Source organism: Ornithorhynchus anatinus, chromosome 3 (assembly GCF_004115215.2).
Source record: "Ornithorhynchus anatinus isolate Pmale09 chromosome 3, mOrnAna1.pri.v4, whole genome shotgun sequence".
NCBI classification, from domain to species: Eukaryota; Metazoa; Chordata; class Mammalia; order Monotremata; family Ornithorhynchidae; genus Ornithorhynchus; species Ornithorhynchus anatinus.
Window position 1 is genome coordinate 2,796,151 of NC_041730.1, and position 109,599 is coordinate 2,905,749.

At 52.3% G+C, this 109,599-nt stretch overlaps 2 protein-coding genes across 2 annotated transcripts; both read right to left on the reverse strand.

Moving 5' to 3' along the window:
• Window positions 1–10,836: 10,836 nt before the first annotated feature.
• On the reverse strand, window positions 10,837–16,151 carry LOC114810295 (mucin-5AC-like). Its single transcript, XM_029061555.1, has 7 exons — window positions 16,091–16,151; window positions 15,903–16,026; window positions 15,262–15,358; window positions 12,724–12,852; window positions 12,505–12,559; window positions 11,722–11,836; window positions 10,837–11,305 (listed from the first exon to the last, which is right to left on the reverse strand). Exons 1-7 carry the CDS (start codon window positions 16,149–16,151, stop codon window positions 11,041–11,043), a joined length of 846 nt encoding a protein of 281 aa, XP_028917388.1. The 3' UTR covers window positions 10,837–11,040.
• Window positions 16,152–16,795: 644 nt separating this feature from the next.
• On the reverse strand, window positions 16,796–87,195 carry LOC103166071 (mucin-5AC-like). The gene is made up of 42 exons (XM_029059393.1): window positions 87,118–87,195; window positions 78,755–78,835; window positions 73,341–73,397; window positions 72,037–72,298; window positions 70,418–70,532; window positions 68,077–68,167; window positions 67,337–67,446; window positions 64,803–65,085; window positions 63,501–63,626; window positions 62,672–62,789; window positions 61,751–61,889; window positions 60,955–61,065; window positions 59,605–59,674; window positions 59,108–59,245; window positions 57,406–57,570; window positions 56,897–56,991; window positions 55,927–56,056; window positions 54,902–55,157; window positions 53,264–53,325; window positions 51,063–51,163; window positions 50,200–50,351; window positions 48,436–48,574; window positions 47,953–48,066; window positions 46,313–46,522; window positions 45,458–45,697; window positions 44,648–44,804; window positions 44,270–44,398; window positions 42,784–42,925; window positions 41,184–41,230; window positions 40,891–41,070; window positions 36,483–38,534; window positions 33,694–34,229; window positions 31,694–31,868; window positions 30,020–30,270; window positions 25,828–26,011; window positions 22,905–23,097; window positions 21,894–22,072; window positions 21,239–21,335; window positions 19,734–19,855; window positions 19,419–19,453; window positions 18,453–18,630; window positions 16,796–16,909 (listed from the first exon to the last, which is right to left on the reverse strand). Exons 1-42 carry the CDS (start codon window positions 87,188–87,190, stop codon window positions 16,851–16,853), a joined length of 8,154 nt encoding a protein of 2,717 aa, XP_028915226.1. The 5' UTR covers window positions 87,191–87,195; the 3' UTR covers window positions 16,796–16,850.
• Between the last annotated feature and the right edge of the window lie 22,404 nt (window positions 87,196–109,599).

Consider the following 109,599-nt stretch of genomic DNA (forward strand, 5'->3'; position numbering starts at 1 on the left):
CTTCCTGCTCCTCAGTGCCCAGCACAGTATGTGTGTGTCCTGTCTTCCCTGTTTGACTAGCAGCTCCTTGAGGGCAGGGATCCATTCATTCAATTGTATTTATTCATTCATTTATTCAATCGTATTCATTGTGCAGCACTGTACTAAGCGCTTGGAAAGTGCAATACCGCAACAAATGGAGACAATCCTGGCTCACAACGGGTTAACAGTCTAGAAGGGGGAAGACAGACATCAAAATAAGTAAACGGGCATCAATCCCCTCTTTCCTTCTCTGCAGTGTTCACCCCGCACCCCTATTCAGCACCTCGTGCCTACAGAGGGACAGAGAGCGGGAGGGAGGAAGGGACAGAGGGATGGACAGAGGGATGGAGAACCTGAAGAAGGGAGAGAGGGACAGACGGAGGGATGGATGGATGGACAGATGGAGAGGTGAGCAGAGGGACAGAGGGTGGGAGGGGGAGAGGGATGGATGGACAAAGTGACCGTGGCTTAATGGAAAGAGCACTTGGGAGTCAGAGGTCGTGGGTTCTAATTCAATCATATTTTTCGTGCGCTTACTGTATGCAGAGCACTGTACTAAGCACTGGTTCCGCAACTTGTCAGTGTGACTTTGGGAAAGTCACTTAACTTCTCTGTGACTAAGTTACCTCATCTGTAAAATGGGGATTAATGTGGGGCAATCTTAGAGAGCTTAGAGCACTGTTTGGCACATAGTAAGTGCTTAACAATTATCATCATCATTATTATTCTTATTAAAGAGGAAGGGTAGCGATGGAGGAAGAGCAGGAGGAAGGACGGACAGAGAGAAAGAGGAAGGGAGGTAGGAAAAGACAAAGGGATGGGGGAGGGAGGGAGGGTCCCTGGGTAAATCTTATTTGAGTCAGAAGTGGGGATTTTCCCCAAAGAGAAAAGCTGGGAGGAAGCCAATTGTCTCTGTAACTTCCTGGTGGCCACGGATCTCTCCTTTCCCTTAGAAATATTCCTCGGAAGGCTGTCACTTGTAGCCCTGACCAGGCAACACCAAGCCTAGGGCAAGCAAAGTCTTCTGCATTTCCCTTGGGGTTCTCTGACTCAGGGACGGCCATAATGCAGAAAGAGGGGAAAGGGAAGCCGACAAAGAGAAAAGGGGGAGAGAGAGAGAAAAAAAATGGAAGGGTGGAGAGAAAGGGGGGAAAAAAGAGAGAGAAAGGGATCGGCAGAGAGAGAGACAGATATAAAGAAGGAGGAGAGAGAGAAAGGGATGAAAAGAGAGAAAGGGGAAAGAGGAATGGAAGTAAGGAGAGAAAGAGGGGAAAAAAAGAAAAAAGGGATGGACAGAGAGAGACAAAGAGAGAAAAGAGAGAAGGTGGCGATGCAGCATGGCCTAATGGCTAGAGCACAAGCTTGGGAGTCATGGCTTCTAATCCTGGCTCCACCACCTGTCTGCTGTGTGACCGTGAGCAAGTCACTTCACTTCTCTGGGCCTCGGTTACCTCATCTGTAAAATGGGGATCAAGACTGTGAGCCCCACTTGGGACAGGGACTGTGTCCACCCCGATTTGCTTGGATCCATCCCAGCGCTTAGTACGGTGCTTGGCACGGAGTAAGCGATTCACAAATGCCCGGCGATTATTGTTTTATTAAAGGGGGGAGAGAGAGAAAGAGATGCCCAGAGAGAGACCCAGAGACAGAGATAAAGAGGAAGGAGAGAGAGAAAGAGATGGAAAGAGAGAAAGGGGAAGAGAGAGGAAGAGGAGAGAGAAAGGGATGAACAGAGAGAAAGGGGGAAGAGAGAAAGGGGGAAGAGAGAAAGGGAGAAAGAAATGGAGAAAGAGAGAGAGAGGGAAGGAAAAAAGAGAATGGGAGGGAGAAGAAGTGAGAAGAGAATGGAGGAGAGAACTTGGAAAGTGTGAGAAAGCGCTCCCCTCCCTACTGCGTCACCCTGACTTGCCTCCTTTTGCTCTTCCCCCTCTCCCCGCCCCAAAGCATTTATGTATAGTCTATAATTCTATTTATTTATAATGATGCCTGTTTACTTGTATTGGTCTGCCTCCCCCGGGGCCTCAGACTGGTGAGTTCGTTCTGGGCAGGGATTGTCTCTCTTTATTGCTGTATTGTACTTTCCCAAGTGCTTACTAATTTATTCATTCATTCAATAGCATTTATTGAGCGCTTACTATGTGCAGAGCACTGTACAAAGCGCTTCAAATGGACAGTTCGGGAACAGAGACAATCCCCTGCCCAATGACAGGTTTCGCGGTCTAATGGGAGAAACAGACAGCAAAGCAAAACAGAACAAAACAAAAACAAGATAACATTATCACCACAGATAGAATCAAGGGGATGTACACCTCGGTTAACAAAATAAATAGGGTAATAAATAATACATACAATGAGCACAGTGTGAGGGGAAGGGGAGGAGCAGAGGGTGGTGAAGGGAGGGGATCAGAGTGACTCAGCCGAAAGAGCATGGGCTTGGGAGTCAGAGGTCATGGGTTCTAATCCTACTCTGCTCCTTGTCACTTGGGCAAGTCACTTAACTTCTCTGTGCCTCAGTTACCTCATCTGTAAAATGGGGCTTAAGACTGTGAGCCTCACGTAGGACAACCCGATTACCTTGTATCTACCCCAGTGCTTAGAACAGTGCTCGGCACATAGTAAGCGCTTAACAAATACCGACATTAATTAATTAATCAGAGGGAAAGGGGACTCAGCTGAGGGGAGGGGAAAGGAGGAGGAGCAGAGGGTAGAGAGGGAGCAGAAGGAAAAAGGGAGCTCAGTGTGGGAAGTCCTCTCGGAGGAGGTGAGCTCTCAGTAGGGCTTTGAGAGGGGAAGAGAGTGAGTTTGGGCGGAGGGGAGGAGGGAGGGCGTTCAGGGACAGCGGGAAGGACGTGGACCGGAGGTCGACGCGGGACGGGTGCGAACGAGGCCCAGTGAGAAAGGTGAGCGGCAGAGGAGGCAGAGTGTACGGGCCGGGCTGGAGAAGGAGAGAAGGGGAGGTGAGGTAGGAGGGTGCAAGGGAATGGATGGCTTTGAAGCCAAGAGTGAGGAGTTTTTGTTTCATGTGGAGGTTGATAAGCAATCACTGGAGGTTTTTAAGGAGGGAGGTGACATGTCCAGAGCGTTTTCTGAAGTAATAATAATAATCATGGTGGTTTGTTAATGCTTATTATGTGCTAGCACTGTTCTAAGAACTGGGGTGGATACAAGGAAATCCAGTAGGACCCAATCCCTTGTCCCACTGGGGCTCACAGTCTCCAATCCCCATTTTATGATGAGGGAACTGAGGCCCAGAGAAGTCAAGTGACTTACCGCAGGTCATGCCGCAGACATGTGGAGAACCAGGATTAGAATTCACGACTTCCGATTCGCAAGCCTGTGCTCTATCTGCCTACCCACCCTGCTTCCCATGCCAGTGCTCTGCACACAGTAAGCGCTCCCATAAATGCTCTGCAATTCATGTCATGTTCAATCGTATCTATTGAGTTCTTACCTGTGTGCAAGCACTGTACTCTTCTCATTGGAAAGTATGATTCGGCAACAAATGGAGACCAAAGCTAGAAAGAACTGGATAAATGAATGAACCAGTAAGCGTTCAATAAATACGATTGAATGAAGAAAGCAAGGAGAGGTGAAGAATGTGGAGAAGAGTGGGAAGAAGGAGAGAGGAAGAGAAGAGAAGGGAGAGAGATGGGGAAAAGAGAGAGGGAAAGGGGGAGAGGAGGGAGACCAAGCTGGGAAGAAGTCTCCCTGCCTCCTGTGTTAGCCTGCGCTCCAGCAGCGAGCCTCATGAAAAGCTGAAAGAGTTCATCATTCATGTCATCCGTATTTACTGAGCGCTTTCCGCGTGCAGAGCACTGTACTAGGCGCTTGGAAATACAATTCGGTAACAGAGACAATCCTACCCAACAACGGGCTCACAGTCTAGAAGGAGGGAGACAGCAAAACAAAATAATAATAATGTTGGTATTTAAGTGCTCACTATGTGCAGAGCACTGTTCTAAGCGCTGGGGTAGATCCAGGGTAATCAGGTTGTCTCACGTGAGGCTCACAGTTTAATCCCCATTTTACAGATGAGGAACTGAGGCACAGAGAAGTGAAGTGACTTGCCCACAGTCACACAGCTGGCAAGTGGCAGATCCGGGGATTCGAACCCATGACCTCTGACTCCCAAGCCCAGGCTCTTGCCACTGAGCCACGCTGCTTCTCATACGTAGACAGGCATCAGTATAAATACATAGAATTAGAGATACACATCATCATAAATGAAAATATGTTACATATATACACAGTGCTGTGGGGAGGGAGTCGGGAAATTGGGGAGGGGAGGAGGAGCAGAGGAAAGGGGCTTAGTCCTGGAAGGCCTCCTTCCATTCAATAGTATTTATTGAGCGCTTCCTATGTGCAGAGCACTGTACTAAGCGCCCTCCTGGAGGAGGTGAATCTCAGTAGGACGACTGATGTCGCGCAGGTCGCCGCCCCCTCCTCTTGAGCGGAACCCTCCACGCTCCTCATCAGTCCCGGCTCAACTACAACAGGCCGGAGAAATTCCACTGATTGATTGATTGATTAATTGATTGAGAGTCTGCGGTTGCCCGCCTTCGGCCGGAGGAAAGGCAGGAGCGGGTCGCCCCCAGAGGTGGCGCCCCTGTGGCTGCCGCTGCAGCGGCCCCTGAACCCCGCAGGCCAGGATTTCCGCAAGGACGTGGCGCCCCCTTGTGGCGGCCTCCGCAATGCACCTGAACCCCACAGGCCAGGATTCCGCAGGAAAGTTGCGCCCTTCTGGCGCCGCCGCAACGGACCGTAATCCCACAGCGCGATCTCCTGGAGGCAGAGACCTGGGAGGCAGAAGGACCTGGGTTCTAATCTCCCCTCCACACTTATAATAATATAATAGTAATTAATGACATTGCTAAGCGCTTCTTATGTGCCATGTACTGTTCTAGGCGCTGGGGGTTAGATCCAAGGTAATCAGGTTGTCCCACGTGGGGCTCACAGTCTTAATCCACTTTTACAATGAGGAATTTGAGACACAAAGAAGTTAAGTGACTGCCCCAAGATCACACTGCAAGATTAGTGGTCAAGCCAGGTTTAGAACCTACGTTCTCTGACTCGCAAGCTCATGCTCTTTTCTACTAGGCCATGCGGCTTCTATGCTGTTCTATGCATCAGTCTGCTGTGTGACTTTGGCTAGTCACTTTACATTTCTGGGCTTTAGTTACTTCATTGGCCAAATTCATTCATTGATTTATTCATTCATGTTATTGAGCACTTAATGTGTACAGAACACTGTATTAAGTGCTTGGAAGTACAATTTTGCAATCAAGTACAATTCCTAGCCACACCAGGCTAGACAGGCTAGAGGTGGGGAGACAGACATCAAATAAGTAAATAGGCATCAGTATAAATAAATGGAATTACAAGGCATATACATATCAAAACAAGTAAATAGACATTAATATAAATAAATAGTAGTCATTACCTGTTCTTCCTCTTACTCGTTTTTTAATGTTATTTATTAACAGTAATGATAATTAAGATATTTTAGTGCTTACTATGTGTCAAGTGCTGTTCTAAGTGCTGGGGTGGATACAAGGTAATCAGGTTATCCCACGTGGGCTCACAGTCTTAATCCCCATTTTACAGATGAGGGAACTGAGACACAGAGCAGGAAAGTGACTTGCCCAAGGTCACACAAGCAGACAGGTGGTGGAGCTGGAATTGGAACCCATGCCCTCTGATTCCCAAGCCTGTGCTCTTTCCACTAAGCCACGCTGCTTCTCCAGTTGTTAAGTGTTTATGATGGGTCAAACACTGTTCTAAACACTAGAGTAGGTGCAGGTAAATTAGGTCAAATACAGTGTCTTATGTGCCCCACATAAGGTTCACAGTCTAAGTAGGAAGGAGAACAAGTATCCCCATTTTACCGTTGAGGAAACTGAGAAGTTAAGTGACTTGCCCAAGGTCACACAGCAAAGCAATTGGCAGAGTCAGAATTAGAACCCAAGTCCTACTGACTCCGAGGCCAGTGCTTTCTCCACTAGGCTATTCTGCTTCTCCTACTTGGACTGTGAGTCCCACATGGGCCCTGATTGTCTTGTATCTACCCCCAGTGCTTTGTACAATGCCTTGGCACATGTGAGAAGCGCAAGATGTAGTGGCTAGAGCCCGGGCCTGGGAGTCAGAAGACAGGGTCTAATCCCAGCTTGTCCCTCCTTGTCCACTGTGTGACCTTGGGCAAATCACTTCATTTCATCTTTACCCTCATTTCCTTCATCTGTAAAATGGGGATTGAGACTGTGAGCCACACGTGGAACAGGGACTGTGCCCAACCTGATTTGTTTGTATCCCACCCAGTGCTTTAGTACAATGCCTGGCACATGGTAAGTGCTTAACAAATACCCGTATGTCTTTATTATAAATGCAATTTATTATGAATATATAGGATTGAATCCCCATTTACAGATGAGGAACTGATCCCTGGAAAAAGGAGGCAATTTGTTTTCAAAGCCACTAGACTGTAAGCTCGTTTGTACAGGGAACCCATTTAACAATCCTATTATATTGTCCCCTCCCAAGCAGTTAGCAATAGTGCTCTGCACACAGTAAGCACTCAATAAAAGATTGATTGAAATGATGGGCTGTGGATAGAACCCAGGTCTTCTGTCTCCAACCCTTACTAACATGTTCATTGAGAGTTTCCAAAGCTATGTGCATGTGGTGAGACCCTAAAGTGAAAGTGTTCCCTGGTACAAAATTTCACAAACCCTAGTGTTTTCTGGAGCCAAGCCCTGAGGGTGTGGAGGAAAGTGGCCTGCTGGGGAGTAGAGGCCACCATTCTCTGCCCACACTCCCTCCTCCTCTCCCTCTCCTTTCCTCCTCCCTTCCCTCTCCTCCTCCTCTCTCCCTTCCTTCTCTCCCATCCTCCTCCTCCCTCTCTCTCCCCTTCCTCCTGCCCTCTGGGCTCCCTCCCCCTCCTCCTTATTCTCCCTTCTCTCCTCCTTCTTCCTTCCCTGGCTCTTCCTTCCTCTTCCTCCTTTCTCCCTCCTCCTCCCTTCCCTCGCCTCTTTCCTCTTCTCCCTCTCTCTCTTCTTTCTCTCCCTCCTTCCTCTCCTCTCCTCCATCCTCCTCTCACTTCGTTCTCACTCTCTTCCCTTCCTCTGCCTCCCTTCCTTCTCCCTCCTTCCTCCCTCTCTCCCCTTCTTCTCTTCCCTCCTTCCTCTCCTCTTCTCCACCTCCTCTCACCTCTTCCCTCATCACCTCTTCCCTCATTTTCTCTTCCCTCCCTCTGCCTCCCTGTCTCTCTCCATCCTCCTCTCCCCTTCCTTCTCTCCCCTCCTTCCTCCTCCCTCCTCCATCCTCCTCTCACCTCTTCCCTCACTTTCTCTTCCCTTCCTCTGCCTCCCTTCCTTCTCCTCCCTCCTCCTTCTCTCCCCTTCCTTCTCTCCCCTCCTTCCTCCTCCCTCTCCTTCTCCCTGCTCCTATGCTCTCCTCCCTCTTCTCTCCCTCCCTCCTTTCTCCCTTTCCTCCTTCCTCACTCCTCTCTCCCCTCCTCCTTCCCTCTCTTCTCCCTCTGCACTCTCCCCTTCTTCCCTCCTTTTACCCTTGTTCCTTCCACCTCCTTCCTCTTTTAATATTTTTTTCTGGTATTTGCTAAGCGATTACTTATGTCCAGCTGGGGCTGACCACAAGTTAATCAGGTTGGACATAGTCCATTTCCCACATAGGGGCTCACTGTCTTAGTAGGAGAGAGAACAGGTATTGAACCCCCAATTTTACAGTTGAGGAAACTGAGGCCCAGAGAAATGAAGTGACTCACTCAAGGTCACCCAGCAGACAAGTGGCGGAGCTGGATTAGAACCCAGGTCCTCTGACTCCCAAGCCTGGGCTCTTTCCCCTAGGCCGTGCTGATTGATGAAGGCTCCTGGGCAGGGAGGGGGTGACAGGGCTCTTCTGGGCACTCCAAGCTTCTGGCCTCGGATCACGGTTGGGTGGAAAGAATGAAGCGGGAGACACAGGGTGTGAAATGCAGATGTTTATTCACCACGGCAGCCCTTCACGGGGCAACACCCAACCCTCACCCCTGCCTGGGGATACTTGGGTTGACAGGTATGAGGAGACAGGCCCAGAACGAAAGGAAGAAACCCAGATAAATCAACCCCCAAACCAAGAAATAGCCAGATCCAACATTTCCTGAAATAATGATAATAACTGTGGTATTTGTTAAGCTCTTTCTGTATGAGCGCTGGGAGGATACAAGCAAATCATTTGGACAAAGTCCCAGTCTTGATCCCCATTTTACAAAGAGGGAACTGAGGCCCAGTGAAGTGACTTTCATTCATTCATTCAATAGTATTTATTGAGTGCTTACTATGTGCAGAGCACTGCACTAATGCTTGGAATGAACAAGTCGGCAACAGATAGAGACGGTCCCTGCCATTTGACAAGTCCACAAGAACTAGTGGGGAATTAGAATTAGAACCCAGGTCCTTCTGACTCCCTGCTCGACTCTAATACTCTCAGCGTCCCAGGAGAGAGGTCACCGTGACAACGGGGATCCAAATGGTTTGTAAACCCGGGTGAGGACTGGGTCAGAACGCCTCAGTCCACCTAGCCCTGGGAGTGGGAATGGGACTTTTGGTTGGCCTCAGAATGGGAAAGGGACTTGATTGCCTCCAGTCTGGTGGCATCTTCATTCAGTTGTATTTATTGAGTGCTTACTGTGTGCAGAGCACTGTACTAAGCACTTGGAAAGTATATTCAGCAACGGAGACAATCCCTACCCACAACGGGCTCACATCTTGGTAAAGGGGGTGGCTGCAGAAGGCACCGGGTGGGGGAATGACTCAGTTCACTCGTGGAGGGCAGGGATCAGAGGTCAGCGGAAGGTCAGCGGCCCTCCCCGGAAGCAGGAATGTTTATCAGCCCTGGGCCACCTCCCTTTGCTTCCCACCTGTCAGGATCATGGAAGGACGAAACCAGGCAGTGGTGTGGCTTAGTGGAAAGAGCACAGGTCTGGAGGTCAGAAGGTCTTGGGTTCTAATTCTGGCTCTGCCACCTGACTGCTGGGTGACCATGTCAGTTCATTTCTCTGGGTCTTAGTTACCTCACCTGTAAAATGGGGATGAATGTGATCCCCATGTGAGACAGGGACTGTGTCCAGCTTGATTAACTTGTAATAATAATAATTGTGGTATTTAAGTGCTTCCTAGGTGCCAGGCACTGTACTAAGCGCTGGGGTGGATACGATCAAATCCGGTTGGACACAGTCCCCGTTCCACGGGGGCACTCACAGCCTCAGTCCCCATTTTCCAGTTGAAGTAACTGAGGCACAGAGACATAACGCAGCGGAGTGGGTAGACCCCGGGCCTGGGAGTCAGAGGGAGCTGGGTTTTCATTCCAGCTCCTTCACTTTTCTGCTGTGGGACCATGGATGTCACTTAACTTCTATCTGTTGGCTAATTGTACTTTCCAAGTGCTTAATACAGTGCTCTGCACACAGTAAGAGCTCATCACCTTGCCCCCTCCTACCTCTTCTCCCTTCTCTCTTTCCACTGCCCACCCCATACGCTCCGCTTCTCTGCCGCCCACCTCCTCACTGTCCCCCGTTCTCGCCTAGCCGGCCGTCGACCCCTGGCCCACGTCCTACCGCGGTCCCGGAATGTCCTCTTTCCTCACCTCCGCCAAACTAACTCTCTTCCCCTCTTCGAAGCCCTACTGAGAGCTCACCTCCTCCAAGAGGCCTTCCCACACTGAGCTTCCCCTTTTCCCTCTGCCCCCCCCTTCACCTCCCCTCAGCTAAGCCCCCTTCCCCCCACTTTCCCTCTACTCCTCCCCCTCTTCTGAGCACTGTGCTCATTTGTATATATCTTTATTACCCTATTTATTTTGTTAATGAGATGTACACCCCCTTGATTCTATTTATTGCTACTGTTTTTGTCTGTCTGTCTCCCCTGATTAGACTGTAAGCCCCTCAATGGGCAGGGATTGTCTCTATCTGTTGCCGAATTGTACATTCCAAGCACTTAGTACAGTGCTGTGCACATAGTAAGCGCTCAATAGATACTATTGAATTAGAATTAGAATTAAAGTGACTTGCCCACACAGCAGACAAGTGGTAGAGACAGGAATGGAACCCCAGTGCTTAGAACAGTACTTGGTACATTGTAAGCACTTAGCAAGTACTATTGTTGTTATTATTAAGCCGCTGAAGTGGAGGCAAAGCACAAGGCAGAGAGCCAGGAGATCGAGATCCCAGCCCTCTGCGCGACCTCAGCCAACGCACCTCACCTCTCTGGGCTTCCGTTTCTTCACCGGCGGAAGGGGGGCAAGGTAGATCATGAGTTCCAGGCACGGCAGGGTCTGAATGAAAATGAGAATCTTGGATCTGCCCCAGGGCTGAGCATGGGGTCTGCGCTTAATAAAGCAGCATAGTGGATAGACCCTAGGCCTGGGAGTCAGAGGGACCTGGGTTCTCATTCCAGCTCCTTCACTTTTCTGCTGTGGGACCATGGACAAGTCACTTAACTTCTATCTGTTGGCTAATTGTACTTTCCAAGCGCTTAATACAGTGCTCTGCACACAGTAAGCGCTCAATAAATACGATTGAATGAATGAATGAAAATGGGGATAAAGCCTGTGAGCCCCATGGGGGATGGAGACTGTGCCCAACCTGATGACTTTGTATCTACCCCAGCGCTTAGAATGGTGCTTGGCACATAATAGGTGCTTAACAAATACGATTATTATTATTAAAATGCCATGGTCAGTATTAAATGGAGATTACCGTACTCTCATTCATTCAATCGTTTTTACTGAGCATTTACTGTGTGCACAGCACTCTCCCAAATGCTTAGGACAGTGCTTTGCACCCAGTAAGCACTCAAATACAATTGAAGGAATGAATGAATGAACGAATTCTGATCCGGGCTGCGTGACCCTCAATAGCATTTTGTCAGAAGACGCTGAAGGAAGTGGAAAAGAAGCTGGGGGAGCACAGAGAGATGTCCTGGGGGTCCAGGAAAGAAACAGGGAGACGCCTTTGAGCTTCGGGGCCCGGCGTCAGTGGAAGCCCTCGTCCTCCTCCTCGTCGTCCTCCTCTTCCTCCGATGACTGGCCAACCTCCGCACGTGGGGCTCGGGCCGGGGCGGTTGCGGGTGGAAGTGCGCGGCAAGAGGCCTGGACACAGGCGCAGGCCCTGACATAGATGTAGGAGTAGTCCCGGCTGGACCCGTCGGGGCAGTGAAGAACGACGCTCCGCTGCTCTGTCTCCCGCTCTTGGCAGCAGATGCACTGCCTCAGGAGGGCGAGGGCATCCAGGGAGTATCTGCCGGGGAGGCCAGAGACCAAGCGGGATATGAGGATGACGAAGAGTAATCCCATTTATTTGTATTAATGTCCGTCTCTCCCCCCCATCTAGACTGTGAACTTGTTGTGGGCAGAGATTGTCACTGCTTAGTGTTGTACAGTCCTCTCCCAAGGGCTTAGTACAGTGCTTTGCACACAGTAAGCGCTCAATAAATGAATGAATGGGAGAGGAGCCCGGTCATCCCCTGCCCAGTGCCGGCAGCCCTGCAGATGGAGGTCGGGGCGTGAGGAGTCCGTTCCCAGAGGAAATTTCGGATGGTCCGGGGGGAGACCAGGAATGAGTGTCTGTGCTGGGTCACTGGAGAGAGTTGGGGAGGAAGAGGGGAGAGTAGGGGTGGGGGTGGGGGGTGGGATGGTTGCCGTGCCCACTCTCACATGGAGGCCGTATCCTTGCAGTTGCCCTTGCAGAAGGTGAAGTCCACAGGTGCGGCCGTTCGGCATCCGTGCTGGGTGACCGGTAGGGTCAGTTTCTGGACGGCGCATCGCTCCTCTGCAACTCACAGGACGGGAAGGGGTGAGCACTTCAGACCACGAGGGGCAGGATTAGGGAAGGCGGGGCCCTCACCGGGCTGGATGTCATGGTATTTTTCATGGTATTTAAGGGCTTACTATGACCCGGGAACTGTACGAAGCACTGAGGTTGGACACAGTCACTCCCCCGTGGGGCTCACGGTCTTCATCCTCATTTTACAGATGAGGAAACTGAGGCCCAGAGAAGTGAAGTGACTTGCCCAAGCTCACACAGCAGGCAGGTGGAAAAGCAGAGATTAGAAGCCTTGACCTGACTCCCAGGCACGGTCTGTAGCCACTAGGGTAGAGAAACAGCGTGGCTTAGTGGAAAGAGCCCAAGCTTAGGAGTCAGAGGATGTGGGTTCTAATCCCGGCTATGCCACATGTCTGCTTTGTGACCTCAGGCAAGCCACTTCACTTCTCTGTGCCTCAGTTACCCCATCTGTAAAATGGGGATTAAGACAGAGTCCCACGTGGGCCCAACCTAATTACCTTGTATCTCCACCAGCTCTTAGAACAGAGCTTGGCACATAGTAAGCACTTAACAAATACCATCATTATTAGTAAGCCGTGCTACGATTAGCAGACAGGTGCTGGGTGGGTGAGGTGGGAACGGCGGGGGACGGGTCGTGACGGGGTCTCACTCACGTCCCTGGGGCGAACAGATCCGACAGCAGCCGTCTTCGGTCGTGGTCACGCTCTCCTGGGGGGGCGGATGGGGAGGGTGGTCAGCGTCTGGACCCAAGGGAGGCCGTGACGAGGAGTGAGGGGCCTAGATGAAAACAGGGGGATCCCTACCCAAGACCGGGGCCTGTCGGGGGGGAAGGGTGGAAGTGGTCCCCGGCCCGGTTTCTGGGGGAAACTCACGAGGGGGCAGGTGTTGGGGTCAAAGTTCGGGCACGCCATCTTCTCGGTCACCAGAATCAGCTGGTCGTGCACCTTCTCACAGTGATATTTGATGCAGCCATTTCCAGGGTCGGACCAGATGTCCCCCGGCTGAAAAGAACCAGAGGATAGAACGCAGGTGGCCGGGGGAGAGGGGTCTCCCTGACACCCTCACCCTCGCCACCCACCTTCAATATGCACCTAGGAAAAGGGTGACTTGCCTAAGGTCTTGGGAAGCATCATGGATAGAGCACAGGCCTGGGAATCAGAATTCTGACTCTGCCCCTTGTCTGTGGGGAATGTGTCTATTTTTCTGTCGTACTTCCCAAGTGCCCAGTACAGTGCTCTGCACACAGTGAGCGCTCAAAAAATACTATTGAATGAATGAAACAAATGAACCTTAGGCAACTCGCTTCATTTCCCTGGGCCTCAGTTACCTCACCTGTAAAATGGGGATGAAGAATGTGAGCCCCATGTGGGATAGGGGCTGTGTCCAACCTGATTAGCTTGTATCAACCCCAGTGCTTAATGTTAATGTTGGTATTTGTTAAGCGCTTACTATGTGCAGAGCACTGTTCTAAGCGTTGGGGTAGACACAGGGGAATCAGGTTGTCCCATGTGGGGCTCACAGTTTTAATCCCCATTTTACAGATGAGGTAACTGAGGCACAGAGAAGTGAAGTGACTTGCCTACAGTCACACAGGTGACAGGTGAGAAGCAGCGTGGCTCAGTGGAAAGAGCATGGGCTTTGGAGTCAGAGGTCATGGGTTCAAATCCCGGCTCAGCCATTTGTCAGCTGTGGGACTTTGGGCAAGTCACTTCACTTCTCGGTGCCTCAGTTACCTCATCTGTAAAATGGGGATGAAGACTGTGAGCCCCACGTGGGACAACCTGATTCCCCTGTGTCTACCCCAGTGCTTACAACAGTGCTCGGCACATTGTAAGCTTAACAAATATCAACATTATTATTATTATTAAGTGGCAGAGCTGGCATTCGAACCCATGACCTATGACTCCAAAGCCCGTGCTCTTTACACTGAGCCACACTGCTTAGAAGAGTGCCTGGCACATAGTAAGTGCTTAACAAGACCACAAAAAAAAAGGTCCCGCAGCAGGCTGTGCCCAGAGCCAGCGGGCCCTGGGCATCCTAATTAGCAGCCCCAGCTCTGCCCTCCAGTCATTCATTCACTCAATAGTATTTATTGAGCGCTTACTATGTGCAGAGCACTGTACTAAGCACTTGGAATGTACAATTCGGCAACACATAGAGACCATCCCTGCCCATTGATGGGCTTATAGTCTAGTCGGGGGACAGACAAAAATAATAGCAATAAATAGAATCAAGGGATGTACACCTCATTAACAAAATAAATAGGGTAATAAAGATATAAACAAATGAGCAAATGAGCACAGGGCTGAGGGGAGGAAGGGAGAGGGGGAGGAGCAGAGGGAAAGGGGGGGAAGGGGGCTTAGCAGAGGGGAGGTGAAGGGGGCAGAGAGGCACCAAAGGGAGCAGAGGGATAAGGGGAAGCTCAGTGTGGGAGGGCCTCTTGGAGGAGGTGAGCTCTCAGTAGGGCTTTGAAGAGGGGAAGAGAGTTAGTTTGGTGGAGGTGAGGAGGGAGGGGCAGTCCATGCTGACCCTCGGGAAGACTGGGTTAGGCCTATGCCAGCAGGAGACTGGTAATAATAATAATAATGATGGCATTTGTTAAGTGCTTTCTATGTGCAAAGCACTGTTCTAAGCGCTGGGGAGGATACAGGGTGATCAGGTTGTCCCATGTGGGGCTCACCGTCTTCATCCCCATTTTAATAATAATAATAATAATAATAATAATGTTGGTATTTGTTAAGCGCTTACTATGTGCGGAGCACTGTTCTAAGCGCTGGGGTAGACACAGGGGAGTCAGGTTGTCCCACGTGGGGCTCACAGTCTTAATCCCCATTTTACAGATGAGGTAACTGAGGCACCGAGAAGTTAAGTGACTTGCCCAAAGTCACACTGCTGACAAGTGGCTGAGCCGGGATTCGAACCCATGACCTCTGACTCCAAAGCCCGTGCTCTTTCCACTGAGCCACGCTGCTTCTCAACTGAGGCCAGAGAAGTGAAGTGACTTGCCCAAAGTCACACAGCTGACAAGTGGCGGAGCAGGGATTTGACCCCATGACTTCTGACTCCCAAGCCCGTGCCCTTTCCACTGAGCCACACTGCTTCTTAGATTCTACCGAGGGAGAGAAGCATTCATTCAATCATTGAATCGTATTTACTGAGCCCTTACTGTATGCGAACACTCCATTGAGCTCTTGGCAGAGCCCAGTAGAACGCTAAACGGACACATTCCCTGCCCACAACACTCTACTGGGTAGACAGACGTGAATAGAAATAAATGAGGGATTGGACATAAATGGTGTGGGGCTGGGAAGGGGGGTGAATAAAGGAGCGAGTCAGGGCGACGCGGAAGGGAGGGGGAGAAGAGGAAAGGGGGGGCTGAGCCAAGGAGAAATGGGGAAGCAGCCGTTCACCTGGAGCAGGTGGAGGGAGCCGTTCTGCGCCTTCACGGAGCATGCCAGCTGTGGCACGAGCCGCAGCAGTGCCGCTCCTGGCTCGGTACTCGAAGCCCTGCAGACAGAGGGATGGGCAGGCCCATGGGCCCTAAGCCTGGACTCTGGGCCGTATCCTGGCCCCACCCCTTCCCGCCAACAACAGCACAGACCACCCGGGCAAGCTCACGAGACCCCCTCACCCCCACAGTCCAGACCCCGGCCACGACCCAAATGCCTAGCCAAGATTCTGGGCCCTGCCCAGGACCTCCAGTGCAGATCCCAAGCTGTGTCCTGGACCCCCTAGCCCAGGCCTCCGTCAGTGGCCAGGATGCCCTAACCTGGACCCTGGGCCACACCAGGACCCCCAGCCCAGACCCCTTCCCACATCCCAGACCACCCCACTCCCCAGTGCAGGCTCAGGGCAGTACCCTGCACCCCTAGCCCAGACCCCTGCCCGAGGCCCAGACCCCCGGTGCAGAGCCCAGGTCATGCCCTGCACTCCTAGCTCAGACCCCTGGTTATGCCCAGGATCCCCCCAGCCCAGCCCTCGGGGCGATGCCGGGACACCCAACCACATGCAGCGGGGTGGAGAAGGGGGTGGGGGACGGGGGTGGTCTCACCTCCGGGCAGGAGGTGTCGCAGGAGATGGGCCGACACCGGACACGTGGTTCTGGGGAGCGGGTGCCCGTCCTGGTCGGCAGCTGCAGCCTCGCAGGTGCCCCCGGGGACACCCCGCTCCGGGAGCTACACAAAAGAAGAGCAGAAGGACGACCGAGCCAACGCAGGCGGCGCTTCCCTCAGCCCCCACCAGGGGGAGCCACTGGATCCAGCCCCGGCGGCGCTTCCCCCAGCTCCCACCAGGGAGCCATTGGGGATCCAACCCCCGGCGGCGCTTCCCCCAGCCCCCCACCAGGGGGAGTCACTTTGAACCACAGCCCCCGCGGCGCTTCCCCCAGACCCCACCAGGGGGGAGCCACTTTGGATCCAGCCGCCGGCCCCGAGGGCCGTCGTTCGTTCGTTCATTCATTCCAATCGTATTTATTGAGCGCTTACTGTGTGCACAGCACTGTGCTAACCGCTTGGGAGAAGAAGCTACAACAATAAACAGACACATTCCCTGCCCACAACGAGCTTGCTGTGGATCCAGCCCCCACCCCAATGATCCTAGTATTGATCCAGGTGGGGTCGAATGAACACTTAATGATGATAATTAAAACTGTGAGCCCCAAGTGGGACAACCTGATTATCTTGTATCTACCCCAGGGTTTAGAACAGTGCTTGGAACATAGTAAGCACTTAACAAATACCACCGTTATTATTATTAACTCTGTTATATTGAACTCTCCCAAGCACTCGCAACAGTGATCGGCACACAGTAAACACTCAATAAAGAGCCTTGACAGGTGAATCCCCATTTTACAGAAGAAGAAACTGAGGCCCAGAGAAGTGAAATGACTTGCCCAGGTTCACACAGGAGGTACGTGACAGAGCTGGAATTAGAACTCACGTCCTCTAACCCCCAGCCCCGGTCTCTTTCCACTAGGCCATGCGGCTCCTCTCCTTCAGTCTTAGGCTACGGCTCTTGTTCTTACCTGGTAGAATGTGCCATTGACAGTACATCCAGGAACTGTAAGAAAGAGACGCGGGGAAGTTCTCTTACCGGGAGGCTGGTACACAACCGTTTACGTGTACCCGCATGAGGAGGCCCTCTTATACCCTGTCGGCTCTGAATTTACATACACTGTACACACTAGATTTACATACACGTTGGGTTTACTTGCTCTGTAGACCTTGGGTTCACCCAAGATTGTCATACATGCTGTGTTTATGTGCTCTTTAGACCTCGTGCACCCTGAGTTCACATTGGACTTCCATACACACTGGGTTTCCACACCCTGGTAGACCTCGTGGACCCTGAGTTGACACTGGACTTCCATACACGCTGGGTTTAGTGCCCTGTAAACCTCGTGCACACCAGGTTCACAATGGGCTTCCATACACCCTGGTTTTACACACCCTGTAGACACTGTGTACCCTGTGTCCTCACTGGATTTCCATACACACTGGGTTTACATGCCCGGTAGACCTCACACACCCTGGCCTTCGCACTGGATTTCCAAACATGCTGAGTTTACATGCCCTATAGACTTCATGTACCCCAGGTTCACACTGAACTTCCACACACGTTGGGTTTACATGCCCTATAGACACTGGGTACCCTGGGTTCACACTATTTTTCCACCCAAACGCCTTGCGTACCCCAAATACAAGATGGCTTCCCGTGTCTCTACCTTCCGGTGCATCTGCTGGGTATCTCAGCCACTGGGGTGGGTGGGGCAAGGCAGAGCTATTCAATCGTATGTACTGAGCGCTTACTGTGTGCAAAGCACTGTGCGAAGCACTTGTAGATGAGCTGTACTGTCCTTCTTGGCCTCATTTTCCCCTCCGACCTGGTAGTGGCAGGTTTGTGTCAGAGGAAACTAAGACTCAACCTTTCTCTGGGGGGGTTTCTGGACGAAATAGCCTGTCTACCCCCCACTCCCCCCAGCTGGTGGTCTGAGAATGCTTGGAAAAAGCCAGGGATGGGGTCGGGCACTGCATCCTGTCTCTAAAAAGCCACAAAGGCAGACCCCCCTCCTGCTGGGTGCCCTCCCAAGCCCTGTCCACCCCAACCCATGTCCTTTCACCACCATCTTCGCCCCCTCCTCGCCCTCGGCCCGGGGTCCCCATGGGTTGGGTGAAGCCAGAGAGGCAGGGAGCGGCAGAGATGGTGCAGGAGGACACTTGTGCTCAAGGTGGGGGCAAAGGCCTGCAGGATGCACAGGGTCGGGGTGAAGAGGTCAGAGCTGAGTGGGGGATAGGGGTATGATGGGGGCTGGGGGCGGAGCAGGGAGCTATGGGATGCAGAGGGCAGAGCTGAGTGGATGGAGTGGGGGGCCTGGATGGAGTGGGGGGCCTGGTGGGATTCTGGAGAGCATCACAGAGGATGGCACTGGAATCACCGCCCTCTCTCGTTAGGGCAGACCATCCCACACCCTCGACTCTCCCCCAGTGACCCAGCGTGACCATCTAACACTCCTGACTCTCCCCTCTCCATCCCTGGCTTGCTCACTGAGCCAGCACAGACCCTCCCTCACCCCCGGCTCTCCCCTCTGTTCCCCATGGCTTACAGCACTGGTACTGGGGGCAGCAGGAATCCTTCTGGTTGAGCACGGGCATCAGGGCACGCCCCGGGCCCTGGCAGGTCAGGGGGTCGGGGGTCGGGCAGACCCGCGGGGAGCAGATCACGCTCAGGGTGGCACCGTCACACGTGCACTCCTTGCAGGCGACCGTCCAGGTCTCCCCGGCCTGGAAAACCCAAGGATGAGATCCTCCCGGGGTGATTCCTGGGACATCGCGTGAAAGGGAATTCCGGCCCTGGGGGGCCCTGGGGGTCTCAGGGGAGGCTCTCTGCTCTGGTCTCTGGGGGGGTCTTTCTTGTGGGAGGGTCTCTGTTCTGGTCATTGTACATTCCAAGCACTTAGTACAGTGCTTTGCACATAGTAAGCGCTCAATAAATACGAATGAATGAATGAATGAATGGTCTCTGGGGTGTCTCAGGGGAGACTCTCTGATCTGGTCCCTGGGGTCTCTGGGGAGGGTCTCTGTTCTGGTCTCTGGGGGACTCGGGGGAAGGTATCTGCCTGTTGCCGAATTGTACATTCCATGCGCTTAGAACAGTGCTCTGCACACAGTAAACTCTCAATAACTACGATTCAATGAATGAATGCGTGGCTCCGCCACTTGTCAGCTGTGTAACTTTGGGCAAGTCACTTAACTTCGCTGTGCCTCAGTGACCTCATCTGTAAAATGGGGATTAAGCCTCTGAGCCCCCACGCGGGACAACTTGATTACCTTGTATTCTCCCCAGCGCTTGGCACATGGTAAGGGCTTAACAAATACCATTATTATTATCCATGGGGGCCTCGGGGGAGAGTGTCGGCTCTGGGCCCCAGGGACCTGGGGCTGTCTCTGAGGATCTGCGGGGTTGTTCTCTGGGGGTTGCGGTCTCTGGGTGTCCTATGGGTCGGGGGGGGGAAGGTCAGTGTGGGTTGCGGTTTGGGGGGCGGCGGGGAAGGGGCTTCAGCCCCACTCACCGGGACCGGCTTTCCCTCGGCGTCCCAGCACAGAGCTGAAAAGGGAGGAGCGGGAGGCCATTCGGAGCCAAAGATTCTCGGGGAGGGGCGACCCCCTCTCCTCTTCCCCTCCACCCTCCTCTTCCGCGACCCCTCCCCATCACCTCCTCTACGTGTCCCCTTGTTCCACTCTCCCAAGCGCTTAGAACAGTGCTCTACACGCATGAAGGGCTCAATAAATTGGACCGACAGGCCCGTCCTCCCTCCTCTCTCTCCCCTCGACCCCCAGCAGGGTCCGGGACGTCGTGTGTGGTCCGGCAAGGGGGTCTCTCTCACCGCAGGAAGGCAGGCACCGTTCCCCGGCGGAGCTCAGCAGCATCGTGCCCGCCGGGCAGAAGCAGCCCTCCGTCACTGGGGCCCGGGGAGGCCCCGGGAGCCGGGCCCGGGGCTGCGACGGCCTGCCGGGAGGGAGGAGCAGGGACATCAGCCCCGTCCCCTCCCCATCTTTAGAAATAATCATAATGATGCTATCCGCTAAGCGCTTACGATGTACCAGGCACTGGACTAAGCGCTGACATAATAATCATAATAATGGTATCCGTTAAGCGCTTGCTATGTGCCGGGCACTGGACTGAGCCCTGGAATAATAATCATAATGACGGTATCCGTTAAGCACTTATGATGTGTCAGGCACTGGACTAAGCGCTGAAATCATAATCATAATAATGGTATTTGTTAAGCGCTTGCTATGTGCCGGGCACTAGACTAAGCCCTGGAATAATCATCATAATAATGGTATTTAAGCGCTTACTATGTGCCAGGCACTGGACTAAGCACTGACATAATAATCATAATAATGGTATCCGTAAGAGCTTGCTATGTGCCGGGAACTGGAATGAGCCCTGGAATAATAATCATATTGATGGCATTCGTAAAGCGCTTATGATGTGCCAGGCACTGGACTAAGCCCTGGAATAATAATCATAATGGCATTTGTTAAGCGCTTACTATGTGCCAGGCACTGGACTAAGCACTGAAATAATAATCATAATAATGGTATTTGTTAAGTGCTTGCTATGTGCCTGGCACTGGAATAAGCCCTGGAATAATAATCATAATGATGGTATTCGTTAAGTGCTTATGATGTGCCAGGCACTGGACTAAGCACTGGAATAATGATCATAATGGTATTTAAGCGCTTACTATGTGCCAGGCACTGGACTAAGCATTGGGCCAGTTACAAGCAAATCTAATTGGACACAGTCCCTGTACACCGTGGGGCTGCTCACAGTCTCAATCCCCATTTTCCAGATGAGGTAAATGAGGCCCAGAGAAGTGAAGTGACTTGCCCAAGGTCACACAGCAGACAAGTGGTGGAGCCCGGATTAGAACCCACGACCTTCCGAGTCCACGGTCTCCAGAGAAGCAGCGTGGCTCAGTGGAAAGAGCCCAGACTTGGGAATCAGAGGTCACGGGTTCGAGTCATGGCTCTGCCACTTGTCAGCTGTGTGACTGTAGGCAAGTCACTTAACTTCTCTGTGCCTCAGTTACCTCATCTGTAAAATGAGGATTAACTGTGAGGCTCATGTGGGACAACCTGATTACCCTGTATCTACCCCAGCGCTTAGAACAGTGCTTGGCACATAGTAAGCGCTTAACAAATACCAACACTACGACATCCCCAAGCTCCTCCCTCCCTATCCCTCCTCCCCTCCCTCCACCTGCACCTTCTCCTCCTCCATCCTCCTCCTCTTCCTCCTCCTTCCACTGTCTCCTCTCCGGGACGAAATAATTCCCGATCAGCCCTGCCTGACCCGGCGAGGGGGACCCCAAGAACTCACAGAAAGGGGGTGTCGGCTCTCTGACCCGAAGACTGGCATGATGGAGGGTTGATGGGGCCGCATGGCTGGTACACCTTGTCATCCGGGCACCAGAAGGCTGAGGGCAGTGGAACAGACATGCCAGCTAAGCTCCTGGGCACCACCTAAACCTCTGACCCTCCCCCTATCTCCTCCATCCCTGCCTCCTCGGTCCCCTCTTTTCCCCCCAACATGACCCAGTCAACTCTGGGCCCATAATAATAATAATAATTTTGGTATTTGTTAAGCACTATGTGCCAGGCACCGTACTAAGTGCTGGAGTGGAAAAAAGCAAATCGTGTTGGACATAGTCCCTGTCTCACGTGGGGCTCACAGTCTCAATCCCCATTTTCCAGATAAGGTAACTGAGGCTCAGAGAAGCCAAGTGACTTGTCCAAGGTCACACAACAAAGTGGAGGAGCCAGGATTAGAACCTATGACCTTCTGACTCCCAGGCCTGGACTCTAGCCACTATGCCATGCTGCCTCTTGATAGTCCCCTGGTAAGGCCCGGCGCCCCCTCTGCCAGCCTCCAACCCTCCACCCCCTGCCCCAATCTCCAGCCCCCTCAGGTACCCCCATCCACCACCCTTGCAGCCCCACGGCGGCCGGTGACCCCGGGAGAGGTGAACACTCACGACACTGGGCCTTGGCTTGGTCCCTCCAGGGGATGCAGATGCCCCGGGCAGCACAACGGGCAGCGTACAGTTCCAGGGCCGAGCAGGCCACTCGGGGGTCCACGCCGTGGCACTCGTCGAACACGCAGCCCTCCAGGTAGGGCCCCGGCGGGACGGCCCCGTGGCATGGGGAGAAGACCCTGGGGGACACGGCCGGAGCCGCGGTCAGTAGGGGTGGCTGGTCAGAGGGGAATGACGGCGGCTGCCAGCCCTTGACGAGTTGGGGGTCTGCTCGGGCCCGGGCGGGATAGTGGCAGTATTTTGGGTAACGTGCATCGTACCAAGCGCCCTCCCCATCTGGGGGGTCTCTTTCTCTTGGAGGGTCCCCACTCTCTAGAGGAAACCTGTTCTAGCAGGAAGGTGGCCTTCTCCTACCTCACCTCGCTCCTCTCCTACGACCACCCAGCCGGCACACTTAGCTCCTCTAGTGCCAACCTTCTCACTGGGCCTCCATCTCACCTGTCTCGTCGTCGACCCCTCACCCACATCCTGTCTCTGTGGAACACCCTCCTTCCTCAAATCTGACACAAAATGCCTCTTCCCCGACTTCAAAACCTTATTGAAGACACACCTCCTCCCAGAGGCCTTCCCTGACTGAGCCCCCTTTCTTCTTCTCCCACTTCCTTCTGTGTCGCCCTGATTTACTCCTTTTATTCATCCCCCCACTCCCAGCCCCACACCACTTATGTCCCTATCTGTCACTTATTTATATATTTCAATTCATGTCCGTCTCCCCCTTTAGTCTGTAAGCTCGTTGTGGGCAGGGAATGTCACTGTTTATTGTTGTCCTGTCATCTCCCAAGTGCTTAGTCCAGTGCTCTGCACACAGTAAGTGCTCAACCAGTACGATCGACTGATTGATTAAGCAGGGGGCCGAAGTGGAGCAGGGGTTGGGCAGGTCTACCCCACCCACCAGGAGTACTGGGGGGGGGCATGGAGCAGGGGGTGGGTATAGAGCAAGGGGGTTCTTACTGGCTGAGGATGAGCTGGCAGGTGGGCGAGGGTCCCGGGCAGGGCTGGGAGGTGGGCACCGGTCCCGGGTGGAGCAGGCAGGGAGATCCCCGGCTGCTGCCGTGCCTCCAGAGGGTGGCCATCGACGCGCACGACTGCGCCGTCTTCCCATCCGGCTGCCGGCACTCGTCCGTTTGGTTGTTGCTGCATGTTCCTAGGGCCATCCGTCCTCTGTACTGAGTGCCTCCCAAAGGCTAGGCACTGTGCTGATGCCTCCTAAGGGCTAGGCGCTATATTGACCATCTCCCAAAGGCTAGGCACTGTGCTGATGCCTCTCAAGGACCAGGCACTGTCTGAGCACCAACCCACAAAAGCTAGGCACTGTGCTGAGCGCCTGGGAGAATGTGGTCAGTGAGGGAGGTTCTAAGCACTGAGGTAGATACAAGGTAATCAGGTTGTCCCACTTGGAGCTCACAGTCTCCATCCCCATTTTACAGATGAGGTAACAGACCCAGAGAAGTTAAGGGAGTTGCCCAAGGTCACACAGCAGTGTAATAATAATGATGGCATTTGTTAAGCACTTACTATGTGCCAAGTACTGTTCTAAGCGCTGGGGTAGATACAAGGTCATCAGGTTGTCCCACGTGGGGCTCACAGTCTTAATCGCCATTTGCCAGATTAGGTAACTGAGGCACAGAGAAGTTAAGTGACTTGCCCAAGGTTACACAGATGATAAGTGGCAGAGCTAGGATTAGAACCCATGCCCTCTGACTCCCGAGCCCACGCTCTTGCCACTAAGCCACATACTCTCCCAAGTGGTTAGTACAGTGCTCTGCATACATTTAGCACTCGATAAATATGACTGGATGAATGAAAACACCGTTCTAAGTGCTGTGGTAGATACACGTTTATCAGGTTGAGCATTTAAGAACAAAAGCTATAAAAAATAAGGTACAGTCCAGTTCGGCAGAGAAGAGGGGAGGGAATGAGGGAATTGGGGGAGCACAGGGCATTGGATGATCACATACGTGCCTGTTCTGGGCCGGGGGGAAAATAGCACAGAGGGTCCAAAGGGACCCAGAAACTCAGTGGAACCGACTGCTCTGTTTAGAAGAGGAACAGAACATGAAATCTGGGCCGTTTGGCAAAGTTTTCATTGTTCTTTTCATTCAATTGCCTATGTTGAGTGCTTACTGTGTGCAGAGCAACGTACTAAGCGCTTGGGAGAGGACAATACAACAACAGATGGATGCATTCCCTGTCCTCAACCAGCTCACAGTCTGGAGAAGGCCCTGAGAGTCCCTGTCCCACCTGGAGCTCACAGGCTAAATAGGGAGGGAGTGGGATTTAATCCTCATTTTATAGCCAAGGAAACTGAGGCACTGAGAAATGGAGTGTCTTGCCCAAGGTCACACAGCGGGCAAGTGGAGGAGCCGGGATTAGAACCCAGGTCCTCTGACTCTTAGGCCTGGGCTCTTTCCTCTAGGCTGCTCTGCTTCTCGGTTAATAATAATAATAATGGTACTTGTTAAGTGCTTACTTTTGTGCCAAGCACAATTCTAAGCATTGGGGTAGATACAAGAAAATCAGGTAGGATTTAATCATTAAGCACTTAGTACAGTGCTCTGCACACAGTAAGCACTCAATAAATATGATTGAATTAATCCCTGGCCCTCATGGGACTCACACTCATCCCTATTTTATAGATGAGGTAACTGAGGCGCAGAGAAATGAAGTGACTTGCCCAAGGCCACACAGCAGACACGCGGCGGAGCCGGGATTAGAATTTATATCCTTATGACTTCCAGGCCTGGGCTCTAGCCACTAAACCTCGCCGGTTCTTCCAGTTGCTTGGGTTTTGGGGAAGAAGCAGTGTGACCTAATGGAAAGAGCCCAGGCCTAGGAGTCAGAAGACCTGGGTTCTAATCTCAGCTCCACCACATGACTGCTGGGTGACCTGGGGCAAATCACTTCACTTCTCTGGGCCTCAGTTCCCTCATCTGGAAAATGGTGATTAAGACTGTGAGCCCCATGTAGGACATGGACTGTGTTCAACCTGATTATCTTGTTTCTTCCAGGCGCTTAGTACAGTGCCAGGCACATAGTAAACCCTTCAAAAATTCCATTAAAAAACATAAAATAAATATGACTGATTGATAGATTGATGTGATTGTGTGACTTTGGGCCAGTCACTTCACTTGTCTTAGAGAAGCAGTGTGGCTCTGTGGAAAGAGCACAGGCTTGGGAGTCAGAGTTCATGGGTTCTAATCCCGGCTCTGCCACCTGTCAGCTGTGTGACTTTGGGCAAGTCACTTCACTTCTCTGGGCCTCAGTTACCTCATCTGTAAAATGGGGTGAAGACTGGGAGCCCCTAGTGGGACAACCTGATCACCTTGTATCCCCTCCAGCGCTTGGAACAGTGCTTTGCACATAGTAAGCGCTTAACAAATACCAACATTAGTATTATTATTCTGTGCCTCAGTTCCTTCATCTGCAAAATGGGGATTAAGACTGTGGGACATGAGGGACAGGGACTGATAAAGCTTGTATCTAACCCACTGCTTATAACAGTGATGATGATGATGATGATGGTATTTGTTAACCGCTTACTATGTGCCAGGTCCTGTACTAAGCGCTGAGGCAAGATAATCAGGTCAGACACAGTCCCCATCCCTTTCAGGACTCACAGTCTTGGTCCCAACAGATCTAGCCTGTAAGCTCACTGTGGGCAGGAATGTGTCTGTTGTTGTACTGTCATCCCCCAAGCGCTTAGTACAGTGCTTGGAACACAATAATCGCCCAGTAAATATGATTGAATGAATCTTGACACATAGTAAGTGCTTAACAAATGCCATTATTATTATTATTATGTGACTAGAATTTTAAAAAAATCAGAAGACAGAAGGGTGATGGCGGGGTCGGGCTCTGGGGGTGGGGTACGTACCACACTGGCCTTCCGTGTTGTGGCCAAATTTGCTGAAGGGCAGTTCGATGGAGAAGATCAGGCCGCTGAACATGATGTGTGCTCCGAGGGCTGGGATGGACACCATCATCTTCACCCCGGCGGAGGAAATGGTGACTCCATCCCAGTGGTAGCCAGGGGACACGGTCTTGTTGTTAAAGATGATCTGTGCAAAATGGCGTGGACCAGGCAAACGCGGTCAGGGTGAGGGAGGGGTGGTGACCGGGTAATATTAATTAATAATGATTGTCTCTTTTCATTGCTGAATTGTACTTTCCAAGTGCTTCGTCCAGTGTTCTGACACAGTAAGCGCTCAATGAGTACAACTGAATGAATAATTGTGGTATTTGTTAAGCACTGACTTGGTGCCAGGCACTGTATTAAGCACCGGGGTAGAAACAAGATAATCAGGTTGAACATAGTCCCTGTCCCACATGGGGCTCACAGTCTTAATCCCCATTTTACAGATAAGGGAACTGACCATGGAGAAGTTAAATGATTTGCCCAAGGTCACACAGCAGACAAGTGACAGAGCTGGGATTAGAACCCAGGTCCTTCGGACTCCCAGGCACGGGCTCTAGCCACTGGGCCATGCTGCTTGGAGGGGGACTCACTAGGCTCAGAGCCCCTCTTTTATATGATATTTGTTAAGCACTTTTTCGAAAATACAGCATTTAAGTGATTACTATGTGCCAAGGACTGTATTAAGCAAATGGGTCGATGCGAGCTAATTAGGTTGGACACAGTCCTTGTCCCACATGGAGCTCACAGTCTTAATCCCCATTTGACAGTTGAGGGAACTGAGGCCTGGAGAAGTGAAGTGACATGACCGAGGTCACACAGCAGACAAGTGGCAGAGCTTGGATTAGAACCCAGGTCCTGTTGACGCCTAGGTCGGGGCTCTAACGGCTAAGATACACTGATTCAAGTCAAGCACTGCTAACAATAATAATAATAATGGTATTTGTTAAGCGCTTATTATGTGCCAAGCACTATTCTAAGCGCTGGGGTAGAAACAAGGTAATCAGCTTGTCCCATGTGGGGTCACAGTCTTCACCCGCCTTTTACAGATGAGGTCACTGAGGCACAGAGAAGTGAAGAGACTTGCCCAAAGTCACACAGCTGATACGTGGAGGTGCCAGGTTTAGAACCCATGACCTCTGACTCCCAAGCCCTTACTCTTTCCACTAGGCCACGCTGCTTCCCGAGTTCTAAGCACTGGGGTAGGTACAAGTAATTAGCTCGGACACGGTCCCTGTCCCACATGGGGCTGCCAATCTAAACAGGAAGGACCACAGGTATTTAATCCCCATTTTAGAGATGAGGAAACTGAACCTCAGAGAAGCAAAGTGACTTCCCCTAGGCCATTCAGCAGACATGTGCAGAGCTGGGATTAGAACCCAGGTCCTCTGACTCCCTGACCCAGGCTCTGTCCACTAGACCATACTGCTTCTCCCAGAAACAGTGCTCCCCAGCAAGGGTAGAAGCAGCGTGGCTCAGTGGAAAGAGCAAGGGCTTTGGAGTCAGGGCTCATGAGTTCGAATCCCAGCTCTGCCACTTGTCAGCTGTGTGACTGTGGGCAAGTCACTTAACTTCTCTGTGCCTCAGTTCCCTCATCTGTAAAATGGGGATTAAGACTGTGAGCCCCACGTGGGACAACCTGATTCCCCTATGTCTACCCCAGCGCCTAGAACAGTGCTCGGCACATAGTAAGCGCTTAACAAATACCAACATTATTATTATTATTATTATTATGGATCGGTCAACCCCGGTGGATGGGGGAACCGGGAGAGACACGGGTTTGAGTCCCCCCTCTGCTGCGTGACCTTGGGCAAGTCGCCGGACTTCTCTGGGCCACGTCGTTCCCATTCGCAAAATGGGGCTGGTATTCATTCATTCATTCATTAGTATTTATTGAACGCTTACTATAATAATAATAATGTTGGTATTTGTTAAGCGCTTACTGTGTGCAGAGCACTGTTCTAAGCACTGGGGTAGGCACAGGGGAATCAGGTTGTCCCACTTGGGGCTCACAGTCTTAATCCCCATTTTACAGATGAGGTAACTGAGGCCCAGAGAAGTTAAGTGACTTGCCCACAGTCCCACAGCTGACAAGTGGCAGAACGGGGATTCGAACCCATGACCTCTGACTCCAAAGCCCGTGCTCTTTCCACTGAGCCACGCTACTATGTGCAGAGCACTGTACTAAGCGCTTGGAATGTACAATTGGGCAACAGATAAAGACAGTCCCTGCCCATTGACAGGCTTACAGTCTAACTGGGGGAGACAGACAAAAACAATAGCAATAAATAGAATCAAGGGGATGTACATCTCAGCGTGGATTAGTGGAAAGAACGTGGAACTAGGAGTCAGGACATCTGGGTTCAATTCCCCACTAATAATTATGGGATACGTTTATCGCTATGTGTCAGACACATATTGAGCACTGTGGGGTATAAAAAGTAATCGAGTCAGACACAGTCCCTGTCCCATATGGGGCTCAAAATACAAGTAAGTTTTGCCCTGTGCCTGCTATCGAATTGTACATTCCAAGCGCTTAGTACAGTGCTCTGCATATAGTAAGCGCTCAATAAATACAATTGAATGAATGAATGAATGTGACCTGCTCCCTTTATTCAGCCCCCCTCCCAGCCCCACACCACTTATATCCATATACGTAATTATTTCTATTAATGTCTGTCTCCTCCTCTAGACTAGAAGCTTTTTGTGGGCAGGGAATATGTCTGTTACGTTGTCGGCCTGTCCTTTCCCAAGTGTTTATTACAGTGCTCTGCATACAATAAATGCTCAATAAATGCAAATGATTGATTGACTGATTGACTGAGCTTAAGCGAAAGAGAAGCACGGTCAAACTCTCCATCAATCAATCAATTGGAAATATAGATCGCTTGAGGGACCCGGACCACGTGTAATTCCCACCTGTGTAAGCCTAGTACAGCGTAAGCACTCAATAAATACCATCCATTGATTGATACAGAGCACCGCACCCGGGAAGAACTTAATTTTTTTTAATTATATTTATAAGGTGCTTACCGAGTGTCGGGCACTGTAGCTATCGCTGGGGTGGATACAAGATAGTCAGAAATCAAGTTGGACATAATCCCCGGCCCTCCTGGAGCTCACAGTCTTTATTCCCGTTTCGCAGATGAGGTTACTGAGGCCCAGAGAAGTGAAGTGACTTGCCCGTGGTCATACAGCCAACAAGCGACGGAGCCTGCATTAGAACCTGGGTCCCCTGACTCTCAGACCCAGGCTCTTTCCACTGGGCCATGCTGCTTCTCATGGCATAGTGGGTAGAGCACGGGCCTGGGAGTCAGAAAGTCATGAGTTCTAATCCTGGCTCCTCCACTTGTTGGCTGTGTACCCTGGGCAAGACATTTCACTTCTCTGAGCCTCAGTTATCTCATCTGTAAAATGGGGATTGAGACTGTGAGCCCCACAAGGGACAGGGACCCACCCTAATCACTCCAGTGCTTAGTACAGTTCTTGGCACAAAGTAAGGGCTTAACAAATATCACAGTTATTATTATTATTATTACTGATTGACTAAGCCCCCCTTTCCTCTTCTCCCACCCCCTTCTGCATCACCCTGACCTGCTCCCTTTATTCATCCTCCCTTCCAGCCCCACACCACTTCTATCCATATCTTGTCATTTATTTCTTCTTTTTATGTCTGTCTCCCCCTCTAGACTGTAAACTCATTATAGGCGGGAACTGTGTCTACTTATTGCTACATCGTACTCTCCCAAGCACTTAGTACAGTGCTCTGCACACAGTAAGTGCTCAATCAATACAATTGACTATGGGCACTGTATGCTGAACGCTGCCAAGAAGCAGCAGGGCCTAGTGGCAAGAGCAAGGCTTGGGATTTAGAGGACGTGAATTCTAATCCCGGCTCTTCCACTTCTCTGCCTCCGTGACCTTGGGCAAGTCACTAAACTTCTCTGTGCCTCGGTTATCGCATCTGTAAATTGGGGATTAAGACTGTGAGCCCCACGTGGGACAACCTGATTACCTCGCATCAACCCCAGCGTTTAGAACAGTGCTTGGCACATAGTAAGCGTTTGATGATAATGATGATGATGGTATTTGCTTAACGAATACTATGGGGGACAGCGAGTCACAGAAGGGTCCAGGGCTAGTGGTGCTCTACCTTGTTGGCGGTCAGTCCGCGGCCCGGCCCACGGGTCAGGATGACGGTGTTGGCCTTGTACTGGATGATGAGGGCGTGGGGGCAAGAGAGGCCGTCCCGGGCACTGCAGAACGAGTTGTCCACCAGCACGCGGAAGGGACCGAACTTGGGCCGAATTTCCTGAACCAGCACGTAGGTGCAGTTGTCCAGGAACGTGTAATAGACGCCATCGAAGGTGATGTAGTGGGGGTCTCCCCAGCCCGAGCAGACACCTGTCAATAATAATTATTAATAATAATAATGATGGTACTTCATTCATGCTATCATTTATTGAGCACTTACTGTGTGCAGAGCATTGTACTAAGCACTTGGGAGAGGACAATGCAACAATAAATAGACATATTCCCGGACCACAGAGCGCTTACTATGCAGCAAACAATATTCTAAGCGCTGGGGTAGATACAAATTAATCAGGTTGGATGCAGTCCCTGTCTCCCATGGGGCTCACACTCAATCTCCATTTTACAGATGAGGGAACTGAGGCCCAGAGAAGTGAAGCAACTTGCCCAAGGTTACACAGCAGACAAATGGCAGGGTCAGGATTAGCACCCAGGTCCTTCTGACTCTCAGGCCCGGCTCTAGCCTCTGGGCCACATTGCTTCTCTGTCAATCGATCAAGGGCGCTACAGAGCCCTTCCCAGGTGCAAAGCGGTGGACGGAACGCTTGGGACAGTCCGACAGATTTAGGAGACACGGTTCCTGCCCTCAAGGTGTGCAAGGCACTGCGATGACCACTTGGGAGAGTCTGCTAGTGTTAATAGAGATGATATTCATTTATTCAATAGTATTTATTGAGCGCTTACTATGTGCAGAGCACTGTACTAAGCACTTGGAATGTACAAATCGGTAACAGATACAGTCCCTGCCCTTTGACGGGCTCACAGTCTAATCGGGGGAGATGGACAGACAAGAACGATAGCAAGAAATAGAATCAATAGCAATAAATAGAATCACGGGGATGAACATCTCATTAAAACAATAGAAAATAAATAGAATCAAGGCGATGTACATTTCATTAACAAAATAAATAGGGTAATGAAAATATATATAGTTGAGCAGACAAGTACAGTGCTGAGATATCTGCCCTCTGGGAGCTTATAGTACACAGTGTGCAAAGCACTGTGCTGAGTGCTTGGGAGGGGAAAATAAAGCTTGAAGACATGATAATAATAATAATGATAGTAATAATGATGGTATATCTTAAGTGCTCACAAGCACTGGGATAGGTACAAGGTAATCAGGTTGTCCCAAGTGGGGCTCACAGACTTAGTCCCCATTTTACAGATGAGGTAGCTGAGGCACAGAGAAGTTAAGTGACTTGCCCAAGGGCACACACCTAAGTGGCGGTGTGGGGATTAGAACCCACCACCTCTGACACCTGAGCCCATGCTCTTTCCACTGAACTACGCTGCTTATTTCCATGATGCCTGCCCTCAAGGAGTCTACTATATGCAGAGCACTGTGCTGAGCACTTGGGAGAGGAAAATAGAACTAGAAGACACAATCCCTGTTCTCAAGGAGCTTCCGGTCTCCTGTGTGCAGAGCACTGTGCTGAGCGCTTGGGAAAGGAACGGTATCGCCGGCAGACACGGCCCCTGCCCACCGTCCACCCGCCGGCCCAGGCTGCCCACTCACACGGGCACTCGTAGCGGAAGCAGCAGCCGTCATCCCCGAGAACTTCGAGGGGCGGGTACCCGCTGGCGCAGCGGATGGGCTCGGCAGGAGGGCACGGCAGGGGTGTCAGGGCCACCACGTTGTCGCCCTTGCAGGTGGCCGTCTGGCAAGCGTTCACGGGCCAGCTCTCTCCTCTCTGGAAAAACAAACGGAGGGCACTAGTCACCAGAGGCTGCAGAGGGTGGGGGACAACCAGGCCCCGGGGGGGAATGGACGGGATGGGGGCACCCTTGCTCTCGGGGACCCCCCTCCGCTCCATGACTTTGGACAGGCCCCGCATTGATTCGATCGTATTTATTGACAACTTAATGTTACTATAATTATTATTATTATATTTGTTGAGCGCTTACTATGTGCCAGGCACTAAGCCCAGGGGTGGATACAAGCAAATCAGGTTGTCCTACGTGAGGCTCACAGTCTCAAATCCCCATTTTCCAGATGAGGTCACTGAAGCCCAGAGAAGTGACTTTCCCAAAGTCAAACACAGCAGACAAGCGGCAGAATCTGGATTAGAACGCATGACTTTCAGACTCCCAGACCTGTGCTCTATCCATTATGCCAGAATGTGGGCAAAGCACTGTACTAAGTGCTTGGGAGAGGACATTGAAACAATAGTTGTTGTACTGTACTTTCCCAAGTGCTTATAATAATAATTAATAATAATGTTGGTTTTTGTTAAGCGCTTACTATGTGCAGAGCACTGTTCTAAGCGCTGGGGGAGATACAGGGTCATCAGATCGTCCCACGTGAGGCTCACAGTTAATCCCCATTTTACAGATGAGGTAAATGAGCACAGAGAAGTTAAGTGACTTGCCCACAGTCACACAGCTGACAAGTGGCAGAGCCGGGAGTGGAACTCATGACCTCTGACTCCGAAGCCCAGGCTCTTTCCACTGAGCCACGCTGCTTCCCCACTGCTGGAATGTACAATTCAGCAACAGGTAGAGACAATCCCTGCCCATTGATGGGCTCACAGTCTAACCGGGGGAGACGGACAGCAAAGCAAAACAGAACAAAACAAAACCAAGACAACATTATCAAGATAAATAGAATCAAGGGGATGTACACCTCATTAACAAAATAAATAGGGTAATAAAGAATATATACAGGTGCCAAGCACTGTTCTAAGGGCTATAACAGGCACAAGTTAATTAGGTTGGATACAGTCCCTGTCCCACATGGGGCTCAGTCTTAATTCCCTGTTTTACAGATGAGGTAACTGAGGCCCAGAGAAATCTGCTGTCTGACCTTGGGCAAGTCACTTCACTTAATAATAAAAATAATAATAACAATTTTGGCATTTGCTAAGCGCTTACTACATGCCAGGCACTGTACTAAGAGCTGGGGTGGATATAAGCAAATAATAATGATGACGGTATTTATTAAGCACTCACTCTGTGCCAGGCACTGTACTAAGCACTGGGGTGGAAACAAGCACAAAGGGTTGGGCTTAATTCTATTTATTTGCTATGGTTTTAATAAGATGTTCATCCCCTTGATTCTACTTATTGCTATTGTTCTTGTCTGTCCGTCTCCCCCAATTAGACTGTAAGCCCATCGAAGGGCAGAGACCGTCTCTATCTGTTACCGATTTGTACATTCCAAGCCGCTTAGTACAGTGCTCTGCACATAGTAAGCGCTCAATAAATACTATTGAATGAATGAATGAATACAGTCCCTGTCCCGCTTGAGGCTCACGGTTTCAAACTCTTTTTTTAGATGAGGTAACTGAGGTATGGAGAAGTGAAGTGACTTGCCCAAGGCCACACGGCAGACAAGTGGCGGAGCTGGGATTAGAACCCATGACCTTCTGACTCCCAGGCCCAGGCTCTATCCACTAGACCATGTTGCTTCCTTCAAGAAGAGGACCTGGGGGCCAGAGGGTGGGCTGCACGGGACCGAATGAGGGGACGGTCTCCCGTGCGAGGACGGGCATGAGGTGGGGGAGGTCTTACTCTCACCTTCCGGGCCGGGAAGATGCTGTCGCAGCCGGTGGCGATGTCGGCGGCGGGGTTGCCAGAAGTCGGGGGCCCAGCGGTGGCGGAGTTCGGGGTTCCAGCAGCGATGGAAGTCGGGGTCCCATCGGGGGTGGATATTGGGGTCTCAGGGATGGCAGAGGTCGGGGGCCCGACGGCGGTAGGGGTTAGGGGCCTGATGGGGGCGAGGGGTGGGGTCCCAAGGATGGTTGGGGTCCCAGCAGGGGCAGGGGTTGGGGTCCCGGTGGAGGCAGAAGTCGGGGTCTCGGCAGCAGTGAAAGTTGGGGTGGGAGTGGCAGAGGTCGGGGTCCTGGGGGCGGTCGAGGTGCCAGTGGTGGCTGTCGGGGTCATGAAGGTCGGGGTGGAGGAGGTCAGGGTCGCCGGGGCAGCCAGGTCCGGAGGGGAGGAGGTAGGCCCGGTGGAGTGGCACGGCAGCACCGCCCTCTCGATGGCACAGTCGGACCCGCAAATGGCCAGGTAGCAGTGCCCGGAGCCGTCCGTCCGGTTGTACACCAGGCTCCCTGGGGGTGGGGGTGGGGGAGCCCGGTGAATGGGGGGCGAGGGGAGCCGATGAGCAGGTCAGAGAGCTGGCGAGTGGGGGGATCACAGCCTGGGAGCAGCAGACAGAGCTCAGAGGCTGGTGGTGTCAGAGGTCAGGGCGCTGAGGACGGTTGGGGTCCCAGCCGGGGCAGGGGTTGAGGCCGTCTCCATCTTTAGAGGATGATGCCATGGGGTGGCATGGCCCGAGTGCCCCCGGGGAGCACAGTGCCACCCTGAAGTCTTGAGACATCCGTCCTCCTGGCTGGGACTCCCTCCCTGCCCACAGGGAGCTCCTGTTCTAGCTCCCGGGCAGAGGGGCCTAACTCTCTCTGCAAATCTGTGGGACCGCTGGGGTCCCCCTGCCCCAGCCAGACTTTCGGCTCATCGTGGGCAGGGAAAGCAACTGTTTATTGTCGTATCGTACTCTCTCAAGTGCTCTGCACACACTAGGCGCTCAATAAATATAATAATGTTGGTATTTGTTAAGCGCTTACTATGTGCAGAGCACTGTTCTAAGCGCTGGGGTAAACACAGGGGAATCAGGTTGTCCCACGTGGGGCTCACAGTCTTAATCCCCATTTTACAGATGAGGGAACTGAGGCCCAGAGAAGTGAAGTGACTTGCCCACAGTCACACAGCTGACAAGTGGCAGAGCTGGGATTCGAACTCATGAGCCCTGACTCCAAAGCCCGTGCTCTTTCCACTGCACCACGCTGCTTCAAATTTGCTGAGGGACAAATATGATGGGATGAATGCAGGGATCGCCCTGTGATGGGCTTCCTTCACCAGGCGCAGTCAAGAAAAGTCAGAGGACCCCTCCCTCCACAAACTTTGAGGGTCTCCTTCCCTCCAGGGAGGGGGGGCACCCCATCTTTGTGATTTTCGAGGTGAGGGAGACGTTCAGGGGAGCAGAAGTTGGAAAGGAAGAGGAATAAGACCGTCGGTGAGGATGAAGGAGAAGGTAAGGAGGCGGAAGGGGTGGGGGAATGGAGAAGGAAGAGGGTGGGGAGGAGGAGGAAAAGACGGGGAGAAAGAGGGGCACACGAGGAGACTGTTATGGGCAGGAAACATGTCTGCCAAGTGTGCTGTATTGTACTCTCCCAAGCGTTTAGTCCAGTGCTCTTCACATGGAAGTGCTCAATAAATACCATGGATGATGAGGAGGAGACTGATGAAGAGGAAGAGGGTGGGGAGGATAGGAGGAGGAGGAGGAGGAGGAAGAAGGTGGAGAGAAAGAGGGGGTGAAGGAGGAGGAGGAAAGTAAAGAGGAGGAGAGGAAAAGGGTGGTGAGAAGGGGGAGGAGGAGGAAGGTGAGGAGGGGGAAAGAAGGTCGAGAGGAGGATGAAGGAGGAGGAAGAAGTTGGGGGGAAGAAGGAGTGGAGAAGGAGGACGTTGGGGAGAAAAGGGGGGTGAAGGAGGAGGAAGAGATTGGGGAAAGGGGGAGAAAGAGAGAGAGAAGAAAGCTGGGAAGGAAAAGTAGTAATTGTAATATTTAAGAACCTACTAGGTGCCAGGCACTGCTCTAAGCACTAAAGTGGACACAAGCAAATCAGTTTGGACACAGTCCCAGTCCCACATGGGGCTCACAATTTTAATCCTCATTTTAGAGATGAGGAAACTGAGGGACAAAGAGGTTAAGTGACTTGCCCGGGGTCACACAGCAGGCAGGTAGTGGAGCCGGGACTAGAACCCAGGTCCTTCTGACTCCCAGGCCCGGGCTCTTATCCACTGGGCCACGCTACTTCTCCGGAGAAGGAGAAAGAGAAAGAAGAGGAGGAAGGGTGGAAGAAGGAGGTGGACGCAGCATGGTGCAGTGGCTACATGGGCCTGGGAGACAGAGGACCTGGGTTCTAATCCCTGCTCCACCACTTCTCTGCTGTGTGACCTTGAGCAAGTCACTTCAGTTCTCTGTGCCTCAGTTCCCTTATCTGCAAAATGGGGAGTGAGACCGTGAACCCCACGTGGGTCTGGGACCGCGCTCAACCCGATTTGCTTGTCTCCACCCCAGCACTCAGTACAGTTCTTGACACATAGTGAGCACATAATTATTATTATATGATGAGGAGACTAGGTGACGGATAAGCAGCCGCCCCGTCCCAGGCGGACCCCCAAACCTGGTCCCATTCCCGCATAATGTCTTCATCCTCCCCCACTCCCCACCATCGCCTTCCTCCCTGAGCTTTAGGCCCAGGTGCCCGACCCCCAGGGGGTGCCCAGGGAGAGGGGTCACTCACCCTGCGGATGCAACTTCCCGTACACGTGGCAGAAGCAGGTGGCGGCGGGAGTCCCAGATGGAGGAGCGAGGTGGGGGGTGGGCGCGGACCCCCCGGGGGGCGGGGGCGAGGGGCAGGACGGACGGGGCTCGCAGCACATCACCCGAATCTCATAGTTGAGGCACATGCCGCCCCTTCCGGCCTGGTCCTGGTTCTTGCACACGAGCCCGAAGTCGGGGTCACAGGTCACCACCTGCCCCAGGCTGTCGAGGCCGAGGTCTGGGTGGTCCCGCGCCCTGCACTGGAGGCGGGAGATGCGGCCTGCCGGGGGGCAGAGACTCCCCCCTCTGGCTGCGATGTGGGCATAGGTCTCGACGTCCCCACCCCCGGGGCCGGCCGATGGGAAGTCCACATCGAACCACTCGGTCCAGGAGCAGGGGGGCTCGCAGGCCGGGGCCTGGCTGCCCGTCAGAGGGGGGCGAGGGCCGGTGGACGTCGGGGTCTCCGGGGGGCAGCCCTCCGCCTGCCGGCAGCAGCGGAGCCGGACCTCGTAGTTGTAGCAGACGGGGGGCGTCTGGTCGTCGTTGTGGCACAGCAGCCCGACGGCCGGGTGGCACAGCACCCGCTGGCCAAGGTGCTCCAGCGGGACATCGGGCAAGGCCCGGGCCCGGCACTCCACGCCCTCCGGGCTGGCACACACGGCGTGTCCGCTGGCCCTCAGGTTCTCCAGCGTCTCAAAGTCGCCACCGTCCCGCCCGGGCCCGGGGTAGCTGGCGTCCAGCCACTCGGTCCACCCGCAGACGCGACGGGAGCAAGGCGTCGTGGGGTTGAAGGTGCCCGTTGGCGACGAAGGGCACGGCTCCCGGTGGCAGCACAGCACCTGGATCTGGTAGTTGGCGCACACGCCCGAGGCCTGGTCTCTGTTAAAGCAGAGCAGGCCCTTGGCCGCACTGCACTCCACCTGTCTTCCCGGGGTGCCCAGTGGGGCAGCGGGGGCATCCTCGGCCCTGCACCGGACCGCTGTGGGGGTCTCACACACCCGGTGCCCCGCCGCCCGGATGTTCTCCCACGTCTCAAAGTCACCACTGCTGTTGCCCTGGCCCGGACGGCTCACGTCCAGCCACGGGGACCAGCTGCAAGAGTCCCGTGTGCATCTCCCGGGTGTTGGGGGGCCGGGCGGGCCCGGGGGAGGGCTGCTTCTCAGGGTGTCGAGGCGGGGAGTTTCCGGTGGGGCTCCGGGGGCCGTTCCGGGTGTGACACTGGGTGTGTTTCTAGGTGTGACGCTGAATGTGATTCCAGGTGTGACCCTGAGTTTGGTTTCAGGTGTGGCCCTGAGGGTGTTTCTTGGTGTGACAATGGGTGTGATTCCAGGTGTGACCCTGAGGATCGTTCCTGGTGTGGCACTGGGTGTGATTCTTGGTGTGACACCGAGTGTCCTTCTAGGTGTGACACTGGGTGTGATTCCAGGTGTGACCCTGAGTGTCGTTCCCGGGGTGTTTCCAGATATGACACTGAATGGGGCTCCAGGTGTGTGCATGGCTGTGATACCAAGCGTGTTCCCTGTAGCGATTCCAGGTGTGTGCCCGGGTGTGATTCTGATTGTGTTCACAGGTATGATTCCAGGTGTGTGCCCAGTTGTGATTCCAAGTGTGTACCCAAGTGGGATTCCGGGCGTGTGCTCGGGTGTGGTTCCAGGTGGGTGCTCGGATGTGATTCCGGGTGTGTGCTCAGGTGTGATTTCGGGTGTGTGCGCGGGTGTGATTCTGGGTGTGTGCTCGGGTGTGAGTCCAGATGTATGCCCTGGTGTGCTTCCGGGGGTGTGTCCGGGAGTGGTTCCAAGTGCAGGCCCGGGTGCGATCACGGTTCCAGTTGTGGTACCAGTTGTGATGGTGGTTCCGGGTGCGGAAGCAGCTCCTGTTGTAGTCGCGAGTGCAGTTGTGGTCCCGGGTGCCAGTCCAGGCACGGTTAGAGTCGCGGATGAGGTTGCGATTCCCAGTACGGTTCCAGGCGGAGTTGAGGGCCCGGTTGCGGGTGCGACATTGGCGGTGCCGGTGGTGTCCAGAGAGGCTCCCACTGGGATTGAAGAGAAGCCAAAGGCGTCGGGGATTTTCCCGCCGATTCATTGGCTCGTCCGGGCGGTGTCCTCGTCCCCGCTGGCCCGGAACCACGGTGGGTTCCTCTTGGATCCTTCGGTAACCCCAACCCCAGCCCCCATTACACTGGAAGCAGCATGGCCCATTGCGTAGAGCAGGGTCCTGTGCTTCCCAAGCGCTTAGTCCAGTGCTCTGCACTCAGTAAGCGCTCAATAAATACAAATGAATGAATGAGTCAGAAGGCCCAGGGCTCTAATCCCGACTCTGCCATTTGCCTGCTGTGTGACTTTGGGCTAGTCACTTCACTTCTCTGGGCCTCAGTTCCCTCGGGCAGGGAATGTGTCTGCTTATTGTTGTACCCGTCTCAAGCGCTTACTACAGTGGTCTGCACACAGTAAGCGCTCAATAAATACAACTGAATGAATGAAGGGATGAAGAGTATGAACCCAGTGAGAGACAGGGACTGTGTCCGAACTGTGGCTCTACCCCAGGACTGAGGAAAAAAATTAAAAAGGTAAGCTCCTGGAGGGCAAGGCCCAGCTGCGTTTACACTGCTGCTTCTGTGGTCACTGTCGCCTGAGCGCCCAGTACAGAGTTTCGCACCCACTAAGCACTTGGTACAGAGCTGCATGGTCAGTGTGGTGGTAATAATAATAATAATAATTGTAGTATTTGTTAAGCGCTTACTATGAGTCAAGCACCCTTCTAAACACTGAAGTAGATTCAAGTTAATCACGTCAGAGACGGTCTTTGTCCCACAGAAGGCTCGCGGTCTAAACAGGAGGGAGACCCCGCATTAAATCCCCAGTTTACGGATGAGGGAACTGAGGCCCAGGGAAGAGACTTGCCCAAGGTCACCCAGCAGATAAGTGGCGGAGCTGGAATTAGAACTCAGGTCCTTCTGGGTTCAGGCCCATGCTCCATCCACTAGGCCACACTTCTGCTCCTCCCCAGGGGGGACCAGTCCTCCATTAAACTTCAGGGGGTTGACCAGGGATTGGGGGGGCTTTCTCTCACCCACCCGCAGAGCACAGACAGGGCTGACCAAGTGGCCCCAGGCTCCCCAGACACTGATGGGTCCCCCGTGGGTGAATCATATGAAGCAGCATGGCGTGGTGGTTAGACAATGGGCCTCCAATGAGAACTGGGAGTCAGAAGGTCATGGGTTCTAATTCTGGCTCTTCCCCTTGTCTGCTGTGTGACCTTGGGCAAGTCACTTCACTTCTCTGAGCCTCAGTTCCCTCATCTGTAAAATGGGGATTGAGACCGTGAGCCCCACGTGGGACAGGGACTGTGTCCAACCCGCTTTGCTTGTATCCACCCCAGAGTGTCATACTAATAATAATGTTGGTATTTGTTAAGCGCTTACTATGTGCCGAGCACTGTTCTAAGCGCTGGGGTAGACACAGGGGAATCAGGATGTCCCACGTGGGGCTCACAGTCTTAATCCCCGTTTTACAGATGAGGTCACTGAGGCCCAGAGAAGTGAAGTGACTTGCCCACAGTCCCACAGCTGACAAGTGGCAGAGCTGGGATTCGAACTCATGACCTCTGACTCCAAAGCCCGTGCTCTTTCCACTGAGCCACGCTGCTTCTCTAATAATAATAATAATGTTGGTATTTGCCATGAACTGTACATGGCATCCAGTAAGCGCTTAATGAATACCACAGTTATTATTCTTAGAGCCAGCCAGTCAGTCGAAGGTACTTATTGAGTGCTTTCTGTGCGCAGACCACTGTACTAAGCGCTTGGGAGAGTATGATATGACAATAAACAGACACATGAATAATAATAATAATGTTGGTATTTGTTAAGCGCTTACTATGTGCCGAGCACTGTTCTAAGCCCCGGGGTAGACACAGGGGAATCAGGTTGTCCCACGTGGGGCTCACAGTCTTAATCCCCATTTTACAGATGAGGTAACTGAGGCACTGAGAAGTTAAGTGACTTGCCCAAAGTCACACAGCTGACAAGTGGCCGAGCTGGGAATCGAACCCATGACCTCTGACTCCAAAGCCCGTGCTCTTTCCACTGAGCCACGCTGCTTCTCTGCCCACAGCGCCCACACATTCACTGCCCACAGTGAGCTCCCAGTCTAGAAGGGGAGGCAGATATTAGTAGAAAGAAATAAATGAGAGATATGGACATAAGTGCCTTGAGGGTGGGAGGAGGGGATGAATAAAGGGTCTGTGGGGCCGGAGATGGGTGGGGGGCGAGGCCTCACCGCCACTGGAGAAGGAGAAAGTGGTGATCAGGGCCGCGGAGCACGGAGAGGGCTGACCGGGGGGTCTCTGGGGGTGGGCGGGGGGCCGGGAGCGGGGAGACGATGCCTCACCACTGCTGGAGAAGGAGAAGGTGGCCGTCGGGGAGGGGGCGGCGGGGCAGGCGGACACGTTCCTGAGGATGGCGCCGTCTCGGCCGCACCGGGCCATCAGGCAGCCACCCGCGCCGTCCGAGGTGTGGTAGATGACCTCTCCCGGGGCGAAGGTCCGGCCTTGGAACGTGCAGGTACACTCTGTCCCGCGGCCGGGGAAAGGGAGGAGGGTCAGGAGGCCCCGGGGGGCCAGCTGGGGGCCCACCGGTGCTCTCCAGGTACCCCCTGCCCCCCGAAGGAGAGGTGGGCCTTACCCTTGGGGTCATACTTGCACTCCATGTGGTTATTCTCTCGGCACGTGCTGGAGAGGAAAGGAAGGGGAGACGGGTTTGATGGGGCGGGATGGGGTGGGGAGGGGGTGAGATGGGTGGGTGGGTGTCAGCTTTTCCCCTCTCCGTCGGCCCCAGCCCAGAATCAAAGCACATCCGCCCGGCGAAATGGCCACTGAGAGGGGCACTGCGTCTTCTAATGCTCTTCACATTCCCAGTGTCTATTACAGAGCTCTGCACATAACAGGCGCTCAGTACAGCAGTGTGCACCAAGCAGGTTCTCCATACAAGTATCGGCACACAGCAAGCACCCTGAAAAGCACTCTGCATACAATAGGTGTCCAGTACAGTGCTCTGCACCCAACAGACTCTCCGTACAGTACTCTGCACACAGTAGGCACCCAGTACAGCATCTGTACAGAACAGGTATCCAGTACAACTCTCTGCATAGAGTAAGTGCTCGGTAAATACGATTAAATGAATGAATGAATGAATGAATACAGCGGTCTGCACACAGTAGGCATCCAGTACAGTGCTCTGCACCCAACAGATGCTCCCTACAGTACTCTGCACCCAGTAGGTGCTTAGTACACGCACTCTGAATGCAAAAGGCCTCCAGTACATAGTAGGCATCCCAATTGCCTAGTACAGTCCTCTGCACACAGTAAGTGCTCAATAAATATGAATGAATGAACATATACTCCAGGCGTCTTGAAATAGCCCCCTCCAGGACCTTCTCCACCCCAACATACCCCACCTAATGGAAAAAGCCTGGGCTTGGGAGTCGGAGGTCAAGGGTTCTAATCCCGGCTCTGCCACTTGTCAGCTGTGTGATTAGAGAAGCAGCGTGGCTCAGTGGAAAGAGCAGGGGCTTTGGAGTCAGGGCTCATGAGTTCGAATCCCAGCTCTGCCACTTGTTGGCTGTGTGACTGTGGGCAAGTCACTTAACTTCTCTGTGCCTCAGTTCCCTCATCTGTAAAATGGGGATTAAGACCGTGAGCCCCACGTAGGACAACCTGATTCCCCTATGTCTACCCCAGCGCTTAGAACAGTGCTCGGCACATAGTAAGCGCTTAACAAATACCAACATTATTATTATTATTACTTGGGGCAAGCCACTTAATTTCTCTGTGCCTTGGTTACCTCAACTCTAAAATGGGGATGAAGACTCTTGAGCCCTATGTGGGACAATCTACCCCAATGCTTAGAACAGTGCTTGGCACATAGTAAGTACTTAACAAATGCCATCATTATTATTATTTCCCCGAGGCACCAACCCAGGAGTTCCCAGAATCCCAAGTAACCGGTGACTGGCGTGAGCCAATGAGGGCAAAGCGGGACATCCCGAGAGACCTATTTCTGTCATTTATTTATTTCTACTAATGTCTGTCTCCTCCCCTAGACCGAGACCTCGTTGTGGGCAGGGAATGCGTCTGTTTATTGTTCTACTGTCCTCTCCCAAGCGCTCAGTACAGTGCTCTGCACACAGTAAAGGCTCGATAAATATGAATAAATGAATGACTGAACCCGGGCAGTGCCCGGTTAAGGCCCTCGGGCCTTGGGGGGGCAGGGGATGTGCCCCTACCACGTGTGGCAGGTATTGCCGGTGTCCACCCTGGCCCCCGGCTTGTAGTACTTCTCCCGGTCTATGCAGCCGCAGGTCCGGACGCATTTCATCTGGTCCTCGTCGAAGAGGGGCGACTCCGCGGGGCACGTCGGGTAGCAGCCTGTGGGAGCGGAGAGGGGCTTTGGGATCTTAATCCACGGGGGGAGATCCCGGTGGGGCCCGAGACGGCGTGCAGGGTGACGGCGGTCAGCGTGGGGGCAGATAGGGAAGGCTGGTGCTGTTCTTCACCCACTGAACTGGAAGCTCCTTGAAGGCAGGGATCACCTAACACTGTCGTCCTCATGCAAGCGCTCAGTACAGTGCTCTGCACACAGCAGATTGTCAGCTCCTCCTGGGCAGGGATGGTGTCTAACTTTACCGTCCTCTCGCAAGCGCTCAATTCAGTGCTCTGCACTCAGCAGACTGTCGGACGCTCCTTGAGGGCAGGGATTGTGTCGACAAGCTCAACTGTTCTTTCCTAAGTGTTTAAGTGTCCAAGACAGCCCAAAGTAAGTGCTTAATAAAGACCACTGATTGCCAGCATGGCTTAGTGGATAGAGCACGGCTTGGGAGTCAAAGGGCCTGGGTTCTAATCCCGGTTCCACCATTGGTCTGTTGTGTGACTTTAGGCAAATCACTTCACTTCTCTGGGCCTCATGTGTAAAATGGGATTTGAGACTGTGAGCCCCATGTGGATCGGGGACTGTGCCCGACCTGATTTGCTTGCATAATAAAAATAATAATAATAATTATGGTACTTGTTAAGTGCTTACTAGGTGCCGAGCACTGTTCTAAGCACTGGGGTAGATACAAGAGATATAGAGAAGCAGTGTGGCTCAGTGAAAAGAGGACCAGTTTGGGAGTCAGAGGACATGGGTTCTAATCCCAGCTCTGCCATTTGTCTGCTGTGTGAACTTGGGCAAGTCACTTCCCTTCTCTGTGCCTCATTTACCTCATCTGTAAAATGGGGATTAAGACAGTGAGCCCCACGTGGGACAACCTGATTACCTTGTATCTACTCGAGCGCTTAGAACTGTGCTTAGCATATTAATGCTTAACAAACGTTTAACAAATACCATCATTATTATTCTTACAAGGTAGTCAGGTTGGACACAGTCCCTGTCCCATAGGGGGCTCACAGTCTTAATCCCCATTATACAGATGAGGGAACTGAGGCCCAAAGAAGTGATTTGCCCAAGGTCACGCAGCAGACATGTGGCGGAACTGGAATTAGAACCCATGACTCCCAGGCCAGTGCTCTATCCATCAAGACAGGCAGTTTTGCTTAGTACTGCTAGCTTGCATCCACCCCAGTGCTTAGTACAGTGCCTGGCACATAGTAAGCGCTTAACAAATACCATCATTATTATTATTAGCTCCTTGACCTCGCCATCCCGGGGGGAGGGGGCAGGGTAGGTGATGGCCAGTGGAAATGGAGACCCATGGATGCATCCCAGGATTTTACCTTCCAGGCCTTGTGCATCTTCCAGACATTTCCCGGTGGGATTACGGCAGGTCTTCATGCAGGCGGCTCCACACGGCTGGTAGTGCCACTCACACTCACCCTTGGGGTTGTAGTAATCGCAGAACAGGGCTGGGGGAAGCAGGCCGGAGGCCGGGTCAGGGGGCGGTCACCCAGTCCGGCCCAGGCAGCCGGGGACGGGGCTCAGGGAGACCACTGACCCCTCATTCCCCTGCGTCCGGCTCCGGGAAGGTGGGGGCCGTACCCCATCCGTGACCCACGCTCGTCTCCTCCCCGACTCCCTTGCCTCTGTCCACCCCCTCCTCCCGGCCCCCTGTCCCAGGCCCGGCACCGTCTGGGGGTGTGCGGGCGGGCACTCACGGCAGATGTCGGGGGTCCTCCAGGAGACGCAGACCCCGACCCGGTTGCAGGCCCGGGCGTAGGCGGCCACGGCGGTGCAGAAACACTCACAGTCCCCGCCGCTGTCGCAGGCGCACGCGTCGTTCACGCAGGCCTCGTAGAACTTCGACGGCTCCACCTGCCCGCCGCCACGGAGGATGCAATGTTCATTCGTTCATTCGATTGTATTGAGTGCTTACTGTGTGCAGAGCACTGTATTAAGCGCTTGGAAAGTACAGTACAGCAGTAGAGACAATTCCTGCCCACAACGGGCTTACTGTCTCGATATAAAAACTGTGGTATTTGTTAAGTGCTTAACTATGAGGTGGATAGGAGCAAATCGGGTTGGACGCAGTCCCGGTCCCACGTGGGGCTCACGATCTTAATCCCTATTTTACAGATGAGGGAACTGAGGCCCAGAGAACAATAACAATTAATAATGATTAACAATAATAATTATTATTAATGACAATAACGGTATTTGTAAAGCACTTACTATGGGCCAGGCACTGTGCTAAGTTCTGGGGTGGATAAAATTTAATCGGACTGGACACGGTCCCTGTCCCGTGCAGGGCTTTCAGTCTCAATCCCCATTTTTTAGATGAGGAAACTGAGTCTAGAGAAGTGAAGTGACTTGCCCAAGGTCACACAGCCGACAAGTGGTGGAGTTCAGATTAGAACCCAGGCCTTTCTGACTCCCCGGCCCGGACTCTTTCCACCGGGCCACTTTGCCTCTGGCCCTGCCCTCCTCCCATCTCCCCAGACCCCGAGGGCAACCTAGGCAGCCTGAACCTGGTGGTGGCAGAGGGCGAAGACGTCACTGTGGAGGATGGCGCAGCGCCGGTGGGCCCAGGCCGTGCGGTAGGGGTTGGCGGCACAGGGTTCTCTGGGAGTCGCGGCGTCGGGACAGGACGGAGACGACTTCCAGCTGTTGCCGAACTCCCGCACGTCGCCCACCACGGACCCGCTGCGCGTCGTCAGATCGTTGCCCCCGTGGTCGTCGAAGTTGCCGCACAGTCCGCACACCCGGCCCTGAGGAGAGGTGGTTGAGGGGGCGAGGGGCAGGAGGGGAGCCCTGATGGAGCGTCATCCCCTCACCAACCGTCGGCCCCTGGTTGCCAAGGCAATGTGCCAGGGCTGCGTCCATCAGACAACCTACGCGCTGGCGCTCGAGCTCGTCTATCCCCTTGCTGACCTCTCTCCCACGTCCTGGCTCTGGCATGGGACGCCCTCCCTCCTCATATCCGACAATGACTCTCCCTCACTTCCAAGCCTTATTGACGGTCCATCTCCTCCAAGAGGCCTTCCCTGACTTAGCTCCACTTTTCCTCATCTCTTACTCCCTTCTGCATCACCCTGACTTGCCCCCTTTGCTCTCCCCCCAACCCCAGCCCCACAGCACTTACGTCCACACCTGTCATTTTATTTATATGCACTGCTTTAGACTATGCTCTTTGTGGGCAGGGAATGTCACTGTTTGCTATATTGTCCTTTCCCAAGTGCTCTGCACACAGTAACTACTCAACAAATACGAATGAGTGATTGAACCAGTGACACCGCCAACCCCACCTCCCGCCATACCCTCTCTCCGCCGGCTCTCCCCCTTTGCCCCAACATAGGCCACTCCCCGACACCCGGTTGTCCCACCTTGTAGCTTGGGCCGAGCGTCACGGTCAAGCTGGTCTTGTGGTCCCACGTGAGGACCAGCCCGCGCCCTCCGTGGCCACCTCCTCCTCCGGCCTCCTCCAGCACCAGGAACAGGCCCCGCTGCCGGACGATGAAGGGGGTCTTGCCCCCTGTGCCGACCCCCGGTCCCGACACCTCCACCGCCCCGTCGCTCAGCCTTAGCTCGGCGCCCTGCTCCGGGAGGGGAGACGGCGCTCAGAGTCCAGCCTGCAAGGGTGGCCCCCGCGGAGGCAGCTGGACCTGGCCAGAGGTCCAACAGCCCCTTCCTCCTCCAGGAACCTTTCCCTGATTAATCCCTCTAGGCCGTAAACTCATTGTGGGCAGGGAACGTGCCCACCGACTCTGGTAATAATAATTATAATAATGATGGTGCCCGTAAAGCACTTACTACGTGCCAAGCACTACGTGCCACTTGTCAGCTGTGTGACTGTGGGCAAGTCACTTCACTTCTCTGTGCCTCAGTTCCCTTATCTGTAAAATGGGGATTAAGACTGTGAGCCCCACGTGGGACAAACTGATTCCCCTGTGTTTACCCCAGCGCTTAGAACAGTGCTCTGCACATAGTAAGCACTTAACAAATACCAACAAATACATTATTAAGCACTGTTCTGAGCACTGGGGACAGGTTAAGTTGGACACAGGTTATTGTTGTATTGTACTCTCCCGAGCACTTAGTACAGTGCTCTGGACACGGTAAATGCTCAGTAAATGCGACAATGACAACTGCTGTGACAAATTTTTTTATAGTATTTTTTATGTGCCAAGCACTGTACTTATCACTGGAGTAGATACAAGTTAATTAGGTTGGATACCATCCTTGTCCCACATGGAGCTCACAGTCTTAATCCCCATTTTACAGAGGAGGAAACTGGGGCATAGTGAAGTTACACTGTACTCTCCCAAGTGCTGAGAACAGTACTCTGCACTCAGTAAGTAGTCATTCAGTCATATTGATTGAGCATTTACTAGGTGCAGAGCACTGTACGAAGCTCTTGGGAGAGTAGAATATAACAATATAATAGACATATTCCCTGCCCACCCCGAGTTTACAGTCTAGAGACCACTGATTTTTTAATGGTATTTATTAAGTGCTCACCAAGTGCGAGGCACTGTACTGAGCACTGGGGTAGTTTCCAGGATGTCAGGTTGGACACCGTCCCTGTCCCATGTGGGCTCACAGTCTTACTCCCCATTTTGTGGATGAGGTAACTGAGGCACAGAGAAGTGAAGTGGCTTGCCCAAGGTCTCACACCAAACTAGCGGCAGACAAGATGACTGCCAGCTGGGTGACCTCGGACGGCTCACTTTACGTCTCTCTGCCTCAGTTTCCTCCACCGTAAAGTCTGTGGGAGGGAGGACTGTACCTGTTCTCCCTCCCATTTAAGATTGTGAGCCCATAGGGGACAGGGGATTGTGTCCGGCCCAATTAGGCTGTGCGTAGGCCAGCGATTAGAAAGGTGTTTGACACATAGTAGGTGCTTAAGAAGTAACATCAAACACACACTGTCCACTGAGAATACGGATTGAGACAGAGCGGATAATTCACTTGGGCCAACGGAGATGGCCGCTGCCCCTGCCCAGCTCCCACGGTGGGTGCTCACCCTGAGGAAGATCTTGATGGCCTTGGAGCAGGTGACGCCAGTGGTGCCACAGGGCACGTTCTCCGTGATGACGCGGAAAGCGTCCGGGGCACTGCCGTTCCCCCCGCAGTGGTCCTGTGGGGGAGGACCCAAGTGTCAAGGAGACAGTGGAGATAGAACAGAGATGTTGGGGGAGGACCAGGGGATGGGGGCTGCTCCTCTGTGAGCCGGGCAGAGGGCCATGGGTGTTCAGAGGGGCAGATCAGAGGTAATGGGGGGCAGACTGGGGTGGACAAGGGGGTGGGGGTGGACCGGGTGGAGGGCCCGGCCCGGAGGGGGGTGCTGCTCCTCTCTGAGCCGGGCGGGGGCCGGACCAAGGGACGGGACGGGGATGAACCGGGGGTGTCGGGGGGCAGACCAGAGGTGTTGGGGGGACGGGGGTTGGGGGCCGCTTCTCTCTGAGCTGGGCCGGGGGGCTGCTGGAGGAGCCGGGCCCCTGCCTACCTGGACCAGGGTGTATTGGCAGTGTCCGCTGAAGCTGTAGCGGTGGCCGTCGAAGGTGATGTAGTGACCGTCCCCGTATACAGTGCAGGAGGCCCGGCAGACTCTGGTCGTGCACTCCCACAGCCGGGCCTTGCAGGTGCTGGGCGACCCATGCGGGGGGATGGTGAGGAGGGGGGGCCCTCAGGGAGTGGTCAGAGGGATGGCCGGGGTGGGGAGGGCATTAGGGGGGTGGTCGGAGGGACGGCTGGGGGAAACATTCACGAGGAATGGCCTGTGTGTGTGTGGGGGGGTGTTCAGGGGGTGGTCTCTAGACTCAGCTCATTGTGGGCAGGGAATGTGACAGTTTACTGTAGTATTGTCCTCTCTCAAGGGCTTAGTACAGTGCTCTGCACACAGTTAGCACTCAATAATTTCTACCCTTAGGGCAAAATTTCATTCAGAGTCTTGGTTTTCATGTATTATTCCTTCTTTCTTGTGGGAAGACTAAAATTCATTTGTCAGAGTATGCCACTTGCTCTTTTAACGATTCTTGTATTGTCCTCTCCCAAGTGCTTTGTACAGTGCTCTGCACACAGTAAGCGCCCAATAAATACGATTGAATGAATGAAATGATTGAATGAATGAGTTAATGGGTCAGGGTGGGCGGTCGGGGGCAGGGGTCACTCACGGTGTGTCCGGGGGATGGCCGGTGGGGCTTTCAGAGGGTGGTCAGGGGGATGGCCGGGGGCTGTTGGGGAGGAGGCTGGGGGGCGGATGGGGGATGGTCGGGGGGTGGGCAGCTGGAGGTTGGGGGGAATCGGGGGGCAGAGCCTGGAGAATTGACCCAGGCAGTGCTCGGGTGTGCCGTCCCAGGAAGATCCAGAGCCTGTTTTGGGGACCCCAAATGTTCACAGGGAGGGGGCTCCAGGGGACACACGACCCCCTTCTCAACCCAGCCCGCAAACTCCCAGAGGGCAGAGACCATGCCTCATACTTTCATTTTGTCCTCCCGGGTGCCCAGCACAATGCTCTGCACACAGCAGGTGCCCAACACAGTGCCCTGCATACAATAGGTGTTCAGCATAGAGTTCTGCACCCAGCAGGCGCCCAGCACATCACTCTGCACTCAGCGGGTGCCCAGCACAGCACTCTGTACAGAGTAGGCGCCCAGTACAGCACTGTGACTCCCTGCACAGTGGTCTAAACACAGAAGGCGCCCATCACAGTGCTCTGCACACAGTAGGCTCCCAGCACAACACTCTGCAAACCGCAGGTGCCTGGCACAGTGTTCTGCACACAGTATGCACGCAGCACAATGCTCTGCACAGAGCAAGTACCTAGCAGAGCGTTTTGCACACGGTAGGCACCCAGAACATGGCTCTGCACACAGTAGAGGCTCAATAAGTACTTTCGGTGAAGGTGACTGACGGGTGCACCGACGGCAGAGGTCTGTCTCAATCTCAGGAGAATCCTGCAGTCAGCTGGATATACTGAGCGCTTACTTGCAGAGCACTGTACTAAGCGCTTGGGAGAGTGAAATAGAACAATAGAACAGACACAATCCCTGCCCACTGTGAGTTTAAAGTCTACTAGGGCGGGTGCCCGGGGTGGCCTCCCAGGGTTATCGAGAAGATGAGGGCCCCTCCGGTCCGAGCTCTAGACCCTGAAGGAATCCCCCCATCCCCACTCCCCTGGTGTCGAGAAGAAGTCCCCGGCGGAGGGGGTGGTCACCCCTGACCTCTGTCTCCTTCAGCCAAGCTCCCTGCCCCCCAGCTCATCACCCACCACGTGTTGCAGTCCACCCTGATGGTCTCCCCCGGGCTGTAGCTGGCCTCGTTGTGGACGCACGGACAGGCCTCCGGGGTGATGCAGCCTCCCTTCCCGTCTGACACCAGCCCGCCGGGGCACACGCAGCCAGACACGCAACTCGTGCTGTACTGGGGAGGGGGAGGTCGGAGATGGTCAGGGGGTAGGGATATCCAGGAACAGTCATCAGGGCAGAGAGGAAACTGGGGCCGGTCAGTGGGGCAGGGGGAGGCCGGAGCCAGTCAGTGGAGCGGCAGGAGGCCGGGCCGGTCAGTGGGGTGTGGGAAGGCCAGGCCTGGTCATGGAGCGAGAGAGACTGGAGGGGGTCAGTGTGGTGTGGGGAGACCGGGGCCCCGTGATGGGGAAGACCGGGGGGGGTCATGGAGGGAGGATGGGACTGGTCAGCGGGACGGAGAGGAAACTAGGGCCGGTCAGTGGGGCATCGGGAGGCCGGAGTCAATCAGAGGGGTTGGAGTAGGCCGGAATCGGTCAATAGGGCTGGGGGAGGCCAGTCCTGGTCAGCGAAGCAGAAGGAGGCCAGGGCCAGTCAGTGGGGTGTGGGGAGTCTGGTGCCGGTCATAGGATGGGGGAGACTGGGAGGTCAAATGGGGGAGACCAGGAACGGGGGCAGACTGGGGCTAGTCATGGTGCAGGGGGAGGCCTGGGCCGGTCAGCGGGGAAGAGGGGCAGGGGCTAGGTGGAGGGCGGACAGCAGGGCGGGGTCCAGTCAGTGGGGCCGGGCACGGGGTAGCTGGTGACTGGGGCCCCAGTGGATACGGTCAAGGGGGATGGCCAGGTCTCGGGGAGGGCAACGAGGGGAGGGTCGCGGTGGACGGACTCACGCAGGCCATGTCCAGGGTGAAGCAGCTCTTCTGGCACTCGGCACCGGAGGTCCCCGCCGGGGCGTTTTGACAGTCAAAGTAGACTTGGGGGGTGGTGCAGGCTGGAGTGGGGAGGTGCTCATTAAATACGATCAAATAATTCCTCACCATTGGCTCTAACGCCCTTGCCCTCAGTGTGGCCCAGTGGCAAGATCTCGGCCTTGAGAGTCAGAGGTCGTGGGTTCTAATCCCAGCTCCGCCACTTGTCAGCTGTGTGACTTTGGGCAAGTCACTTCACTTCTCTGTGCCTCAGTTCCCTCATCTGGAAAATGGGGATTAAGACTGTGAACCCCACGTGGGACAACCTGATGACCTTGTATCTACCTCAGCGCTTAGAACAGTGCTTGGCACATAGTAAGTGCTTAACAAATACCATCATTATTATTATTATCTCACCTCACTTCCCTCCTACAATGCAGCTCATACAGTTTGCTCCTCTAATGCCAACCTTCTCAACTGTCCCTCACTCTCATCTGTCTTACCACCAACCTCTCACCCACGTCCTGCCTCTGGCCTGGAACGCCCTCCCTCCTCAAATCCCACAGACAATGACTCTCCCCCTCTTCAAAGCCTTATCGAAGGCCCATCTCCTCCAAGAGGCCTGCCCAGATTAAGCCCACTTTTTCTCATTTCTCACTCCCTTCTGCGTCCCCCTGATTTGCTCCCTTTGTTCTCCCCCCACCTCCAACCAGCCCCACACCTCTTACGTCCATATCTCTCATTTTATTTCTTCGTATTGACGTCTGAACCCGCCACCTCCCTCCCCTGCCCCCGCACCCCCAGACTGTAAGCTCACTGTGGGCAAGGAATGTGCCTATTTATTGTTGTATTGTCCTCTCCCAAGTGCTTAGTACAGTGTTGTGCACACGGTAAGCGCTCAGTAAATATGACTGAATGGAATAAGAGGGACCAGGGAGGTGCATTGCGGGATTCTGTCCCCTAGATGCCCCCAGGAGCCCTGCAGCTCCTTTCCCTTATTAATCATCACCACCATAATAATAATAATAGTATTTAAGCGCTATGTGCCAGGAATTATTCTAATGCTCCCAGGGCCTGGGATCACTCCCTTCTTCCTGGACTTGTTCTTGTATGGCAGGCATAATGATAATCATAATTACAGTACTTGTAAAGTGCTTACTATGTGCCAAGCATTATTCTAAGCACTAGGGTAGATACAACTTGATCAGGTTGGACAAAGTGGACACTCAGAACGGAGCTCTGTCCAGAGCGGGCACCCAATATAGAGTTCCGTCTTTAGTGGGCACCCAGTACAGCTCTCCCCACATAAGGTGGCCAATACAGTGCTTTGCCCATACCTAGTGGCCAATACAATCTGGCAGGGTGGTTGCCCAGTGTTCTGCACACAGTGGGTGACCAGGACAGTGCTCTGCCCAAATCGGGTGCTAGGGCAGTGCTCCTCCCTCAGCTGTAAGAGATTTTGAGTACACAAACATGGTCAGAGGGAGGGGGCCCAGTGGGTAATAATAATAATTCTGTTAGTTATTAAGTGCGTGGCTCAGTGGAAAGAGCCTGGGCTTCGGAGTCAGAGGTTATGGGTTGGACTCCCGGCTCTGCCACTTGTCAGCTGTGTGACTGTGGGCAAGTCACTTCACTTCTCTGTGCCTCAGTTACCTCATCTGTAAAATGGGGATTAACTGTGAGCCTCACGTGGGATAACCTGATTACCCTGTATCTACCCCAGCTCTTAGAACAGTGCTCTGCACATAGTAAGCGCTTAACAAATAGCAACATTATTATTATTATTATTATTACTGTGTGCTAGACACTGTATTAAGCATGGGGTGGATACAAGAAAATTGCTTGGACACAGTCACCGTGCAGCACAATTTGGACACAATCCCTGTCCCACCTGGGGCTCACAGTCTTCATCCCCATTTTAGAGATGAGAAAATCGAGGCACAGAGAAGTGAAGCGACTTGTCCAAGGTCACACAGCTGAAAAGTGTCAGTGCTGAGATTAGAACCCACGTCCTCTGACTCCCAAGCCCGTTTCTTGCCACTAGGCCCTGCTGCTTCTCAGGACGCCGCTAGGCACCGTGGGCACATGAAGGCCCACTCCAGGCTCAGCACCAGGGCCTGGCCGATCTTGAGGGGGCAGAGGGGTCAGAGGGGTCAGCGCAGGAGGGGGCAGGCCGTACCCACCTGTCGCGGTGCTCAAGGTGGCATCTCCGCCAATGCAGTTCAGCATACCCCGAGTGCACGTGCTGCGGAGAGAGCGGCTGTCTCCCCCATCCCCTCCCCCACCTCCGTCCATCGCCCCGTCACCGCTCCGGTCATCCCCCACCCCTAGTTCACCTCCAGACTGTGAGCTCGTTGGGTGCAGGGAATTTGTCTGCTTATTGTTATATCGTGCTCTCCCAAGCGTGTAGTACAGTGCTCTGCACACAGTAAGTGCTCACTAAGTACGATTGAATTCATCCAATCCTTCATCCATAGTGCACAGCATTGTATTAAGCGCTTGCGCTAAGCACAATACAACAGCAGACAGATACATTCATCTGTCAAATGGGGATTACCTGTGAGCCTCACGTGGGACGACCTGATGACCCTGTATCTACCCCAGCGCTTAGAACAGTGCTCGGCACATAGTAAGCGCTTTACAAATACCAACATTATTATTATACATTCCTGCCCACAATGAGCTCACAGTCTAGAGGGGGAGACAGATATTAATAGAAATAAATGAATTACAGATATAAACAGATATAATAATTCTGGTATTTGTAAAGTGCTTACAGTGTACCAGGCCCTGTACTAAGCGCTGGGGTGGATACAAGCAAATCAGGTTGGACACTGTCCCTGTCCCCTGTGGGGTTCACAATCTCAATCCTCATTTTCCAGATGAGGAAACTGAAGGACAGAGAAGCGAAGCGACTTGCCCAAGGTCACGCAGCAGACAAGTGGTGGAGGCGGGATTAGAACCCACGCCTTTCTGACTCCCAGGCCCGGGCTCTAGCCACTACGTATACATATGTGCTGTGGGGATGGGAGGGAGGAATGAATGAAGGAGAAGTAAGAGCAGCGCAGAAGGGAGTGGGAGAAGAGGAGAGGAGGGCTTAGTCAGGGAAGGCTTCTTGGAGGAGATTCATTCTTTCATTCACTTGTATTTAGTGAGCGCTTACTGTGTGCAGAGCACTGTACTGAGCGCTTGGAAAGTACAATTCGGCAACAGATAGAGACAATCCCTCAATCCCTACCCAACAACGGGCTCACAGTCAAGATGGGTTAGACAGACGGCAAAACGAAACAAGTAGACAGGCATCGATAGCATCAAAATAGATAAGTAGAAATGTAGATATATACATATCATTCATAAAATAGAGTAATAAATAATATATATAAATATAGACAAGTGCTGTGGGGCGGGGAAGGGGGTAGAGCAGAGGGAGGAGGTCGGGGAGATGGGAGGGGAGGAGGGAGATGGAGGGGACTGAATGAATGAAGTCTCTCCCGGCCATCATCTTCCCTGCCTCTGTCCATCACCCCAGGCCACCACTCCGGTCATCCATGACACAGTGGCTAGAACATGGGTCCGGTAGTCAGATGGTCATGGGTTCTAATCCCACCTCCAGCGCTTGCCTGCTGTGCGACCTTGGATAAGTCACTTCGCTTCTCTGGGCCTCAGTTCCCTCATCTAAAATGGGGTTTGAGACTGTGAGCCTCAGGTGGGACAGGGACTGTGTCCAACCCGATTTGCTTGTATCTACCCCAGTGCTTAGTACAGTGCCTGGCACCTCGTAAGCGCTTAATAAATACCCCAATTATTATTATTATCATTACCAGATGGCACCGTTCTGGTGGAAGGACTGGCCGGCGGGCACAGGCAGCCCCTGATGGTAGCAGGGACAGCTGGCGGCGGGCACGCACTGGCCGCCGGCGTCCAGGTAGGTGTCGTTGGCGCAGGTGCAGCCGTCCACGGGGACGAAGGGGACCGCGCACGTGATGTCCGGCTGGCTCAATGCCCGGCACGTGGGCGGGCACGTGCGGATATGGTAGCGGTACACGAGGGACTTGGGGCACGACATCATGACCTTCCCTGCAGGAGGAGGAAGAAGAGGAGGAGCCAGAGACAGTGGACAGACACGAGGTCACTACAGTGGAATAATAATAATAATAACATTCATTCATTCAATTGTATTTATTGAGCACTTACTATGTGCAGAGCACTGTACTAAGCGCTTGGAAATAACACTAAGAAGCAGCATGGCCTAGTGGAGAGAGCCCAGGCCTGGGAGTCAGAAGGACCTGGGTTCTAATGTCGACTCCGCCACTTATCTGCTGTGTGACCTTGAGCGAGTCACTTCACTTCTCTGCTTCTCGGTTCCCTCATCTATAAAATGGGGATTAAGACTGTGAACCCCACGTGGGACAGGGACTGTGTCCAACCTGATTATCTTAGATCTACCTAGCGCTTAGAAGAGTGCCTGACACATAGTAAGCGCTTAACAAATACTATCATTATTATTACTATTGAATACTAATAAATACTATTAAATGAATGAATGAATGAATGAATTACTATTTAGGTGCTCAGTAGAGTGCTTTCCACAGAGCGGAACCCAAAACAGTGCCCTGCCCACTGTAGCACCCACACTTTGCACACAGTAAGTGCTCAGTAAACACGATTGAATGAATTGAATGAATGAATGTAGAAACTCAGCACAGTGCTCTGCACAAAATAGTGCTCTGCTCTACAAATGTGGTTGATGAGAATGAGGCAGGAAGGACATGCCCGGGGGTGGGTGGGGCTGGTGTGGGAGCAGAGATGCCCTGGTCGTCCCCCGCGGATGGTCCCCCCGACTCACCGCAGACGCCGTGGTCCCTCCACCCCTGCAGCAGGACACCGCGTCCGGCACAGGCCCTCACGTAGGAGGACCAGGCCGCACACAGACAATCCTCGCTCTTCTCACAGTTGCAGGTGTCAAACATGCAGTTCTGAGGGCGAAGGGACCCTCCGTCAGAGACCCCCACTGAGTCCAGATATTTCCTCCTTCCCCCATTCCCGGGGACCACCCACCTCGTGGGACCCTCTGCCCTGATGGGATCCACCCCCGAGGATGCCCTCCAGAGACCCCCCAATTATGACCCGCCATTCTCATCTCCCTGTTCAACCTGGATCCCCCAACCACCAGGAGCCCCGGCTCATTGGGACCCCCTTCCCTCCTGGTCCCCCGTCCACCAGGACCCCTCTCCCACCAAAACCCCCGACCCATCACGACTGCTCTAGAGAGTCACTTCGTTATGGGCAGGGAACTTGTCTGCTAATTCTGTGGTACTGTTATATTAATAATAATAATGGTACTTGGTAAATGCTTACTATGTACCTGGCACTGTACTAAGCACTGGGATGGATACAAGCAAATAGGGTTGGACACAGTCCACATACCATGTGGGGCTCATACTCTCCCAAGCGCTTAGTACAGTGCTCTGCACAGAGTAAGTGCTCAATAAATACCAGATTGACACCCCCCCCCACCCCTGCTCACTGGACCTCCTCACTACACTAGGACACCCCACCCACCTGGGCCTTTCATCCCCAGCCCTGGGCTGCTGCAGCCCTTCCCGGACTCTTATTAATCCAGGCGCTGAGGCAGAGGGAAGCTGGCACTGGGAGGGAAAACGCAGGCCACGAAGGTGTCTGGTGTCCAGTCCTCCCAGCCAGGGGATAGACTGGACAGATGCCGAAAATTCCGGCACCAATAGAAGCTCCTGTCCACCCCTCGCACCCTCACCCCAGGGTCTCTGCCCCTGTTGGCCTGGATGGGGGGGAGTTACCGAGTAGTGAATGGATGGGTTGACCACGGAGTGACAGGGGGCGAAGGGGCCATGGGCGTCTGTGAGAAGAGCACACCAGTGCTCGGCAAACTTCTCTGTGGGTAGAAGGAGGAAGAGGCAAGCCTGGTGGAGCCCACCCAGGACCATCCCACCACCTAACCTCTTCCAAGTGACCTTGGGTGGACAGTCCAAACCCCCTGACTTTCCCCTCTCCAACTCTGACTCTCCCCCAGTGACCCAGCACGGACCATCCCACACCCCCTGATGCTCCCCTCTCCAACCTGACTCTTTCTAGTGACCCAGCATGGACCATCCAACACCCTGACTCTCCCTTCTCCATCCCCAACTCTCCCCCAGTGAGCTGGCACGGACCAGCAAACACTCCTGGCTCTACCCCAATGACCCAGCATGGACCATCAACACCCCGAGTCGCTCCTTTCCGACCCTGACTCTCCACAGTGACCCTGTCCAGACTAGCGGGGGGTAAGAAGCACTGTCCCCCGTGGTACCATTGTCCACACTGAGGGCACATGGGTTCTCGAAGAGGTTATGGATGTTGGGGCAGTCGGCCCGGGTCTTCCAGGTGTTGGCAAAGGCGGCCGACGTGGCTTCCACCACGCCACTCACCGCCCTGAAATCGTCCACCTGGTTCTGGTTGAAGTTTCCACAAAGACCTGCAGGGCCAGACAGGGAAATGGCAGCTCTCACCCTCCGGGCCCAAACCTGCCTGAAATCCCACCTCCTCCCCGAAGTCTTCCCCAGTTAACCCTCTTTTCCCCCATCACACCCTCTCCCAGCTCCCACCTAAGCATTTAGGAGCACAAAGGTACCCACTGCCCCTTAGTCATTCAGTTAATCGTATTTATGGAGCACTTACTATGTGCAAAGCACTGTACTAACCGCTTGGGAGAGTCCAGTAAAACGATAGACACATTCCCTGCCCACAACTAGCTTACAGTCTAGAGTGGAAGACAGACATTAATAGAAATAAATAAATTCCACATACGTACATAAGTGCTGTGAGGTTGGGGGATGAATCGAGGGAGCAAGTCAGAGCGATGCAGAAGGGAGGGCATTCCGGCCTACAGGCTAGACTTGGGCAAAGGGTCGGCAGTGAGATAGGCAAAATCGAGGTACAGTGAGTAGATTGGCAATAGAGGAGTAAAGTGTGTGGACTGGGTTATAGTAGAAAATCAGTAAGGTATGGTAGGAGGGGGCAAGGGGAATGCATGCTTTAAACCCAATGGGAGGAGTTTCTGTTTGATGCAGAGGTGGACTGGCAACGCCCTGGAGGTTCTTGAGGAGTGGGGAGAAGTGGTACGAACAGTTTGTAGAAAAACGAGCCGGGCGGAAAGTGAAGCATGGGCTGGAGTGGGGAGAGACGGGAGGCAGGGAAGTCAGAGAAGAGGCTGATGCAGTAATCAAAGTACGAGAGGATAAGTGCTTGGATTAACGTGATAGCAGTTTGGATGGAGAACGACGTGATGTGAAGGTTGATCAGACAGGATTTGGCAATAGACTGAATCAGTGGGCTGAATAATAATAATGATGATGGTATTTGTTAAGTGCTCATTATGTATCAAGCCCTGTTCTAAGTGCTGGGGTAGATACAAAGTAATCAGGTTGTCCTACATGGGGCTCACGGTCTTAATCCCCATTTTATAGATGAGGTAACTGAGGCACAGGGAAGTTAAGTGTCTTGTCCAAAGTCACACAGCTGACTAGTGGCAGTGCTGGGTTTAGAACCAATGAACGCTGACTCCCAAGCCCATGCTCTTTCCACTAAGTTGAGGCTGGCACCCAAGGTACGGGCTGGTGAGTCACGAAGGGCAGTGGTGCTACGTACAGTAATGGGAAAGTCAAGGGGAGGACAGGTTTTAAGTGAGAAGATGAAGAGTTCTGTTTTGGACGTGTTAAGTTTGAGATGGCGGTGGGACATTCAAGTAGAGATTCTAGTACAGAGCTCTGCACCCAGAGGGGTCTAGTCCAGCATTCTGCACCCAGCAGGAGCTCAGTACAGCATTCTGCAAAGACCAGGGGTCTAGCACAGCTCTCGGCACACAGCCGTCAGCCAGTACAGCTCTCTGAATGCCGCAGGGGTCCAGTACAGCACTCCGCACACCATGGGAGTTCAATACAGAGCTCTGCACACAGTAGGGCGTCCAGTCAATCCCACTGGCTGACTGAGGGGAGTCTAGCTGGTGCACCTACCACAGGTCAGGTCCCGGAGCTGGGGCTGCAGCCTCACAAACACTTGCATGATGGGAACCAACTGCACGTCCAACTGGAGGCCCAGGGCCGAGTGGGCGATGATGAAGAAGGTGGAGGGTCTGAACAGAGTCACGTTAGCTGTGGGCACAGCACAGAGACTGAGCCCTCAGGAGCCACGGACAATCTCCCCGGGCTGCTAGACGAGTGTGCATCAAGGGGGATAACGCTCATCACCCACCACGGCTGGGACCTGGGAAACCAGGCCCCATCGCCCCCACAATAAGGGCAGTGAGCAGCTTGCACCTGGTTCTTCAATCCCCAAAGGAAGATTTCTACAGAAAAGTGGAACTTCAGGGGAAACCGAGGCCTAGCCTGACCACCTGGTACCCCAAATGTTCCCAGCCCCGGAGGGTAGAGGCGTCCAGCTCCCGGGGGGGCTACCCACTAGAGGGTGGGTGGGCATGGGACTTAGGGGGTTAGGGATGGGGTACTCTCACCAGTGGAGATGGGCAGCATGGTGTAGACCCCGTTGATAAACACCTCCCCGTCTGGCGTGATGATGACGGTCTGCAGGGCAGAGGGTACAAGGGTCAGTAATGGGGGGCTGGACGTCTGGTGGGCCCCAAGAATGAGGGGGCTGGGGGCCCTGCGCCAGCTCAGATAGCGAGAACCTCTCCTCCCTCCTGGTTCAGGGCCACTGAAGTCTCCCTTGCTCACCATCTGGCTTTACCCCTGTGGGATGTGAGGGCAGCCAAAGCCAGCACGATGGCCGGGGTCACCACGGTCCATCTGTCCCGGACTCTGACACTGGGAGAAACTGTGCTGGCCTCCCTTCTGGACACCTGCCATCATGGTTAGACTGACCATCCCACACCCCTGATTCTCCCCCAGTGACCCAGCACACACCATCCAACACAGCTGACTCTCCCTTCCCCATCCCTGACTCTTCCAAGTGAGCCGGCATGGATCATCACACACCCCTAACTCTCCCCAGTGATGCAGTGTGGACCCTCCCAAACCAATGACTCTCCCCTCTGCATATCTGACTCTCCCCAGTGACCCAAAATGGACCATCCAACACCTCTGATTCTCCTCTTTCCACCTCTAGAGTGTAAAAAAAAAAATTATGGTATTTGTTAAGCACTAACTATGTGCCAAGGACTGTTCTAAGTACTGGGGTAGCTACAAGCTAATCAGGTTGTCCTATGTGGGGCTCACAATCTTAATTCCCATTTTCCAGATGAGGTAACTGAGGTCCAGAGAAATGAAACGGTTTGCCAAGGTCACACAGCAGACAAGTGGTGGAGCTGGGATTAGAACCCACAACCTCTGGCTCCCAAGCCCAGGCTCTTTCCGCTAAACCATGCTGGTTTTCACTGCTCCTTCCTCCTCTTCCTCCTCCCCGTGTTCTTTCTCTCCACAACCTCCCCCATCCTTCACCCCTTCCTCTGCTCCTCCTTCCGCACGTCCCCCCCCCCCTTCCCCTCCCCCTCACCCACCCCCATCCACCTTCTCCCTTCCACTCCTCCACTTCTTCCTCTTCCCCTTTCCTTCTCCTTCTCTTCCATCTCCTTCTCCTCCTCTTCCTTCTCCTCCTTCTTTCCCTCTTCCTTCTGCTCCTCCCTCTCCTCTTCCTTCTCCTCTTCCTGCCCCTCCCTCTACTCTTCCTCCTCCTGCTGTTCTTCCTCCTCCTCTTCCCTCTGCTCCTCCTCCTCCCCATCTCCTCCTCTTATTCCGTCTCCTCTTCCTCCTTCTCGTCCCCATCTCCTCCTCTTCCTCCTCCTCCCACTCCTCCCAACCAGATGTCCATGGCTGACAGGTCCACCTCAGGGCCAGGGGTCACCTACGGTCAACCCTCCAGCCAGGATGAGCCCCACGCTCCTCAGGCAGGTCTCACTGTCCGTCAGTCCACACTTGCGTATCTCCCCCAGGACAGTGAAGTCGTCTTCCCCGCAGGACTGGAAGAGAACAATGCGGGTCTCAACCCCAGTCCCCGAGGATGATCATAATAATTATTATTAATTGGTACTTGTTAAGAGCTTACTATGTGCCAAACACTGTTCTAAGTGCTGGAGTATATTCAAGTTAATCAGGTTGGACACAGTCCCTGTCCCATCGGGGGCTCACAATCTCAATCCCCATTTTTCAGATGAGGGAATTGAGACTCAGAGAAGCAAAGTGACTTGCCCATGGTCACCCAGCAGACCGGTGGCAGAGCCGGGATTAGAACCCATGACCTTCTTACTCCCAGGCCCAGGCTCTATCCACTACAGGTACTCCTCATGGTGCTTTGCATACAGTAAGTGTTCAATAAATACGATTGACTGACAGACCTTGCAAGATTAATCGATCTCCCGCCCAGTCCCACAGCACTGATGTCCATATCTTTAATTCTCTATTTATTTCTATTAATGGTTGCCTCCCATTCTAGACTTTAAGCCCACTGTGGGCAGGGAATATGTCTGCTTATCGTTGCATTATCCTCTCCCAAGTGCTTAGTTCAGTGCCCTGCACACAGTAAGTGCTCAATAAATACAACTGAATGATTGAATTGACTGAACGTCTGTTCCCTCTGAGGATGTCCCCACCCCAGGATGGTGACACTGAGGGGCAACCAGAGGGGTCACGGGCATGGGCACCTACCTTGGCCAGGACGTAGTTACAGTCACCGTGAACGGTGTAGTGCTTCTCGTCGAACGTAGACACGTGCGAGCCACCTTCCACGGAGCACACGCCCGGGCACGGCTGCCACGTGCAGTCCCAGCGCCCACTGGAGCAGGAACTGTGGGGAAAGGCCAGGGGCACAGGGGCACAGGGGCACCAGTCATTCATTCATTCAGTCGTATTGACTGAACACTCACTGTGGGTAGAGCACTGTACTAAGCGTTTGGAAGATGTCAATACAACAATAAACGACACATTTCCTGCCCACAGCGATCTTCAGGATGCCGATTCCCTGGACCACTGGGCCAATTCACTCCTCCTGGCTTCAGGCTTCCTTACCTATGAAATAGGGATTCAGCTCCACGCCTCCTTATGTCCCTATCTGTGATTTTATATTTATTTCTGTTAATGGCTGTCTCCCCCTCTAGACTGTATAGCTCTCTCTGGGCAGGGAACATGTCTGCTATATCGTAATAATAACGTTGGTATTTGTTAAGCGCTTACTATGTGCCGAGCACTGTTCTAAGCGCTGGGGTAGATACAGGGTCATCAGATTGTCCCACGTGAGGCTCAGGGTTAAGCCCCATTTTACAGATGAGGTAACTGAGGCACAGAGAAGTTAAGTGACTTGCCCACGGGTGCTCTTCCAAGGGTTTAGTACAGTGCTCTGCACATAGTAAGTGCTCAATAAATACGATCGACTGACTGATTTACTTTGTGCCAGGTTCTGTTCTAAGAGCAGGAGTAGATACAAGTTAATCAAGTCAGTAACTGGAAGTCCGTGGGGGGCACTGGGGAATGGTTGGGTGGATGGAGGTAGGAGAGGAGGAGGAAGAGGGGAAGAAGAGGAGGACGAAAGAGGGTGGAAGGAAAGAGAGGAGAGGTTGAGGAAGGGCCTACCAGGTACTGCAGTCTGTCATGTACTGAGAACCTGGGGCAAAGGTCTTGCCATTGAAGGTGCAGTGGCACTGCGCCACTGGGACACATCCCCGCCCGGTAATGTCATCCAATACAGTGCCTGCAGGGGCGGGAAGAAGGGCGGTGATTAGGGGGCCGGGCCAGGGGAAAGGGCAGGTGTCCCGGGGGTCTGGCCAGGGGATGGCCGGGGGGGGTAGATGCTGCAGGAGGGGAGGGGGTCGCACCCAGGGTGCCGAAGCAGCCGTCTATGCAGTGGCCCTGGTCTAGCTGAGGCAGGGGAGGAGGAGTGAAAGGGGTGGGGAGGGGTCTTACCCAGGGGGCAGAAGCTGCTCTCCATGCATGCAATTGTCCCGCCCAGCTGGAGCAGGGGAGGAGGCATGGAGAGGTCATAATAATAATAATAATAAAATACTATTGAATGAATGAATAATTGTCATATTTGTTAAGCTCTTACTATGTGCCAGGCACTGTTCTAGGTGCTGGGACAGATATAAGCAAATCGGGCTGGACACCGTCCCCGTCCCACGTGAGGCTCATAGTCTCGATCCTCATTTTACAGATGAGGTAAACAGAGGCACAGAGACGTGAAGTAACTTGCCTAAGGTCACACAGCAGAAAAGTGGTGGAGTCAGGATTAGAACCCATGACCATCTTACTCCCAGGCCCGGGGCTCTATCCACTACATCATGCTGCTCTCTTGCCTGGGAGCAGGGGGTGGGAGGGAGGCGGGGGGCAGAAGCATCCAACTGTGCAGTGGCCCTGGCCCAGTCTGGGGGGAGGGAACGTGGAGGGAGTGGAGAGGGGGTCTCACCCGGTGGGCAGAAGCAACCGTCCATGCAATGGTCTTCACAGAGTTGGCTGTGCTCAGGGTTGGAGCAGGTGTCGGGGCAAGGAGAACCGCACTCCTCGTAGCGCAGCGTAGATGGACACTTCTTGGCTGGAATGAAGGTCGGGAAGCCGGGCTGACTGGGCTGACCAGTAAGTTGGTCAGTCAGACGTATTTATTGAGCGCTTATTGGGTGCAGAACGCTGTATTAAGCGTTTTCAACAGTCAATCATATTTATTGAGCACTTACTGTGTGCAGAGCACTGGACTAAGCGCTAGGGAAAGGACAATAGAACCATATAACAGACACATTCCCTGCCCAGAATGAGCTTAGAGTCTAGGGTCTGGTCCCCCGGCCCCCAGCCTACCAGCTCCTGACCCTCTCCCTGGGGTCATTGGCTTTCCAGCCTACTAGCCAACTGTCCCCCGGGCCCTGGCCCATTAGCACCATCTCCCAACTCACCGGTTCCCGACTCCCTGCCCCTGCCCACTGGCCCCTGGGTCCACCAGCTTCCAGGCTCCTGCCCCTGCCCCTTCAAAGCCCTACTGAAGGTGCGGCTCCTCCAAGAGGCCTTCCCAGACTAAGCCCCCCTTTTCCTCAGCTCCCCTTCCCTTCTGTGTCCCCCTGATTTGCTCCCTTTGCTCTCCCCCACACCCCCACAGCCCTTATGTATTTATGTATATATCTATAATTCTATTTATTTATACTGATGCCCGTTTGTTTTGATGTCTGTCTCTCCCCCTCTAGACTGTAAGCCCGTTGTGGGCAGGGATTGTCTCTCTTTATTGCTGTATTGTACTTTTCAAGCGCTTAGGACAGTGCTCTGTATAAAACAAGCACTCAGTAGATGATTGAATGCACGAATGCCCCCTGGCCCCCATATCTACTCGCCTCTGGCTCCTGGCTCCTGACCCATGAGTCTACCAGCTCCTGGTCCACCTTCCCTGCCAACTGGCCCCCAGGTCCACCAGGTCCCAGCCCCCCTACCCCGTCCCAGGGGACCATCAGCTCCAGGCTCCTGCTCCCCAGTAGACCCAAGTCCCCCATTCTACCAGCTCCAAGCCCCCTGCCCCCCAGTTCCACCAGACCCCCAAGCCCACCAGCTCCTTGTCCCCTGTCCTTGCCTCTTGGTCGCCAAGTTCATGAGCTCCTGGCCCAGAGGCCCCCCGGGTCCAGCAGCTCCCAGCCCCCTGCCCCCCCCGGGTCCACCAGTTCCCGGCCTCCTGCCCGTCCCCCACCCCTTGTCCCCTTGCCCTGAGCCCCCTTTCCCCCCCTCGGTGACTCACGGCACAGCTTGGGGGTCCTCCAGGCCCGGGGCCGCCCTCCGGCATGAACACACTGCCTGGAGTACTCAGAGAAGGTGCTGCAGGCGCAGGCCGGGGTGGGGGCAATGGGGTTGGGGGAAGCAGGGGTGGGGGTGGGAGTAGGGGTGGGGGTGAGGCCGGGGGCGCAGAGACACGTGTCCTGCCGGCAGGCTTCGATGTAGTCGTCGACGTCCACGAGGCCGTGGCAGGCGGAGAAGGGCGGGCCCTTCAGGATCTGACTGCAGGGGTCCTGGGGGGTGGGGGGCTGGGGGCAGGGACAGAGACCGAAACCCACCCTCAGCCCCCTTGGGCTGCCCAGACTTCCCGAAGGGACCGTCACTGGAATGTCCGGAATCCCATCCCGGAGTCAGAATCAGGGTTCACTGGGTGCCTGCTGGGTGTAGAGCACTGTACTGGGTGCCTTGTCAGTGCAGAGGGCTGTACTAGGCGCCTTGTGGGTGCAGAAGGCCGTACTTGCTGCCCGCTGGGTGCAAAGCACTCTTCAGAGCACCTGCTATGTACAGAATGCCGTACTGGGTGCCTCGTGGGTGCAGAACACTGGGCTGGGAACTTCCTGGGCGCAGAGCGCTGTACTGGGCTTCTTGTGGGTAGTATTAGCTGCCTGCTGGATGCAAAGCACGCTCCAGAGTACCTGCTAAGTGCAAGAGTTCTATACTGGGCGCCTTGTTGGTACCGAGTGCTGTACTGGGCACTTCCTGGGTGCAGAGAGCTGTACGGGGTGCCTGCTGGGTGCAAAGCAGACTCCCTGGCATATACTATGTGCACAGCGCTGTACCGAGTGCCTACTGTGTGCAGAACACCGTACTGGGTGCCTGGTAGGTGCAGAGTGCTGTAATGGCTCCTTACAGGGTGCAAAGCACTCTCCGGAGCGCCTACTATGTGCAGAGTGTTGTACTGGGTGCCTTGTGGGTGCAGAATGCTGTACTGGACATCTGCTGGGTGCAGAACACTGTACTGGACACTTCCTGGGTGCAGAGTGCTGTACTGGGCACCTGCTGTGTGTAAAACAGTCTCCAGGACCCAGGCTATGTGCAGAGAGCTGCACTGGGTGCCTACTTTGTGCAGAGCACTGCACTGGCTGTCTTGTGGATACAGAGCACTGCACGGGTGCCTTGCAGGTGCAGAGCTGCCTTGCAGGTGCAGAGCTACCTCCAGGACACCTGTTGGTGCTGAGGCAGTACTAGGTGCCTTCTGGGTGCAGAATACTGTACTGGGTACTCCCTGGGGCAGAGTACTGTACGGGGTGCCTGGTGGGTGTGGAGCACTGTATTGGGCGCCTGCCGGGTGCAGAGCTTTGTACTGTGTGACTGCTTTGTGCAAAGTGCTGTACTAAGAGCCTATTGTTTGGAGGAGGGTGGAGAGTTGTGGTTTGGTACAGCTATGGTGCAGTGTTGGGTGGAGGGGAGGTGTTTTCCTTGGACAGCCCAAAGATGGGAGAGCTGGCAGTGAGGGATAGGCTGGGTCCTGGACAAGGGGATGTATCCCCGCTCCTCCCCTGCCCCATGCTAGGACCCCAGCGAGAGCCCCCAAACCCTGGAGAGAGGGTTCAGAACCCCAAGAGCCCCCAGATCCTGGAAATAACCCCCCAGAACCTCAGGGAGAGACCCCAGACCCTGGAGGGAGACTCAGACCCTGGAGAGAGCCCCAGACAAAGGGCAGCGCCCCCAGTGTCCCAGCAAGAGCCCCCCCAAACTCCGAGAGAGCCCCCAGAGCCCGATGAGAGCCCCCAGACCCTAGAGAGAGACCCCAGGCCTTGGAGAGAGCCCTCAGACCCCAGTGAGAGCCCCCTGGTTCCCCAGCTCCCAGCCCCCTGTCCCTGCCCCCTGACCCCCAGGTCCTCCAGCTCCTGGTCTCCTGCCCCATCCCCTGGCCCTGACCCCCCTCCCTCAGCCCCCGTCCCTCCAGCGAAAGCCCCCAGACCCTGGGGAAAGCCTCAGACACAGGACAGCACCCCCAGAGCCCCAGCTAGAAGGCCCTCAAACCCAGAGAGAGCCCCTCAGACCCTGGAGAGAGCCCCCAGAATCCCAGAGAGAGCTCCCAAAGCCCGACGAGAGACCCCAGACCCTGGAGTGAGGCCCCAGACTTTGGAGAGCTCCCCGACCCAGAACAGAACAGCACTTCCAGAACCCCAGGGAGAGCCCTCAGACTCTGGAGAAAGCCCCAACAACCTCAGAGAGAGACCCGGGAGCCTGGAGAAAGCCCTTGCATCCCGAAGGGAGACCTCAGAGCCTGGAGAAAGCCCCCAGTCCCCAGAAAAAAAAATCCGGATCTTGGAGAAAATCCTCAGACCCCAAAGAGAGGTCTCAGAGCCCAGAGAAAGCCCCCAGACCCCAGAAAAAGACCCAGACCCTGGAGAGAGCCTTCAGGCCCTGACGAGAGCCTCCAGACCCCAAAAAGAACCCCTAGGTTCCCGGAGAGAGCCCCCGGAGTCTGGAGAAAACCCCCAGATCCAGGACAGAGCCCCCAGATCCCCGGTGAGAGAGCCCAGGATTTACCGATTTCTCGGTGCAGTTGGTTGGGGAGGAGGGGGCTGGATCCTGGCACTGCTCCAGGGGTCCATCCATCTTCTGCAGGTTCCCAAACTCCACGGGGCTCAGTTGGATATCTGCAACACCCCAGGACAAGCGCCCTTTCACTTATGACTGGGCTTAATAATAATAATAATCTTGGTATTTATTAAGCACCTAATAATAATAATAATAATAGTATTTGTTAAGCACTTACTATGTGCCAAACACTGTTCTAAGAACTGGGGTAGATACAAGGTAATCAGGTTGGAGACAGTCCCTGTCCCACGTGGGGTTCACAGTCTCCATCCCCACTTTCCAGATGTGGGAATTGAGGCACAGAGAAGTTAAGTGACTTACCCAAAGTCACGCAGTTGACAAGTGGCGGAGCCAGAATTAGATCCATGACCTCTGACTCCCAGGCTGGTACTCTTTCCGCTAAGCCACGCTGCTTTCATTAACTATGTGCCAAGCACTGTACTAGGCATAGGGGTGGATACAAGCAAATCAGGCTGGAAACAGTCCCTGTCCCACGTGGCGCTCACAGTCTCAATCCCCATTTTACAGATGAGGGAATTGAGGCCCAGAGAAATGACTCGCCCAAGGTCACACAGCAGGCAGGTAGCACAGCAGGATTAGAACCCATGTCCTCTGACTCCCAAGCCCATGTTCCTTCTGCTAAGCCGCGCTGCTTCTCTGTTATAGCGGGGTGCACGCGATCCACTCACTGTTGGAGAAGAATTCGTTGTAGTCCCGGAGTCCGTTGAAATCCCCGCAGAGCCCACAGGTCTGGTTGGCGTATCTGGGGTCCAGTTCCAGCTGTATCGAGAGCAGAGGGGCAGCATTCATTTATTCAGATGTACTTATTGAGCGCCTACTGTGTGCAGAGCACTTAACTAAGCACTTGGGAGAGTCCAATAGAACAGTAAACGGACTAGAGGAGTCCAGAGGAGCTTACGGTCTGACTGGGTCATTAGACAGGAAGCATCTTGAGGGTCAGGGTGTTGCCTCGTTCCTCCGATACACTTATCCGAGCACTTGGTAGTAATGATAATAATAATTGTGTTAATTTGCTAAGCACTTACTATGTGCTAGGCAGTGTTCTAAGCACTGGGGTGGGTACAAGCAAATCAGGTTGGACACGGTCCCTGTCCCATGTGGGGCTCGTAGTCTCAATCCTCAATCCCAATCTCAGAGAAGCAACGTGGCTTAGTGGAAAGAGCCCGGGCTTGGGAGTCAGAGGACATGGGTTCTAATCCTGGCTCTGCCAGATGTCTGCTGTGTGACCTTGGGCAAGACACTTCACTTCTCTGTGCCTCAGTTACTGCATCTGTAAAATGGATATTAAGACTGTAAACCCCATGTGGGACAACCTGATTACCTTGTATCTACCCCAGCGCAGAGAACAGTGCTTGGCACATAGGAAGCGCTTAACAAATACCGTAATTATTTATTATTATTATTTTACAGATGATGTCACAGAGGCACAGACAAGTAAAGTGACTTGTCCAAGGTCACAGAGCAGACAAGTGGCAGAGCCGGGATTAGAACCCATGACCTCCTGATTCCCTATCATTAAGTCATGAGTGTTGCTGTTGGTAAGTGCTCGGTATAGACCATTATTGTCACTTTAAGGGCTTTTTGTCCATGGTCTGAATACACAAGCCAGGGCTTGAGTCCCAGGGTGGTTTAGACACGTCGGCCGGGCCCGGATTTCCAAAATAATTAGACAAAACAGGCGGGGCCAGAGTCCCAGGTGGTGTAGACACACTAGCCGGGGCTAGAGTCCTAGTGTGGTGTAGACACACCAGCCGGGGCTGGAGTTCAAGGGGGTAGACTCATTAGCTGGGGTCAGAGTCTCGGCGTGGTGTAGACACACCGGCTGGGACTGGATTCCCAGTGTGGTGTAGACACAGCAGCCGGTGGCGAGGCCAAAGATAGACTCACCAGCTGGGGCCAGTCCCAGTGGAGTCCCAGTGTGGTGTAGACACCCCAATCAGGCAGGAGTTCCGGCGTAGTGTAGACACACCACCGGGAGCGGGAGCCCAAGTGTGATGTAGACCCACCAGCTGCAGCCGGAGTCCCCGTATGGTGTAGACTCACTGGCCGGGGCTGGAGTCTCAGGATAGTGTAGACACTCCAGCAGGGACAGAAGTCCCAAGGTGGCATAGAACCACCGGCTGGGTCCGGAGTCCCGGGGCGGTGTAGACACCCCAACCGGGGATGGAGCCCAAGGCTGGTGGAGACGCACCAGCTGAAGCTGGAGTCCCAGTGCGGTGTAGACACACTGGAGTCCATCTTCCTAGTCGGGAACCGAAGACCTTTGCGACTGCTGGGCCGGAGGCTGCCGAGCTTAGGGCAGACCCAGGGAGCCAGAGAAATCTGAGCTTCCTCCAGTCAGTCAGTTGTGCTCACCTCCTCCAAGAGGCCTTCCCAGACTGAGCTCCCCCCTTTTTTCCCTCTGCTCCCTCCACTCCCCCCTTCACCTCTCCGCAGCTAAACCCTCTTCTCCCCCCTTTCCCTCTCCTCCTCCCCCTCGCCCGTCCCACCCCCCCGGCACTGTACTCGCCCGCCCGACTGTATATATCTTCATCACCCTATTTATTTTGTTTAATGAGATGAACAGCACCCTGATTCCATTTATTTGCCATTATTTTTATGAGATGTTCTTCCCCTTGACTCTACTTATTGCCATTGTTCTTGTCTGCCCGTCTCCCCCGCTTAGACCGTAAGCCCGTCAAAGGGCAGGGACTGTATCTGTTGCCGATCTGTCCATTCCAAGCGCTAAGTACAGTGCTCTGCACATAGTAAGCGCTCAATAAATACTATTGAATGAATATATCGAGCACTTACTGTGTGCACAGCACACTTGGGAGAAGAGAATTTTCATTCAATTGTATTTACTGAGCGCTTACCATGTGCAGAGCACTGTACTAAGCGCTTGGGAGAGGACAATTGAACAATAACCAGACACATTCCCCTCCCACACGAGTTTGCGGAAAACCCTCCCTGAAAACACCACCCCCTTCCCATATAAACCAGGGGTGGGGCGCTGGGAGCGGTCCTCACCAGGAGAGCATCCTCTTGGTTCCACAGGAAGTGCAGGCCCAGCTTGGCTACGACTTTCAAATACCCACTGCTCTGCTCCACCAGGACCCTGGACTGGCTGTGGGGCAGCTGGACTCTGCAGAGGAATAATAATAATGATAATGATGGTATTTGTTAAGCGCTTACTATGCCACAGACACTGCGCTAGGTACTTCAGAGAAGCAGCGTGGCTCAGTGGAAAAAGCCCGGGCTTGGGAGTCCGAGGTCATGGGTTCAAATCCCAGCTCCGCAACTGTGGGCAAGTCACTTCACTTTTCTGGGCCTCAGTTACCTCATCTGTAAAATGGGGATGCCTCACGTGAGCCTCATGTGGGACAACCTGATTCCCCTGTATCTACCCCAGCGCTTAGAACAGTGCTCTGCACATAGTAAGCACTTAACAAATACCAACATTATTATTATTATTACTTTAGAGAAGCAGCGTGGCTCAGTGGAAAAAGCCCGGGCTTGGTAGTCCGAGGTCATGGGTTCAAATCCCGGCTCTCCCACTTGGCAGCTGTGTGACTGTGGGCAAGTCACTTCACTTCTCTGGGCCTCAGTTACCTCATCTGTAAAATGGGGATGCCTCATGTGAGCCTCATGTGGGACAACCTGATTATCCTGTATCTCCCCTAGTGCTTAGTACAGCGCTCTGCACACAGTAAGCACTTAACAAATACCAACATTACGGGGGTGGATGCAAGAAAATCAGGTTTGATGCACTCCCTGGCCCACATGGGCCTCACAGTCCCCATTGATCCCCATTTTACAGATGAGGTAACTGAGGCACAGAGAAGTAAAACGACTTGCCCAAAGTCACACAGTGAATTCATTCAATCGTATTTATTGAGCACTCACTGTGTGCAAAGCATTGTACTAAGCACTTGGGAGAGTACAATAGAATAACAAGCAGACTCAGTTCCCTCATCTGTAAAATGGGGATTAACTGTGAGCCTCACGTGGGACAACCTGATTCCCCTGTATCTACCCTAGCACTTAGAACAGTGCTCGGCACATAGTAAGCGCTTAACAAATACCAACATTATTATTCCTGCCCACAACAAGCTCACAGTTTAGAGGTGGGAGATGGACATTAATATAAATGAATGGTTAAATGAATAAATAACAGATAGATATAGAGAAGCAGCGTGGCTCAGTGGAAAGAGCCTGGGCTTGGGAGTCGGAGGTCATGGGTTCTAATCTCGGATCTGCCACTTGTCAGCTGTGTGACTTTGGGCAGGTTACTTAACTTCTCTGGGCCTCAGTTACCTCATCTGTAAAATGGGGATTAAGACTGTGAGTCCCACGTGGAACAACCTGATCACCTTGTATCTCCCCCAGCGCTTAGAACAGTGCTTGGCACATAGTAAGCGCTTAACAAATACCACCATTATATATACATATGTGCCATGGGCCGGGAGGAAGGATGAATGAGGGGGGCAAGGCAGGGTGATGCAGAAGGGAGTGGGAGAGGAGGGCACAGTCAGGGAAGGCTTCTTGGAGGAGATGGGCCTTCAATAAGGTTTCGAGAGGGGGAGAGCAATGAATGACCCCCTTCAGCCCCAGTCAGCGGCCCCCCGGCAGTCAGTCGCCAGACATACGGTTTGCCGTCGACCACGACGGAGCCGGCGATCATTTCCACCACGGTCCCTTCGACCTTGAGGAGGACCCGGAGGATGGCGGTGGAGTTGGAGCCCGGGGCCCGGCGGATCTGAACGTTGAAGTCCTCGTACGGGGTGTGGCAGTGGGCGGCCAGGACGTAGTTGCAGAGGCCGGGGAAGCGGAAGATGGCACCATCGAACGTCTTGTAGTGGAAGCCCCCCCACGTGCTGCACACCTGCCCGCCGTGGGCGGGGTTCAGGGCTGCCCGGAGCATATAAGTGGTCAGACTGTCAGCTCCTTATCAAAATATTAATTCATCATTTATAACTGTATATTGTTCAGCATTTTCTAGGTGCTTGGCATAGAGTAAGCGCTTAACAAGTACCATAATCATTATTATTATGTGCCAGGCACCGTACTAAGCTCTGAGATAGATACAAGATAATCGGGTGTGCAGAAGTGAAGCAACTTGCCCAAGGTCACACAGCAGACGGGTGGAGGAGCGGGTTTAGAATCCAGGTCCAGACTATATCCACTAGGTCATGCTGCTCCAGTGTGGCACTCAGTTCTAAGTAGGCACCCAGTACAGCATGCTCTGCACACAGTAGGTGTCCAGTACGGAGGAGCAGCGTGGCTCAAGTGGAAAGAGGCCGGGCTTGGGAGTCAGAGGTCATGGGTTCGAATTCCGGCTCTGCCACTTGGCAGCTGTGCGACTGTGGGCAAATCACTTCACTTCTCTGTGCCTCAGTTCCCTCATCTGTAAAATGGGGATTAAGCCTGTGAGTCTCATATGGGACAACCTGATTAACCTGTATATCCCAGCGCTTAGAACAGTGCTCTGCACATAGGAAGCGCTTAACAAATACCAACATTATTATTACAGCACTCTGCACCTGCCAAGTGCCCAGCCCAGCCCCCATCATACAGTAGGCAACCAATACAACCCTCAGCACTCAGTAGGCACCCAATACAGTGCTCAGCCCCCAGAAAAGTGTCCACGCATAGAGAACAGAGCCAGGGCCTGGGAGTTAGAAGGTAATGGGCTCTAATTCCCGCTCCACCATTTGTCCACTGTGTGACCTTGGGCAAGTCACTTCCCTGGGCCTCAGTTACCTCTGCTGTAAAACCGGGATTGAGACTGTGAGCCCCACGTGGGACAGGGACTCTGTCGAAACTGATTAACTTGTATGCAACCCAGCGCTTAGCTCAGTGCCTGGCTCATAGTAAGTGCTAAACAAATACCATCATTAAAATGATTATTATTAAGACCGATTGATTGGAAGGATTTCTTCCTTTCACTTACCTTTTATCTTGGGGGGATGGGTACTGTGGGGGTGGCTGAGCTCTCTGGGGGGGTCCCCTGAAACAAAAAATGACACTGGAGGCTGAGCAAATGGAGTCTCTCCCGGGCAGGGTTGGCAAGAACTTTCTGTGACTCAAGGAGGGCAGGATTGATGGCCTGCTTTCTCGAGGCCGGGGGCGTGGATGGGGTGTGGTCGGGAGGGGGTGGACTTGGGGTGGATGGGGGGGTGGACAGGAAGGAGATTTGGGGAGTTACTCCAGCAATCACAGCCTTCCGGAAAACAGAATAAAATGACTCGTTCTGTCCACGCTCAGGTACATTCCATACTTTTACCTAGGTCGTCCACACACTTGCACACACCCACAAGCGCTCACACACACAAAAGCACTCACATGTACACACAAGTGCTCACACACACCCACAAGCACTCGCACATATGCAGAAGCTCTCACACACACGCTGCAGAGAGGGAGGAAGGGAGTGAGGGGGAAGGGTAGGAAGAGAAGGGGAAAGAAGGAGGAGAAGAGAGATGGAAGGGAAGGGGAGAGTGTTAAAGGAGCCCCTTTTCTTCTCTCCTTTTCCCCCATCACCTATTTCAGCCAGTCAGATATGTCACCTGAAAAACGATGTGGGGAGTGGGGAGCCGGGACCCCTAATGTGGGCTAGAGGAGAAGGAGGTGTCCAACCCAAAAGGGAGACTCTGGAGGCCAAAGGAAGTTCTGGCTGGGGTCTGCGTGTAGGGGAAGGGAAATAGGAGGAAGAAGAGGAGGAGTAGAAGAAGAAATGGGGGGAGTAGGAGGAAGAGGAGAAGGATGGAGGAAAGGAGAAAGAGGAGGATGGGTGAGGAGAAAGAGAAGAGGAGGAGGGGAAAGAGGAAGAGGAGAAGGAAGAGCAGAAGGAGAAAGAAAAGAAGAAAGAGAAAGAAGTGGAGGAGAAGAAGGGGGAAAGAAGGAGGAAAAGGGGGAAAAGGATGGAGGAGGAGAAGGAAAAGAAGGAAGGATGAGGAGAAAGCAGGAGGAGAAGAATGGGTGAGGAGGAGGGGTGGAGGAGGAGAAGGATGATGGTTGAGGAGAAAGAAGAGAAGGAAGAAGAGGACGAGAAGGAAGAAGAGGACAAGAAGGAAGAAAAGGACAAGAAGGAAGAAAAGGAGAAAGGAAGAGGTGGAAGAGAAGGGGGAAAGAAGGAGGAAAGGGGGAAGGATGGAGAAGAAGGAAGGGTGAGGAGGAGGGGTGGGGGAAGAATAAGAAAAGAAGGAAGAGGAGAGGAAGAGGAGGAGATGAATGGGGGGGGAGAAGGAGAAAGCAGAGAAGGATGGGGAGGAGGAAAAGGAGAAAGAAGGTAGTAAAAGTATTCAGCACATCCTATGTGCAGAGTACTGTGCTAAGCACTGGGAGGGAATAAACAGCGTGGCTCAATGGAAAGAGCTCGGGCTTGGGAGTCAAGTCACTTAACTTCTCTGTGCTTCAGTTACCTCATGTGTAAAATGGGGATGAAAACTGTGAGCCCCACGTGGGACAACCTGATCTCCTTGTATCCCCCGGCACTTAGAACAGTGCTCTGCACATAGTAAGCACTTAACAAATACCAACATTATTAATAAACAGCTGGGAATTAGACAGGGTTCTTTTCCCTCAGGAGGCTCCCACTAAAAACAATAGATATGACCTCAACGCTGAGACTCCAGGAGGGAGAAGGGGCAAAGAAAAGGGACCAAAAGCTTTCTCCACTAAACTTCGTTCCTCCAGGGCAGGGGTGGTGACCACCAACCTTATTACCTTCTCCCAACCTCCCAACACAGCCCTCCACACAAAGCAGGCACCCAATAAAGACCACTGATCGCTTGATTGATTGATTGGAGTGATAATTTGCCTCGCTCCACCTGATTTCTATTGTCTCTTCCTAATCAGGTTTCTGTTGGGGAACAGAACATGAGGCTTGCATAAGAGGGGAAGGAGGTGACACATTGAGAATTACAAGCAAACTTTTTTTTTAATGTGCAAGATTCATTAGTTCCCTACGAAACCTTGGCACAGTGGCAATACTGTGCTGTAATAATAATTGTGGTATTTAAATGCTTACTAGTTGCCAGGCGCTGTACTAAGAGCTGGGGTGGAACAACAAATTGGGTTGGTCACAGTCCGTGTCCCATGTGGGGCTCACAGTCTCAATCCCCATTTTACAGATGAAGTAACTGGGGCACAGAGAAGTGAAGTGAGTTGCCCACGGCCACACAGCAGACAAGTGGCGGAGGCGGAATTGGAACCCATGACCTTCTGGCTCCTGGGCCCAGTCTCTATCCACTACGCCATGCTCAATCGATGGTATTTGTTGAGCGCTCACTGGGTGCAGAGCACTAATTTAAGCACATTGGGAGCATACTACAACAGAGTTGGTAGATAGGATGCCTGCCTCCAAGGAGCTTCTGGTGGAGCAGGAGAAAGTAGAAATTCTTCATTAATAATAATGTTGGTATTTGTTAAGCGCTTACTATGTGCAGAGCACTGTTCTAAGCGCTGGGGTAAATACAGGGTAATCAGGTTGTCCCACGTGAGGCTCACAGCTAATCCCCATTTTACAGATGAGGTAACTGAGGCACAGGGAAGTGAAGGGACGTGCCCACAGTCACCCAGCTGACAAATGGCAGAGCCGGGATTCGAACTCATGACCTCTGACTCCCAAGCCCCTGCTCTTTCCACTGAGCCACGCTGCTTCTCTAAGCTTCTGCTTCTTTCATTCATTCAATCGGATTTACCGAGAGCTTACTGTGTGCAGAGCACTGCATTAAGCACTTGGAAAAGACGATTCGGCAACAAATAGAGGCAATCCCTACCCAATAACGGGCTCACAGTCTAGAAGGGGGAAGACAGACAACAGAACAAGTGAACAAGCAAGTCGAAATGAGAAATATGGACATAAGTGCTGTGGGGCTGAGGGACGGGTGAATAAAAGAGACGAATCCAAGAGTAAAGGTGACACAGAAGGGGGTGCGAGAAAAGGAAAGGAAGGATTAGACAGTGAGGCCTCCTGGAGGAGCTGGGCTTTTAACGTGAACCCTACGTGGGCCAGGGTCTGTATCCGGCCTGATTAACTTCTATCTATAATAATACTAAGTAGTATTTGTTAAGCGCTTACTATATGCCAACCACTTGTTGCCGACTTGTTCATTCCAAGCGCTTAGTACAGTGCTCTGCACATAGTAAGCGCTTAATAAATACTATTGAATGAATGAATGAACTTGTACTAAGGGCTGGGGTGAATACGAGCAAATGGGATTGGACACAGTCCCCGTCCCATGTGGGGCTCACAGTTTCAATCCCCAGGTTCCCAATGAGGGAACTGAGGCCCCGAGAAGTTAAGTGACTTGCCCATGGTCACACAGCAGACACGTGGCTGAGGCAGGATTAGAACCCATAACCTTCTGACTCCCAGCCTCTTGGTCTATCCACTATGCCATGCCGCTTCTCAGTGGTTAGAACAGAGCTTGACACATAATAAGGACTTAGCAAATTCTATTAAAAAAGGAGATTTTTATATTGTCCTCTCCCAAGCGCGTAGTACAGTGGTTGGCGACACAGTAAGCGCTCAATAAATACAACTGAAGGAGTAAGCAACAGCATGGTTTAGCAAAAAGAGCACGGGCTTGGGAGTCAGAGGACGTGGCTTCTAATCCCAGCTCCGCCACTCGTCCGCTGTATGACATTGGGCAAGCCACTTCAGTTCTCTGTGACTCAGTTCACTCATCTGTAAAATGGGGATTGACTGTGAGCTCCACGTGGGACAACCTATTTACCTTGTATCTACCCCAGCGCTTAAAACAGAGCTTGGCACATAGTACGCGCTTCCGTAGCTCAGTGGAAAGAGAACGGATTTAGGAGTCAGAGGTCGTGGATTCTAATCCCGGCTCCGCCACCTGTCAGCTGTGTGACTTTGGGCAAGTCACTTGACTTCTCGGTGCCTCAGTGACCTCATCTGGAAAATGGGGATGAAGACTGTGAGCCCAAAGCGGGACACCCTGATGACCCTGTATCTCCCCCAGCGTTTAGAACAGTGCTCGGCACATAGGAAGCGCTTAACAAATACCAACATTATCATTAGCAAATACCATCGTCATTATTATTATAAGAAGGATGAGGGGCTGCGGCCACAAGGGGGCGGGCTTATCGAGCCTCCAGATCCCGAGCTTTAGCTGCCGCCGGCGCTGATTGGCTAAAGAGGACAGGGCTCCCGCCCCCTCCCCGCCTGTGATTGGCTAGTTCATTGATCTGCCGTTGCCCCGGCAACAGAGCCCGCCCCGTCCCGCCCTGCCGGAGCCGCGCAGAGATTCATTCATTCATTCAATCGTAATTATTGAGCGCTTACTGGGTGCGAAGCACTGTACTAAGCGCTTGGAAAGTACTTTTCAGCAATAAAGAGAAACAATCCCTGCCCACACCGGGCTTATAGTCTAGAAGGAAATAATAATAGTGGTATTTGTTAAGCGCTTACAATGTGCCAAGCACTGCGCTGGGGGAGATGCAAAGTTATCAGGTCGTCCCAGGTAGGGCTCACAGTCTTAATCCCCATTTGACAGATGAGGTCACTGAGGCAAGAGAAGTGAAGCGACTTGCCCAAAGTCACACAGCTGACAAGTGGCAGAGCGGAATTAGAACCCACAACCCCAAACTCCTCACTCTTGGCTTCAAGGCTGTCCATCTCATTGCCCCCTCCTACCTCACCTCTCTTCTCTCCTTCTCCATCCCAGCCTGCACACTCCACTCCTCTGCCGCTGCTAACCTACTCACTGGGCCACGTTCTCTCCTGTCCCACCGTTGACACCTGACCCACGTCCTACTTCTGGCCTAAATGCCCTCCCTCCTCACAGCCGCCAAACTAGCTCTTTTGCCCCCTTCAAAGCCCTACTGAGAGCTCACCTCCTCCAGGAGGCCTTCTCAGACTGAGCCCCCCCCTTTTCTCTGCTCTTCTTCCCCTCCCAATCGCCCCTACTCTCTCCCTCTGCTCTACCCCACAGCACCTGTGTATATATGTACATATTATTACATATTTATTATTCTTTATTATTCCTTATTCTGTTTTATTAATAATGTGTATATATCGATAATTCTATTTATTTATATTGATGCTATTGATGCCTGTCCAATTGTTTTGTTTTATTGTCTGACTTCCCCCTTGTAGACTGTGAGCCCCTTGTTGAGTAGGGGTTGTCTCTATCTGTTGCCGAATTGTACTTTCCAAGCGCTTAGTTCAGTGCTCTGCACACAGTAAGCGCGCAATAAATACGATGGATTGAATGAACCTCTGACTCCCAATTCCGGGCTCTCCCGCTCGTTGCCCCGTGGACCTGATGGTGAAGCCCCGGCCTTGGGGAGATGGGGGTCGGGTGGGCCGGGGTTATGGGGTCGCCATAGCTCACTGACCTTCGGATGCTGGCTGAGGGTCCGCCTTGTAGTGGTAGCTGGGGAACTGCTCCCGGTCCCCAGACTCCTTCTGGCTGAGGCCTGCGGGTGGAAGAAGGGGTCTCCGGTGGCTCGGGGCTGTGAGGGAGCATTGCCCCCCAGACTCACCTCCTCCAAGAGGCCTTCCCAGACTAAGCCCCCCTTTTCCTCAGCTCCCCCTCCCTTCCACGTCACCTCAACTCGCTCCCTTTTCTCTCCCCCCATCCATAGCACTTATGTATAGATGTACATATCTATAATTCTATTGATTTTTATTTTTTATTTTCCTCCCCTGTTCTGTCCCCCTCCCTCCAGGCTCGTGTCGCCTCCTGCCTCCAAGACGTCTCCACCTGGATGTCTGCCCACCACCTAAAACGCAACATATCTAAAACTGAGCTTGTTATCTTCCCTCCCAAGTCCTGTCCTCTCCCTGACTTCCCTGTCGCTGTGGATGGCAAGACCGTCTTTCCCGTCTCACAGGCCCGCAACCTTGGTGTCACCCTTGACTCTGCTCTCTCATTCACCCCACACATCCAATCCGTCACCGACACCTGCCGCTCTCACCTTCACAACATCGCCAAGATCCGCTCTTTGCTCTCCATCCAAACTGCTACCGTGCTCTCATAATATCCCGACTGGATTATTGTGTCAGCCACCTCTCTGATCTCCCTTTGTCCCGTCTCTCCCCACTCCAGTCTATTCTTCATTCCGCTTCCCAGATCATCTTCCTTCAGAAACGCTCTGGGCCTGTCACTCCCCTCCTCAAAAACCTCCAGTGGTTGCCTCAACCTCCTCACGAAACAAAAACTCCTCATCCTTGGCCTCAAAGCTCTCCATCACCTTGCCCCCTCCTACCTCTCCTCCCTTCTCTCCTTCTACTGCCCACCCAGTATACTCCACTCCTCTGCTGCCGCTAACCTCCTCACAGTCCCCTGGTCACACGTGTCCCACCGTCGACCCCCGGCCCACGTCCTACCGCTGTCCTGGAATGCTCTCCCTCCTCACCTCTGCCAAACTAACTCTCTTTCCCTCCTCAAAGCCCTACTGAGAGCTCACCTCCTCCAGAAGGCCTTCCCAGACTGAGTCCCCCTTTTCCCTCTGCTCCTCCTCCCCTCCCCTCCCGCCCTCTGCTCTTCCCCCTTCCCCTCCTCTCAGCTTATTTGTATATATTATTTATTACCCTATTTATTTTGTTAATGAGGTGTATGGCTCAGCGGAAAGAGCCTGGGCTTGAGAGTCAGAGGTCATGGGTTCAAATACTGACTCAGCCGCTTGTCAGCTGTGTGACTGTGGGCAAGTCACTTAACTTCTCTGTGCCTCAGTTACCTCATCTGTAAAATGGGGATGAAGACTGTGGGCCCCACGTGGGACAACCTGATCACCTTGTATCCTCTCCAGCGCTTAGAACAGTGCTTTGCCCATAGTAAGCGCTTAACAAATGCCATCATTTAGAGAAGCAGCGTGGCTCAGTGGAAAGAGCACGGGCTTGGGAATCAGAGGTCATGAGTTCGAATCCCGCTCTGCCACTTGTCACCTGTGTGACTTTGGGCAAGTCACTTAACTTCTCTGTGCCTCAGTTACCTCATCTGTAAAATGGGGATTAAGACTGTGAGCCTCATGTGGGACAACCTGACTACCTTGTATACCCCCGCGCTTAGAACAGTGCTTTGCACATAGTAAGTGCTTAACAAATACCAACATTATTATTATTATTATTATAACTCCATGATACTATTTATCTTGATGATGTTTTCTTTTCTTTTGTTCTGTTTTGCTTTGCTGTCTGTCTTCCCCATTTAGACTATGAGCCCATCATTGGGCAGGGATTGTGTCTATCTGTTGCCGAATTGTACATTCCAAGTGCTTAGTATAGTGCTCTGCACATAGTAAGCACTCAATAAATACTACTGAATGAATGAATGATGCCTGCTTACATGTTTTGATGCCTGTCTCCCCCCTTCTAGACTGTGAGCCCGGTGTGGACAGGGATTGTCTCTATTGCTGAACTGTACTTTCCAAGTGCTTAGTACAGTGCTCTGCATGGAGTAAGTGCTTAATAAATATGAATCAATGAACCTCAGACCGGGGCTGGTGGACGGGAATGGGTTACACCAGAGACCCCAGAACCAGGTTGGGGGGGAGGGGCAGAGGACTCCAGGGATCTCAGGCCCCAGCTATGTGGAAAAGTGTGTGGGAGGTGGTGAGGAGGGACAACAGGTCTCCTGGGGAGCTTGCATCACCTATTATCAATTATCATTATTATTATTGTATTTATTAATAATAATAATTGTATTTGTTAAGCACTTACTATGTGTCAAGCACTCTACTAAGCGCTAGGGTAGATACAAGGTAATCAGGTTATCCCATATGGGGCTCACAGTCTTATTCCCCATTTTACAGATGAGGGAACTGAGGCACAGAGAAGCTAAATGACTTGCCCAAGGTCACACAGCAGACACGTGGCAGAGCTGGGATTAGAACTCACGTCTTCTGACTCCCAAACCGGTGCTCTTGCCACTAGGCCACACTGCTTCACTTACTATGCACCAAGCGCTATTCTAAGCACTGGGGTAGATACAAGTTAATTAGGTTGGACACAGTCCCTGGCCCACGTGGGGCTCACAATCTAAATGGGAGAGAGAACTAGCATTGAATCCCCATTTTACAGCTGAGGAAACTGAGGTACAGAGAAGTGAAGCGACTTGCCCAAGGTGAATCAATCGTATTTATTGAGAATTTACTATTCGCAGAGCACTATACAAAAGGATTAGCAAACACGTTCCCTGCCCACAATGAGTTTACACTCTAGAGGGATCCAGCAGACAAGAGGCGGAGCCGGGATTAGGACCCAGGTCCTCTGACTCCCAGAGCCCAGGATCTTTTCACTGGGCCACATCGCTTCTCTTCAAGACCTCCCTCTCGGAGTCGCATGTGAGACGGGGTCCGTGGCCAATCTGACTATCCTCTAACCCTCTCGGGGAGAAGCAGAGTGCTGGACCCAGTGACAGCGCTGAATAAGTAGAAGCAGCACTGCCTAGTGGATAGAACCCAGGTCTGGGAATCTGAAAGTCATGGGTTCTAATCCTGCTTCACCATTGGTCTGCTGTGTGACCTTGAGCAAGTCACTTCACTTCTGTAGACTTCAGTTCCCTCATCTGACAAATGGGGATTGAGACCGTGAGCCCCAAATGGGAAAGGGACTGTGTCCAACTTGATTTGCTTGTATCCACCCCAGTGCTTAGTACAGGGCCTGGCACAAAATAAGCGGTTAACAAGTACCATCGTAATATAGCCAAAGGTCAAGGCTACACTCTGCTGCGGGGGAGGGAGCTGTGAAATTCCTTAGGTCTCCAGGGGTAGGAATTTGAGGAATCTGGTTGCTTGGGGCTCCCACAGTGGCATTTTCCTGCTTTTCCTGGTAAATGCTGTGTAACCTTGACCATAGGAGTCTCTCAATAAATAGCATTACTATCTGTAGAAGGGCTCACCATTCAAACCTTCCCCCTTTCCACCACTCCTTTCTCTAAGCAGGGCCTAGTGTCTAAACTCAGCTCCACCACTTGCCTGCTGGGTGATCTTGGGCAAATCACATCGCTTCTCTGGGCCTCAGTTACCTCATCTATAAAATGGGGATTAAGACTGTAAATCCGTTGTGGGACAGGGACTGTGTCTAACTTGATTTGCCTGTGTTTCTCACCTCCCCAGAGCTTAGTACAGTGGCTGGCACAAACTAAACACTAAAATACCACAATTATTATTATTAATCATAATATTAAATGTGCATCCTGGCCTTGAGCCCATTGCCATCTCTGATGGCGTCTACTAGCACGGCCATCAATCAATCAATCCATCAATCAATTTCTGTTTATTGAGTGCTTACTGTGTGCAGAGCAGCATACTAAGCACATGGGAGATACAATTCAGCAATTGGTAGACATGTTCCCTGCCCTCTAGACTGTAAGCTCATTGTGGGTAGGGAATGTGTCCATTTATTGTTATATTGTACTCTCCCAAGTGCTTAGTACAGTGCTCTGCACACAGTAAGTGCTCAATAAATAGGATTGACTGACCGACACCTCTACTAACTGCTCAGTGCAGTGCTCTGCACACAGTAGACTTTCACTGTATATTAGTAATTGATGAGCTCCTAATACAATGCTCTGCAACCAATTGGTATTCAGTAATTACTTAGTAATTTTGGTGATATTAAGTGCTTACTATATGCCAAAGACTGTTAGTAACCAAGCTTAGGAGCGCTAGGGTAGATACAAATTTGTCAGATAGGACCCAATCTGGTCTCACATGGACTGGGGGGGTGGGAGGGAGGTGCTCAGTAAATACTATTGATTTAATTGATTACAGAGTACTTACTACAGTTCTCCGTAGCCAGCAAGTGCTCAGTAAATATGATCAATGAATCAGTGGTATTCAATCAATCGATGGTACTTATTGAGCACTTACTGCTTGCAGAGCATGGTTCAGAGTGCTTGGGAGAGGACAATAGAAGAGAGTTGGTAGATGAGAAGCAGCGTGGCTTAGTGGAAAGAGCCCGGGCTGGGGAGTCAGAGGTCATGGGTTTGAATCCTGGCTCTGCCATTTGTCAACTGTGTGACTGTGGGCAAGTCACTTCACTTCTTTGTGCCTCAGTTCCCTCATCTGTAAAAATAGGGATTAAGACTGTGAGGCTCACGTGGGACAACCTGATTACCCTGTATCTCCCCCAGTGCTTTGAACAATGCTCTGCACATAGTAAGCACTTAACAAATACCAGAGAAGCAGCGTGGCTCAGTGGAAAGAGCACGGGCTTTGGAGTCAGGGCTCATGAGTTCGAATCCCAGCTCTGCCACTTGTCGGCTGTGTGACTGTGGGCAAGTCACTTAACTTCTCTGTGCCTCAGTTCCCTCATCTGTAAAATGGGAATTAAGACTGTGAGCCCCACGTGGGACAACCTGATTCCCCTATGTCTACCCCAGCGCTTAGAACAGTGCTCGGCACATAGTAAGCGCTTAACAAATACCAACATTATTATTATTATATGTCCCTTGCCCACAATGAGCTTACAGTCTAGAGGGGAAGGCAGATATTGAATTAAACTATGAATAAGGACACAGGGAATGGATGGAAGGATCAGAGGTTCTCTGTCTGGGGCTGGGCAGGCCGGTGACTTTTCCTTCTCGGGGTTCAGGGGCCCGAGTTGATGAGAGGCCTGGCCTGGGTGGACCATTTTCTATCGGTGACCTCCTCCTCCCTCTCTGGCTCTGGCTGTAGCCCTTTTGCCAGTTTGGGGCAGGTTTGGGGTGGGATTGGGGAGGGTTTGAAGGCAGGTTGAGGGACAGTTTAGGAGACAGGTTTAGGGTGGGTTTAGAGACGGTTTGGGGCCTGGATGGGGCAGTTTGGGGAGGATTTGCGGGGATTGTCCGGGGGAGGCAGGTTTGGCTGATATGATGTCAGAGATGATGATTTCCTGCCATCCCTCCCCATCAGTTAATAGAGTGCTCTGCACACAGTAAGCACTCAAGAAATACGATAGAACTATTAAATGAACTGAAAACTCCATGTGGAACAGGGGCTTAAGAAATACGACAATCATTATTATTCTTAATAAATCATGATTAAATCATTATCATTAAATAATAATGATGGTGATGATGATGACTATGGTATTTCTTAAGCCCCTCTTCCACGTTGAATTTGCAGTGTGATTTGGGAGGGATGGTAGGAAATTAAGAGCCATTTTACACATGTGAAAACCGAGGCCCAAAGAAGTGGGAAACGACATGGTCTAGTGGTTGGAAGTTAGAGGACTTGGGTTCAAATCCCGACTCCCCCAACTTGTATGCTGTGTGACCATAGGCAAGTCACTTCGCTTCTCTGGGCCTCAGTTCCTTCATCAGTAAAATGGGGATTAAGATTGTGAGCCCCCTGTGGGACAAGGACTGTGTCCAACCTGATTACCTTGTATCTACCCCAGTGATTAGAAATGTGCTTGGCACACAGTAAGTTCTTAACAAATACCATGATAATAATAATTATTATTATTATTAAGTGAAATGACCTGCTCGAGGCCACCCAGCAGCTGGGTTCATTCATTCGTTCATTCATTCAATCTAACTTATTGAGCACTTATTGTGTGCAAAGCACTGAACTAAGTGCTTGGAAAGGACAGCACAACAATAAGCAGACATCTCCTGCCCACAGCGAGCTTACAATCTAAAGGCGGGGAGAGAGACATTGCTATAAATAAATGACAGATATGGACATAAGTAATGTGGGGCTGGGAGGGGAGAAGAACAAAGGGAGCAGGTCAGGGAGACGTAGAAGGGAGTGGGAGATGAGGGAAGGGGGGCTTAGGCAGGGAAGGCCTCTCGGAGGAGACAGATGGTGGAACTGAGATTCGAACTCAGGCCTCCCTGCCTCCCAGGCCCGGCTCCTTCCACCCGGAGGCACTGCTGCATCATAGCTCCCACATGGTGGCCCCCTGATCCATTCAGCCTGAGGCTGGGATTTTCCTGGGAATGTCCTGGCTCCTTCCACCTCCACCCCCTTGAAAGGAATTTCTACCCATCTGCCCATTCCCCACCAGGCTGTCGGCCCCCAGAGAGCAGGAAGCACAGGCCTGGCTTTGTGGGGGGACTCCTCTAAGCGATCAGTACAGTGCTCTGCACTCAGTAGGTCTTCAGTAAATACCATTAATACAAATTAATCACCAATTAATCACAACGGTACCTCTTCAATTGCCAAAGCCCCTGCCAGACTTCTTAATGTCCTCAACTCAACTTGTGGGAGATTCAGGATATCTATCCATTCATTCATTTATTCAGTCGTTCAGTCAAATTTATAAGCTCTTACTGTGTGCAAAGCACCATACCTAGAGCTTGGGGGACGACAGCACCACTAACATGGACTCCAGGGGTGTTTGAAGGATAAATGAGGAAAAGATTCAGACTCCAGCAAACATTAAATCATTGATTCTGCCAGCACCAAGATTCTCCCCAGTGACCCAGCATGGACCATCCAACACTCCTGACTCTCCCCCATCCATCTCTGACTCTCCCCTCTTCCTCTCCCCCAGTGACCCAGCATGGACCACCCATCGATGACCCCAAACCTCCCCTAATTCTGCCCTTGTTAATCACTTGGCCAATGCCAGCCACAACCCCCTGTCCCACAGCAACCTATTCAGTTTGAAGGCAGAGAACGTGTCTATCCAACTCCACTGTCCTCTCCGGAGCGCTCATTACAGAGCCCTGCACATAGTAAACTACCAGCTCCTTGAGGACAGAGACCATGTCTACTAACCCTATTGTTTTCTCCCAAGCACCAGCTTAGCACTCTGTACACAGTAAGTGCTCCAGAAATACCACTAATTGATTGATTGAGATTTCCAAGTAGCCAGACCCTTGTAGCGCACAGCCAATGGGAAGTGGCTCCATCCCTCAGCACAGAACCAGGGAATGAGTCTGTTTATTGTTGTATTGTCCTCTCCCAAGCGCTTACTACAGTGCTACACACATAGTAAGTGCTCAGTAAATATGATTGAATGAACAGACGACATGCTCAGAAGGGGATGGAATAATAATAATAATGATGATGGCAGTATTTGTTAAGAGTTTACTATGTGCCAGGCACTGTAGTCTGCATTCATTCATTCAGTAGTATTTATTAAGCAGTTACTGTGTGCAGAGCACTGTACTAAGAGCCTGGAAAGTACAATTTGGCAACAGATAGCACTGGGCTGGTTACAAGCAATTCAGGTTGGATGCAGTCCCCGTCCCCTGTGGGCTCACCGTCTTAAATCCCATTTCCCAGATGAGGTAACTGAGGCCCAGAGAAGTGAAGTGACTTGCCAAAATTCATACAGCAGACAAGTGGCGGAGGCAGGATTAGAATCCATGACCTTTTGACTGGTTTGGGCCTTATTCCCAGAGGTTCTGCCCTGCTTTCCCCGGCATGGGGCAGAGGGGGCCGGGAAGTAGAATGGGAACCCCCCGCCCCACCCCGGGCTGGGGCAGCTTGTACTTTAGAAGTCAACCGGGCATGGACCCAACGGTCATTAGAGCAGTGGCCATGTGTCCGGTTTCCCAGACAATCTGGCTTCTGGATGGTCTGCCCTGACCCAGACTGGGCCGGGCCTCTGACGCCCCTCATCCTGGCCTGTCTGTCCTCCACCCCCAAGGAGTCATTCTTTGGGTTCTGTAGATTTCTGAAAAGAATGCCCCCACCACCACCACAGGATCCCCTGAACCCCCACCAATCATGGCCCGAGAAAGGCAGAGTTGGTCCTCTCCACTCCCCCTCGGTTTCCCCCCCAACTTCCCCCAGAACCACGCCAGGAAGCCGCCTACCCAGCCGCTGGCCAAGGCCGACAGTCAGCACGAGGACCCACAGGGCCGACGGACCCCTCCTCCCGAAGCCCATCTCGGCTGTCGGTGGGGGGACGGAGACTCTTGGGGGAGGCTGCCTTTCCCCTGGGCCTTAAGTAGCCTTGGGCTGGCTCCGTCCCCCAGCTGACTCACAGAGGAGGGGCCCGGCCTGGCCCTCCCTCCCGCCTGCCCTCCCCCCACCTTCTTGCCAGCTGCAGGTAAACAGGAGACGGGAATGGGAGGACCGGGGTGCTCTCCATGCCAGGCAGAGTGACTCGCACCCGGACAACCCTCGACTTCCGGCCTCCCTGCCTCCCCACGAGAAGATGTGCAGGGCTCTGAGGGGGTGGACACAAGACAATCTGGGCCCTGTGATCCCCCCATTGCAGCCCGTCACCTCTCTCCACGCAAACCCAGGGGCGAGGGGGCGCCCACGTTGGAGTCTCTTGTGGGCTGAGACCCCCCGATGGGCACGGGGAACTGAGGGGAGGTGTAAAATGACAAGCCAGACCAGTTATCTCCATCTCTTCAGCTTTCCGCTCTGCTCTAATGGACCCCCAGAGGACACAGGGGTGGGACAGAATGTGTCTACACATGCGCACATGCCCGGGGGGAGGAAAGGGTGAGGCAGAGCTGGTCTACACGGGCCCTGGGGGGAGGCAGGTTATGAGCAACTACAAGCCACTGTGTCCCCCTGCCACTGCCCCATTGAGCAGGGAAGATGGGACACACATGGAGTGGAGCCCCAGACTCTTCCCAGACGCCCCCTCGCAAGCCTCCCAGGACCCATTGTGTTTTGAACAATGGGGCGGAGAACAATGGGACTGGAGGCCAGCCAAGTGGGTTCTTTCCGCTTCTTGGCCTTTTGGAAGGTGGACCTGGCCCAGCCTCTTGGCCTGACCTGTTCTCACCCCTGGAAAGCCCGCGCCCGGCCACCTTGGCACCTCTCCCGCTAGCCCTGTCCAGTGGGCGACCGCCAACCGGCCCAGGATGGCGCTGTGCGGATTTCTGGGCGCTCCTCAGGATGCTGGGAGAGGCCGGGGTCACCCTGCCTTGTCCAGAGCGTGAGGAGTTAGCAGCACATAGACACCCCTGAATACAATAATCATAATTGTGGCATTTGTTAAGCACTTACAACGTGCCAAGCACCGTTCTAAGCGCTGGGGTAGATACAAGGTGATCAGGTTAGACACAGTCCCTGACCTACATGGGGTTCCCAGTTTTAGTTCCCATTTTAGATAAGGAAGCTGAGGCCCAGAGAAGTGAAGTGACTTGCCCAATTTCTCACAGCAGACACGTGGAGGAGCTGGGCCTGGAAGTCTAATCACACTGCATATACATGTGGGTACACGCGTTTAAATGGTCCCAGGCATATATAGGACAGGAGTCTTGTCTTCCAACTCTACCATATTGTCTTCCCCAGACCACCCAGTACAGTGCTTTGCAAGCAGTAAGCGCTCAGTAAATATTATCGATCGAGGGATTGAAAGTTCAGAAGGTTTATAGACACTGTCTGTCAAACCACAGCCCTCCTCCGAAAGCCGCCTCCTCCGGGAACTCTTCCCGACTGGCCTTCAGGTGGACCCAGGCCCCCCAAACCCACCACCCTGCAAGCAGACCCGGGATCCCCGACCCCACCAGCCTGCAGGAAGCCCCCAGCCCCCCATATTCCCGTTGGCAGCCAGGGAGGGGCAGGTTGGGAGTGTCCGAGCCAGGCAGGTGGGGAATGTGGACATAGGAGAGGAGCGGCCAGCGGATCCTGCAGATAGGGCACTGGTCCGGAAACTGGCCGGCCAAGGACGGGCCAGCTTCAACCCTGGCCCAACTCCCAGTAGCGACCACTCCCCTCTCCCTCCCTGAGCCCCAGGGCTGCCCTAAGAGAGACGGGTGAGGGGTGGGGGATGAAGAGTGCCCCTGCCCCGCTGTGACCTCCAGGGGACACCTTGGCAGCGTGACATAGTGGTTAGATAATACTAATGTTGGTATTTGTTAAGAGCTTACTATGTGCAGAGCACCGTTCTAAACGCTGGGGTAGATACAGGGTAATCAGGTTGTCCCACGTGAGGCTCCCAGTCTTCATTCCCATTTACAGCTCTGCCACTTGTCAGCTGTGTGACTGTGGGCAAGTCACTTAACTTCCCCGTGCCTCAGTTACCTCATCTGTAAAATGGGGATTAGCTGTGAGCCTCACGTGGGACAACCTGATTGCCCTGTATCTACCCCAGCGCTTAGAACAGTGCTCGGCACATAGTAAGCGCTTAACAAATACCAACATTATTATAATCATTATTATTATTATTAGAGATTAGGTAACTGAGGCACAGAGAAGTTATTCGTTCGTTCATTCATTCATTTGCCCACAGTCACAAAGCTGACAAGTGGCAGGGCCGGGATTTGAACCCATGACCTCTGACCCTCAAGCCCATGCTCTTTCCACTGTGCCACGCTGCTTCCAAGAGCAAGGGCTTGGAAGTCAGAGGACGTGGGTGCTAATCCCGGCTTCACGACTTGTCTGCTGTGTGATCTTGGGAGAGATGCTTAACTTCTCTGTGCCTCATCTGTAAAATGGGGATTAAGACTGTGAGTCCAATGTGGGACAACCTGGTTAGCGTGTATCTACTTTAGCGTTTAGAACAGTGCTAGGCACAGCGCTTAACAAATACCATAATTATAATAACAATTATTATTATGAAAGGGCCAGAAGGAGCCAGAACCTGGAGGATCCTCGGGGGACCCCCTTCAACCGCGTCAGGGATCACTGAGGTCCACATCCTCTCGACTCCCAACTCTGGTCCGGTCGGGTTCCGGAAAGCTGAGAGGAATTCTCCTGATCCAGGAGCTGGAACTGAGGCGGTTGCAAAACCCACCACCGTGACCGCTATCTGAAAATCTCCAAGACATTAAACACAGATCATGAATCCCAATCCCCTGGGACCCAGGCCCCACTGGCAGTGAGCGAACTGAGCGGGTGGGACCCTTGGATTCCGGGGGAGGGGGGCTGCCTTCCCCTGGGGACATTCTGCCACTTATCTGCTGGGTGACCTTGGTCAAGTCACTTCACTTCTCTGGGCCTCAGCCACCTCATCTGGAAATTGGGGAATCTTTTTTTTTTTTTGTTAAGCGCTTACTATGTGCAAGGCACTGCTCTAAGCGCTGGGGGGATACAAGGTGATCAGGTTGTCCCACATGGGGCTCACGGTTTTCATCCCCGTTTTACAGATGAGGTAACTGAGGCACAGAGAAGTTAAGTGACTTGCCCAAAGTCACACAGCTCAAGCGGCAGAGCCGGGATTCCAACCCATGACCTCGGACTCCCAAGCCCGGGCTCTTTCCATTGAGCCACGCTGCTTCTCTGACTTTGTACAGTCTCTAGACTGTGAGCTCGTTCTGGAAGGGTACATGTCTACCAACTCTGTTACAGTATACTCTCCCAAGCACTTAGTACAGTGCCCTCCCCACACTAAGCACTAACCTCCCCACGAGAAGCAGCGTGGCTTAGCGGGAAAATCCCGGGCTTGGGAGTCAGAGGTCGTAGGTTCTAATCCCTACTCCGCCACTTGTCAGCTGTGTGACCTTGGGCAAGTCATTTGACTTTTCTGTGCCTCAGTTACTCATCTGTAAAATGGGGATGAAGACTGTGAGCCCTACATGGGACAACCTGATTACCTTGTATCTACCCCAGCGCTTAGAACAGTGCTTGGCGCATAGTAAGCGCTTAAATACCAACATTATTATTAAGCACTCAATAAATATGACTAATTGATTAATTTATGTACACTAGTATGTTCTCAATAAACATAATAATATTGTTTATATAGATTATATATAATAATAATGGTGGCATTTGTTAAGTGCTTAGCAGCGAGGCCTAGTAGATAAAGCTTGGGCCTGGGAGCCAGAAAGACCTAGGTTCTAATCCCGACCCTGCCACTTGTTTGCTGTGTGACTTGGGGCAAGTCACTTCACTTCTCTGGGCTTCAGTTCCCTCATCTGAAAATGGGAATTCAATCCTTGTTCTTCCTCTTCCTCAGACTGTGAAGCCTTGGGGGACCTGATGTTCTTGTATCTACTCTGGTGCTTAGCATAGTGCTTGGCACAGAGTAAGTGCTTAAGAAATACCACAATTATAATTACTAGGTACTTGGCATTGTGTGTGTGTATGTGTGTGTGTGTGGGTGGGTGAGTGGGGTTGGATAACAACACCTCCCCCTAATATTTTCTTATGGTATTTACAAAGTACTTGGTAAGTACCAAGTAATAATAATAATAATAATGTTGGTATTTGTTAAGCGCTTACTATGTGCCGAGCACCGTTCTAAGCGCTGGGGTAGACATAGGGGAATCAGGTTGTCCCACGTGGGGCTCACAGTCTTCATCCCCATTTTACAGATGAGGGAACTGAGGCACAGAGAAGTTAAGTGAGTTGCCCACAGTCACACAGCTGACAAGTGGCAGAGCTGGGATTCGAACTCATGACCCCTGACTCCAAAGCCCATGCTCTTTCCACTGAGCCAAGCGGAGCTGGGATTAGAGCTGTGCTAAGCACTGGGGGAGATTCCCCAGAGTCATTGTGGACCTGGTCCCTGTTCCCTGCAGGCCTCACGGGTGGAGAGCAGAACCTTCTCTCAAGATGAGGGCAAGGATGTCCAGAGAGGTTGAGAGACTTGTCCAAGGTCACACAGCAGGCCCGGTATTAAAACCTGGAGCTCCAGCCTCCCAGCATAGCTTAATGGGTATATCCCGGGCCTGGGAGTCAGAGGACTTGGGTTCTAATCCCAACTCTGCCACTTTTCTGCTGTGTGACCTCAGACAAATCACTTCATTGTGAGCCCATCAGAGGGCAGGGACTGTATCTGTTACCGATTTGTACATTCCAAGTGCTTAGTACAGTGCTCTGCACATAGTAAGCGCTCAATAAATACTATTGAATGAACTTCATTTCTTTGGGCCGCAAACCTCAACTGGAAAATGGGAATTAAGACTGTAAGCCCCCTGAGGGACAGGGACTATATCCAACCCGATTAGCTTGTATCTATCCCAGCGGTCAGTCTAGTGCCTGACACATAGTAAGCACTTAACAAATATCACAATTATTATTGTGATTATTATTAGGGGATGCCCCCGCCCCTGTTCTGGCCCCATAGTGGTGCCTTCCCTCCCCCTCGGCAAAGCTGGAGTGGGGGAATCAGCTGTACCCACGTTGTGCCCATTTTATGCCCAGATCCTGAAACCCCAGGGCATCCGGGAGCAGGTGGTGGGCAGTGCCCGCCCCGGGCAGTCTCCGGGACATGTGGCATCAACCGGGAGTGTTGGTAGAGAGGGCGAGGTGGGTGGGGGTCTCGTGGGAGCGGACACGTTCTGGGTAAACACACAGGCGTGGCATATGTTCCCGGAGGCAAGGACCCCCATTGCTGCCCGCAGGCCATGGAAGCGCCCCATGCCCGACTCCATGGTGGGGTCAACTAAAGCCAAACGGCAAACAGGGCCAGGCCCTGGGCATCTGTGGGAGGGACCGAGCGGCCCTGAGGACCCGCAGCTGCTGGCAAACAGGGTCCCGTCCTCGCTTGGCCCTGATCATTCATTCATTCAATCGTAATTACTGAACGCTTACTGTGTGCAAAGCACTGTACTGAGCGGTTGGGAGAGTACAATGCAACAATAAACAGACACATTTCCTGCCCACAATGAGCTTACAGTCTAGGGGATAATAATAATGGTACTTGTCAATAATGTTAGTATTTGCTAAGCGCTTACTATGTGCAAAGCACTGTTCTAAGCGCTGGGGGGATACAAGGTGATCAGGTTGTCCCACGTGGGGCTCCCAGTTTTAATCCCCATTTTACAGATGAGGTAACTGAGGCACAGAGAAGTAAAGTGACTTGCCCAAAGTCACACAGCTGGCAAGCGGCGGAGCTGGGATTAGAACCCATGACCTCTGACTCCCAAGCCCCAGCTCTTTCCACTGAGCCACGCTGCTTCTCAAGCATTTACTATGTGTCCAGTACTGTCCTAAATGCTGGGGCAGATACAAGTTTATCAGGTTGGACACAATCCCTGTCCTATATGGAGCGCACAGTCTTAATCCCCATTTTACAGATGAGGTAACTGAGGCCCAGAGAAGTGAAGTAACTTGCCCAAGGTCACACTGCAGACTTGTGGCAGAGTCTGCATTAGAACTCGGGTCCTTCTGCTCTCCATGTTCTAAATAATAATAATAATAATGATATTTGTCAAGTACTTAACAATGTGCCAAGCACTATTCATTCATTCATTCATTCAATAGTATTTATTGAGCGCTTACTATGTGCAGAGCACTGTACTAAGCGCTTGGAATGAACAAGTCGGCAACAGATACAGTCCCTGCCGTATTCTAAGTGCTGGGGTAGATTCATTCATTCATTCATTCATTCATTCATTCAATCGTATTTATTGAGCGCTGTGTGCAGAGCACTGTACTAAACTCTTGGATTGTATAATTTGGCAACAGAGAGAGACGATCCCTGCCCAACACTGGGCTCACGGTCGGGGTACAGACAGGAGAATACCACTATGGCATGACACCATGGCATAGCATATAAGTTAATCAGTTTGGACACAGTCTCTGTCCTCCGTGGGGCTCACGGTCTCAACCCCCATTTTACAGATAAAGTAAATGAGGCCCAAGGTCACACAGCAGACGAGTTGTGGAGCTGGGATTAGAACCCAGATCCTTCTGACTCCCAAGCATTAGCAGTGAGTGGATCCGAGGTCCGGGCCGGGGTCCGAGGCTCCAGCTGAACCCGGGGCCCCCTCTCCAGCGTTGATCCCCTGTTTTACTTCAGGAGCCAGAGGGGAGACTTGCTTTCTCTTCATAACCTTCCTTCTTCATATCCAACAGACCATCACTCCACCCCCATCTTCCAAGCCTTACTGAAGACCCATCTTCTGCAAGAGGCCTTCCCCGACTAAGCCCCCCGTCCTCTTCTCCCACTCCCTTCTGCATCGCTCTCATTTGCTCCGTTTATTCAACACCCCCGCAGCCCCACACCTCTTATGTCCATATCTTTCACTTATTTATTTAGATTAACGCCTGTCTCCCCCTCTAGACTGTAAGCTCGTTATGGGTAGGGAATGTATCTGTTTATTGTCTATTGTCCGACAATCTAATTCTCCCCTCTTCAAATCCCTACTTAAAGCTCACCTCCTCCAAGAGGCCTTCCCAGACTGAGCTCCCCCCTTTTTCCCTCTGCTCCCTCTACCTCCCCCCACCCACCTCTCCGCAGCTAAACCCTCTTCTCCCCCCTTTCCCTCTCCTCCTCCCCCTCTCCGTCCCACCCCCTCAGCACTGTACTCGTCCGCTCAACTGTATATATCTTCATCACCCTATTTATTTTATTTTGTTTAATGATATGTACATCACCCTGATTCTATTTATTTGCCACTGCTTTTATGGGATGTTCTTCCCCTCGACTCTATTTATTGCCATTGTTCTTGTCTGCCTGTTTCCCCCGATTAGACTGTAAGCCCGTCGAAGGGCAGGGACTGTCTCTATCTGTTGCCGATTTGTCCATTCCAAGCGCTTAGTACAGTGCTCTGCACATAGTAAGCGCTCAATAAATACTATTGAATGAATGAATGAATATTGTCCTCTCCCAAGCGCTTAGTACAGTGCTCTGGCGCAGTAAGCGCTCAAGAAATACCATTGACTGACTGATCCATCTCAGGCCACCAGGGGGCAGCATTGCAGCCGGCGGCCCCCCGGGCGCCTCCCGACGCCCCCTGGTAGTCAAGATTCATTCATTCATTCATTCAATAGTATTTATTGAGCGCTTACTAGGTGCAGAGCACTGTACTAAGCGCTTGGGATGAACAAGTCGGCAACAGATAGAGACGGTCCCTGCCGTTTGACGGGCTTACGGTCTGATCGGGGGAGACGGACAGACGAGAACAATGGCGATAAACAGAGTCAAGGGGAAGAACGTCTCGTAAAAACCGATGGCGACTGAATAGAATCGAGGCGATGTACAATTCATTAACAAAATAAATAGGGTAACGAAAATATATACAGTAGAGCGGACGAGTACAGTGCTGTGGGGATGGGAAGGGAGAGGTGGAGGAGAAGAGGGAAAAGGGGAAAATGAGGCTTTAGCTGCGGAGAGGTAAAGGGAGGATGGCAGAGGGAGTAGAGGGGGAAGAGGAGCTCAGTCTGGGAACGCCTCTCGGAGGAGGTGATTTTTAAGTAGGGTTTTGAAGAGGGAAAGAGAATCAGTTTGGCGGAGGTGAGGAGGGAGGGCGTTCCGGGACCGCGGGAGGACGTGACCCGGGGGTCGACGGCGGGATGGGCGAGACGGAGGGACGGTGAGGAGGTGGGCGGCGGAGGAGCGGAGCGTGCGGGGTTGGTGGTGAAAGAGAGAAGGGAGGAGAGGTAGGAAGGGGCGAGGTGACGGAGAGCCTCGAAGCCTAGAGTGAGGAGTTTTTGTTTGGAGCGGAGGTCGATGGGCAACCACTGGAGTTGTTTAAGAAGGGGAGTAACAGGCCCAGATCGTCTCTGCGGGAAGATGAGCCGGGCGGCGGAGCGAAGAATAGACCGGAGCGGGGCGAGAGAGGAGGAAGGGAGGTCAGAGAGAAGGCCGACACAGTAGTCTAGCCGGGATATAACGAGAGCCCGTTAACAGTAAGGTAGCCGTTTGGGTGGAGAGGAAAGGGTGGATCTCGGCGATATCGTAGAGGTGAAACCGGCAGGCCTCGGTAACGGATAGGATGCGTGGGGTGAACGAGAGGGACGAGTCAAGGATGACACCGAGATCGCGAGCCCGAGAGACGGGAAGGATGGTTGTGCCATCCACGGTGATAGAGAAGTCTGGGAGAGGACCGGGTTTGGGAGGGAAGATGAGGAGCTCAGTCTTGCTCATGTTGAGTTTTAGGTGGCGGGCCGACATCCAGGTGGAGACGTCCTGGAGGCAGGAGGAGATGTGAGCCTGAAGGGAGGGCTCACTGCACTTGCCCATCGCACCCAGCACTTGCCTATCGCGTCTAGCACAGCGCCGAGTGGCCTCAGAACCAAGAATTGGGCTCAGGGCAGCCGCTCGCAGGACTCCGGCGTGGGAGTGGTTTATGAGTTTCCACAGCCGTTCCCAACTGGCTAGGCCAACATTCTGCACATAGTAAGCGCCCAGCACAGTACTCTGCCCACATTAGGAATCCAGTATAGCACCTTGCCCGCAGCTGGGTCAAAGCACAGTGCTCTGCAGATAGTAGGTGCCCAATATAGTGCTCTACACACAGTACGGCACTCTGCATACGGTAGATGCTCAGTAGAGAAGCAGCGTGGCTCAGTGGAACGAGCACGAGCTTGGGAGTCAGAGGTCATGGGTTCGAATCCCCGCTCCTCCACTTGTCAGCTGTGTGACTGTGGGCAAGTCACTTCACTGGGCCTCAGTTCCCTCATCTGTAAAATGGGGATGAAGACTGTGAGCCTCACGTGGGACAACCTGATTACCTTTTATCTATCCCAGCGCTTAGAACAGTGCTCTGCACATAGTAAGCGCTTAACAAATACCAACATTATTATTACAGTGCTCTGCATACAGTAGGGTACCCAGTACGGCACTTTGCTCATAGTAGGTGGGCAGTAAAGCATTCTGCACACGGTGGGTGCCCAATGCAATGCTCTGCCTACAGTAGGAGCCAAGCACAGCACTTTGCACATAGTAGGTGCCCAGCACATTGCTCTACACACATTAGGTGCCCAGTAGAGTATTCAGCATATAGTAGGTGCCCAGCACAGTGCCCTATAATAAGTGCCCAGTACCACACTCTGCACACAGTAGATGTCCAATACAATCTTCTGCCCACAGTAGGCGTTCAGCACAGTGCCCTACACACTGTAGGTGCCCAATTCAGTAAACCTTTGCTCTGTGCTAAGCGCTAGAGTAGAGGCTTGAGCTCATCAGACACACACCTAAAAGAGGGAGAGAGAGACCATGTATTTTGCCTCCATTTTTTAGCTGATGACAGGCCCAGAGAGGCTTAGTGACTTGGTGAAGATCACACAGCAGGCTGGGCGCAGAAACGGGGCTAGAGGACTTTCCACCAGGCCAGGCTGCCTCCCTGAATCCTGCAGATCATCAGGTCCTTGTTAGCGGAGTTGTGTCTATAAACTCTACTGCACTCTCCCGAGCATTCAGTACATGCTCTGCACACACCATCGGTGCTATTTATTGAGCGTTTATTGTGTGCCGAGCACTGTCCTAAGAATTTGGGAGCTTACAATTTGAGAAGCAGCATGAGCTAGTGGATAGAGCCCGGGCCTGGGAGTCAGAAGGACCTGTGTTCTAACCCCAGCTCCGCCACTTGTCTGCTGTGTGACCTAGGGCAAGTTCATTCGTTCAACCATATTAAGCGCTTACTGTGTGTAGAGCACTGTACTAAGCGCTTGGGAGTGTACAATACAACAATAAACAGACACATTCCCTGCCCACAAGGAACTTCCAGACTAGAGGGACTTCACTTCTTTGAGCCTCAGTTACTTCATCTGTAAAATGGGGATTAAGACTGGGCGCCCCGTCTGGGACACCCTGATTACCTTGTATCTACCCCAGTGCTTAGAACAGTGCCTAGTCTATAGTAAGTGCTTAACAAATACCATCATCATCACTATTATTATTATTACACTTCAACCTGAGTTGGCAGACACATTCCCTGCCCACAAGGATCTTAGAGTTTAGAGGGGGAGGTATATGTTAATACAAATAATTCATAATATATTATTAAAAGGCATATAAATAAGTCCCCTTTCAGGGTCGCACCTGGAGTTTCCCTCCTGTAGTCGTGACTGGTAGAGTACTGGAGAGTCAAGCAGAGGCCTACCCATTCCATTCCTTAGAAAAGTGCTTTGCACATAGTAAGCACTTAACAAATACCATTATTATTATTATTATTCCTAGCTTGAGCAGTGGCTAGTGAGTGGAAGACAACCTGCTACAAGTCAAAACTCATCTGTGCTGGGCAGCGGCAGCGTGGGAGAAAATCGAGGGCAGAGACTGGTTTACTGCATGGGAGAAAGCAAAGGTAAGCCACTTCTGGATTTTTACCAAGAAAACTCTTCGGATCCGCTAGCAGAATGATTGCAGGTTGAAGTGGGGCGTTTTGGGAGGGACGAGTCTTTGACGTCGCTATGGGTCGGACATGACTCGACGGCATAAGACAACAATAATATACATAAGTGCTGTGGGGTTGAGAGCTGGATGAGTATCAAGTGCCCAAATGGCCAAATGGCAGAGTTTTAAGTGCACAGGTGACACAGGAGGGAGAGGAAACTGAGGAAAGGAGAGCTTAATCAGGGGAGGCCTCTTGGAGGAAATGTGACCTTAGAGCTTACCTCCTCCAGGAGGCCTTCCCAGACTGAGCCCCCCTTTCCCTCTGCTCCTCCTCCCCTCCCCTTCCCCCCTCCCAGCCCGCTCTCTGCTCTTCCCCCTCCCCTTCCCCTCAGCACTGTGCATATTTGTATACATTTATTACCCTATTTATTTTGTTAATGAGGTGTCTTATCCCCATTATTCTACTGATCTTGATGATGTTGTCTTGTTTTGTTGTGTTCTGTTTCGCTTTGCTGTCTACCCCGTTTAGACTGTGAGCCTGTCATTGGGCAGGGATTGTCTCTATCTGTTGCCGAACTGTCCATTTGAAGTGCTTAGTACTGTGCTCTGCAAATAGTAAGTGCTCAATAAATACTATTGAATGAATGAATGAAGAAGGCTTGGAAGGAAGGGAGAGTGGGGGTCCTGGTGTATACGATGGGGGAGGGAGTTCCAGGCCAGGGGGAGGATGTGGGGAAGGGGTCGGTGGTGAGCTAGACGAGATGGAGGTACAGTGAGTAGGTCGGCATTACAGGAGCGAAGAGGGAAGGCTGGGCTGAAGTAGGAGAGCAGCTAGGAGAGGTAGGAGGGGGCAAGGAGATTGTGGGCTTCAAAGCCAATGGTGACGAGTTTCTGTTTGATGGGCAACCACTGGAGGATCTCGAGGAGTGGGGAGACATGGACTGAGCAGTTTTATAGAAAAACGATCCGGGCAACAGAATAAAGAATGGACCGGAGTGGGGAGAGACAGGAGGCAGGGAGATCAGCGAGGAGGCTGATACAGTCATCAAGGCGGGAAAGGAGAAGCGCTTGGATTAAGATGGTAGCAGTTTGGGCTGATTTTAATGATGTTGTGAAGGTTGAGCCAACCGGATTCTATGACAGATTTATTATGTGGGGTTGAATGAGAGGGATAAATCTAGGACAACGCCAAGTTTACTGACTTGTGAGAGGGAGGGTGGTGGTGCTGTCTACAGAGATGGGAAAATAATAATAATGTTGGTATTTGTTAAGCGTTTACTATGTGCAGAGCACTTTGTGCTGGGGTAGATACAGGGTAATCAGATTGTCCCACGTGAGGCTCACAGTTAATCCCCATTTTACAGATGAGGTAACTGAGGCACAGAGAAGTGAAGTGACTTGCCCATAGTCACACAGCTGACAAATGGCAGAGACAGGATTCGAACCCATGACCTCCGACTCCCAAGCCCAGGCTCTTTCCACTGAGCCACGAAGGACAGGAAAGGTGGGAAGATGAGGAGTTCTGTTTCGGACATGTCAGGGCAATGCAGAAGGGAGTGGAAGAAGAAGAAAGGAGGGTTTAGTCAGGGAAGGCCTCTTGGAGAAGGGGAAGAACTCTTGGAGGGCAGGAATCCTGTTTATTAACTCTATTGTACTGTTCTCTTCCAAGTGCTCAGCACAATATTCTGCACACAGTAGACTGCAAACGCCTTGAGGGCAGGAGCTGTGCCTACTTTATTCACCTCTTCATTCATTCGTTCATTTGATCATATTTATTGAGTGCTGACTGTGTGCAAAGCACTGTATTAAGCACTTGTACAGAGCTCTGTGCACAGAAAGTACTTAATAAATAATACTGATTGATAGATCTATTGCCTGATTGAATCCCAGCAATCATGGCAGGGCAGGAGAAGAGGGGTGCACCTGGTCCCAATTCCCAAATCCATAGAGCCAAGGAGCCCCGTGGACACTTCCTCCAGGAGGACTTTTTTTTATGGTTTTTGTTAAGTCCTTACTATGTGCCAGGCACTGTACTAAGCACTATGATCACTACAAGTTAATAAGGTTGACACAGTCCCTTTTTTACGGTATTTAAGAGCTTACTATGTTCCAGGCACTGTTCTATACACTGGGGTCAATACGAGCTAATCAGGTTAGACTCAGTCCCTGTCCCACACGGAGTCACAGTTTTAATCCCCGTTTTACAGATGAGGGAACTGAGGGCCAGAGAAATGAAGTGACTTGTCCAAGGTCACACAACAGACTAGTGGCAGAGCTGGGATTAGAACCCAGGTGCTTCTTACTCCCAGGGCCGGGCTCTATCCACTAGGCTATGCGGCTTCTGTCCCACACAGGGCTCACAATCTTAATCCCCCTCTAGACTGTAAACTCATTATGGGCAGGCAACGTCTGGTAATTCTGTTATACGGTACTCTCCCAAGCTCTTAGTACAGTGTTCTGCATAATGGTCTGCATTACCATATTTATTTTGTTAATGAGATGTACATCACCTTGATTCTATTTATTTGCTATTGTTTTAATGAGATGTTCATCCCCTTGATTCTATTTATTGCTATTGTTTTTGTCTGTCTCCCCCGATTAGACTGTAAACCCGTCAAAGGGCAGGGACTGTCTATCTGTTACCGATTTGTACATCCCAAGCGCTTAGTACAGGGCTCTGCACATAGTAAGTGCTCAATAAATATTATTGAATGAATGAATGAATATAGTAAACACTTAGTAAATACGATTGATTGATTGATTAATCCCTATTTTCCAAATGAGATAACTGAGGCCCAGAGAAAAGACTTCCCCGAGGTCACAAAACAGGCAAGTGACTGAGTCAGAATTAGAATCCAGGTCCTTCTGACTCCCAGGCTTGGGTTCTTTCCACCAGACCATGCTGCTTCCCTAATAATAATTGATGTATTTGTTAAGTATTACTATGTGCCAGGCACTGTACTAAGCGCTGGGGTGGAGACAAGCAAATTGGGTTGGATGCAGTCCCTATCCCACGTGGGGCTCACAGTCTTAGAGAAGCAGCGTGGCTTAGTGGAAAGAGCCTGGGCTTGGGAGTCAGAGGTCGTGGTTCTAATCCCAGCTCCGCCATTTGTCAGCTGTGTGACTTTGGGCAAGTCACTTCACTTTTCTGGGCCTCAGTTACCTTATCTGGAAAATGGAGATTAAGACTGTGAGCCCCAGGTTGGGCAACCTGATTATCTTGCATTTCCCCCAGCACTTAGAACAGTGCCCGGTACATAGTAAGCGCTTAACAAATACCATTATTATTATAAATCCCCATTTTGCAGATGAAGGAACTGAGGCCACAGAAGAGAAGTGACTTGTCTAAGGTCACCCAGCAGACAAGTGGCAAAGCAGGGATTAGAACGCAGGTCCTTCTGGCTCAGAGGCCCATGCTCTAGCCACTCGGCCATGCTGCCGATACACCCCTTCCCCTCCTTCCCATCAAACACAAACCTGGTCTTGGGGGTACCACCCTCCCTAAGCCCTTACGTACATATTGATGTGCGAACGCTAACTCTCCCTCCACCTATTTACCCACCAGTCCATCTGCTGACCTCGTTCCCAGGCTCTCTCCGGCTCTACCCGGTTCTCTCTCTGCTTCCCGCTACTGTTGAAGGATCCACGTCTCCTGCATTGCTGAGGTCTGCTGGTTTCCCCGCCTGCAGGATAAGCAGTCGGTCAATCAGTCATTTGTATTTACTGAACGCTCACTGTGTGCAGAGAACTGGATTAAGCTCTTGGGAGAGGAGATAGAACAGTGTAACAGATGCAGTTGCTGCTCACAATTAGTCTCAATCAAATGAACATTAATCGGGGACATTTTTTGAGCACTGTACTAAGGACCTGGAAGCGGACAATACAACAGAGTTGGTAGATGCATTCCCTGCCCTCCAGGAGCTTACACTCTATTGTAAGATTGGGAGAGTACAGTATAATGGATTCATTCCCTGTCCATATTGAGTTTAGAGTCTAGACAGGGAGACATACACGAATAGAAATAGATAAATGACAGATATGGACATAAGTGTTGTGGGGCTGGGAGAGGGGATGAATGAAGGGAGCAAGTCAGGGTGATACAGAAAGGAGTGGGAAAAGAGGAACGGAGGGTGCAGTCAGGGAAGGCTTCTTGGAGGAGATCTGCCTTCATTAAGGCTTTGAAGTGGGGAAAGAGTCATTGTCTGAAAGATATGAGGAGGAAGGCCTTTCCAGGCCTGATGCCAGACGTGGGCGAGAGGTTGGCAGTGAGATATATGAGATGGAGGAACATCAGGTAGGTTGGCATTAGAGGAAGGCTCTGTAGAGAAGCAGCATGGTTTAGTGGAAAGATCCCGGGCCTGGGAATCAGAGGACATGGGTTCTAATCCCTGCTCTGCCATTTGTCTGCTGTGTGACCTTGGACAAGTCATTTAACTTCTCTGTGCCTCAGTTACCTCATCTGTAAAATGGGGATAAAGACTGCGAGCCCCATGTGGGACAATCTGATTACCTTGTATCTACTCCAGCGCTTAGAACAGTGCTTGGCACATAGTAAGCACTTAATGAATACCATAATTATTATTATTAGAGGAGTGAAATGCATGGTTTGGGTTGTAGTAGGAGAGCAGCGAGGTGAGATAAGGGGGGTGCAAGGTGATTGAGGGCTTTAATCCATCAATACTAATAATGATGGCATTTGTTAAACACTTACTATGTGCAAAGCACTGTTCTCAGCACTGGGGAAGATACAAGGTGATCAGGTAGTCCCGCCTGGGGCTCACAGTCTTAATCCCCATTTTCCAGATGAGGTAAATGAGGCACAGAGAAGTTAAGTGACTTGCCCAAAGTCACACAGCTGACAAGCGGCTGAGCTGGGATTGAACCAGTGACCTCTGACTCCCAAGCCCATGCTCTTTCCACGGAGCCACGCCACTTCTCTAATAGTACAGTTAGTAGACATAATCCCTACCTTCAAGGAACTTCCAGTCTATTGTGTGTGGAGCACTGGACAGAGCACACAATAAAAATAATAATAATAATTATGGTATTTGTTAAGCACTTTACTATGTGACGGTCACTGTACTAAGCTCTGGGATGGTTACAATCAAATTAGGTTGGACACAATCTCTTGTCCCACATGGGACTCACAGTCTCAATTCCCATTTTACAGAAGAGGTAACTGAGGCTCAGAGGAGTAAAGTGACTGGCCCAACGTCACACAGCAGACAGGTGGCAAAGCCGGGATTAGAACCCACAACCTACAATAGCATTAGTAGATCCCTTGAGTAGCTTATAGTCTGTTGAGCACCGAGCACTGTATTGAGCACTTAGGAGATTACAATAGAGTGAGTAGGCACAGCTCTTGCCCTCAAGTAGTTTATACTCTACAGTGTTCAGAGCACTGTACTGAGCGCTTGAGAGAGCACAATAGAGTTAGTGGACACAACCTCTGCCCTCGAGGAGCTTCCAGGGGAGACAGACTTTTAAATAAATTTCATAAAATAAAAGCAGAATGGCCTAGGGAAGAAAGCGCAGACCTGAGAGTCAAAAGGATCTGGATTCTAATCCCGGCTCTGCCAATTGCTCGCTGTGTGACCTTGGCAAGTCACTTAATTTCTCTGTGCCTTGGTTTTCTCAACTGTAAAATGGGGATACTCGTTCTCCCTCCTACTTAAACTGTGAACCCCACGTGGGATAGGGACTGTGTCTGACTTTATTAATTTGCACTTGAATACTTACAATATACCGAGCGCTTAATAAATGCCGTTAAAAAAATGCCTATTGTGAAAACATTGGAGTGTAAAGTGACAGACGTGGGTGCTATGGGGCTGGGCGAATAACGAAATGATAAGGGTCGGCCCCAAGAGCAGTGATCCCTGAGGCTGGGGCTGACTGATCCGAGGGCCAGCGGGCTGGCCGGCTATTAAAGCTTTGGCCTGGTTGATCTGAGGGTCAGTGGGCTGGCTGACTATCAGGGCTCTGGGATGGCCGATCTGAGGATCAGTGAATTGGCTTCAGCCCGGCTGATTCAAGAGTCATCTTCCCACCTAAACCCTGTCCTCTCCCAGACTTTCTCATCACTATAGTCGGCACCACCATCCTTCCTGCCTCATGAGCCCGTAATCTTGGCATTATCCTTGACTCCTCTCTCTCATTCAACACACATATTTAATCTGTCACCAAATCCTGTCAGTCCCACCTTCACAACATCGCTAAAATCCACCCTTTCTTATCCTTTCAAACTGTCACCACGCTAGTACAATCACTCATCTTCTCCCGCCTGAATTACTGCATCAGACTCCTTTCTGACCTCCCAATCTCCTTTCTCTCCCCACTCCAGTCCATACTTCACTCTGCTGCCCAGATCATCTTTCAACAGAAACGGTCAGGACCTGTCACCGCCCTCTTCAAAAATCCCCAGTGATTGCTCATCCACCTCGGTACCAAACAAAACCTCCTCACCTTTGGCTTTAAAGCCTTCCGTCCCATTTCCCCCTCCTACTTCACCTGGCTTCTCTCCTTCTACAACCCAGCCTGCACACTCCACTCCTCTAGTGGAGCAGCGTGGCTCAGTGGAAAGAGCACGGGCTTGGGAGGCAGAGATCATGAGTTTGAATCCCGGCTCTGCCACTTGTCAGCTGTGTGACTGTGGGCAAGTCACTTAACTTCTCTGTGCCTCAGTTACCTCACCTGTAAAATGGGGATTAACCGTGAGCCTCACGTGGGACAACCTGATTACCCTGTATCTACCCCAGCGCTTAGAACAGTGCTCGGCGCATAGTAAGCGCTTAACAAATACCAACATTATTATTATTAGTGCTAACTTTCTCACTGGGCCTTGATCTTGCCTGTCTTGCCGCTGACCCCTCACCACATCCTACCTCTGTCCTGGAATGCCCTCTCTCCTCAAATCCGACAATGACTCTCCCCATCTTCAAAGCCTTACTGAGGGCACATCTCCAAGAGGCCTTCCTAGACTAAGCCCACCCTTTCCTCTTCTCCCACTCCCTTCCCCGTCGATCTGATTTGCTCCCTTTGCTCTTCCCCCCTCCCAGCCCCAAGGCACTTATATCCATAACTGTCATTTTATTTATTTGTATTAATGTCTGTCTCCCCCTCTATACTGTGACCTCATTGTGGACAGGGAATGCCACTGTTTATTGTTGTATTGTACTTTTGCAAGCACTTAGTACAGTACTCTGCACACACTAAGTGTTTAATAAATACAACTGATTGAATGAATGAGCTCTGGGCTCTGGCCCGGCTGATCCAAGGGTCAGCAGACTGGCCGGCTATCAGGCCTCCAGACTGGCCGATTCAAAAGTCAGCAGTCTGGCTTTCTGTTAGAGCTCTGGCCTGGCCGATCCAAGGGTCAGTGGGCTGACCAGCTATCAGGGCTCCAGCCAACCTGAGGGTCAGCTCTTTGTTTACCTGAACGAGTTTCCTTTTTGTGGTTCAGTGGGAGAATAGCTAGAGTCCAGAAAGGAGCCCAGAGGCCTGCAGGGTGAGTTTGGGCCAGTCTGAGTCCGGTTTCCCAGGCGGGAGCTGAATCATGAACTGGCCACTTCCCGGTCCGGCGCTGGAGCCGAGGTGCCCAGGCGCGGCCGGCATTCCTGATGGTACAGACCAACCCAGTTGGGCCGGACAGCAGTCCCTGGCATAGAACCGGCCACAACTGGTAGCCCAGCCCTGCCTGCTCCCCCCGCCATCAGCATCAGTGGGCAGGAGCAGTCGTGGGCAAATGGGAGGAGGGGGGAAACTCACGTCTTCTCCGGAATCCTTAGAACTTCTCTCGACCAATTAATCAATCTTATTGGACCTTTATGATACACTCTCCAGCACTTAATACTGGACGCAAAGTGCTGTACTGGACACCTGTGTGCAGAGTGTTGTACTGGGTGCCCACGGTGTGCAGAATATTGTACTGGGTGCCTATTGTGTGCAGAGTGCTGTGTTGCACACCTACTGCATGCAGGGCACTGTACTGGCCGCTTAAGAGCAGCAGCGTGGCTTAGTGGCCTGGGAGTCAGAAAGACCTGGGTTCTAATTCTGACTGTGCCACATGTCTGCTGGCTGACCTTGGGTAAGCCACTTTAATAATAATAATGTTGGTATTTGTTAAGCGCTTACTATGTGCAGAGCACTGTTCTAAACGCTGGGGTAGATACAGGGTAATCAGGTCGTCCCACGTGAGGCTCACAGTTAATCCCCATTTTACAGATGAGGTAACTGAGGCACAGAGAAGTTAAGTGACTTGCCCACAGTCACACAGCTGACAAGTGGCAGAGGAGGGAGTCGAACTCATGACTGACTCCAAAACCCAGGCTCTTTCCACTGAGCCACGCTGCTTCCCTGGGCCTCTGGGCCTCAGTTCCCTCATTTGCAAAATGGGAATTAAGACTGTGAGACCCACTGGGACAGAGATTGTGTCCAACCTGACTATCGAGTCTCTTCCCCAGTGCTTAGAAAAGAGCTTGGCACATAGTAAGCCCTAAACAAGTACCATAATTATTAATATTAAGAACGCACTAGAAATAAGGGACAGAGGAGTCTGAGAGGTAGAATAAGAGAGTGAGGCAGAGAAAGACAGAAAAAGCACAGCAGAGACAGGGCAGTGGAAATGGGGGAGAGTTGGAAAGACAGCGAGGCTGAGGGAGCTAGAGAGGAGAGAGATAGAGAGAGATAAAAGGGTAGTGAAAGAGACAGTAAGAGTGGAGACGGAGATTGAGAGACTGAAAGAGATGGGGAAGACTGAAAGACAGAGAGGAAGGTAGAGAGAGAGACTGAAAGACAGGGGTGGGAAAAGAGGGAGAGATTACTGTGTAATTGGGATCAAATACCTCCTCTCCCGATGTGGGATGGGATTATCTGGTTTATCTTGTACCTAGAAAAGCGGTCTGGCCTAATGAAAAGAACAGCGTGGCTCAGTGGAAAGAGCACGGGTTTAGGAGTCAGGGGTCATTGCTTCTAATCCCAGCTCCACCACCTGTCAGCTGTGTGACTGTGGGCAAGTCACTTAACTTCTCGGTGCCTCAGTTACCTCATCTGTAAAATGGGGATGAAAACTGGGAGCCTCACGTGGGACTACCTGTTGACCCTGTATCTACCCCAGTGCTTAGAACAGTGCTCGGCACAGACTAAGCAGTTTGAAGATGAAAGTCAGGGAGGGAAGAAGAGTGGTTCTGGAGGGGGCACTTTAGCGAAGGTTTAACTAGCCACTCCATGCCTAGAGAAGCAGCGTGGCTCAGTGGAAAGAGCACGGGCTTCGGAGTCAGGGGTCATGAGCTCGAATCCCAGCTCTGCCACTTGTCAGCTGTGTGACTGTGGGCAAGTCACTTAACTTCTCTGGGCCTCAGTTACCTCATCTGTAAAATGGGGATTAAGACTGTGAGCCTCACGTGGGACAACCCAATCCCCCTGTGTCTACCCCAGTGCTTAGAACAGTGCTCTGCACAGAGTAAGCGCTTAACAAATACCAACATTATTATTATTATAGAGGCCCTCTCTGTACTCTTGAACACACTTTGACATTCTTCATCTGGGTAAAAATTTCTTTCTTTATAATGTGATTTCTTTCCAAATTTCATACCATATTTCATTCTGAAGCTGAGAAGCAGAGTTGTAGGGTTCACTAAAATTATTTCCCCGACTCTGGGTGCCCCTATCTTGTTGCTAAAGCACAGCTTTCATATTATGACTCTAGTTTTCCATTTCCCTCTTTTCTAAAATCTCATCCTGTGCGTTTCGTTTCCGTCTAGCTAAACAACTTTTCTTCTAGAAGCAAGCACATGCCTACTTCAGCTTTCTGGCTTCCAAATGCCACACACTTGTTTCATGCTATTTCTTTTGATATTCACTTGTTCCCATTACTGTTTAGTCTCCTTGTATTTTTTTGTCACGAAAGCTGTGTTTTAATCTTTGCCATTGCATCTGACACTCTCTGTGTATCTCTCACCTTGAAGTTTCCTGCCCAAACCGTGTTTTCTCTGAGCCCTGGCTTCTTTGATTAAAAAAAAAACAACAAAAATCCACCTTTAAAGTCCAAGTCATATTATGTCCTTGTATTTCATTCTGTTTCCTAGTTAGGAACATATTTTTTTTAATTCTTGAAATAAGACTATATATAAAACTATTTTTAGATTTATTTTGAATTATCACAGAATTACATATTGAGAAGCAGCGTGGCTCAGTGGAAAGAGCACGGGCTTTGGAGTCAGAGGTCATGGGTTCGAATTCCGCTCTGCCACTTGTCAGCTGTGTAACTGGGGCAAGTCACTTAACTTCTCTGTGCCTCAGTTACCTCATCTGTAAAATGGGGATTAACTGTGAGCCTCACGTGGGACAACCAGATTCCCCTGTGTCTACCCCAGCGCTTAGAACAGTGCTCTGCACATAGTAAGCGCTTAACAAATACCAACATTATTATAGTAAGCGCTTAACAAATACCAACCCAGGCCTGGTACGACGGGGCCGCCCCCTAGTGGACAGATGGGGAACGACGGGACGTCCTCCGCGCCGACGGAGGGTTGAGCGAGTGCGTGCGGCCTCGGACCCGCAGAGTGGTTTTAGTCAATCATATTAATTGAGAGCTTATTTTGTGCAGAATACTGTGCTAAGCGATGGGGGAGAGGACACTACAACAATGTAACAGATATATTCCCTGCTCACAACGAGTTCACAGTTTAGAATATCTTTAATAATGGTGGTATTTGTTAAGCGCTTATAAATGTGCCAACCGTTGTACTGAGGGCTGGGATATATATAAGTTCAGACTGGATACTATCCCTGTCCCTCAGGGGCCTTACAGTCTAAATAGGAGGGTGGACAGCGTGGCCTAGTAATAATTATTATGATGGTATTTGTTAAGTGCTTACTACATACCAAACGCTGTTCTAAGTGCTGGGGTAGATACAAGGTCATCAGGTTGTCCCACGTGAGGCTCAGTCTTAATCCCCATTTTGCAAGTGAGGAAACTGAGGCACAGAGAAATTGAGTGTCTTGCCCAAGGTCACACAGCAGACAAATGGCAGAGCTGGGATGAGAATCCACCTCCTCCGACTCTCAAGCCCGGGTTCTTTCCACTGAGCCGAGCTGCTTCTTCGTAAATGAATAGTAGATAGTGAACAGTGCTTAGGTGATAGAGCCTGGTCCTTGGAGTCAGGTGACTTGGGCTCTAATCCCAGCTCCAATACTTGTCTTGTGGGATCATGGGCAAGCCATTTCACTTCTCTGAGCCTCAGTGACCTCACCTGTAAAATGGGGATTCCCCTTGTGGAAGACAGACTGTGTCCAGGCTGATTAACTTGTATCTATTCCAGTGCTTAATACAGTGGCTGGCACACCATAAGAGTTTAACAGATTGCCACGATCCCCAATTCGTACCAAC

Coding starts and splice junctions, on each gene's coding strand:
- LOC114810295 (XM_029061555.1), bottom strand. CDS start 16,151: ATGGCTCCCTGGTGGGAGCTGGGGGAAGCGCCGCCGGGGCTGGATCCA. Junction 12,560..12,723: donor ACCCCAACACCTGCCCCCTC/GTGAGTTTCCCC, acceptor CCGCCCCCCCAG/GAGAGCGTGACCACGACCGA. Junction 11,306..11,721: donor TGCAAGGATACGGCCTCCAT/GTGAGAGTGGGC, acceptor CCTCCCCGGCAG/ATACTCCCTGGATGCCCTCG.
- LOC103166071 (XM_029059393.1), bottom strand. CDS start 87,190: ATGGGCTTCGGGAGGAGGGGTCCGTCGGCCCTGTGGGTCCTCGTGCTG. Junction 51,164..53,263: donor CACCTTGAGCACCGCGACAG/GTGGGTACGGCC, acceptor TCCCCACTCCAG/CCTGCACCACCCCCCAAGTC. Junction 48,067..48,435: donor GCCAATACACCCTGGTCCAG/GTAGGCAGGGGC, acceptor CCTCCCCCACAG/GACCACTGCGGGGGGAACGG.